The sequence below is a fragment of the Molothrus ater genome, chromosome 6, assembly GCF_012460135.2.
Source record: "Molothrus ater isolate BHLD 08-10-18 breed brown headed cowbird chromosome 6, BPBGC_Mater_1.1, whole genome shotgun sequence".
Taxonomy (NCBI): domain Eukaryota; kingdom Metazoa; phylum Chordata; class Aves; order Passeriformes; family Icteridae; genus Molothrus; species Molothrus ater.
The window spans coordinates 58,859,190-59,002,440 of record NC_050483.2 but is presented as its reverse complement, the minus strand read 5'-3'; the positions used below and the strand labels follow the sequence as shown (position 1 = coordinate 59,002,440).

The window sequence follows — 143,251 nt, the reverse complement described above, 5'->3', positions numbered from 1 at the left end:
CTGGGAGGGAGCCTGGGGCTGTGATCTCCTTCCCCAGGTGCTGCTGCCTCCATCTGGCCCTGTGGCCTGGATTCTGCCCAGGGGACAGAAGGGGAAAGGTGGGGAGGGGGCAATGAAAAAATGCTGGTACCAATTGCATCTCTCCAAACTCACAGCTGGGTTGGGGTTGGAAGGGACCTTGAAGTTCATCAAATTCCATCCCCAGCCATGGCAGGGACATCTTCCACTACCTCAGAGTGCTCCAAGCCCTGTCCAATCTGCCCTTGGGCACATCCAGGGATCCAGGGGCAGCCACAGCTGCTCTGGGCACCTGTGCCAGGGCCTCAGCACTCTCACAGGGAGGAATTTCTGTGGTCCATGCAAGATTCTTCCTCTTCCCATTCACCTTAGGTCTGGGCAGAGCTGGAATTGCAGCAGCCAGGCTGGGATGGACTGGGATTCCTGGGTTGGGCAGATGTGCCCTGGTGCCCTTGGGCACTGAGGGGACAGGACCCCCCTGCACCCCCAAATGTGTTTGGTCAAAGGTTGAGCTTTGATCTTGGAGGTCTTTTCCAAGCTTGGTGAGCCTGGGATTCTGTGAAATGTGGGTGGGAGCAGGAGGTCATTGTTCCCCTGGACTCAGCCCTGCTGAGGCTGCACTGTGGGATTCACATTCTCTGAACCTGAGAGAAGCAGTGAGAGGAGCCAAGAAAAGAACAATCAAAACAATTCTTACCTCATTTGCTGCTCCTGTGTTGTGCCAAAGCAGGATGCAATGTGGAGATTGTTTACCCAAAGTGGTGTTTTGTTTACCCACAGTGATGGTGTTTTGTTTCCTTGGCCTGTCAGGGCCGAGTGTGTGTCCAGACTGTTGGTCAGCAGACAGTCACAGGATTTTGTTGAGTACTTCTGCAATTTCAGTTTAGATGTAAGTGTAATATAGTCTAGAATAATACAGTATAATAATATAGTATAACAAAGTAGTTAATTGGCCTTCTGATATCATGGAGTCCTTCTCATCATTTCTCCCTGCCACAGGGGTCACCTTGAATCCAATCCTGCACCTGGAGTGCTGTGCCCAGCTCTGGGCCCTCAGTTTGGGAAGGACCTGGGGACAATGGAACATGTCCAGAGGAGGCAGCAAGGCTGGAGAGGGGCTGGGAACACAAACCCTGTGAGGAAGCACTGAGGGAGCTGGGGGTGCTCAGCCTGGAGAAAAGGAGACTCAGGGCTGCCCCCATCACTCTCAGCAGCTCCTGAAAGGTGCCTGTGCTCAGCTGGGGCTGGGCTCTTTCTCCAGCAGCACTGACACAGCCAGAGCACACAGCCTCGAGCTGCACCAAGGGAAATACAGGTTGGATAGCAGGGAAAAGGTTTTACAGAAAGGGTGAGAAAGTTCTGGAATGGCTGCCCAGGGAGGTGGTGGAGTCCCCATGCCTGGGTGTGTTTAACAAAGCCTGGATGTGGCACTGGGTGCCAGGGTTCAGTTGAGCTGTTGGGGCTGGGTTGGACTGATGATCTTGAAGGTCTCTTCCAACCCAGTGATTCTGTGGGTGCCCAGATCAAGGATTAGGACACAGCCAAATGCCTCCTCTTTGATCAAACCAGGTGCCAAGGCTGAGGAATTTGGGCAAAGCCAAGTGTTTGGTGGCCTGAAGGGATCCACTGGTTGCAGTTTGTCCCAACAGCCAGGAGCATCCTCCTGGAGGATTCATCCATCCTGACCATTGTATTTGCGGGGTTCCCAGATGAAGGAAGGAGTGATGAATCTGACTCCATGTTCTCAGAAGGCTAATTTATTATTTTAAGATATGATATGATATTATATTGTACTAAAGAATACAGAAAGGATATAGACACAATGCTAAAAAGATAATAATGAAAACTCCTGACTCTTTTCAGAGCCCCGACACAGCTTGGCCCTGATTGGCCATTGAGTGAAAACAACTCACAGCAGAACCCAATGAAACATCCAATCACCTGTGGGTAAACAATCTCCAAACACATTCCACATGTGAGCACAACACAGGAGAAGCAAATGAGATAAGAATTGTTTTCCTTTTCTCTGAGGCTTCTCAGCTTCCCAGGAGAAAACTCCTGGGTGAAGGGGTTTTTCCAGGGAATGTGAATGTGACACCTCACTCACTGCCCACCCATCATCTCTCTGGGACAACTGGGAACATCAAATTGTATCCTCACTCCCTTTAAAAACCCTTTTAAACCTTTCTGCAAAAGGCCTGTAGGTTTTGACAAGGTTCTCCTGGTGCAAAAAGCCACAGGAACTTTGTGGAGCAGCCCTGGCTGTGATCCTGAGCTGCCTGGGAGAGCCAGGGCTCACGGATGTGGATGGAATAATAAGGATGCCGAGGGCAGGAAAATTTATTTTTGCAGGGCAGTAAAACCTGCTCAGTTCCAGGCTCTGGCAGGAGCTGAGGCTCTGATTTTCTCCTTCCTCACCTCCAGGTACAGTTTTCCATGGATTCAGCCCTGCACATTCCTGCCATCCCCTCCTCGAGGCGGTGCTGGGCAGGTTTTGGGGAGCTCTGGGAAGAGGATCCCCCACAGGGAGCTCAATTTGTGTTTAACCCCTTAATCTGTGTTCAATTTAAATTTGTTTAACCTCCTTAAATTTGTGTTTAACCTCCACCTAAATCATGGAGGAAGGGTTTATGTGTGGCTGTTGCAGAGAGGCATAAGGGAATTTATTGTGCTCTGGCTGCTGCCAGTGAATATTCAGGCAGGTGAAGGATTCCTGGATTTATGGGAGAGGGAGTGCAAAAGCAAGGGGATATTCCTGGATCAAGCAGTTTAACCTGCAGAACTGAAGGTTTTTAGGGATGGATCAGGGGCACAGGGAGGGCACATCCTCACAGGGAAAAAGCAAAATTTTCTGATGCCAGGTAGCTGCACTGGGGAGGAAGGGAGGCATGATCAGGGGTTTTGGGGTGGGATTTGATGCTCAGCACCCCAGCCCTGAGCAAGGCTGGCTGGAGGTGCAGGGCAGGAGCAGAGGGTGCCTGCATTTCCCTCTGGCCATCCCAGGCTGTGTCCCAGCTCTGGTGCTGTGCTCCATCCCCTCAAGCCACAGCTGCAGCCCATTTCTGAGCCCAGCTGGGTTTTTGCAGGTGGAAGAGGTTGAGCTTGCCTTGAGCTCAATAAAAGCTGTTCTCTCCCAGGCTTCACCTTTTCCCTGAGCACACTGAAATCCTGGTGAGCTGCCCTGCAGCAACCCCAGCTCTGCACCTTGTCCCCAACTCTTGCAAGCAGGTCCTGCCATCCTGGCTGATTTTCCATTTTAATCTCCTGTACTCTCACTATCTTTGAGTCTCCACTGGCTTGGAAATGTCTTTTTTTTTTTTTTTTATATTCTCTCTCTCCCTCACCCTTCAAGCTACCATCAGCTTTCTGACACAAGGGTTTTATTGGAATAAAAGCAGATTTTTATCTCCCAAGCCTGTTTATTAAACTCTCTCCCCTCTTCCACAGTGAGCTGCCACCCACCCTCCCGGATGTTTGTCGATTCAAATCAGGTTTAATCAACTCACAATATTGGACACAGTAAAATTGGATTTTTGAAAGCCCAATAAAGTTGTGCCACTGCTCTGGAGGAGCTCAGATTTCATCACATCGTGTCAGCAGCCACAAGGAACAGCCCATGAGGAGCTCATCTGCAGGGAGCAGCAAGCTGCTAAAAATGGATGGAGCCTCTCCTGAAGAAATATTGACTATTAGTATTCTTATTAACATTCTGCTGTCAGAAATGACCAGTGGTAATAAATACAGATGTAGCTTTTCATCCCCCTGCCCATTCATCACTGTCTGCCTGAGCTTCCCTGGGTGCCCAACTGCTCCCCACTGTGCACAGGACCCCTCACTGGGCCCCATCTCTCTGCCCTAAAGGAGCTGTTTGCCCTCATGTAGTGTCCTTTATTGTTATTAATTTATATAATTATATTTAAAATAATTTATGAATTTATACATAATAGAAAATATTATTATCAATTATATTAATATTGATTAATATCAATCTAACAATAATCTATATTATAATAAATGATAATAAAATATAATTTCTATTATTATATATTAATACAATTTCTGTTAATATTTAATAATAATAATAATAATAATAATAATAATAATAATAATAATAATAATAATAATTTTTTTTTTTTTTTTTTTTTTTTTTTTTTTTTTTTTTTTTTTTTTTGGGGTTGGAAGGGACCCTAAAGCCCATTCCATTCCACCCTCTGCCATGGCAGGGACACCTTCCACTATCCCAGGGTGCTCCAAACCCTGTCCAGCCTGGCCTTGCGTGGTATTTTCAGGGTCCCCTGTCGTGGGGAGGAAAGATGAATCTGATTTCACATTCTTAGAAGGCTAATTTATTATTTTATGATCTATATTATATTAAAGAATGCTATATTAAACTATGCTAAAGAATACAGAAAGGATACAGGCAGAAGGCTCAAAGATAACAATGAATCTCGTGACTCTCTCCAGAGTCCAACACAGCTGACTATGATTGGTCGTTAAGTAAAAACAATTCACGTGAAACCAATCAAACATGCACCTGTTGGATAAACAATGTCCAGACCACATTCCAAAGCAGCAAAACACAGGAGAAGCAAATGAGGTAACATTGTTTTCATTTTTCTCTGAGGCTTCTCAGCTTCCCAGGAGAAGCAATCCTGGTGAAGGGATTTTTCCAGAAAATATGACAGTGACAGCCTTGGACACTTAGGGGTCCAGGGGCAGCCACAGCTGCTCTGGGCACCCTGTGCCAGGGCTTCTCCACCCTCCCAGCCAGGAATTCCCAGTTCCCAATCTCCCATCCATCCCTGCCCTCTGGCAGTGGAAGCCATTCCCTGTGTCCTGTCCCTCCATCCCTTGTCCAAAATCCCTCTCCTGCTCTCTGGAGCCCCTGGGAACTGAGGCTGCAGATCCTGATATTCACCTGTGGATCCCAAAATCTCCACAAGAGCTTTTGTGAGTCTGTGCTTTTGTGGAACCAAACCTTTGCGGGTTTTGGGCTGGGGATTCAGCATCACTTGTGCATTCAGCTGTGGGGTGATGGCATCTCTATCCCAACATCCCAATGTGGCCAACAGGGCCAGCTTGGAAGGGATTTTGCTGCTCTGAAGGAGTTAAATATTCACTGAACAGCAAGGGAGTGTCTCTGCTGCTGAAAAGCAGCATTTAAATGGCTGGGAACCACTGGTGCCTGCCCACTTTGGGGTAAAAAATGCCATAAAGGCAAACCAGGTTGTTTTGGTGGACCTTTTGGGATGGGATGGGATGGGCTTTGCTGGGCAGAGCACAGCAGCACTTGGCCCTCCTGTGGTCCCAACCCAGCGGGAACAATTTAGTTTTTAATTCTGAAGAAGCACTAAAGCCCATTTTTAAAATATGTTTTGAATGGCTGCATCATAAATTAAGGTCAAAATACAATTTCTAAATTCTCCAGCTATGATGCAGAATTCACTTCATTGATTTTCTGTGGGATTTGTAGGAGCTCCCATCATTGTTTTGACAGTTTTATCCTGGAGTAATAGACTTTCTTTTGGATAATTACAGTTCCTACATTAAATGTCAATCTTCTGTCGGACTCAGATAATCACACTTTGATTGTGTTCCTTTCTTTAGCTATACATACCAAGTAAACTTCATATTACAGCACTAATTGTTTTAACACTGGAATTTCAGGGCCTACAGAGGCAAGTTCAAGGGTTAATCATGCAAAAAAAACCCCTTTAATCTCCAAAATTGGTGGTGGCACTCATTTTTTAAGCAGTGAACACCTATTTTAGGGACAGAAACAGCCCAACAGGTGCTGTTGATCCATGACAGAAGATACTTAAAGCTGATTAATTGCACATGCCCACTTTGAGTGTGTCTCATCCTGGGTCACGGAGGGTCCCCAGGAGGTGACAGTGAAAGTGCCACCACTTCCCTCTCCCAGCCCAGCACCGTGGGTGTTTGAGACTGGTCCTTAGCCTTCACCAGAGTGAGAAAGCAGATCCTCCCTCCAGAGCAAGCCCAGGAAGGTGTTTCACAGCTGATGCTGCAGCCACCCCCGTGCCAGGGCTATCTCTGCATCTCCAGCCTGCAGTGATCTCTCCCTCCGGTGCCCGGTCATTAAAAGGAAATTAATTTCAGCAGGCCCTGACGTAAGTAAACTCTCAGATTCCTGCTCTGTTATGACTGTTAACCAGCTAGATCTCTCTTTAATAGCTTATTTAAAGCACTGGGCTCCTGACAGGCCGGGTGATGGATGGAGCTGTCAGCCCCGCTCCGTTTGGAGAGGAGAGGAACATCTCTTCAACCACGAGCTCCATAAATCAAAAGGATGAAAAGCAGCCAGTGCATTTTCCTGGACAGGAGAGTCCTTCTCCCTGCAGAGTGCAACAGGCACGAAATTCAGGTTGGACTGATCAGGTCTGGAACCCCTTTGGACAGGTGCTGGAATGGGAAGGAATAGGCACAGAGCAGCAAAGCCACACCTTGGGGACCCCGACACTCACCAGCAGCCCCTTCATGGCAATTCCAGTGTCACTGCTCATGGAAACAGGGAATTGATGCTCCTCCCTGTGCTCAGTGCCCCCAAAGCTCCCTGTGCTCTGGGGATGTGATCCCTGGAGGTTTGGCAGCACTGGAAGCACCACTCTTGTGCCAGCTGTGCCTGGGGGGGTGGTTCTGCCCCTCGTGCAGAAAATGAACTCTTGGGTTTTTCCTGCCACAAAACCACCATCATATGGCACCAGGCTGAGCAAAATTGAATCCCCATCCCCAGAGGGATTTAAAAGCCATGTGGATGTGGCACTTGGGGCCATGGGTTAGGGGTGGGCTTGGCAGTGCTGGGGGAATGGTTGGAGTCGATCTCAGAGGTATTTTCCCACCTTAATGAATCTAATACACCAAATATTCACAGGGCAGAGCTGTGGATTCTGCCAGGTGTGAGACCCTGCTGGCACTACAACCTTTTCTCCATATTTTTTCCAGGCTGCCTTTCCCAGAGAGCTGATGGATGGGAGCAGGAGCCACCCCCACCCCCCTGCAGATGAGTTACTCGCAGCGCCTGAGTTTTGTTTAATATTGAAAGATGTGCAAAGCGTGGCTCTGACCTAGATTGGAGCTCTTGGGGGGAAGGCTGGGGAGCAGCCAGAGGAGGCAGGGCCTGTGCCTTGCCATGGAATGCTGCTGCTGCTGTGATAAAATAATCATTTAGGGATGGGAATTAACCCACTTAATCAGTGCTGCTCTGGGCTTGCTCCTCCTCGGTGAATGCTCAGAGGTGACTTGAGGTGCACAGACCCTGCTGGGCCCCAGTGGTCCCTGTGGCTGCTCCCAGCCTTGCCTTGCTTCCAGGATTGCAAAATGTTTGAGCCTTCCTTTTTTTCTCTTTTCTTTTTCTCCTTCCCATTCTTCTTTCCCTTCTCCTCTCCTTCTCCTTTGCATCTTTTCTCCTTCTCCTTTCTCTTTCTCCTTCTCCTTCTCCTCCTCCTCCTCCCTCTCCTTACCTTTACCCTCCTCCTTCTTTTTTTCCCCTTTTCCGATTTTTCTTTCCCATTTTTCCCTTTCTGTTGCTTTTCTGGGGCTCCCCTCTAGCAGCCCCCAGCTCCTTTGGGATCACCTGTGCTGCCACGCCAGGAAAGCAGAGGGGTCCTTCAGATTCCAAGGATGGACATTTTTTAGAAAGCACACCCAAAGAGCTCTTTTTAGGTCAGAATATGCATTTTTAAACGCTTCCCATCACATCCCAGTCATCACAGAGAGGTTTGTGTTTGACATAGAAACCCTGGAAAGCTCCCACAACTCCTCCAGGCTCGTCCTAAATCCCTTGGTCTGTTTTTTTTTTTTTTTTGGGGAGGAGGAGGCATTTTGTGTCACAGCAGTGGCAGATTTTGGCTCCCTGTTTGTCAAGTCCAAGGGTTTCACAGTGGAGCTGTCGAAGGAGAAGGGAAAACTGGTGAACCACATAATTAGTTTTTGATTCAGTGATTAATATCACTTGCAAACAGGTAATCACAGCCTGAGCAGGCTCTTCCATGGTGTTCCTCCTAATGAACCAGTGTGCTTGGCTGGTGCTTTGCCTTTCAATGGGAACACAAATGTCACATTCACATTTTCTGAAAAATCCCTTTTCCCAGGATTTTTCTCCTGGGAAGCTGAGAAGCCTCGGAGAAAAAGGAAAACCATAATTATCTCATTTGTTTCTCCTGTGTTTTGCTCATGTGGAATGTGTTTGGAGATTGTTTACCCACAGGTGATTGTTTCATTGGGTTCTGCTGTGAGTTGTTTTGACTCAATGGCCAATCAGGGCCAAGCTGTGTTGGGGCTCTGGAGAGAGTCAGGAGTTTTCATTATTATCTTTTTAGCATTCTGTCTGTACCCTTTCTGTATTCTTTAGTATAATATGATATGATATGATATAATATAATATAATATAATATAATATAATATAATATAATATAATATAATATAATATAATATAATATAATATAATATAATATAATATAATATAAATAATGTTAGCCTTCTGAGAACATGGAGTCAGATTCATCATTCCTTCCTTCATTGGGGCACCCAGTGAATACAATACACAAACACTGGGGATAAACAGAGGATGTAACAGGGAAAGCAAAGCTCTTCCTTCAGGATCAGACTCCTGATATCCCCCAGCAGCTCCTGGCCTCTGCCTCATCTGACACCGTCCCCTCGTTGGTCCCCAGCCCAGCACCCTCCTGTCACCATCTGGCAGTGGCTGTGGCCCTGCCAGCCTTCCCTGCCCACGGAGAATTCCCAGTGCTTTTCCCTGGCAGCGACCAGCCCGTGGAATCTGGGACCAGGGCTGCAGCTCAGAGCCTTTGTTTTAAACCCCGGGCTGGTGGTGGGGTGTGGGATGGTGATGGCTCCATCATCTGGTCCTGCAGTAATCCCAGAGCTGCAGAGCCCCAAGCCCTCGTTTCAATGTGATTTAGCCAGGCTGGAGGAGCTCTGACTGCTCTGGGTTTTGCAGGCAGGCAGTGTGGCCATAACAATAGTTTGGGGGGATGTTGTTTTGGGGCTGAGCAGAGGAGCTGAGTGTCAGGATGAGCCCGGGGTCAGCTCCAGAATGTTCCCAGCTGGGATGGATGCCTGAATCCCCATCCCAGCAGCCGGAGCTTCCATTTTTTTTCCTTCCTCTCTTTTTCCTTCCAGGCGAGTTCTCCAGCGTCATGAAGAGCCCCTTCCCAGGGATATTTTGGGTGCTGGGTTCCCATGGGCAGGCTGTGCCTCTCCTTCCCTCCCAGCACAGCTCAGGGATGCGGGGATTGCAGATTGATCCCATTGCTGTGATATCCCGGCACTTCCCGGGCATTTAAAAATAGCAGCAGCAGATAACGATCCGTGTCTCCATCCAGCCCGGAGGGGAAGGAGCTGGATGAGCTCATGGATCTCCTCCTTTGCCCGGGAGTGACGAGGGAATGGGCTGGAGGAGGTGGGGATGTGCAGGGGGAAACCGGGGAGCAGCCAAGAGGGGAGAGCCCCTGGGCACATGCATGGGATGTGGGGTGTCCGTGACCCCGTGTTTTTGTCCCCAAAATCTCGGGATTTTGCTGGTGAGAGTGACCCTGAGATGTGTTAGAAAGTCTCTTTTTCCAGCCTGGCAGTTGAAGAAGGAGTCAGAATTCTTCTATTCTTGCTCACAAGGTTGTTGATTGTTTCTAATCTATAAAATTCTTTCTCCAACCCACCACGGCCTGTCCAGCAGGTCGGGTAGAGGCACTCTGCCCACCTTCAGAGACAGTGTTATCTTTTTATACTAAAAACCACATGTACATTATTTACCATAACTCCCCAACACCTATCACCTATGTTAGACAGTGAGCTTCTACTCTAAACCAATCTAAAAGTGCCAACATCACCCAGAAGATGGAGGCTAGGAAGAAGGAAAAAGGACAAGGCACGCCCAAATTCCTCCATCTTGGGACCCTGAGCCCCCATTCTAAAAACCTCAAAAATCTATTTTTCACCCTGTGGCAAACTATTATTCTACTTAAACTCTTTTGACTTGTAATTCTTCATATAAAGGTTGGTAATTGTTTTTTCCAAGGGCTAAATCAAAGGCACAGGGGCCTTGGGCTCTGTGCCAAGGTCTCTGAGCCCCCTGGGCAGGGGCTGGAGCCCTCCAGGGCAGCCAGAGGAATTTCCTGGGTTCTGACACCAAAAGGGAGGGTGGTTTTTGTGGGGTATCCGGTGACCCCGTGGTTTTGTCCCCAAAATGCCCTGGGAGGGTGGCTTTTGGCTGGTTTTGGAGCTGATGGATGAGCAGGAGCCGCACTGGCTGCGTGCACACCATGATGGGTGGCAGCGAGACACAGGGAGAAGGATGGGAAATGCAGGAATTTGGGAGCTGTGGCTGCTCAGTGCCAACCTGCCAGATGTGCTGAGTGCTGCGGATGCCCTGTGTGCCACCCCTGTGTCCCTGCTCCCAGCCCCAAGGTCCCCAGGGACACCCTGTGAGGTAAGGCTGGGGCTGCTCCCTTCCAGGAAAAGCTGCTTTGTCTTCCTCCCCAAAATCCACGGAGCATGTGGAATCTGAATATTTCCCCCTCAGGGAAATCCCCAGGGCATTGGAAAGACTTACCATAGAGTTTTCCCCACCTAGGCAGGCAGAAAGGACTTCCCATGGAGTCTTGCACAATTCCTTCCCCTGAATATCCCACATTCTACAGGAGCAGGTTATTTTGCTCTCTGGTCCAAATAAACCCCGCAAGGGATGTGTGAAAAATGTGTATTTTATGATTGGCTTTTCACAAATATTAAAATGAATATTATCTGTGTTATATTAGAAAGTGATGCTGTATTAATTCTCTTAAGTAGTGTGTTAAATATAGTTTTAGGTTATAACAAAATGTTAAAATAGAAACTATGCTATGTAAGATACTTTTTTTAAAGAGAGGACTCGCACCGAGATAGCAGCCACAGGACACCTGAATCTTTCAGAGAAAAAGAATTTATTGCTCTTTTTAAGTCCTTTCCGCCTTGCTCAGCCCTGAAGATGCAGTCAGAATTCAGAGGAAGAAGCTGACACTGCCCAGACAGAATCCTGTGTTTGAATGGAATTTATGCATAATGTATGAGGTGTATGAATATGCAACAGGCTGTTGTTTTTAAGGGTTAATCCTCTGTTAACGTGGGTCCTTTTTTGGGTTTATTTTGCCCAGAAAAGGTACCCGGACTGTCCATAACTCTTTGTTTCTATTGTCTCATATTGTCCTAAATCCTAATTGTCCAAATTATTATTACTCTAATTATATTGCTTTTTTTATAACCATTTTATTACTATTAAACTTTAAAAATTTTAAAAACAAGTGATTGGCGTTTTTCACATGATGTGAGTGGGGAAGGAAGAAGGGATCCCACCCAGGTGGTGTGGAGGGTTCAGGGATTCCCTGGCTGGGGATGGGATGGGATGGGATGGGGTGGGATGGGGTGGGATGGGATGGATGGATGAAGATGGATGGGATGGATGGATGGGATGGATGGATGGATGGATGGATGGATGGATGGATGGATGGATGGATGGATGGATGGATGGATGAAGGTAGATGGGATGGATGGATGGATGGATGGATGGATGGATGGATGGATGGATGGATGGATGGTTGAAGGTGGCTCTGTGCCCCTGGCAGGTTGGAACCAGCCGGCACCAGGAGCGGCACTGCTGGGAAGCTCCTGGGATTCAGAGAATGTTGTCTCCCCATGGCCAGGGAGGGCCTGGCCATGCTTTTAAAAAAGTGATTTATGCTCTAATCGCTCTTGAAGGTTTATTATTCCCAGCATTAGCCTGTCTGAGCCACTGGCCTTGTTTGTTAATGCAGCGGGAGCGCGGCAGATGCGCCGGTTTGCATCTGTGACCCCATCAGCTCCCTGATTCATCCACTTCCATTTTCATTTCCCTGTCATTGATTTATTAATGATGTCTTACTTATCTGGGGCTCCTCTGGAGGGCTCCTACAGCCCAGCCCCCAGAGAGATGCTGGAGGAGCTCTCTCCTACTGCCCAAATATCCCGTTTTTCAAACCATTTTCACCATCACTGTTCCAGAGATCAGATGTTTTAATCATTTACTAACTGTGGCTTGTACAGTTTGTGGGTGATTTGCCTGCTGAGACAACAGCATCCCTTTTTTCCATGGCAGACAGGGTACCCCATCCTCCAGGGATGCATTTGGGAATGAGAATCCATCCTGGACTCTATCCAGGAGCTCCACAGGATGCACAGGGCAGATGTCCAGGCTGAGAAAATGAACTGGTTTTCTTGCTTTTCTCTGCTCTCTGGGCTGGCCCAGCCTGGAAAAATCCCAGGGGCAGATTTTGTGCAAGAAGCTCAATTCCCTCCTTACTCGGAAAATCTGGTGAGGAGCTGGATCAAACTGTGGTGAGATTCTATGGCTTTCCTTGGCAGACATGTCCTTTCTACACTGCCTATTTGACCTGGCCCACGATGAAAAATATTTATTTTCTGAATTAAATCAGAATTTTCTTAACTAATTTCAGAAATTATTTATTTTCTGAATTAATTCAGAATTTTCTTAATTAATTTGAGAAATTATTTATTTTCTGCACCCTATTCTGACAAAATACCTTTATTCCCATACCTGTCTTAAGAGTGAGCCTTGAGCAGGTTATTGGTTTGCCTTTGCCTTGCAAGGGGATTTTCCTCCTCCTCTGATCCAGTGATGGAACTCCTGGATAAGCCACAAAGCAGAGGGAGCTGCAGCGACCTGGGATAAAGCTCTGGCAGGCTCTGCCCAGAGCAAATCCTGCTTCTCCTCACTGAAAAGCATCTTCTCACTGAGCAGCTCTGACCTCACACCCTCAGGGCTCTCCAGAAACCAAACTCTGCCACAAAACACACACACAAACCCTCTGGATCTAGGGAAGAGCATTCCAAGTTTATTCACAGACCCTCTGTGCTTTTCCTTTCCAGCCCTAAAGCATCACCCCTCGTCCCTACAATATTTGCTCCTTGCTCCCACCTTTCCTGCTGGGAAATTCTGCCTGTTTCCAGCTGCTCACCTGGATCCCTGGGGAAAATTTCTTTGCTTCTGGGGATGTTTGAGAGATTTATGGTGTTGGTGTTGATCCCTGAGCCTCAGATGTGCCCGAGACCTTGCTGCTCCCTCTGATCCCCACTCTGATTCCAGCCTGGCTCTCTCCTTGGCTCTTTGCAGGGTGGTTGGCTCATGATATCCCAGTTTTGCTGGAGGGTTTAACCTGCTTATTTTTTGCAGAAAAAATAAAGTTTTCTGGGTGTTTTTTCCCCTTTGTATCCTTCCCTCCTGATGAATTCAGGTGCTGATAAGGGACTTGCCAGCCTGGAGCCATCAGGAGTGTGTTAGATTATTGGCACTGCAGACAAGCCATTGCTGTTTTATAAATGTAAGTACCTCTCCTAATCAATAAATCAACATTCATGCTACTTTAAGCTGCCCCAACGAGGAGACGGAATTTTCTGATCATTTCCTTTTCTTTCTGGTTAATTTATTTGTCCGTGTAAAGTTCAGATTTGCTGGGGGACAGATCCTCAGCTCAGTGCCTTGGATTTTCACCAGGGCCATTTCCAAACATTTGCTTGGATGCAGAGTCATAGAATCTTGGAGTGGTTTGGCTTGGAAGGGACCGAAAGGAAAATCCAGTTCCAACCCCCCTTCAATATCCTCTGTGTCCAGACTGGGTTGGGAAATGCAAGAAAGGAAAACAAATGAACTTGACAAGAAGGGAAACGGAATCTTGCAACCCCAGAAAGAAAGGCTTACAAACAGTCTGGAAAGGAGATAGGAACAAATGAAATGCCATTGAAAAAAAAAACCAAAAAACCCAGAAAATGGGGAGATTTAGTGTCTTCAAAAAATGGTCTGTGAGGAAATGAGTTGCAGTGCAAAGGACCAAAACATGCCAAAACTAAACTCACTGATGCTGCAAAAGCAGGGGAAAAAGTCAAGGAGGAAGACACAACTTGGAGGGGAAGATATGAGGGACATGGCATAGATACTTAAAAAAGAAGAAAAAAAAAAGAAAAAAATCTTCCCCAAAATCAAAGCCATCCAAAGGCATGGCATGCCATCAAGTGCAGGGACATGGAGCAAAGCTTGCAAAAATTGATCCCCGCTGAAGGCCAAAACAGAAAAGAAGGACTTACAAACACTCTGGAATGGAGATACCATCAAAGGAATTGCAATTGGTGGAGAAAAAAAAAAAATTTGGGAAACTTAGTGACTACAAGAAAATGGACCGGGATTATATCCAGTGCATTGCAGAGGACCAAAAGAGGCCAAAACTAAGCTCACAGATGTTGCAAAAGCAGGAGGAAGACACAACTTGGAGGGGAAGATATGAGGGACATGGCATGGATATTTAAAAAAAAGGAAAAAAAAAGAAAAATCTTTCCCAAAGTCAAGGCCATCCAAAGGCATGGCATGCCATCAAGTGCAGGGACATGCACCAAAGATTCCCCTATTGGTCCTCATTGAAATCGCAAGATTCCGTTTCCCTTCCCGAAAGGAAATTTCATTTTCCCTTTCAGAAAGGAAAATATCCATTGCCATGGTTATTAGGAATTCTGGAAATGTGCAAATCAGCCTCTTTCCACAAGGAAGGGACCTGAGGGAGACCAAAGCCCCAAAGGCCAGCATGGAAACCCCTGGGAGCCAAGACCTGTTCCTGTGAGCACAAAACCCACATTTATTTATGGCCTGGGTGGGAAACTTCCCCAGCTTCTGTTTTCCCTGTAACACCCTGAAAACAAAGCACTGAGCACCTGGGGCTCACCTTCCCTCCCAGATGCTGCATCCCAACTTCCCCTCATGGCCCCTTAGCACTGGGGTATGCATTAATTAACCTCACACCTTCTACAATTTTCTTGCCCAAAGGCAGTTTGCAATTTTACAGTGTCAGCCCCACCATCCCTCCAAAATTGGAGTCCCCTTTTGGTTTTTCCTCTGTATTTTTTTCTCCCACTATTTTGACTGCCTTTTTTCCCCTCTTTTTTCCCCACTCTTTCCCTGCCCCTTTTTTAAAATAATTTTTCATTTTTTGAATTTTTCTTTTTCTTTTTCTTTTTAATTATTTATTTTTATAATAAATATAGCTATATAAAGATATAAATATATAAAATTATTTTTATTTTATTTTATTTTTATTTATTTCATTTTATTTCATTTTCATTTTTATTATTTTTAAGTTTTTATTTTTATTTAATTATGATTTTAAATTTTATTTTTATTTTTAATTTATTTTTATTTTATGTTTATTTTTATGTTTATTTTTATTTTTAATTCTTTATTTTTATTTTATTTTAATTTTTTTTTAATCTGCTTGCTCCCAGCATCCTAACCTCAGTGAACATCCTAGGAAAAAGCCAGACAGTGATGTGGTGGCTTGGGCTGCCCTCTCTTGGCACTGCTGAATGTTTCACAGAGCAAAATCCTCAGCTGGGGAAAAAAAAAAAATAAATCCACGTTTCTTGACAGCATCTTCCTCCCTGCAGCTCCCTCCCTGCTGGAGAAGGGCAGGTTGGAAGCTCTTCCACCCCCTCCTTTCACTCCATGGTGCTGCTCAGGGTCCCTGTTTTAAGGTCAGGGACCATATTGTGGCTCTGTGATTCGGGCACATCTGTCTGCCAACTTCCTTAATGAACCTTTCCAACCTCGCTTTTGGCCCGGCAGCAGCTCTGAAACGGCCCTTGGGGGAGTAATTAAGGATTTTTTTTTAATTTATTTTTTTTTCCCCGACGCATTTGTGGATGTGACCTCGTGCTCCCCCCGCTGCCGGTGGAAGGGGCTGCGGTGCCCTTGCGATAAATCCCGAAATTCCCCCCAGGGCTGGCTGGAGCCTGGCACATCCTGCAGCCTCCTTGCCAGGGTGGCTGCACAAGCTCATCAGCCAGACGGAGAAAGGGCACGGCCGAAGGTTATAACCAAGCTCTTCTCTCTCTCTATTTATTTATTTATTTATTTAAATATAAATTTGGTTAGTGTTGATCTGGCTGACTTCTCTCAGCCTGGTGGCTTTTCCAAATTCTGCAGGGATGCCAGCCCCAGCCCTGGGACAGGGCTGCTTCCCAGCTCCTGAGGCTGGGTCAGCTCATCCATGGCTTTCTCTGCCACGTCTCCAGTTTTTTGTCTTTGTTTTTTTCTCCGTGAGGGGTTTGCATTTTCAGAGAAGAGGTTTGGAAAGTGTCTCTGCCCTTGGCAGGGGGGTTGGAACCAGATTTTGGTCCCAAACCCTCTGGGATTCTCTGCTGCTAATACAGCAGACACTGAGGATCAGCATCTTTCCTTGGGCTCTCGGAGCAAAACCAGCTCAAAAAAAAAAAAAAAAAAAGAAAAAAAAAGAGAAAAAAAAAAGAAAAAAAAGAGAAAAGTTATTTTTCTTTTGCTGAAGCAAAGACTTTCCAGATTCACTTCATGGCTTCACGGCCAAACACCCTGTGGGCTTGAACCTGCTGCTCCCTGCAGGAGCTTGGGTGAGGCTGGCTGTTGGCAGAGGTGGGACAAGGAAAAATAAAACTGAAAGTCACGTCATGTCTCTGACCTCTTTGGGAAAACAGCCTCGTGGTTTCCAGGCACCCCTATCACTGAGGGGCCAAAGGACACACTGCTCCCTGTCCCTGTGTTTGTCACACAGACCTGATAAAACAGCCTGTGATTGCTAATTTCTCTGCTGGCTTTTTCTCCGGGGCCCTTATCAGGATGGCAGATAAGATAATGTGAGGCTGAGAGAGTGGCTGTGTCAGATAAAAAATATAAATATTGTGCTCTGCAAGTCCCCTCCCACATCCATGAGTTTGCTGCAGCAACAGCCCTGACACCTTTTTCCAATTTATTTTACAAAGTAATGAGCTGTTCCTGATGGGCACAAACCCAGAGAGCTGGGGGTGAAAACATGGTTATTTGTGAAAATCCCCATCCCAGAGCTGCTCTCTGGCCCCTGCCATGAAGCAGAGGGAGCTGCAGGAACCTGGGATAAAGCTCTGGCAGGCTCTGTCCCATGGGATGTCTGTCCCAGGCTTTTGGCAGCTCCCAAACTTTTGACTCCTGACCCTTTTTATTTTTTTTTTCCCACTTGGCATCCCACTATGAGCTGACCAAAGCAAACTCTGCTTCTCCTCACTGAAAAGCATCTTCTCACTGGGCAGCTCTGACCTCACACCCTCAGGGCTCTCCAGAACCCGAACTCTGCCATGAAACCCACGCACAAACCCCAGGGATGGGTTTGAGGGGCACTCCTGCCCTGCAGCTCCCAGCACTGGGATCACCCTCAGGGATCCTCGTGGAGCAGCGGCTGCACGTCCTGAGCTGGTGGACGTGTCACCTCTGCCCCACCTCTGCCACCCCTGGGCCTGGGGAAAGCTCCCCCAGCACCTCCTGAAGCTGAGGAGCTGAGGGGGTTCCTTGGCTCAGGCCTGAGACTTCTCAGCACTTTCTTTTCGGGGTGGTTGCTCGTGGGAATTACCTGTTTTACTCCACCATTGTCCTGGACACCCTGTGCCACCCAACTCTTGGCCTTTCAGTGAAGAAATTTTCTCTCATACCCAACCTAAACTTGTCCTGGTCCAGCTTGAGGCTTTTTCCTCTCATCCTGTCCCTGTTCCCTGGAGCAGAGCCTGACCTCCCCCGGCTGTCCCCTCCTGTCAGGAGCTGTGCAGAGCCACAGGGTCCCCCCTGAGCCTCCTTTTCTCCAGGCTGAGCTCCCTCAGCCTCTCCCGGTGCTCCAGACTCTTCCCCAGCTCCATTCCCCTCTCTGGACATGCTCCAGCCCCTCAATGTCCTTCTGTGAATGTCCCAAAACTGCCCCAGGGCTGGAGGTGCCCCAGCAGTGCCAGCACAGGGGACAATCCCTGTCCTGCTCCCTCTGGCCACGCTGTTCCTGACACCAGAGATTCTCTGGAGGCCATGGCCAGCAACACATCCACATCCAGGACAACTCTGCCGGCCCACAGCTCTTCCCAAAACACTTTCCTCTCCTTTCCCAAAGTGCTGCCTGTGCTGCAGGGCTGGAGTGAACCCCTCTGCTCGGCAGCCATGGCCCAAAGCCATTCCCAAGCCTTGGTGCTGTCCCAAAGCCATTCCCAGCTCTCAGTGCTGACCCAAAGCCATTATACCAGCTGCAGTGCAAAGGACCAAAAGAGGCCAAAACTAAGCTCACAGATGTTGCAAAAGCTGGGGAAAAAGTCAAGGAGGAAGACACATCTTGGAGGGGAAGATATGAGGGACATGGCATAGATACTTAAAAAAGAAGAAAAAAAAAAGAAAAAACTCTTTCCCAAAGTCAAAGCCATCCAAAGGCATGGCATGTCATCAAGTGCAGGGACATGCACCACAGCTTGCAAAAATTGATCCCCGCTGAAGGCCAAAACATAAGAAGGACTTAGAAACACGCTGGAAAGGAGATACCATCAAAGGAATTGCAATTGGAGGAGAAAAAAAAGAAATTTGGGAAATTTAGTGACTACAAGAAAATGGACCGGGATTCCCAGCTCTCAGGGCTGACCCCAAGCCATTCCCAAGCCTTGCTGCTGACCCAAAGCCATTCCTGTCCCTCAGTGCTGACCCAAAGCCATTCCCAATTCCCAGCGCTGACCCAAAGCCATTCCTGTCCCTCAGTGCTGACCCAAAGCCATTCCCAATCCCTCAGTACTGACCCACAGCCATTCCCAATCCCCAGTGCTGACCCAAAGCCATTCCCAGTTCCCAGTGCTGACCCACAGCCATTCCCAATTCCCAGTGCTGACCCACAGCCATTCCCAGTTCCCAGTACTGACCCACAGCCATTCCCAATCCCCAGTGCTGACCCAAAGCCATTCCTGTCCCTCAGTGCTGACCCAAAGCCATTCCCAATTCCCAGTGCTGACCCACAGCCATTCCCAGTTCCCAGCGCTGACCCACAGCCATTCCCAATTCCCAGTGCTGACCCACAGCCATTCCCAGTTCCCAATACTGACCCACAGCCATTCCCAGTTCCCAATACTGACTCCAAGCCATTCCCAATCCCCAGCGCTGACCCACAGCCATTCCTGTCCCTCAGTACTGACCCACAGCCATTCCCAGTTCCCAATACTGACCCACAGCCATTCCCAGTTCCCAGCGCTGACCCACAGCCATTCCCAGTTCCCAGCGCTGACCCACAGCCATTCCCAGTTCCCAGCGCTGACCCAAAGCCATTCCCAGTTCCCAATACTGACCCACAGCCATTCCCAGTTCCCAGCGCTGACCCACAGCCATTCCCAATTCCCAGCGCTGACCCACAGCCATTCCCAGTTCCCAGGGCTGACCCACAGCCATTCCCAATTCCCAGTACTGACCCACAGCCATTCCCAGTTCCCAGCGCTGACCCACAGCCATTCCCAGTTCCCAGCGCTGACCCAAAGCCATTCCCAGTTCCCAATACTGACCCACAGCCATTCCCAGTTCCCAGGGCTGATCCAAAGCCATTCCTGTCCCTCAGTGCTGACCCCAAGCCATTCCCAATTCCCAGTACTGACCCACAGCCATTCCTGTCCCTCAGTACTGACCCAAAGCCATTCCCAGTTCCCAGTACGGACCCACAGCCATTCCCAGTTCCCAGTGCTGACCCACAGCCATTCCCAGTTCCCAGTACTGACCCACAGCCATTCCCAGTTCCCAGTACGGACCCACAGCCATTCCCAGTTCCCAATACTGACCCACAGCCATTCCCAGTTCCCAGCGCTGACCCAAAGCCATTCCCAGTTCCCAGGGCTGACCCACAGCCATTCCCAGTTCCCAATACTGACCCACAGCCATTCCCAGCAGGAAGGGGCTGCGGCTGCCCGGCTGCTCCATCCCTGGGCGCTGCTGCCATCTAATGCCCACGGCCGGCGCCCCGCAGCCACATTCGGGAGCTGAGAGAAGGAGAATGTCCCTCCTCCCTTCAGAGGTGCTGTTTGTGCGGGAAAATGCTGCTGCTTTCCCAGGTACCAGCCTGATGGATAACTGCGAGCCGTGGGAGCATCGAGCAGGGATGCAGGGTAGGCTGGAGTGATTTTAGTTGGTTCTTTTGGCTGAGGACAGCTGAAAATTGCAGGAAAAACACCCTCCAGCTCACCACAGCTGGGATTTCATCCTGATGGGGCTGCTCCCCCCTGCCCTTTTTCTGCCAGGGAGGGAGAGATGATTTCTTGGATAAAATAATGCAATAAAATCCTAGAATTATTTGGGTGGGAAGGGATCTTAAGGAACACCTTGTTCCAACCCCCTGCCACAGGCTGGTGGCTGGATAGGAGATCTGTGTATGGAGAATGGAGTTTTTTCAAGTCAGATGTTCATTAATCTCTATTATCTGAGAAGTGTTGATATCTGTAATCACTTTTTATTTATTTAGTACTCATTGAAGCACTCAGGGCAGGTTCCTTCCATTGTGTCACCTCTGCAGAAGGTTTATTTTTTTTGCCTTTTTTTTTTTATATTCACAGTCACCACTCCCCAAAATAAGCATGGGTGGATATGAAATGGGTTAAAAACCTGCTCTTGTCCTTCCCAAAGACACCCTCAGAGTGGGTTCTATGTTCCTGAGAACCTTCCAAGGGATTTTGGTGATTTCACATTTCCATGAAGGATGCAGAGGGCATGGGGCCTGTGTGGCTGGACACAAATAAACACAGAATTTTTCACAAATTCTGTGTTTATTTGTGTCCAGCCACACAAATTTTTCACAAATTCTGTGGGGTGTTTTTTTCACAAATAAACACAGAATTTGGAGGTCAAAACACTCAGGGTGTCCTCTGTCTTTTGGAAAGTGCTTTTTTGCTGCTTACCTGGGGGGGGTGAGGAGGGCAGGGATGAAGGCTGCTGGTCCTTCTGGGGCTGATGGGGTCCCATGGGCTCATGGAACCCACCCAAGGCACTTCCTAATGACCATGCCCAAAATCAAGGCTCGATTTCCTTTAGTGGCCTTAAAGAATTTTACCTGTGTAAGGTAATTCTTTACCTTAAAGAATTTCACATGGTGCTCCTGGTGGGAGCTCCTGGGCATTGTGCCAGCCAGCTGACCCCGAAATCACACAAAAATCATGGAACTGGGGTTTGTGGCCTCCAGGCTTACTCCCAAAGTAGGAGAAAAGCTTTTTTTCCTTTATTTTTTCCTTCACCACTCTATAACCCTCATTTTCACACTCACCTCTGGTGGTCACAGGACATCCACCCACTGTTTCTGAAACTTCCCTTGTACCTCCTGCCAGGAGACCATCTTTTTAAAATCTGTTGGATGAGCCCAACACAAAAAGATGTTTTCTCCAGAACTTGACAAGCAGGTGTTTCTATTTTCTGGACGAAGCTCACTGTGAAGGAATGGTGACCCCAAGTGAGGACAGGGCCACACCGTGGTTCTGCAGCAAAGGGGACCCTTGAGGGGGTGTTTGGATGGGGCTGTGGGGATCAAACTGTGTCACCCTGGTGCTCCCCAGGGCCTGGCCAAGGCTCCCTGGTGCCCTGTCCCCTCCCAGCAGTGTGTGCACAGGGATTAGGTAACACCAGCTCTGTGTTTGGGGTCTGAGTGCTCCTTTCAATTTAGCTTAACTGGGTGAGGAATTGACTTAAACTAGATTGATATAAGCCACTCTTAAAAGATTTAAGCCCCACCGTAAGAGGATGTGCTCATGGGTTTACACTGTATTAACCCAGGCTTTTAAATAACAGCTCCAGGCTAGGTCTATACTTGGTTTCTGTACCAAATTATTGCAGCTCAGGCCTGCCTGGTGTTTTAATTGAATCAGTGAGAAATGTTCATGTGGATTCACTCACACTGGTGGGGAATTGTCTTACAGTGGGAGAGTTCTGGGACTCATCCAGCTCTCCCAAGAGTGGGAATAAGGAGGGCTGCATGCTCAGAGGAGAGAGGGTCTGGCAGCCCAGGGAGTGCTTGAAGTATTTCAATCAGCAAGGAGGAGAAAGGAACCAATATTTCAATTAAAAAAACAAAAATTAACCCCCTTCGCTTTTTTTTCCCTGTGGTCAGCAGCCCCTGAAAAGGAGGGAGAGATATCCCAATTTATCTGGGACACTTGGCAGGGGTGGAGCAGCAATTCCTCTTGTGGGGTGGTTTCCCCCAGTTTTGAGTTCTAAACCCGGCGATTTTGGCCACACTCGGTTTTTAACACCCGGCCCATGGCTGTGCCAGGAGCTCACCCTGTCTCAGCTCTGGCTGAGGGTGATGCTGGTCCCACACTGGGGCAAAGCCAAGTTCAGCTGCAAAAGCAGCAAGTTTTGGCTAATCCCTCTCCTAGCACAGCACATCCCTTGCACCAACACGCTGCTGCTCTCTAATAGTATTAATAATTCTCCCTTTATTTCTCACTCAAACACTCTTGGAAGGATCATCCAATTTAAATCACAGCTTCTCTAGTTAGCGTGTGTCACCACGAGAGGGCAATAAATCATCTAATTACAGTGATGGAGCTGCTGTCCCTCCACAAAGCCACCCATGATGAACTTAAATGGATTTTAAACATTAATATAATAGGCATTTAGTAAAGAATGGGAAGGGAAAAGAACATTTTAAACAAGCCAGCAGGTTCCCCTGAATGTATTTGGGATGCAGGGCTCGGATTGGCCACCAAAACCATCCTGATGTGCTGGAATTAAAACCGGGGAAGGGAGCCCTGCCTCTTTGAGATGCTAATTCAGGTAAAAGCTCATTTTGAGGAGTGCAGACGTACTGACCCTAATGATTCGGAGCTATTTGGAGAGCTAATGGAGGGTTACTAATTTCAAAGCATATCAATCTCATAAGAAGTGAAAGGAGATGGTTCCTCACTCGGCTGTCCTGGGGGATGTCTGGGGGCTCCCTGGACCCTTCCTGAGCCCCCCACAGGCCAAAATGCTCAGCTATATCCACTGCTAAGGCTTGGCCCTATGGAAACCAAGGAAAACCTCTTTATCCTCCAGGCTGATGCTGCCAGGAGCAGCTACTCTAATCCTGGCACTCTGACCCCATCTAGGGGAGTGTTTTTGCTGTAAAATGGTCCCCACTCTGTGCTTTATCCCCCAGAGTGAGGTGGCAGGGTCTAGGTGGGTGTTTTGTGGCCCCAAATGTGGCCACTGGTGGCGGCAGGAGCAGATGGAAACCAAGGAAAAACCACTTTATCCCCCAGGATGATTCTTTCAAGAACAGGTACTCTAATCCTGGCACTCTGACCCCAGCCAGGGCAGTGTTTTTGCTGTAAAATGGTCCCCACTCTCTCCTTTATTCCCTAGGGTGAGGTGGCAGAGTCTTGGTGGATGTTTTGTGGCCACTGGTGGTGGCAGGAGCAGATGGTTCCCACCTCTCTTGGGATGTGTTTTTGTGGTGACTTTGGCTGGTTTCTTGAGGGGCAAGAGTGGGGGTTGTCATTGAATCAGCCAAATCTTGTCTTGGCATTCACCATTCTCCTCAATGTCCTCATGATGAGTCTTCCCAGTTTCCACATCTACCCATGAGGCAGGAGCAGAAATCCATCAGAAACAGCCATTTAAGAGTTGTGGGAGGTTTAAGGGTTGCAATAGAAGATGTTGCTGGCATTTTGGGGTTATTTAATCCCTTTTATTTGACTTTCTGTGCTTGGATGGATAAGACACCAGGCTGGTGCACCTGTGACTTTTGGAGATGGGGGGACACCAGAGCTTTTCTGCGGGAATCCAAAACAGACCTGGATGAACCAAGGTGAGAAATGAGCAGTTACCAGCTCTCAAAGCCCAGGGCTTCTGGGTACCTTTAGGAGAGCAAAATTAGGCAAACAGGTATGAAACAGAGAAGAGAAAGCAGCAGCATTGGGGGCTGGGTGTGAAAGCAGAACAAATCACAGCCTAAGGCTGATGGGACAGCAAACAAAAACTTATTTGGGGTGTTCATTATAAAGAGAGTCACATGTGAGTCCTGGCAGGGACTGGTCCTGCCTTGTGTGCTCCTACCAGACATGAGGGAAGCTCAGGGCTTCAAACCCTTGTGAGCAACTTGTAGGGAGCCCAGAGGGAAGGAACAGAAGTGAGGTGAGGGAAGATGGGCTACGAGCCTCCTGGAGTAGTGTGAGGAATGGATTTGTAAGGGATTCTCAAAATCTGACTGAAAGCTCACACAGCCTTGTACACGTGTATGCAAACTCTGAGATAAGGTGTGCTGGCTTAGGAAGGCCATGGAATAGAGATGACATTGTTGAGAGAGAGATTGAGCTAGAAACAAGTTTCAACAAGTCTGAAAACATGGCCTTGCAAAAAGACCAGATATTTTAGAGAATTAGAAGTGTGAAAGATGCATTGTAGCAGGACTATGTGGGGTAAAAATTTAAGTGATTTGTGTTAGAAGTATTAGTAGCATTGTGTGGCAAAAGCCAACAGGTTGAAAAACATTTTTAAGGTATTGTGACCAGGAAATGGGTTGGCTTCTGACAGAATGGGGTTGAGTTTTACATCTCTTACATCTCACTATTCATCGAGACTGATAATGGAATAAAATCTTTTAAAATGCCTCTTGATTGCCCCACCTCTGAAAAGCTGGGAATAATCCAACAGAGTAGGATTTGGCTCTCCTGTTCCTTGGGGAAAGGTCAAAGCTGCACTCAAGGAAAAACTGGTTTGAGTTGGAAGAGCAATGTCATGGTGAGGGGAGCACGTGCAGCCTCTGCTCTGGGGCTTTCCAGAAGAACTAGGAGCTCCTGGGGAGGGACGGGGCCATTCAGACCTTCTCCACTTCATGGCCAAATGGTATCAGCTGCACCCTGGGGCCAGAGCTGGGGAGGGTTGGGAAATGCTCCCTGTGATCCCCCGGGAGCTCTCGTGCAGCTCTGGATGTGCCTGAGCCCTGTGGCTCTGCACAAGGCTGGTGTTGGCCATAAACCACGAGGAACAGCAGTGAAGCCAAGGTTAATCTGACAACGAGACCCACAGCACAGCCAGTGCCCCAGTGCTGCAGGAGAGGAAATTGGGACAGGATATTCCTGCTCTGAGGAGCTACCAGGGAACATTACCAGGGGACACAGGAAGCCCGTGTTAAGGTTGTCTTGAAAAATAAGGAGATGACAAGAACTGAGGGTCAGCACTTCCCACAGCAAGTCCTGATGTAAAGGTTTAAGGAGCTGAAGGTTATGGGTTCATACACAGATCTATCCTCTGTGCTGATATCCATCCACTGTGGAAGTCATGGTCACCATGGGGGCCACCTGGCTCCTCCTGCCAGCATTTTCCAGCCTTTTCCACTGGAATGAGCAACGGGATGGAGGAGAACAAGGCAGTTCAGGTGTGGTGTGGGTGATGGAGACCCTGGTAGGTTGTTTGCAGCAGTCCTGGGTGGATATTTCCCTGGATTTCCACTGGACCAGCAGTGGCATGTTCAGTCCTGAGCAGAGCATGAAACAGGGGAGGAGAACATGGAGACACAGAGCCCAGCCAAGTTCTGCACTGATTTTCATAACTAATAAAGATCCGGTATGAATATGAGATTGAAAGGGCTCAAAGCTGATTAAATCTGTTTGATATTTGTGGGTTTCCTCCCCCTCCCTCCCCTTTGTTAAAGGACAGTCTCCTCCTTCAAAGTGAGTGATGGTCTAAAGTCGTAATGCCGATTATTGCTGAGATTCTCACACAAATGCGGTGGGGAGGAGGGGGGGGGGAAGAATAAAAATCCCTGTAGGGTAGTTTAAAGTCGGCGTGAGTAGTGTGTAATCTACCCAACAGGATTGATCCAGGTCAGGCATTAAAGGCTAAAATGGATTAAACAAAAGACATTCCCCTTGTAACAAGAAGGAAAAACTTCAAAGGTGGGATTTGTTCTTGTTATGACAAAGGAAGTGGATTTACCAAGTGCCTGGGGGCACACACCCCTCCGCGGCTTTCAATTTGCTCGAGTTGCTCTGAAGAAACAGGACAAAATGCGTGGGGGTTTTCGCCGTGTGCCGGGGCCCTCCCCGGGCTACGAACGCTGGGTTAAGAGGATCGGCTTGGCATCGCTTTTTCTTGTTTTGTTTTGTTCGCTCTTTAGGGGAAAAAAGAAAAAAAAAATAAAATAAGAAGGGGGAAAAAAAAAAAAGAAAGAAAGAAAGGGCGGGGCGGGAATAACAAAAGGAGGGAGAAAGGGAGGGTTGGTGTGTCAGAGAGATGGGGTGGGTGAGGGCGGTGGGGACAGGTGGGACAAGCGGTGGGATGGGCTGGGATGTGGCAGTTTCAAAGCAAAGAATGACCCAGGCTGTCCCAGACAGCGCTGGAGAAGGTGCCGGTCCTGTTTTGAACACCAACCACCCTCTGCACGAAGATGCCTTTTCCCTCCTGTTCCCCATGGCCGGGGTGGGTGTTGATTGTCCCTGAGCAGTGGAAATCCAGCTCTGCATGGACCACGAGGGAAGGGGATGGGACCTTCAGGCCAACAAACCTCCCCAGGCCAACAAATCTCCCCAGGTCCCCAGGTGAGCGTTACAGCCACTTGTTTTTACAAGATTTGCACCCTGCTGAGGCAGGGGGGAGGATTATGCTTTTCTTTCTTGTTCTTGAACCCACTCAAGGGCGAAGCTAATTCTCCTCCCTGGCTGGGAAAAGGCACCTGGCAGTAGCCATGGTGACAGCAGGGCATGGTGGCAACCAGTGCCTGCAGAAACGTTCCCTCCATCTCCCCCAGGTCCTGCCACGCTGCAGGGGACACGCTGTGACACCAAACACCTGCAGGACTCGGCCAGGAGAGCCATGACACTCCAAACCTTTCCAGGACTCAGCCAGGAGAGCCATGACACTCCAAAGCTTTCCAGCACTCAGCCAGGACACCCATGACACTCCAAACCTTTCCAGGACTCAGCCAGGAGAGCCATGACACTCCAAAGCTTTCCAGGACTCAGCCAGGAGAGCCATGACACTCCAAACCTTTCCAGGACTCAGCCAGGAGAGCCATGATACTCCAAAGCTTTCCAGACTTGGCCAGGAGAGCCATGACACTCCAAACCTTTCCTGGCATGGTGCTTCCACAAAGCCTGAAGTGCTCCTTGGTGAACCCAAATCTGGAGCATCTCCAGCTGGGCTGGGCAAGGATGTTGGGTGATCCTACAGAGGTGCTGGATGGTGGGAACCTGGTGGCTTCCATGTTGTCTGGTACCTCTAATTGCTTGAATTCAAACCACAGCTTCTTTGGAACCCAACCTGTGTGATTTTTGAGCTATTTCTTGAAGGGAACAAGCCCCACACTCTAATCTGTGTGATCACAGCAGGGTTAAGTTGAATGTGACCATGTATGTGTACAAGTTTTCCATACTAAAGCCAGGTCAATTCTGTTAGGAAGTGGATCCTCGTTCTGGTGCAGCACAGGGTTGTGGTATTTCTACCTAATCACCCAGGTAATGCAATTAGAAAATCAGGTCTAAGCTGACATCAAGAGGGGAGGTCCCCAGGTTTGCACAGCAACAGGACTATGGCGATTAAAGGTGCCACGCTCAATTATTGACACCTGAAAGCGTCTTTGGGAAACTCCATCTCCACCCACATTCTCTGTGATAACCAGCAGGTCTGAGCTGCAGCTCACTGCTTTGCTGGCAGAGAAGGATTTTATGAGGGCCTGGAAGGACAGGACAAGGGGGAATGGACTCAGACTGGCAGAGGGCGGGGTTGGATGGGACATTGGGAAGGAATTGTTCCCTGTGAGGGTGGGGAGGCCCTGGCACAGGGTGCCCAGAGAAGCTGTGGATGCCCCATCCCTGGAATTGCCCAAGGACAGGGCTTGGAGCATCCTGGTCTGGTGGAAGGTGCCCCTGCCCATGGTAGGGAGGTGGGAATGAGATGAGCTTTAAGGCCCAACCCAAACTATTGTGGGATTCTGTGAACATGAGCTCCTTCTCCCAGGGTGTCTGGCAGTGGGGCTGACTCACCCCTTCAGGGCCTTCTGCTTGGGCTCAGCATCTTCCTCAGGAGACCTTCCTGGGCAGAGGATGTGAGGGACAGGGATCACCTCTAGCTGGGAGGACACTGCAGGACAGATGGGGATAAATAGCAAATAAAGGTGCTCACAGTTGGCACAGAGCCCCTTTCCCTTTCCTGCAGCACAGTTATTTCCACAGAGCATGGCCAAATCCCTTTAAACACAAGTGTAAATGGTTCCTGCTGAGGTGAGGACAAACGATGGAGCTGTGGATCTCCTCAGGAATGCAGGCAGGTCCAAAGGACCACCCTGGGCTGGAAGCAGTGACCTGGCAGAGCCATGGAGGTGAAGAAAAGGTGTGAATTCACCACTCCATGCTTCACTTCTGACCTCCAGCAGCAGCTGGAGAGGGTGGCTGGTCCTATCTTTCTCTGACACTGCCCTCTGGGCAGCTTTGGCTTAATGCACCTGTATTTAACCATGTCTGTGCCAAACTTTAATGACAGAATAATTTATTTCCATTTGAAGGAGTTGTGGACAGATTCCTGCCGTGGTTTGTCCAGCTCCATGGCTCTCATCCCTTTTTAGCAGGTTCTGAAATTACTTTATTGTGTCCTTCTATCCCCTGAGCTTTGCTGGGGCTATCAGCTCCCTTTGGTGCTGCATGGACAGACAGGGACATGGAGGGGTCTCTGCCAGGCCGGTGACTGAGATACCCCACACAAAGCCTGATTGTCAGAGAGCTGAGCTGGTCCAGGCCACCCTGTGCCTCAGTTTCCCCCCTCTAGAGCAGGGGTGCTGCCACACAGGTGGACAAGGGGTGAGATGGGATGGGAAGTGGGAGTTTCAAAGCAAAGGCAGACCCACACAGTCCTTCCTTCCTGCCTTCTCCAAGCAGAGGATTCCCCAAGGCACCCTATGGCCCATTAACATCCTCCCACACCATCTCTCTGCAATACTTTCATACTCTGGGGTCTTCTTAGGGGTCTCAATTTTATAGTGAGATCCTGGAAGTCTTTTCACACCAAATCAGAGAATCCTTTATGTTAGAAAAGGCCTCCAATACTGCCAGCTCCAACCTTTGGCTGATCACCACCTTGTCAACCAGACCAGAGCACTGAGTGCTATGTCCAGTCATTTCTGGAACACTTCCAGGGATGGTGACTCCTGGCCAACCCATTCCAATGCCTGACAACCCTTTCCATGAAGAAATCCTCCTGATGACCAACCTGAACTCTCCCTGGTGCAGCTTGGGGCCGTTTGCTCTCATTCTGCCACTGGTTCCCTGGGAGCAAAGCCTGACCCCCACCAGGCTGCACCCTCCTGTCAGGGAGTTGGGGAGAACAAAAAGGTCCCCCTGAGCCTCCTTTTCTCCAGGCTGAGCCCCCCCAGCTCCCTCAGCTGCTCCTCACACTCCTTTGTCTCTCCAGTCTTGCATCTCGTGGCAGGGCAGTGGGCACGTGGTCAACGCCATCAGCCCCAAACATGTTCCAGGTGGTCTCTCCTCACTCCCAGCTCACCCCAGGCTGTGAAAATCCCCTCCACCTAAGCCACACCATTGCACAACCTCTTTCTTTGCATTATCTCAGCACCTCCCAAAGCGCTGGGGCCACCACGCAGCATCCCAGCGGGAGTCCCCTGAGGGCTGGCAACTCCTCCATCCTCTGCAGCTCTCCCACCTCCTGCTCCTTTACAGGATTCTTGGAAATCCCGCTGGGTTTTGTCTGGGTTTTTGCAAACACCCCCTTGCCTGGGTGTTTCTTGCTCTCCTCCCCATTTTCTGCTCCCTTGGAAGGGGCTTGGCACGCTCTGAAAGAGACAAGCGTGAGTTCTCTGTCTCCGCAGGTGAGCTTTCTGCTCTGGGATCAGCAAGGAGCCCTCACACACGGGGAAAACATCCCCCTGATTGCTCTCTGCCACCGCCAAAACTCTTCTTGGCACCGGGTGCTCAGCGCAGTCAGCTCGAAAAAGGGGGGAAACCACAAAAAACGAGCAAAACGTGGAATTTGTGGGGCAGCGGGGGAAGACAAGAGGTGGTGTTAAAGAGCAGCAAGACAGGGATGCTGGGCACCGCGGGGCAGAGGATGAGGAGATAATTCCCCCATGGCAGGAATATGGCATCTGTAAAAACCCATTTGGGCTGTTTTTATAGGAAGCGAGGTGGTAAAACTACATTCGCTAGCAAATAATTTAAATATTGCCAGTCACGTCACATTGTGGTTGTTTGGAAATAATTATATCCATATCACAGACAGTAAATAATAGATGTGCTTTCACTAACATTTTATTCATGTTCTGTTTTAATATGGCAAACTTAGAAGTAATTTAATCTCCCAGTAAATTGAACTGGTAGGGGGTTCTTCACACAGAAGATTGCAAGTTATTAATTCCAGGCAGTCTTCATCTTGTACAATTAGTCACTGTTTGCAGCTGGAAATGTTTTATTAATTTTCCATAGCAGTTGATTTTCCACAGTTTTCTCAGTTTAAATTAAGCAGTAAGAGCCGCTGTTTCTTCTTAAATAAATTTCCTTTCCACAAAAATACATGCCTCTGGCTATGTCAATTTTCCCGTTTGATTAAAGTGCCAGCAGGCAATTAATAACTTAATGCATTTTAAAGTACTTTTGGAAAAGTAATTTGAATAGCCAAACTTGTATATTTGAATTGATTGTTGCAGAAGATTTAACACACATTCTTAAATCACAGAACCTTGTAAAGGACAAATGAAGAGTTGCAGAAGAAGCAGCCACAACCATCCAACACTGTCTCCTGAAAACAGAGGGATCTTCTAAGTCCCCTTCTCTTCTGGGATTGTCACCCAGATTTTGGTCCTGGGAGAGGGGTTGGGGTTGGGTTGGGTGGGTTGGTTCATTGGAGGCTTGCAAGAGAAGGGATTTGCTGCCTTGTCTGAACTTATTGGAGATGAGGTCCTTGGGAAGCCCTGAGGAAAGGACCTGCTCTGGTGAATAATTGTCCCTTCTCTGGTAAATGATTGTCCCTTCTCCACTGCATGGGCTGGGACATTCCCAGCCCCCACAGAGGCTCCCACTGGCAGCAGGAATCTGCTCTCAGGTGGGTCCTTGTTGTGATTCAGACCTAATTTCATTGCACATCCACTGCAGAATCCCAGAATTGTTTCAGCTGGAAAGGAACTGAAATATCACCTGATTCCAGCCACTTCCATGGGCAGGGACACCTTCCACTAGATGAGGTTGCTCCAAGCCCCATCCAGCCTGGCCTGGAACTCACTTTGAGGGATGGAGCAGCCACAGCTTCTCTGGACACCTGTGCCAGGGTCTCACCACCCCTACAGGGAAAAATTTCTTCCCAACAGCCCATCTAAACCTACTCCCTTTTAGTTTGAAGCCATTCCTCCTTGTCTTGTCACTTCATGCTCCCAAAAAGGTCCCTCTCCATCTCTCTTGAAGGCTCTCTTCAGGCACTGGAAGGCTGCAATTAGGTCACACCAAATGCTTCTCCTTTCAGGCTGAGAATGTCCAGTTCTACCAGTCTTTAGCCATCAAGAATTTCATCATAGCCAATCTAAACCTGCCTTCTGCCAATTCAAAACCATTCCCCCTTGTTGCCTTGAATTTTTAAGATCTTCTAAGGCTTCTGATGTTTACATTCTTGCAGCGAACTTTCTTACACACTTTCTGTAAATAACTTATTGTTTTGCATTCTTTTATGGAGGAGGAGAAACTTGAAGGACTCTTGGTTTGTCCAGTGTCATTGGAGAGGTGGCAATTTCACCCTCCAATCCACTGTCACTTTTGGAAATCTGTAAATGTTGGAGTCAGAAAATAAACTTCCCTTTTTACCTTGTGTTGTTTCGTGTCCTATAGTGACACCTCCTTGTCCTCTCCCTATCTGCTCGTGTAAAATGCCAATCTCCATGTTCATATCCATGCTCATGGTTATATCCATGCCCTTTCCCACATCTGTCCATGGCCAGGCTCAGCAGGAGCAGCTCAGCACGAGCCCCTCCTGTGATTCCAACCCTTCCCTCACACAGGAACAGGGACCTCAAAAGGCCACCTCAGCCACTCCTGGCTCTCAGGTGGGATCAGCAACCTCCAGACTGGAGAGATGTTTGTCACTGGTTCATGAGACCCCACCACATCCCCTGGGCACCCAGCCAGGCTTTGCTGCCCTTCCAAGGACTCTGTCCTTGGCTGTCCTGTGGCTGGACAGTGCTCAGGCACAAAGGGACCTGGTCGACAGCCGGTTGAACATGAGCCAGCAGTGTGCCCTGGTGGCCAAGAAGGCCAATGGCTCCTGGCCTGGATCAGGAATGGTGTGGCCAGCAGGACAGGGAGGTCATTCTGCCCCTGTACTTGGTGCTGGTGAGGCCAAACCCTGAGTGCTGTGCCCAGCTCTGGCCCCTCAGTTTGGGAAGGATGTTGAGAGGCTGGAGCACATCCAGAGGAGGCAATGAGGCTGGAGAGGGGCTGGGAGCACAAACCCTGTGAGGAATGTTTGAAGGAGCTGGAGAAAAGGAGGCTCAGGGATGCCCTTATGGCTCTCTACACCTTCCTGAAGGGAGGCTGCAGACAGGTGGGGTCGGTCTCTGACAGAACCAGAGGATACAGCCTCAAGCTGTGTCAGGGAAGGTACAGGTTGGATATTAGGACGAAATTTTTCACCGAAAGAATAATAGAGCACTGGAATGCTCTTCCCAGGGAGGTGGTGGAATCACCATCTCTGGATGTGTTTAAAAAAGACTGGACATGGCACTGGGTGCTACAGTTGAGGTGTTAGGGCACAGGTTGGGCTCAATGATCTTAGAGGTCTCTTCCAACCTCATCATTCTGTGATTCTGTGATTCTGTCCGGGCTGTAGCTCCCACTGGATGGGTTTTCCCTGGAAGGTGTGTGCAGGGGTGTGCTGAGGTCATGGCAGGCAGGACAGAGGGGTGTTTCTCCTCCCACACCTGACACCCTGATCCAGCAAAGCCCTTAAGAGCCCTCATAAATACAACCAGATAAACACCCCCTTTGAGTCGTGGCATTATTCCTCTGCTTGCCTTAAAGCGGGCGCTTAAGGACTTTGTTGGATTGGATTTGAAATGCTTTAGCCCTCGTCTTTATCTGCCTTCAAATCAGTCTTGGAATAAGGGCTGTCTTGTATTTGTTATTCCTTTCAAGACATCAACAATCCCATCAATGCTTCCTCCTTTTTGCAGAAGTTGAGGAACACTGTGGCATCACCCAACTGTGAGGAGCTGAGGGCACCATGACAGACAATTGTGAATTTCACCTGCTGCATCCACCAACTGGAAAGAAATTATTTTTCTCAATGCTGAGCTGACTTTTCTGACCATCTCAGTGTAGACCTGGAGCCAAGTGTGGGGTGGCAGGAGGGGAAGGGGTGGGTGATTCATGTTGTGGCTGTCAGTGCTTCACATATCTGAGAGCATGGCGTGCCCCAGCTGAGAACTTCAATCCACTTAGTGCCAGATAAAATGGCAGCTGTGCTGGATTGATAAAAAATAATAATCCTGATGAAATAATAGGATTAATATGCCAGCTAGTGCTGTTTAACCAAAAGGTCATTGTGACAGAGGTAACTTTTATCAGGAAGCATCAAAATATCAGATTCATTTTTGCTTTTTTTGAGGAGAGGGCACTAAGAAGACAAAGTGGGGATGTTGAACGTGCCAGGACTTTTCTGGGCTGTGGCATTTGGCTGGAAGCAGCTACCAGTCTGCAAAGAGCAGGTTCTCAGCTCCAGGGACATCACGGCCAAAGCTCAGCCATGATCAGCACCAGGCTCTGTGTCCCAGCTGAGAAACTCACCCTCAAACCCTATTCCTTCAGATGAACTCTCAGGGGTTTTATTTTTCTTCTAATTTCCTGAAACTGTGGGGTGGCTTCTGATTTCTCCACTAAAAAACACCTTCCTGCTTGTCTTGAAAACCCAGTTCAGCATCACTCCAGTTCCCACCTGCCCCTGCTGGCCTGTCTGGTCCCCGTGGGCAGCCTTGGCTCTCCAGGGACTGCTCAGGTTATGCCAGCACTGACAGCTCTGCCTTTCCTCCCTGAACTGGCTTAGCGCCCATCCTAAGGATGATGGAGCTAAAATACATACAAATGAAAAAGGGAAAAAAAGGTTGTAAAGCTCTGCTCCTTGCCTGGGGCTATGGCAGAAAGAGAAAAGTTGATTGGGAGGAATAAGTCTTTAATTGTCTTTAACATACTAAAACTATACTAAAAGAAAGAGAAAGGATTCATCAGAAGGCTTCACAAGAATGATAAAGAAAAACCCATGACTCCTCAGAGCCTAGACACAGCTGGGCCATGATTGGTCATTAAATTAAAACAATTCACATGTTTGGATAAACAATCTCCAGACCACATTCTACAGCAGCAAAACAGGGAGAAGCTGAAGCTCCACAAGAAATCCTGGTGAAGGTGTTTTTCAGAAATATGGTGACAGAGGTGTCCCTGCCCACAGCAGGATCTCTGAAGGTCCTTTCTAACCCAAGCCTTGATTCTGTGATTCTGTGATTCCATGACAGCTTGCCTAGCCATGCTCTGTCAGCCTCAGGCCCCACATTTTTGGAAGCTCCTTGGCAATCCAGGAGCAGAGCTGGGGGGCTGTCTCCTCCTTTCCTGCTCCACTTGCCACCTCCCTGCTGCTCAGGGTGCTTTGTGTCTTTCTGGGTGTGCCCCCTCCAGCAGAGCCCAGTTAAAACCAGAGCACCCCAGTTCAGCGAGCGAGGGGTGGAATTGCTTTATTTTTACCTTTGGAAGCAAGAGGTGGTTTCCAGCAAAATCCAGAAGTGGGTTTTCTCCTGGATTTGGCTGCTGAAGTGTGGGGCTGTGCTGTTTCTATCCCAGGAGCTGCTCTCCCACTGCTCCCATATCAAATGCAAACAGGAGCTGTGGGAGGCCAGCCCGTCTCTAACTGCGTGAATCCATCTGAAGGGAAGAGACAAAATCCCCAAATCTCGAAATAATGAAAACAAAGATATCCAAGTAATAAAATCTGTGAGAAGCACAAAGACAACATAACTCAGATCTCAGCTGGCTCAAAGAAAGTGTCCATTAACAAGGGATTAGCGGGAGGGAAGTACACAACCAGTCAATAGGAAGTGAAAACACACCACACAGTCACCTAATATCACAGCCCAGTGCAGGGTTGGGATGAAAGATGTGTTGGTAAAGTCAGAATAACAGCTACTCCAGAATCTATCAAATAATAAAAACAAATAAGTCCTGCCAAACCTGCCTTTGCTGTGGAGACTGGCTCTTAAGAAACCTTGAAAAACAGAGATTTGGGGTTTTTTTTTGGTATTTTTGTGTTTTTGTTTTTTTGTTGTTTTTTTTTGGGGGGGGTTGGTGTTTTTTTTTTTTTTTTTTTGTGGGGTTTGTTTGTTTGTTGGGTTTTTTTGTTTTTTTTGTTGTTTTTTTTGTTTGGTTTTTTTTTTTTGGGGACTATCTCCTCACAGATTTGGACCTTTGGGGTGCCTTCTTCACACAAACAGGAATGAAAAATCAGCGAGATTGATTATGCTCTCCCCACTGCTGTTTTTTCAGCCAGCCTGTAAGGGTCCCAAACTCTTCCTTCCCAAAATTGCATTGCAATCACTCGTTTGAAAGGCACTGGTGGCTTGTGGAGTATTTCTTCAAAAGCAGGGCAGGAGCAAGTGCTGTGTAATTAGATATGCAGAGAGCGTAGAGTGTGTGGGTGATCCATTCATTTGGAGTCATTCACACACTTGCACTTCCATCGTTATTTAGAGATTAAACCAGTTCAGCTCCTTAGTGCTCACATCTGCCCAACACCCCCGTGACTGCAGGCACTGGGGTACCTCCTGAAGCCACAAAATATTAAACCCCATCCCAAAATGCTGCTCTGACACAAGCGTTCACAAGCAAAGCCTTATTTTAGTAACTCTGGGTTTTAGCTGCTCTGTGTCAGGAGGGCTGGGGGAGAGCCTGGGTGGTGCCCAACACCCCTCCCTGGTGATTCACAGCCCCCTGGGGGGGTCAGCCCAGCTGCATGGGAAACAGGGCCAGGTCCTAAATAGGGGCTTAATCTGAGTTAAAATTAAACGGGCTTAATCTGGTCTTAATCTGCAATAATACCTCCGGTGTTCTGGACGTGTCGGCAGAGGGCTGGCAGGAGCAGGCACCGCCCTTCAGGAGCCCTGGGCTCTGCTGCCTCCCAAAATGGCCTCTGGGGCTCTGTGGCCACCAGCAGCAGTGGTGATCACACCCTCATCCCGGCCACCCTCTGCAGACCAGAGACTCCTGAGTGCAAGACAGAAATCTGTCGGATTTGTAGGATTGGGAATGCCCTCACAGGCCTGCCCTGGAGTCTGTGGAAGTCCTGAAGCAGTGCAGGTGCTGCTGGAGGTGGCACAGAGATGTGAGCCCGGCTGTGTGGGTTTGGCACATGCTGGCAGGGTCCCCTCAAGGCCGTGGTCACAGGGAAATGGAGCCCTGAGATAAAGGCTGTGGCTGAGCTGCCCATCCTGCTGAATGCAGGTGAAAGCATCCACCTGAGCCTGGGAGAAAAGGAAACTGCAGTGGGCACAGCAGGGAGGATGGGAAGGAAGTGTGACAGGCCTCAGAGTAACATTGGCAGGACCTTGGTGGGGCTCAGCCCAGCCCTGGATCAGACACCTGCACCTCAAACGTGAGCAAAAATAGCTAAAGGTTGTTTCAGGAGCAGATGGGAGGCTCTCCCACCACCAAAGTCATTCATAGGAGATGTGAGCTGGAAGGGGACCACAAGGATCATTGAGAGCAGCTCCTGGCCCTGCACAGACACCCCAACAACCCCATCCTGTGCCAGGGAGCACTGTCCAAACACTCCTGGAGCTCTGGCAGCCCTGGGGCTGTGCCCATTCCCTGGGGAGCCTGGGCAGTGCCCAATCACCTCTGAGTGAAGAACCTTCCTCATATCCAACCTAAACCACCCCTGACTCAGCTTGATGCCATTCCCATGGCCAGAACCCAGGGAAAGCAAAAGGGGAATTTTTAACTTCCCTCTTGGAGCCCTTATCCACCCCAAAGCCATCTCAGCACCCATCAGAGGCACCAGCAGCTCCTGCTAAAAACCTTTCCCAGCTCTTCCAGCATCCCCTAGCGTGGGTAGGGTATGCACCCAAAGCCTTGCAGGCTTTGCCAGAGGATTTGGGCACCTCCAGCTCAGAGGTTTCTGCTCCCTGGGTTTGCAAACCCAAAGCAAAAGTGTTTTTCAGGATGCGTGCCCTGAATCCTGCTCCAGCCTGGTGGATTTGGGTGAGCATTGCTCCGAGTGGCATCATCTGACATCACCTGGCACCTCTGGCAACAACTCCTGGGCTGGGGGAGAAGTTTCTCAGCTTTGCTTTGCTTTTTGCCTGGCAATTGGCATGCAAACACCCTCTCCCCAGAAAATAATGTACATTGGCCTGAGGATTTATGTGTTGCCAGCTGCAATTTATGAGATTCTGCAAGCTCTGCTGGTAGCTTTGTATACTGGAGGATTCATTTGAGAGTCATCAGCCACAGATTATGACTGCAAGGGGTGCCTGTCTTTAATCTCATTTTTGAAGGAATAAATGTTATTAGTTTTGATGAATTAATGGTATTTAGGTGTGCAAGGTTAGCATGATTTAATGTCCACTTATTTCTGTTGTGTGCCTGACTATTGTAAAAGGACTCTGGTAAGCAATCTTTGCACAGTCTCTTTTTTTCTTCCTCTTCATTCTTTTCTAATGCTCTTTTAGGAGCTTAAAAATAATGTTTGAGAATTCTTTTTTCCTCTTTCTTTTTAAGTAAAAAGAAATATTGAAGATTTTCCCCTGGGTAGAGCTGACATTAACTTAGCCACTGCTGAGTCACGGAAGGCTAACAAGCATTTGGGAGCCCAACCAAAAGGCTCTGATTTATGGATGCTGCAGGTGGAGGAATAATTCATGGCACAGCTCAGCTTTCTGGGGAGGGCTGGCATTGCTAAGGATTGTGGATTTACTGGCTGATGGAAGAGCACCAAGAGAGGAGTTGCAGGGAACCTGCCACCTCCGAGTGGGTCACAGGAGTGCAGGGCACTGGGATCTGCTGCCACACGGAGCCAGGGACCACAATCCCCTTTATGAGGTGCTCACCTTCTGCTTAAACCATTTTGTTTTAATTTTACCTTAGAATTGTTGAGCCACAGAATGGTGTGGGATGGAAGGAACCCTAGAGCCCATCCCATTCCAAACCCCTGCCATGGATAGGGATGCCTTCCCCTATCCCAGGTTGCTCCAAGGCTTGTCCAACCTGGTCTGGAACACTTCCAGGGATGGAGCAGCCACAGCTTCTCTGGGCACCCCATGCCAGGGCCTCACCACCTTCACCCTCAAGTTCTCTTTTTTATATTTTCTGCATATCTAATTTAAATTACCCCTTTTGCAGTTTAAACCCATTACATTCTTCTTAAACTTCCATGTTTTCCTCTGATCAGAATCAACCAGCCCTGCTAATTACAAAACCTCATTTCCTTCATTTCCCCTGGCTGATTCATGATCATTGTAACCTGGCTTGTTTGTGCTCCACACTGTCCATCAGATCAAGGCAGGTGTGCTGCTTTTACTTGTTTGAGATGATTCTCTAGAATAACATCACTTTCATGGTGGGGGGGAAAAAAATCAGTAAAAAATTGCATATTTCATGTTCCAAATGGTTGTGACAGGTCATGTTTTGAATTTCTCTGCGTGGGCTGAGAAGGTTTAACTCTGAAATGGGTGGATAGTGTGTTGAAGGTCCTCACTGCCACTCCATCCTTCAAAAGTAAGGACAGAGGGATGTATCTGGCTCTTTCTTTGCCCACCCTGCAGAGAGCTTGGCATGGGCATTTCACAAAGCTATGGGGAAAATGAGGCTGGTCTAATAAGTTTGGCCTCTCAGAAAGGGGCTCAGCACAGAGGGTTTTGGTGGCAGCTTTGTACCTGTGAGTGCAAACAGCCTTTCTGAAAACAGGCAGCAATATTCACTTCCAAACCTTGAGGAATAATTCTAACAGAAAATAATTCTAACAGAAAAATAATTTTCTGGCATAAAATCAACATAAAATTGGGTTCCAAATCGATGTGCCATGAACACCTTGACCAGATATTTATTTATAGTTCCCTGGCAATGCTCAAGGAAGGTTGGAGAGGCTTGGAACAACCTGGTCTAGTGGAAGGTGTCCCTGCCCATGGCAGGGGGTTGGAATGAGATGGGCTTTAAGGTCCCTTCCAACCCAAAATTCTATAATTCAGTGATTGTCAACAACCTGGGGACTGAGAACATTGATCATTAAAAACCCAGAGATTTCTCTGCCTTCCCCTGGTCCCATCAACTGGGGACTTGCTCTGTTAAAAGATAATAAGACCTAAGATCTGGCAGTGTTATCTGGATGGAAGGAACCTTTAATTGAGGATTTTTTTCCTTTCTTAATGAGGAGTCTCCAGGAGCAGGCGGGGAATGCCTGTACTGCTGGAAGGATCCAGGTTTTATCGTGCTTGCCTTTTTGAAATTCTGCGTTATCTGGTGACAGCTACAGAGCCTTCCCCAAAATTGGGTTTGTTACAGTGCATTTGCTGAAAAAAATTGCACACAAAAGATCTGAACCCCTTTACAAGGGAAGCACCTGTAGTATGTGATAGGCTTCTTTCTCCCATATAGGTATATTTAGGAATAACAAAAAGTCTGTGTAAAACTGCCTTGAGCTGTTCTTTAAGTTAATTATCACTTCTTTGGGTACTATGAATGGCTGTTCAATGACACTGTCAGCGAGTGGAATGAACCAAATTACTTTAATTATGGAGTAATTGCACAGAGTGATGGTAATTAAATCTTGATCAGTTTAAGTGAGTGAATTAATTGCTCCAGCTTGGAATGCACACGGCAGCAAGAGGAGTTGTTTTGTAGTTTAATTAACACCAACCACTAAATTCTTATCATATCTAAAATGCAGACAATTAATGAGTTTGATTCTGCTCTCACCTTAATAGGAACTAGGACAGAACACATGCTGAGAAAGGTAGTTGTGGTAGCAGAATGACAGAAAACTTAATATTCCTGTCAGTGGTGGAGATACATTAGCTATACTCTGCTTTGCCTTGCAGTGAAATGTGCAAATAGAAATATTTCCATATAATTAGCTCCTGGCCCCATTTTGTTTCAATACTTGCTGATCAGGAGACATTGCCAAATTTGTTAATGTTTTCAGCTTCAGCTGCCTCTGTTTCCAGGTGATTTTTAGCCTCTTTTCCCTGTGTTGTCCAGCCTGCTGCTCCCAACCTGGATAAACGAGCTGCTCTTCCCTTGTGCCACGTGCAAAGGTGCTGCCATGATTTTGGGTGTGTGATGGTCACACAGACCCCTCCTTAATTCAATGTCCACCTTCTGCCTCACCTGACAGCCTCCCAAAAGTGACTCCTCCCATGGGAAAGTCATTGCTTCTCTTCTTTTCACTCTGCCATGATAAAATCTTCCTGAAGGGTCAGGTGACATAGAGGTTGGGGTGTTGACATGTTGACAAAAGGGAGGAAAGCTGCAAATGCAGCCCACAAGTGCTTGCCATGCTGGTGACACTGCTTAAGGGACACTTAAATATAAAGAAGAAGGGAGTTCCCAGCAGATGACGTGTCTGTGGGTTCAGAGTATTAATTTTTAGCTTAATCTTAGATATCAGAGGAGGGGGGAAACCCCCTGTATTGATACCAAATGAGGAACTTGGCTTAAAGGTGCTTTTAAATAATAAAATATCTGCTCTGAACACCTGCCTGAGGCACTTTCATGCACACAGATAGACAGCTGCCACCTTTCACTCACAGGAGGGGATAATTTACTCTGCAGAGAAGCTGGAGGAGGTGTGATCCTGAGCTGGAGCTGCCATTCATGAGGACACAGCCACCAGGGCACTGATGGCCACTGGCCAGCATCGTGGAGGGCAGTGGCCACAGTGGGAATGCCATGGGACACTTAAATATAAAGAAGGGAGTTCCCAGCAGATTACGTGTCTGTGGGTTCAGAGTATTAATTTTTAGCTTAATCATGGAGATCAGAAGAGGGGGGAAACTCCCTGGACTGATACCAAACGAGGAACTTGGCTTAAAGGTGCTTTTAAATAATAAAATATCTGCTCTGAACACCTGCCTGGGACACTTTCACACAGACAGCTCCACCTTTCACTAACAAGAAGTGATAATTTACTCTGCAGGGAAGCTGGAGGAGGTGTGACCCTGAGCTGGAGCTGCCATTCATGAGGTCACAGCCACCAGGGCACTGATGGCCACTGGCCAGCATCGTGGAGGGCAGTGGCCACAGTGGGAATGCCACAGCTTCGAGGTTCTACAGGTGTCAAGTGTTTAATTGGAATTTGCACCCCTGAAGTCTCTAAATTTGACCAAAACCAGTAAATTTTCCAGTTCAGAGAAGCACTCAGCAGTGTGGCCAGGGACAGTGCCCAGCTGGCAGTGCCAGAGCAGCTGCCTCTTCGTTAGCTCTGATTTCTGCCTCCTCTTTAATTGCTGCTCAGAGCCAGCCCTGTCATGGATCTGCAGTGCCTGCTCTGCCCAAGGCCAGCTCTTGATCAAATTTTCCACATCTCGTCCCGACCTTGGTCACATTCCCTCACTCCTTCCACACCCACTCAGCTCCATATCATAGACACAGGCACAGCTCCAGGAGATAATTCCCTGCTGAGTGATATCTCCTCTGATTTGAATTGCTGTCAGTGGCAAAACACCATCTTTTGGAAGCAAAAGAAAGAACCTGCTGAATTAGAGGTATTTCTCCATCCATTTGCTAGATTTCATGGAGTTAATTTGAATGCATGGCTCCCGTGGCTGCCATGACAAAATCAGAGCCTTAGAGATGGCCCAGGAATTCCCATTTTCAGGGATTTTTGATCCCCTGAGGCATGCTCAGCTTCTGCTAAGGACTCAGGCCATGTATAAAGGGTTGAGTCCTCCAACACCTCCCTCCTCCTCCAACACCATCAGACTCACAAAATATTTATTCATTATTCATTCAAATATTTATATTCATTTATTTCAAAGCATCTTCCTACTGTTTTCCCAAAATAACATGGTAGCACAATGTCTGGGGCTCACTACCCAGCATCCTAGAATTTATTTTTAATTTTTTTCTCTTCCTTCTTTGGTGACTTGGCTCATGAACCGGTGCACGATATTTGCCTGTGTTATGTCCTGAAGATATTTAAAGGCAAAAGGGCTTTTTCATTCTGAAATCTGAGCCTCTTGAGTGAAAGGCCCTGTTGTTTGTGGTGCTGGAGTAGTTGGCCACAGGACTTGCAGCAGCTTGAGGTTGCTGTGTTGAAAGCAGCATCACACTTATGTCCATGGCAGGAAGGGCAGGAAGGGCTGCCTAACCTGTGTGACAGGGTGAGAAATGCCAAATCACAGAGTCACAGCACTCCAGAATGGTTGGAAGGGACCTTAAAGCTCATCCAGTTCCACCCCTGCCATGGGCAGGGACACCTTTCACTATCCCAGGTTGCTCCAAGCCCAGTCCAACCTGGCCTTGGGCACTTCCAGGGATGGGGCAATCACGTTGTTGCACATTTTCCTCAAAGTGCAGGAAAACCAAACTTTTGGCACTTATTCTGATCTATCCACCCCTTTTCTCCACTCTTTCTTCTCTAGCCTTTACACAGCAGATTTTAGCCCTGAATGAAGGAGGCTGGGCCAGATTGGTTGGGCCTTCATCCCCTTTGGGACCTTTGTTCCACTTTGCCTTTCCCCACAAAGCACCGCCTTCATTTTGGCACTGGAGAAGAGGCCACACTGTGATAATTTATTTGTGGGGAGTTTTGAATAAGTTAGAGATGGGATTTTTGAGTTATTTTTGATGATGTGGTTTTTTTTTTTTTTTTTTTACGTGGGTAGGAAGGGTGAGTTTGGTTTACATTGTTACAGTATGGTTTAGAAAGTTATAAGGCTTTTAGTTATCAGATTTTTAAAGGAGTTATTAACTAATAAATTGGTAACAAAGATATTTATGTTTTTAACTTAATCTTTAAATATTTAGTCTTATATACTCATATTACAGTGTAAGTTTTCTTAATCATGTTATGACATACAAACCTACAGTACTACATTCTAATCTTCTTATTTACCTCTGTAACTACTTTTATTTTTTCTTTATCTTAAACTCAAAAACTCTAAACTTTCCTTAACTTAACTCTAAACTTTCCTTAACTTAAACGTGTCTCTACTTTAAACTCTAAATCCACATTCTCGCTTCCAACACTTAAGTGTAGAAGCTTTTTCCAAAGTCTCAAGTCAAATCTTGTATTTAATTCTAAGCTTTAACTTACAAACCCAAATTCCTAAAAATTCCTCTCATTTCAAATTCCAGCACCACACAACCACTCCACACAGACAGGGCCCTGTGCCACCCACCTTTGGGCACCTGCCTGAAAGACCCATCACAATGTTTGCCTAAGGAAAGACAGGGAAGGAGGGGAATTGCTTGTTTTTACTCTAGGGAGGGTCTGGACCCACTTGGACCTGGATTCCTTCCAGCTGCCCATCCCAATGGATTTTCTGCTACTCTCCCTACACCTCCTGCCTGGGTTTTGCATGGTGCCAACCCTCTCCAGTGCCACTGAGATAAGGATGACCAGGAGTGACTTGCAGTGATGGTGGACTCTTGGGAAGGATGAAAGTTTGACAAGAAAGTCTCACAGATATGGATGCTTAGCAGAAAGATTTTTGAATGTAGAGTCTGATGAAGTAAGAGGGATGGAAGCAAGTTTTGATATAGAAGAAAAGAATTGCTGAGCCAGTCTGACTGGATAACCAAGGAAGCAAAGGGTGTGTTAGTTAAAAGGGCTTTTTATGACTTAGAGCAAAGGATAAACCTACCCCAAACAAGAAGATGTTTTTACCAAGCAGAAAGATGGCACAGGCAAAGTCAGCAAATGTTGCAAGTAGAAAAAAGGTCTCAGAATTTTCCACTGCAAGAAAACTGAAAAACAACTTCTAGCTTAAATTATAATGTACTAACTTTTAGTGATTGGAGAATGGTAACATGAATATGGTAATTATAGTAGTTATGATAGGCTATAAACAAAAGTTAAGGTGTAGATTGGTTCTTAAGATGCTCAGCAAAGGAAAGTTTATAATGCATTTGTAACCTAAACTAAGGGTGTCCAGGGCTGCCTGCAGCTGGAGCTGACAGCTGTAGGCACAGGCTCTGTCACCCACAACCCTGGACTGCTGTAACTCTTGGATGTAATAAACTGCATTTTGAAGAGCTCCTGGAGTCCCACATCCCTCATTCAGGCTCTCAGTGGACAGGTTTGAACAGCCCCCACTCGCTGTGCCCTCATCAATCCATCCCTCCTGCAGGACCCTGGCTGTCAGGAAATTCTGCTAATCCCATGCAGCCATAGAGAGCTTTTCTCCCATTTGCTGGATGTACGAAATCCATATGTCATCAATCTCTTTCTGGTGGCTGGAGCCTGCTCATGAAGCTTAAATCTCTGGCATGTGGCTGGGAGCACGAGGGCCAAGTCCTGGTGCCTGCCAGCACAAGCTTCCCCCTCCCACTTCTCCTGCTGCCCTCTGGTCTCCCTCCCCTGGCAGCCAGCACCCCCTGCAGCCACTCTTGGATCCATTTTAGGGGAACCAAATGGTTCCTGCATAAAGCTGGTGGTGGAGCAGCCCAGATGTGCTGTTGGAGCAAGGAGGAGGCAGAGCTGGGCAGCTGGCTGCGTGCTTTCCCCCGGGAGGGCATCACCAGTGCTCCAAAATCTTCTTCCCAAACCACCTGCCAGCCCTCAAGCTGCCAAAAAAGCAATAAATGAAGTGCAACAGGGTCAGCTGCCTGGCCTCCACCGGCACTGGGGAGCTGAGGCTGCTTAAAAATGATGGCATTGCCAAATTTGGGGGCAAAAATCAGCCTTTTGTCGATACTGTCTTTGCTTCAGTGCCTGGCTTGGGCTTTCCAAATTCCTCTCCAGAGGCTGGGCAAAGGAAATGGGCAAAGGGGGTTGGTCTGGGAAACAACCCAGCCCTCCACAGTGGGTGGAGGGGGTCCTGCAGTTGGCAGGGAGGAGCTGGCAGAGGCTGGGCACCGTGGGGAGGTGACAGACCCGCTGGTGGGGACAGGGTGCCAGGAACGCTGCCCCACCACTGCCAAGCTGCCCCTGAGCCCCAGGCACAGAGCAGATGTGGGAGGATGGGGAATGCTGCCACAGAGAGGTGCACAAGAACAGGGAATGAGGCCCAGGAGCAGCTCAGGGTTGGGATGAGGGGAGAATTCACATGGGGTCAGAGCCCTTCTCCCTTTATCTTTGGGAGATTTGGGTAGCTTACTTTATTTTAGTCCCTTGCAATACATTTATATAAAGCTGCTTTGGGCTGAGTGCTTCTTAGTGCTGGTCTCTGCTCTATTTAAACATAAATGTTTTAAAGTGCACAGATAGGTTTTTAACAGGGGAAAAAATTGCATGTGAATTACATTTATTTCTTGTTTACCCATACGGCTCCAGCCGACACTTATCGACAGATTAACTTTCACTAAACTTTCCATGTAATATGTTTTAAAAACCCACTTCAAGTACAGATTCTATTAGTTCCTGACCTTATGTTTTAAGAGGAAGAAAGTGGCTTTACACCACATGAAATGTGTTAATGCATGGATAGAAGTCCTCTTATCCTCCTGCTTACATTAGGTCCAATCAGGAGAATGGATTATGTTTTTAATAATCTGACATTAGTATTAAAAGTAATATTTAAGGCATTAGGATCCATAACTGCTGTGGTGTGTTCAGAGCTTTCTCTTTGTGTGTGTGCACACAGGGCTGGGCTAAAACATATGTTTATGAAACAATGCATTAGCCCAAAACCTCCCCAAATATATGGGGATAAATTGGGGCAGCAGATTACTGTTGACATCACTTTTTCAATTAGAGGCAGAGGGAAGATTTGATGGCCATTTTAAAACTGATTATGGAGGGCAGGGATTAGAGGCTGTTAGGAACAGGAGGTCTTGCTCTCCTCTCAGCCTTGGCCTCCTGGAGCTCTGTGGACTTCAGGAGTGGGTGCTGATTTATGGGGTGGAATAAGGCCAGAGGCACTGGTGGCACTGGTTTTATGTACAGGTCATCTGTACATGGGGCTAGGCCTCTCTGCCTGTCTTAGTCCCTTGGAAATATCTCATGGGACAGGGGAAGAAATTTGGAGTCTTTATCCCTAAACTGAATGCTTTAGGGGAAAGCCAAATCTTCCCAGTTGGTCTGGGTGGGTAAACAGTGAGCCCTGCTGGGCTGGATCTCTTCTCTCTGTCTTCACTCATGGCTGGAGGGACATTTAAGTCATCTCAAGCCCTGATGTCCCCTGCATCCCCTGGACAAGACAAAAGGGAGCTGGAAAAGAAACAGAGAACACCAAGAGGAGAAAATGGAGTGTGTGGCCATCACCATGCAGAGGAGTGGACTCGGATCTGCCATCCCAGACAGATTTCTGCAGTGTTTAATTCCTCTACTCAGAACCTCACTTCTAGGTGTAGTTTGTCTAATTGCAGCTTTTAGCACTTCAGGCTCACTTCAGCTTTGTCTGCTCAATTAATCATCCTTCCAGAAACAGAAATCTTCTCCTCATGGGGCACTCGCAGCCCACAGCCACGTTACTGCCCACCCTCCTCTCTGCTAAGTTGTAGATTGCTCAGTGGAATTACAGAGGGGCTTTTTGCACTCCTACTGGTGCCCACAGTGAATTTTAGACCTGTCCTATGTTTTAATCCTCCTCCTTGGGAAGCCTAACCTGAGCCTAATGCTCCCATCAGCGCTGGACACAGATGTAACTCCACGACTGCTGCTTCCTATTGGCAAGAATTTGAGATCAAAATGCTTCAGCTTTCACTCCTCAGCTGCTGGGAGAGCATCCTCCTTATTTTCACACACACCTTTCTCTCCCACATCTCCAGGACAAGCAGGAATTGCAGGGAGCCTCTGCCTTTCCACCGTGATGGCAAACAAGGCTTTATCTTCCCAGCATATGTGCAGTAACTGTTGTTTGGTGGCAGAAGGGAAATCCACAAGCTATCCAGCCACTGCACCTGCCTGCTTGGACCGAATTCCCTTACTTGTGTTTGTTGACTGGAGTTAAGCAGGTCCTGGGCTGGGAGACCAGCTGGGAAACCCAGTGATTACAGGCACAAACAAACGAGCGAGGGGCGGGCACGGGCGGCCGCTCCGGTGTGACCACCACCGAGGGAATTTGGCAACGCACCATCCTGACTCTGTTTTAATTCCAGTCAGGGGAAACTGGAGCCAGCCAAAGGAGGTGGGAGACAGGATGTCCCCCACCCTCCAATCTGGACTGGTGACACATTTTGTCTGGGGGAACGCAGCGGTTCGAGGCGGCCACCCTGGGGCCTGCAGACTGTCCTGCCTTCCTCCTGCTCTGCCACGGCCTTTTCTGACTCTGGGGGGGGTGTCTGAGCAGAGCCTCTTTGTCTCCAGCTTCCAGACACAACAGCTGTTTCAGGGGGCCCTCCTGGCAGCCTCTCACAGGTGTGGTTTTGGCCAGCACAGGGGTAAAAAGTGCCAGGTGAAAGGATGGGTTGTGCAGAGCTCACGGTGTTTAGCTGGAAACTTCCTTCCCCAAAAGAGCTGGGTCATTTCTGGGTAGATAAGAGATGAGACCCCCACAGATATCTCCATGCTTGGAGTGACTCCTTGAACTCAGCACCCAATGGATTTCATCCATATGCAGAGAAATCAAATGAATTTTAAAGGAAATGAAATGTAAGGTTTTTCTTAGTTTTCCTGGCGTCCTTTCCAGTTGGTCAGCTACAGCAGACAAAAACCCAGCTCAGATAAACTGATATTCATGAATACCAGTGGATATTATTCTGAAAAAGCTTTGTTTGGGAAGGTCAAGTTGTACAGCATTATCTCATATTTATGACTGAAAAAAATCCACAAGGTTCCTAGAAAACAGGAAAAAAGGCTTCAATTGCCTCCTGTATTGCAGAAGAATTATCTGTGCTGATTAAGCTGTTGCTCATTAGCTCACCAGGCTTATCAAGGCCCCAGCCCACAAGGCCTTTGACTCCAGCAGAAATGATAGCACAGGACATTTGGACCACCTTGGGTCATTTTAGACCGATTTTGCCTTTTTTTCCTGCTAATATCATGTGTAAATATATGCACAGCTGACCCTGCTGGAGAGTCCCCTGTCCCCTGCAAGAGGCTTCAGTTCCCCTGTGCTTCCTTTAGCAGTGTAAGTTCAGGCAGATTTGTGGAAAGCAGGAGATTTTGTTTGCGCCTAAATCTTTTTGTAGGATTTTCCTTAAAGGCCTTAATGCCATGGAAAAACATCAAGAGGCAAATTCTGCTTTGGGTTACACCAAAAGGGGAGTAAGGCAGCTGAAGGCAATGAGGGAAGCTGGATTTATCCCAGTGGAGGCAGAAGCAGAGCTCAGCCCCTTGCACTTTGCTATTTTCTGCACCAGCAGTTCTGGCCTTTGAAAAATGAGATGCATTTTTCTCACTGTGGCTTGAGAAGAGCCTGCAAATGCCAGATGACAGAAAGCAGAGGAGGAGAAGTCTGAGGCTCCTAAATTAGAAGCTTGTGGCAACTTCAGGCACTGTCCTGTAGAAGCTGCCCTTGGCTTTATGTTAAATGTTGTTTTCTTGTGATTTTCAGCATTTGGTGTTAAAAAAATGCTCAGGGAAGGCTCATTTTACCTCAAATCCTGTGATTGGGCAGTACCAGATTGGAAGATTTGTCTCTTTCTGGGATGGGATTTGGAGCAACCTGGCTTAGTGGGAGGTGTCCCTGCCCATGGCAGGGTGTGGAATGAGATGGGCTTTAAGGTCTCTTCTGACCCAAACCATTCCATGAAGATTTTGGGGTCCTTCCCACAACATCTCCCACAAGGCAGCTGGTTTGGGCATGGATTTCCCATGGAGTGCTCTGGCCACATGGGTTCTGAGCAACTGGTGATCTGAATGGGCAAGCCAGGTCTGGGAATTCGCCAGGATTTAATCTGGATTTAATGTAATCCATTTAATCTGTTTCCTAGCCTGGCCTTCCACAGGAAATGGAGATGGAGCCAAAGAATCCTGATTCTGTTTTTGTGCTTCCTGACCTCTAAGGAGAACAACTGCAGGACCTGTGCAGACCTTGAAACCAGGGCATGGAGACCTTTCAGGAGATTTGATGGAGGATTCAGGATTCAGGAGATCCTTGATGCATGGAGGGTAAAATTCCAGCTGAGCTCTGGGGATGCTGCTGGGCTGGGACATGCTCCTGTCAGCCACCAGCATGCTGAAGAAAGCATGCCTGAGGTTTGGGTTGTTTTTTGAGGCTATGGAGAATCCCACTGGCCCAGCCTGAATTTTTGGTGAGGTTTATGCTTAAATGGTTCAGCCATCACTGTGAGTGTCAGAGAAGAATATTGTGTTCTGCTCCTGTGTAATAAAAACAGCAGCTCTGGGACTGTCACCCCCTGGGACAGGAACTAGGGCTGAGCCAGGGATCAGCCTGGGAAAAGCAAACCAGCCCACTCAGCCCAACTCAAAATCCTATCCATGGGTTCACCTACCAAATCTCTTCCCTCCAAAAATTGGATTTATTACATTGGAGCTCTCCAGGCAATGTGAGCTATCCACAAAATGGCATGTCCTGCATGATGGCACAGCTCCATCACCAGGGCTGCTTGGATGCAGGGAAATGGGAATTACAGAATCCCAGAATGGTTTGGGTTGGAAGGGACCTTAAAGCCCATCTTATTCCACCCCTGCCATGGGCAGGGACACCTTCCCCTATCCCAGGTTGCTCCAAGCCCTGTCCAAGCTGGCCTAGGACACTTCCAGGGATGAGGCAAGCCCACCATCTCTCCTCCATTCCCACATTACCTGCTGCTCAGCATCTCCACAAGTTCATTTTGGCCACTTATCAACACACCACAGCCCTTGTCTGTGACCTCATCTATGCAGAACAGGGAGAGGAGAAAAGGTTCCCATCACAATCTTACCAGAATGAGATTAATGCAAAAACCCTGTGGGGTAACACAGGTTTTGGAGCTGACTCTGGAGCTGCATCAATTTCCAACTAGAATAAGGTAGCAGCACCACGGATTTGTTCAGTGGAGGAACATAACAAAGATATCGTGGGGCCAGGCAGGAAAACACAGGTGAAACCAGGTACAGAGAGCAATTTTGGAGGGTACAGTTCCTGTCCTACTTGACATAATTTGTGCAAATTCCCTGAGCATGATCCTCAGCTGACACAATTCTGACAGAAGCCTAAAGAAATGGGAACAAAACAGAGAGAACTGATGGAATGTGAGAAATTCTTACCTAAATGATTTCCTTGATGAGTTTTACTGGAGCTGTGAGCACAGATGGAGAAATTCGAGTTTGAAACCCTGAACTGCTGGTACAGATTTTCAACCATGTGCTGTGTGTGGGCATTTCTTGGGCCAGGCTGTGAATTTGGCTACCAGGGTATGGGCTAGAAATTGATTCCTACAGCTGTAATTAAAACAAGGATGAAGATGTGTAAATTAGTAAAAAATGCTCCCTTTTTCCAAACACTTACCAGAGAGTAATGGAGCAGCCCAGGGGTGAAGGGAGGAAGGCCCTCAAGTGGTGCAGCAGCCAGAGAAGAGGATCTGGGAGGTGGTGGTGGAGTCACTGTGCAGATCAGGCATTTCCAATAAGGCATAGGGATAAATAAATAATATTAGTTCAAGGAAATCAGGTGTGAAAACATAGAGATGAATGTCAGAGTTCTGGGGAAACCAGCTGAGACAAGTGGGATCTGTGACTGCTCAGTGTGACAGAAAATCAGCTGGGAGGCCACTGAGACTGGTGCAGGAAGAGATTGGAGTCTTCTACAAGTCAATGAAGCCTTTCTGACAAAGGTGCAAAACTGTGGGAAACAAGAAATGGGGAAATTAAAATTAAAAATTGAAACAAGAAACATGGGGAAATTAGTTCAGTCCGTTTTCCTATTTGGGGAATAAAATGAAGCTGAGCTTTGAAACAAAGAACAAGCTGTCCTGGCAGCAGTGGAACCAAGTCTGTTTTCCCATGGAACTGAGCCCTTGTCTTCTCCCAGACCTCTGACCCCCTCTCACCTGGGAGGTCTTTACCTTTCTTTTGAATTTTGAGGGGTTCACAAGGCACTGGGGGTTTCCTGGTGGATGTGAAGTGCATGAATCTGGGTCCCTTGGATGGCCAGGGAGAACACAAGGAACCAGCACAGAGCTTCCCCATGTGCTCTGGGTGACCAGCCACATCCAGACATGTCCTTGATGGCTGGATCTACCTTGAAAATGTGTTTTTGCAGGATGGGGCAAACAGAACCCCATGTCTGATGGTTTTTGGCTTCTTTTTTCTACCTCTGTCAAGGTTGGGACTGAAGCTCTCGAGATATTTTGTGTTCAGGCTCAGGTGTTTATTATTTCTTATCTGTATTACAAGTTGTGTTCTACAGCATTCTACTAACAAGCTACAAAATGGCTAACTGTCTTTCTCTACAAGGTCTTTTAAGGCTAAACTATCCAAGTAAGAAATGGCACCTAAATTATTTTCACTTTTAATGCAATAACTAATCACTCCAAGTCCGCAATGCAGACTTTTCTGTCCAATTACAAAATACCACCCAAACCCATAGAGAAGAAGGAAGAAGGTGAAGAAGAGCAACCAGCCACCACCCTAAAACTTCCATCTTGTTCCATAAATATTGCTATATTCTAAAATCTTAAACTCTAAATTTTCCACCCTTTGATATTACACACTTCTAATCAAACTACACACTCATAATCCCAGTTCTTTTAATCAATTTTGGAAGCCTTCTTCATGGCCTCAGGTCAAATATAGTACTTTCCTGTGGGTCTGTGCCCTTCAGCACAGATAGTTTAAAATTCTCAGCATCCAGGATTCCAACACATGTCCAGGGACAACAGGATGCTCCCTGGACCAGGTGTGCTTTTATTCCACTTTATTCCCTTTGGAAACTCCTTCTGCACCATGTCCAGTGCAGCCACGTTGCTGTAACTGGGATATGAGAGCCTGGTCTTGCCCCCATCAACAAGCAGGTCATAAAAAGCAGCTTATTCATCAACTTAAGACCAAATAAAAGCAGCATAACCTCCTTTCTCATGCTTTGCAGGCAGCCATACATCGCCAGTGGAAAATCTGCCAAAATTCTTGTTTAAACATAGGAGCTGTGCTTCTTTGTATTGTTGGTGGTCCCCACGAGGACCTGCTCTCCTTGCATGGGGATATTGTGTAGAATGAAGTCTGAGCTGGCTACTTTGCCATTAAAATTCCGTGCCAGCCCAGTGCTGACAATATTGAGGCTTTGCTAAATGTGTGTACGTGTAAGTTCATTAAATGGGTGCTGACTGTTGTTACATGAGTACAGCAGTTGAGTGCTTTCTGTATTAACCTTATCACCTGATGGGCAAAAGAAAAGGTTTAACTAAAGCTTAGGACTAATTGAACGGTATTTCAGTATTTTCTTATGTAAAACTGGTTCTGGTCTATTGTTTTTATTTATTTGCAATAACTGTGCTCATTCAAGTTTGTAATGACACTGCCATGGGTGAATAGAATTTGCTTTAAGTATTATTCTCCCTTTTCCTATCTCCTGCCTCCTCTAAACTGTGTCTCTCAGGAGAAAATCTGCAACAGAGCCTGGTAAAAAGACAACTCTCTAAGTACACAGTCATTTTGGGGAGTTACAATCCCAAGCTGTGTTTTTAAAATTACTTCTAGCAGTTCCTGTTTATTTTCTCTGCCTGCCTTGGGTATTTCCTGTCGGGCTGAGCACTGAGCGTGGAGCTGGAGGAGATAGGAGAGCAAAGCCTCTCGAAGAAAGGTCGGAGGTGTCTTACCATCAAGACACTGCACAAACCAGAGCACTTTCTTTGCTCGGTTGCCACTAGAGTATGCTCTCGTGCTACAAGTTCCAAGGATTTTTTAGAAATAAATCACTCTGTGTAGCAAGAGGCCGTCTTTCAAAGGCTTTCCCCTTGCCCCAGTGGTTTGGGTTTTTTTTTTTTTAAGTAAGACTTTTTCTTTTTTTTTTTTTTTTTTTTAATTGCTGTTGAGCACACACTCAAAGCTTTGTGAAAGCCTGGAGGGTTGCTCTGTGATGAGGTGAATCTAACTTGGGTTTGGACAACTCCCAGCTTCCAGAGCGTGGGTGAAAACAGCCAAAAAATATCTTACCTGTCTCTAAAAAACAACAAAAAAAGGAGGTTTGCATGTCCTTCTTGTCTTGGTCAAACTCCTGGGTCATGGCTGATGAAGAAAGGGGAGGCAAATCTCACGAATTAATAGATTTCTGCTTACAGAAGAAACATGTAAATTCCCCTTTTCAACATAAAGTGTGCCTGTAATCCCAGCCTTTGAAATGGTGGTAGTTATTCAGTAAGATAAAGGCTGCTGTGAGCCTGCCCTACCACATTACAGCAAAGTACTTTGTCACTGGCACCCTAAAAGTTCCAGCTTCTGCATGACAAAGATATGAAACAACTTGCAGGACAATTAAAGAACAGTTTGTCCTCACCCTATTATTACCAGCCATTCTTCCACGTTTCGATATTTGCCCGTAAATTGCTACCTCCCCCATCAATATAATTGTAATCAGCCACGGTTCACATTTGTCTTTGGATGCCTTTTCCAAGGGAAACACAAAGAAGGAAAAATACGGCAAAGAAAAAAGCCACGCTCCGGATAAAGAGCCTCGCCACCAGCCTGCTTTCACACACAGGCTGCGCACTTTGCTGCTAAAATTACATTTTAGGAGCCCCAACGGGCACGGGAACAATGACCCCGCTCATTTCCATAGTGACAATGGCTGGAGGAGGATTGGAACGTGTCTTTTTCCTCTCCCCGATGGTGCTCAGCCAATGAGGGCAGAAACCTGTCAAGGAGTTGGGTCCCTGGAAGCTCTGGGTCACCACGGAGCTGGGAGGTTCCCTTTGGGATGGGAGGCAGCTGCTGGGCCCAGGTGGTGCTCACAGCCTCCAACACCAGTGACTTCTGAGTGGGTGGAAACTTCATCTTTTCTGTACAGCCCAGTTGAGTGCACAGAGCTTGTCTAAATTCATAAAATAACAGGATGGCTTGAGTTGGAAGGGACCTCAAAACCCATCTCATTCCACCCTATGCCATGGGCAGGGACACCTTCCACTATCCCAGGTTGCTCCAAGCCCCATCCAAGATGGCCTGGAACAGTTCCAGGGATCCAGGGGCAGCCACAGCTGCTCTGGGCACCCTGTGCCAGGGCCTCCCCACTCTCACAGGGAACAATTCCTTCCAATATCCCACCTAGCCCTGCCCTCAGGCAGTGGGAAGCCATTCCCCCTTGTCCTGTCACTCCAGGCCTTTGTCCAAGTCTCTCCTCATCTCTCTTGGAGCTCTTTTAGGTTTTGCAAGAGTCTCTAAGGTCTCCTTGGAATCTTCTCCAGGCTGAACAACTTTCCCAGGAAGCTCATGGGAAAGCCAGGCTGCTGAGCCCACTCTGTGACAGCCCATTTCATGCATGGAGCACTGAGCTCCTCCAAGTACCACAGATGTCAGAAAACCAAACGGGAACGTGCTGCATTCTTGAAGAACATTCATGGGATCAACACTTCCAGGGATCCAGGGGCAGCCACAGCTTCTCTGGGCACCCTGTGCCAGGGCCTCACCACCCTCACAGGGAACAATTTCTTCCCAATATTGTCGCTGTGATATTTTCTGAAAAATCCCTTTGCCAGGATTTCTTCTCCTGGGAAGATGAGAAGCCTCAGCTTCTCCATGTTTTGCTCCTCTCGAATGTGGTCTGGAGATTGTTTATCCAAACATGTGAATTGTTTTTAATTAATGACCAATCACCATCAGCTGTTTTGGACTCTGAGGAGTCAGTCAGGAGCTTTCATTATCATTCTTTTCTAGCCTTCTGATGTATCCTTTCTCTTTCTTTAGTATAGTTTTAGTATATAATTTATTTTAATATAATATCATAAAATAATAAATCAGCCTTCTGAGAACATGGAGTCAAATTCTCATCTCTCACCTTGTCCCAGGGACCTCACAACACCACACAATATCCCATCTAAACCTACTCTCTTCTAGTATGAAGCCATTCCCTCTTGTCCTATCACTCCATGCTCCTGTAAGAAGTCCCTCTCCAGCTCTTGGAGCCCCTTCAGGTACTGGAAGGCCCCAGCGAGGTCACCCCAAAGCCTCCTCTGAGCACCCCCAGCCTTTCCTCACAGCACAGGGCGTCCATCCCTCAAATCATCTTGGTGGCCTCCTCGGGACCCCCTCCAGCAGGTCCATGTCCCTCCTGTGCTGGGGACCCCGGAATTCCCTGAATGCCTCCCTTGGTTTCACCTTCCAGGGGTTTTGTGCTGCTGTTTCAGCGGGGCCCTTCTCCAGCCCTGGAACACCACACACGTTCCCTCCGTTGTGTCAGCCCTTAATCCTGCTCTTTTTTTCCTTAATAAATGCAAACCTAATTTTCTAACGTCTCCACTTAGATCTAATCCATAAGGCTGTTTATTATCCTTGTTACCCTCTCCTATACCTTTTTTCATTTGTATTCAAAAGCCTCTCTTTAATCTGTCTCAATTCTGCAGGTACGGCCTCGCCGCTCTTTGGTACAATCCCATAATGATTTCCACGGATGTGTTTTAGTCCTCCATCGATAGGTCTCGGGATGCTATTTGCCTTCCTTAACTGCTTCCCACAGCGGGAATCGCCGCTTTTAATAATCCCTGCGCTGACATCTTCAATCTTTCCCTTCACCAGCATCTTGTGCCATCCCATCCACGGGTTAAATCTTTATTATTTGTGTATGGGCACACTGGGGCTGTGGTGGAGGGGGTGCAGCCTGCAGCCAGCACTGTCCGAGGAGGGCTTTGATGTATTTGAGAGAGGCCAGAAGGAGCTGATCCTTAAAAAAACCTCGTCCTGAAGGGACGATCCCGGGAGCAAGGCAAAGACAGGACGCACACCGGTCCCTTCCACCCCCCCGCATCTCCGCGGTGGTTTCGGCCCGTCCCCCCCCGCGCGCGTTGGTCCCGCCCGGCCGCCCGGCCGCTCTCACCCTCCGCCACGCCCTCTCTGGCTGTACCAACTCCTGTCCGCGGGGGAGGATGGAAGAGATCGGGAGGCCGCGCTGAACACCCTCCCCGGGTTCGCGGCTCTCTCTGTTCTCTATCTGAGATTTGTATTAAGAGAAGCCCCGCAGGGCGCTTTGGAGAGAGCGAGACGGCGAGCGGGACAGGGGTGCTCCCCCCGCGGGGCGGTGGATGGTACAGCCCGGCCGAACCCGGAAGGTGGCGGCGCACATGGGTGCGGGGCCCAGGCCCGGGCCGGCCCGGCACCGGGATTGGGATCGGGATCGGGAATGGGGCGGGAGGAGCCGCCGGGGCCCTGGGCGCTGCCGTGGCTGCTCTCTACACGGCCACGCTGCCGCCCTCCCTGCCCGGCGGGGATGCGGGTAATGTACCGGGTGGGGACCCTCGGCCCGTAGCGGCCGGTGCATGGCGGGGGGCGGGGGGGGACGAGCCCTCAGGGACCGGGGCATCCTTGTCACCCCACGGGGCTGCTGTCACCCCACAGAAGCTCGTGCATCAGTGTCACCCGTGTGGGGTTGGTCTGTCAGAAGGAGCCGGTGCGTTGGTGTCACCCCTGGAGGGTCGGTGTCACCCCACTGGGTTCTCACCACAGAGAGCTGCTCACTCCAGAGGGACTGGTGCGTTGGTGTCACCCCATCGGCTTGCTGCCATCTCACAGGGATGCTCATCCTATAGGGGCTGGTAGTTCACTGTCACCGCATAAGGATGCTCATCCTATAGGGGCTGGTAGTTCACTGTCACCCGATATGGTTGCTGTTATCCTATAGGGATGGGTGTGTTGCTGTCACCCCATAAGGATGCTCATCCTATAGGGACAGGTGCATTGCTGTCACCCCATTAGGCTGGCTGTCATCCCATAGGAATGCTCATCCTGTAGGGGCTGGTATTTCATTTTCACCCCATATGGTTGCTGTTATCCTACAGGGACTGGGGCATTCATGTCACTGCAGGGGTTGCTGTCACCCCATAAAGATGCTCATCCTATAGGGGCTGGTACTTCACTGTCACCCAATAATGATGCTCATCCTATGGGGATGGGTGCATTGCTGTCACCCCATGGCGTTGCTGGTCCCTTAGGTCCCCATAGCCACTGGTGCAGTGCAGCCACTTTTGGGGTGCTCACCCCATTGGGGTTGGTGCATTTAAAGCTCCCCACAGGTGGGTGCAGCAGCAGGGACACCCTGCTTTGGGGTGTGCAATGGCCCAGTGGGGTCAGCACAGCAAGGACGCCCCTGGGGTGGTGCCCTCGGGCCACTCCATAATGGTTTGCCTGCATTTGAGCCTTTCAGAGAAGGATTTAGGCAGGGGACAGCTGGTGGCTTTAGGGGACAGGTGTGCCATCCTGCCAGCTGTGCTGCCCCAGGCTTGTGCAGCAGGGAAATCTTTGGCTCTGCCTCTCTGCAAGTGCAGCTTCCTGACAGTGCCAGACTGTCTGAATTTTGGTGTTGGCGCTGCTGATCCCACAGGGGGACAGAGTTCTCCTGTTTGGTTCTCCTCTGGTTTTACTGATTTAACCTGTTCTTGCTTTAAAAAATACTTTGGTTTTGCCTGTGTGGTTTGGAAATGCGAGGGCTTGGTTTTTCTTGGGAATATGTCGATAATTTTTATTTCATGGAACAAGTGTCCAGGATTCTTTCTTTCTGTGTCATCCCAGAACAGTTCAGTGGCTCTGCTTAATGCTGTGCCTCCTGGTCACCAGTGCTTTCAAATCCAAGCTGTGCATGAAATTCCTTCTAAATAAATGGCATTTTAATGGATTCATGTATTTTACAGGCTCAGGATGTGTGGAGAGAGGCACTGGCCAGGCTGGCCATGTGCATCCTGATGGCTTTTGCTTCTGCTCCCAAGTTACTGAAAGGGCTGGATTTGCTCCTTTGGTGCAAATGAATGGTGTAAATGAATGATTTACACCATTCATTTTCTGGGTGTATTAATTAATATGTGATGATTGATATGTTTACAGCTGTTACCATTTTGGCTTTTATGATAATTTTTGCCTTTTTTTTTTTTTTTGGTCTGTGGAAAGCACCCTGTGCTCTGAGCTGTTCATGCTGCACGAAGCCTCAGGAACCTGGCTCTTAATTGTGCTTGAGCCTGGATTCTCCCTCTGGGATGCAAATAAGCATGAGCAGCCTTTGCAGAGGGGGATGCAGGTTCTCCTGATGATGTCATGGCTGGATGCTGGGATTTGGTTTTTTGTTTGATGTGAATTATCCCAGTAGACAGAGCAAGCAGCTAAACAGCACATGGGTTCACCTCACTTTCCACAGGTTATTGTGGTGTTAGAGGAGATCCCTTGTGTAAAATTGTGTTAGAGGAAATCCCTCAGGACAGAGTCCTCTGACCAGCACTGTGACCTCATTCATTGTCTCTCCTTATTTCTTTATTTTTTGAATTTTCTTTGAAATTTGCTGCCTGCCTTCCATGTGTTCACTGGGACTGGGCAGACACAGGCTCATCCCTGCTGTCCCCTTGTGCCTGTCCCAGCCACCATCATCGTGTCCCATCACAGTGTCAGGACTTTTTTGGGCATTATTCCCCTGGTTTCCTCATGGCTTGAGCATGGAATGCCTCAGCTGGAATGTCTGTGCATGGTCCTGCTCAAGGTGTTTGATTTGCCTGTGCCTGAAACTTGTGCCACCAAAAGCACAGGATTTGCTGTATCTGTTTCCAGGCAGGGAGCCTAGTATTGTATTTTATTTTATTTTATTTTATTTTATTTTATTTTATTTTATTTTATTTTATTTTTTATTATTTTATTTTATTATTTTTATTATTTTATTTAATTCTAATTTTTATTTTATTTTGTTTTTATTTTTATTTTTTTATTTTTTATTTTTATTTTATTTTTATTTTATTTTTATTTTTTATTATTTTATTTTATTATTTTTATTATTTTTATTATTTTATTTAATTTTAATTTTTATTTTATTTTATTTTTTAAGCTATCTGCATTTTTAATTGTTCCCAAAGTTTGCAGTAATCCAAAAATGTCCAAGGCAGTTGATATTTCCACTGGCAGCTTGCTCGTGTTACTCAGTGTTAGAATAAAGAAATGAGTGATAGAATAATAGAGGGAGATGGAATTATAATTCAGAAATATCCACAGATGTTAAAACAGCTTAAAAAGGGATCAAATCAAGTTTAAAAAGAAAAAGAAACCAACCAGATGTTCACTGTGATGTTTCAAACATCAGCTCCCAAACTTGCTGGGAATAAAGCAGAGTTCAGGCAGCATTGGGCCTATTGCCTGAACACCTTTATGGGGGGGTCAGAAACTTGTTTACATTAGGAATCACTGAATATTCTGAATTAAAAGGGACCCACAATGATCATCAAGTCCAACTCCTGTTCCTGTGGAGTTGGAGGGAATAAACATTTCAGTTTGAGCTTGAAGATGATCATTCTGTCTCACAGGACATTGAAACCTAGTTTAGGGGTGCTGTAGTTGTTTGGTATTTAATATCAGTGCTCCTCACTCCTCCAGCCCATGGAGGCTGTAAGGGATGCTCAGGTCTGTGGGTGGGAGGTGGAGAATTAACCTTATCCAAGTAGTGCCTGTTCTGTACTTATTTTGATTTTCCCACTGGAATTCAACAGGCCTGCAGCCTGTGAGCTGATCTTTTGCAGGTCTTTTTGTTTTTTTTTTCCTTAATTCTTACAAGGCAAAGTTGTGCTGTTGTCTTTCAAAGCTTGGTGGTGGCTTCCACCAGTGGTTTATTTATATTATTTTTGCAGCTTCTTGGTTGATTTGTGGCTGTGTTTCTTTGGGGTTATTCTTGCCCTTGATATAAACGTCACAGCAATGTGAATGAAGTTAAATTTTTGCTTTTTTAGGTGCACATATTGCTGCATCCCAGGAGGATTTTAGTGGAGCAGCATCCCTGGGATGTGGTGGGTGGTGGGCATCACCAGCTGCTGCACACTGGGGAACCCCCCAGTGCCAAATTTAGGGTTTCCTTTATTGTCACCATCCTTTGCTGTGTGCAGGAGGATTTGTCCCTTCCCAGCCTTGCTGTGCCCTGGAAATGTTGGAGCTGCTGAACTCTGAAGGGCTCAGAATTGGGATGGATGGTTTTCCCATTGCATCCACTTCTTGGGGGCTGTTTTAGGGTGAAATTTTCCTAAAATAAGAATAGCAGTGTTTGCAAGTGCAGGGAACTCCATGTCTGAGAGGTTTTGGTGCAGGAAGTGGCAGGTTTGGCTCCAGTCATTGCCAGCCAACAGCTCTAATTCTGCAGGAGTTGCCAGCAGCAGTAATGGGTTGAATCTTCATTTTAAAATGCAGCATTTACTGCATTTTACTTTAAACCCTGGTGTCAGGATTTAAAGGTGCCATTTGTACAATCCCCCCACCCCCCTTTGCGTGGCGTGGTGAGGATGTGACTGTACAGAAATTTAAAATATTGTTAATTTAGCATTTAAAGCCACCAGCACCCTTCATTTGTGTCTTTCCCATCTAACAATGCTGCCATGACCTTGGTGCTTGCAAAATTATTAGAACCAGTAAAATTGGATTATGAAATTTGAGGGAAAGAAGGAAAACCAGCTGTATATTTTTAATTTTGTTTCTCCCTGAATGCGTTGTGCTCACTGAATATATTCCATGTACGTTGTTGAGGAGAGTTTGCTGCAAAATGCTTCAGTGTCAAATGCTCTAAAAATGCCAACTATTCTGCTAATGTGGGGTTTTTTTGTGGCAGCTATTTGTCCTGGCTTAAAATACAAACAAAATGCAAAACCTTAATGTTGTTTCTATTGGAAGCTGGGTGCAGCATCCACTGACAGGTAAAAGAATTACTTGTGAAGCAGAATTGCTTTAGCATCAAGGGAGAGCAACCTTCCCAGATAAATGGATGCAGATTTGCACGATCAGTGATTATGTTTTTCCTCTTTAAAAGCTGTAAAGCTCTGGTTTTGTGTTGGTTTCTATGATTTTTTTTATGACAAACAACTGGGTTGTTGAACAGACAATGCAGCTTAAGCGTTGCAAACTGTAGTGCTTGAAAGTTATTGAGTCAGATGGTTTTAAATTAAAAATACACACACACAAATGTCTGCATTTTGAGTGTCTCAGGCCATTCTTTGCCCAAGCCTACCTATATTTTCACTTATCTGTTCATAAAAGTCTCACGAAAAACATACAAAAGATATTTTGTGCAATGACATCAGAGGGAGAAAATATTCTTAGAAAATTTCATGCTGTTAAATCTCCACAGATTTACAGTTTTATCCAGTCAAATTAATGCAAAACCCCAATGCAAGCATTTGGATTTTGAAAACTTTGGAGGAGTGTCATTTCCTAATAGTAATTATTGGTTTTACATTATTTTTTCACAGGGGAGCTGATCACAGCCGCATATGAGCTTGGAGTAAGTATTAGTTTTATTGTTTAATCAATGCTCTCATTAACAGTTTTAGGAATTAAGGAAGTTTAATTAAGCATGGAGTAAAGTAGATTAATTTATTTTCAAACCACAGTTTTTACTAACTTATAAGTACAGCACGCGACAATTTACTTCAAGTTTTAAATCCAATTAAACTAAATTATAAAGCAAAGGCTTTACTGTATATACAGTAGCTGGCTTATTATCAACCCAAATTTTGTATAAGCTGGGGAGAATAAAATAAATCGGGTTAACAATTTTAATAAGTTTTATTATTTAATAAACTTTATTATGGTGCATGATCCCTTTAGGCAAGACCTTAGGACTGTCAGCGCGGTGGTAATCCGATAGCAGTGTGGTCTTTCAACTTGCTAACCAATAAAATAGTTGAGAAGCTGCTTTTTAAAAAAAAAACAAAAACAACAAAAAAAAAAGGGGCAAAAAAAAACAAAACAACAGCCTTTTGAATGACCCTAATATACTGTGAACCCAAACAAGGAGTCCTTTAAGGCACGCTAATGAAACGTGGCACCTCCTTTTCCTCGCCGCCTCATTATTATGGGCGAGGCGTGGAGCCAGATCCACTGAGGAAAAAACCTTGGTGGGGTTGGGATGGGTACCAGGGTTTGGGATGGGCACAGGGATTTGGGGTGGGTACCAGGGTTTGGGATGGGCACAGGGATTTGGGATGGGCACAGGGATTTGGGATGGGTACCGAGGGTTGGGATGGGCACTGAGGGTGGCTCGGGGAGCAGAGCTGCTTGGGGCTGCCCTGCTCCCATTCCCAGCCTCTCCCCCCTTTCCAACCCCGTGTCCCTCTGTCCCTAGGTCGCCCACCCTCCTGGCTATCCCCTGTTCACGCTGCTGGCCAAAGCAGCCACGGGGCTGCCCAGCGGCTCCCCCGCCTTCCGAGTCAATCTCCTCTGCGGCTTGGTGGGAGCAGCTGCTGCCTCTTTGCTTTTTTGCACGGTTTTCAGGTAAAGTCCTCAGGGGTGCTTTTTCCTTGGCTTCGTGGTGCTTCCCCGGCGGCTCGGGACATTCCCGAAGGCTCCCTCTGCTCCCCACTGGCCTTTGGACCAGCGTTCCCCCCCGCCCTTCCCTAATTAGTTCCTCTGATTAACCTAACAGCAACTTAATCTGAATTTGACCTTCTTTCCCGCACAAAAGCCTCCCCCCTCTTTTTATTTCCCCCCCCCACCCTTTTCTTTTCTGTTAAATAATAATAATAGCAATAATAAAAAGTGCGCCCTTTCCCTTGCCCAGCCGTGACAGGTTGTTCAGGCTCATTATCACAAATCACCGCTCGGTTTAACTAACCAGAACTAATGAAGTTTGTCGTTCTCGAAAGATGCAGATGGTCTGTTTAAATTAACAGGATGAGCTTCACCTATCGGGAAACCGTGAACTTGCTTTAATTGCAGCTCCCGGCGGAGGTGGATGGGCAGTTGCCTGCCCGTGGTACCCAAGGAGCAGGGAGAGCATCCCTGCCTTTCCCTGGAGCAGCTCCGGGCTCAGGGGGGGGATGTCCGGAGCCTCCTCTCCGCACCTCTAACCTTGGGATGACAGGGAACAATCGGGATGCTCACGTGGTTGTGGGGTTTTTGTTAACCCTGCTCGTCTTTGATGTGCAAGTTCTGGCTGCTCTTAACCTCAGCCTGACCCATATTTGAGAGGATTATGGCAACCCATATAAACAATTTCTGATGTTCTTTTTGCAGGGAAAATAGGGCACGTTTCGAGGCTGCGAGTGGTATCGGGGCGCTCCGGGATGAGACGGGGCACTTCCCGACCAGGATTATTTTGACAAAAGCCCTTTTCTCCCACCCGTTTCCAGAGCCACCCCTCAGGGAAACCTTCCCAGCAACCTAGAAATAAAAGCAGGAATAAATGGGGAGGTGGTGGCGGGCAGATTCTGAGATTAAGCAAGCCCTGAGCTTGCTTAAACTTTGTTCCACGGGGTCCATCTTTCTCTGCTGCAAAGGAGTTGCTTTTTAGCACATCACCTTGCATGTAGCATCAGCTCCAAAGCACACCTACTGGAATTGCTTGAGTAGTTCCTAAATATTTCTGTAGGCATGTAAAGTGATTGCTTTCACTGGTGGGTAATACATGTAATTAAGTCGGCATTATTTAATTTAATATCCTGTATTTCACAGCCTATTTGGGAAGCTGGAAGTGGCGCTGCCCTCCCGTGCACAGTGCTCGGTGGAGCATCAGCACAACTCCATTCTGTTAAAAACTCCTGCAAGGAGTTGCTAAAGGTTTTCTATATTTGGTTCTGATTTCTTTTTTAATGATGGTTGTTCCCATTATTGCAGTTATTTGGAAGATCTTCCCCTGTTTTTAGTTCGTGTGTGACAGTTCCTTGGGTGCCCGCTTTGTGCTTTGGAAATGGTGCAATTGTTTCTTTTGAGAAATAAGGATACAGGAGAGAAATGACAGGCTAAATTTGAGAATTATTTTGGGAATTACTTTAGCACTTCTGAAGGTTTAGGTGTTTTGTTGGTGTTTAATTGGATTTGGAAGACTGCGCTTCTGTCAAATTTAGAATTCGCATGAAGGAACGGAAAACGTGCAAGTGAGAGATGATAAAAACTATTAAGACTTACAGAAATTATTCCACAGATACTGACAGGATCAATTATTCAGCCTAACAGTGATTGTTTTGTTGCTCTTTTTAATAATTGTAAGGTCAGTTTTATTTCCACATTACAATGTTACATTTTTCATTTCAAGCACCTTAAAATTGATTTATTTTTTGGAACATTGATTTGGCAAAAAAAAAGAAAAATTATTGCTTTTTTATTTATTTATTTAAAAGAAAAATATTAGAAAGTGTTCACTGGCACTGTCTGCTTGAAGCTGTAGCTGTCTGAGTGTGATGTGGTGTGTTTTAAACCGTGTTTGTCCGTCCTCACAAAGGGACTAAAATGGGTCTATCAAATCCCCCCTTATTTTTGTGTTTCAATAAAATTATCTGGTGGGGTGACCCCTACGAGGTACCAGTGGCAGAATCAGCACCTGCTCCTCTCGCCGTGTGAAACGTGGATGTTAATATGAAAATATGTAGATGTTAGGAGTACAAATAATTGATGAAGTACGCATCCTTCGGGAGCAACGCGGTTCAAGTGGCAAATCTGCCTGCTCAAACAATAGCCACCCTCCAGCGGGGAGGAAGCCATCTCTATGGAAATGGGGCTGACGCTGCCCTATTGATCCAGTGAAGAAGACATTATACAATGTCAGTTGGGTTGTTACGATTTCATTTGTCGTCTGACCTGAACTTAACCTCTAAAACCTTTCTTTTCTCCCCGCCAGCCGGGCAGCGTTGCTGTTTACCCTCACACCCCGTGCCTCCCTCCCTCCCTCCCTCCCTCCCAGCATCCCCATACAGCAAATCTCTCCCTTTTTAAAATTTTATTTTTAAATTAATTTCCCCATTGATTCTTTTTGTTTGAGTCATTTCCCGGAGTTTATTCCTCGGCAGGTCGGGATGATTTTATTGCTTGAGGAGAAGAGTCGTGGTGCCTTCCCTCTGTGGTGTTTGGGATGTTGTGGCACGTGTGGGATTAGGGTGGAATTTATTCCTTGAGCAGATTTCTCCTTTGCCAGGTGATGGCTGGCGGGATGCTCCGCACTGGGGTCGAGAGGAAGAGGCCGCCGCATCACGTCTGTTTGTTAATTTTATTGTGTTATAATATATGATATTACTCATTTAATTACATTTTTTTAAGCCTGGATTGTTGTTCTCAAAGCAAAATTATATCACAGCACATTGATGCAGAAAGGCTTTTTGTCAGTAATCCAGACTATCGCTGAACGAGCCTGTTTCTCCTTTGAGTTACTTCTCAAGTATGGATTTTTTTCCCCCCCTCTGCACAGTCTTAATAAATTGCTTGTAATTATCGTAAAATGCCATTTACAAAGAGTTCTCTCGGACTGCTTATAACTGAGGCAAATAATTCTTCTTTGCTTTGAAGGAGGGGGGAGATGCTTTATGTTTTTAGGACTCAGCGAGTGCGGCTGTAGGATTGTTTCTTTAAACAACTATTTATTTGTTTTACTGTGGGAGGCAAAGCATAGCAAGTTTACAAAGTAAACCAATTATCTTCTTATAATATGATTGCCAAAGTGTCATTTTCTGCACAGGGGAGGCATTCTTTGCGTTCTCTGCTGCAAAGAGAAATAGGAAGCTTTCCCCTGCTCTAAGTGCATTTTTTTTTCAGTCTATACCTTTCATAGTTTGGCTGTTTTGGGGTTTCTGAACAAACAAAGCTGCTTTATTGCAGAGGCAGTAGTAGAGTAAATGCTGTCATTGCCCAAGTATTTGTAGGAAGTTTTTGCCAGCTTTATTTTGGCTGAGTTGGACACAGGGTTTTGAAAAGGGGGAAGACGTTGGATTAAATTAAGCAATTCACATCTCTTTGGTTTGCTGTTCTGGGTATCATATTAACTTTGGTACTAATACATTATACAAACATAGATTTTAAATATATATGTGTATTCCCTGCCCACTAAACCTTCCAGGCAACAAACTGTGGCTATATATAAAACCCAGAGCCAGCTCTTCTCCCGCCGCCAGCAAAAAGGAGAATTAGGCATGTTAGATAATGAAATCATCAAAATTATTCCATCATTTTGAAATCATAGGGATGTTTTAGAAGTGCCACTTGACCCTCTTGATGGCACTGAGTTTTCTGGCTCCCAGGATGTGTGTCCTGGAGCTCTTGTGGGAAGGTCCCTAAGGAGGACCAGGAGGATCCCTGACCTTCATGGCCATCCCAGAGGGACCCCATGGCTGATACTCCCTTACAACTGCCCAGTGCTGGGAAAAGTTGTCTTCTGTCCCTGGTGAGTGAGGAAATGCCCATGTCCCTGGGTGCACGGGTTTGCCAGAGCAGAATTCATCCCTGAGAACAGTTTGACCCCTTTTTTTGTGGACATGACTTGGGGAAGATGGAGGGACGAGAGAGGAGTCAGTGCCTGCTCAACCAGAGTGGGAAATGAAGAAATTGGGCTTTGGGGAAGGAGGAATCTCCTTAGAGGGTGTGTTTGGATTTTTCCAGATTACAGATTATCGTAGATTATCTCTGTTGTAGCACAGCAGGAGCGTCTTGGGCGTCTGGGAAGCAGCTGTGCTTAGTGAGGAGTAGTTACAAAGTTTTAGGTGGGAGAGAAGAAAGGAATGCACTCAGGTACTAATTTGCTTTGAGAAAATCTGCCGTGACCTCTGGCTAATTGATCACATATCTGTTTTTATTTTTTTTTCCCCACTTGTCCCCAGAATAAACCGGCGCTGAGTTCAGTCTGTTTGAAGACGCTGCCAAATCTGTTCATTTGCATTTGGCTCCAAAGTAGGCACACGAGGCTGCAGTAACTCTGCTTCATTTTGAAAAGGGTGGTGGTGGTGGTGGGGGGGGCAGAAAGAAAAAGCAGGGCAAAAAAACTCTTTTTTTTTTTTTTTTAAAAGACTGAAGAGTCTTTTCTGACAGCTAGTCAGAGTTAGAATTAGTTCAAGGAAATGTTAATAATGCACTGCCTGGCTTAATCCCTTTGATATCACCAGGTATCCTCCTGTTCATGGGTTAATTGCTTTAAAAGCGGAGGCAATATTCTGAGCGGTGGGCCGCTTCACCTTTTCACAGCTGTTACCATTGAGTGACAACTAAATCCCATGTGTAAGATGAGGAAGAGCTCAATCTCCAATTGGGAGAAAATTTATGTAAACCGCAATCCCTTCAGAATGTGCGGAAGTCACAGACTTTCTTGATTTACTCTGCTTTTGCCAGAAAGCTCCATTGTTCCCTTCCCTAAGTCCCATCAACCCTTTGTAGCAGAATATCACAGCGGCGGCAGATAGCTTGAAATATATAAATGCTATCATAGCTCTGATTAATAGCGGCGCTTATGAGTCAAGTCTGATAACGGAGCAGCTCTCCACTCAATTTCAGATACCGCTAATGGAATCTGTCTCCTGCAATTGTAATGTGAGAAGGGCTAATTTGCCATGGAGCTTGGAGCTGTCACCAGCCGGGGATTGGGGGGTCAGATGGGAGCTGCCAGGTTTTTGCCCTGCAGCTTGTATCTCTCGCTTTGAATAGCGCAGCCCCCTGCCTGCCAGGGAGCTGATAGGCCGCCGGGGGGTTTATGCCACTCGTACAATAGCGAAGGGCTGCATGGGCTGACTTGGTAATTGTGAAGCCAGCTCATTTTTATTTTATTTTATATTTTATTCTATTTTTTTTTCCCCCCCTCAACTCCTTCCTTTCCGCCCCCCCACCCCGCTCCTTTTTTTTCTTTCTTTTTTTTTTTTTTTTTTCTGTGGCTGCATAATTTCTAATAAGGGGTTTTAACAAATGTCAGATTAGGAAAAGTTTCTGCAATTACCCAAAAAAAAAAAAAAGCCAACTTATAAAACATTTAAATAGCTCAAGTCGGCTCCTACTGCGGGTTGGGGTTTTTTGGCTGCTGGAAGCAGGCGCTGGTTATTACAGGAGCCTGGGATAAAGGTGTATCTATTTTCCAAGGATTGTGAATCAAATAATGGGTTGAACTAATACACCCCTTGCACTTGCAAAGACACCAGGAGAGAATTTCTCATTTGTAATGGCTGGAAGCACAGTTTGTACAACTCAAATGTGAGTATGGGGTGATATTTCTTAAAGCAGCGCAGCCCTGTGTGCATTTTATAGATCTGTCATGAGCAACTCGTTGAGCTGCTCTGGAATAGCTTGGCATGGAGGTGTTGAAGTTAAATACCAGACTTCCTTGGCAAGGGGCTGCTGCAGGCAGGCTCTGCTCCAGTGGTGATGGACATCCTGGAGCATACAAGGTGTAAGGTTGGGATGTCTCATTCCTCACTCCCCTGACAAGTTGTCACGGGGGGCTCTTCCCATCCCTGTTGTCCAAAGGACGACCTTGCTGCCATCCCAGAGCACTTTGATCCTCCCAGCAAGAGGATCCAAGGTGACTTGGCCCCAGGACACAAGGGGTGGGGTGCAAGATGCCTCTTGCACATGCTGGTGACCTTCACAGGTCCACATTTCCAAAGGAATGGGCAGAGACAATATCCTTAAGAGGTTGTGTCCCAACTGGACACCTCCAGTCCAGGAAGGACGTGTGTGAGAGGGTGCAAGGACCAGCTTCCCTTTGCCAAAATCCTCACTGGCTCAGCACTCCTTACCACCCTGGACCATCCCCTCTCCAAACTGGCATTTCAATAAAATAACTACAAGAAAGAAAAGTCAGGAAGTGGTGGCAGTCCCTGGCTGGGTGTGAGGCATTCCATGCATGTGGTGGGAGGTGAGGGTGCTGCCTGCTCACCCCTATCCCAGAAATCATGGGTGTGTGGGAATGCTGGAGCTGTGGGATGCTGAAGTCCTGTTTCACACCAAGGGCAGCAGCTGGTTGTGACCAGACTGGTTTGGTTTTATTTGATGGTGGCTCTTCCTCTTTGCTCAGTCTCTTTTCCCTTCACTCCTTGTGACCATGGGACTCAACCAGGAGAGATGAGCCAAGCCCTGCTCTCCTTCCTCCTCCTCCTGCTGCGGGCAGGGCTTAAGTGGCTATTGAGCTCCAGGTCCTTGAGGAAGAATAAAATCTGGTTTGCTATTCCCTGTAGTACCTGAGCTGGCTCTTCAGCGCTGAGAGCAAGAGACACCGCCTTTTGTCATGGAGTGTTTGTGGCTAAGAGGCAGGCAAACCCAGAGGGATTGGGGTTTTGGGGGATAATTATTGTTACTTAAACTCTAAACTCCTGTTTGGATTTTAATTTTTAAATAATTCTTCTATTTCAGCGCCGATGCTCGTGCACGCTTAAAATTTATCAGTGAGAAGCTTGGTTGTTGAGTCTTCTGTGTCCCTTTCTGTTTAGCCTCGTCAAAAAAATAGTTGTTTTTTTTTTTTTTAATTGATTGATTAACAAGCAAAACCTTTTAAATTCAAAATATTAACTCTTTAGTGCACTGCTTTGAAATAAAAATACATTGAAGGAATGTATCTTTGCTACTGCAAAGAGACAGAGGTTGCTGGTGATGTACTTGGAGTCTGTGGAAGGGAACAAGGAACCACTGATATCAGGGTCACTATCTGCAGGTGCAGGGACAGACAGAAATTTTTAAAAAATCCATTATTTAGTTAATTAGTGGAGATTTTAAAAATCAAGAGAGTTTTTCTTACTTTACTGCCAAAAAAAAAAATAAATGAAAGATGCAAGGCTAAGATCTCCTGCCTGTAAAGTTTTGGAGAGAAAAGAAGGCAGAAATAATCAGCTTATTTCACTAGGTACAGATAGGTGTTGCCAGTGTTAAATACATCAGCTTCAAATATAAACCATTCCAATTATCTTACTTTTCTTAATGAATCCAGTGCACTGAAGATTGCATTTAATGAAAACATTTTAATTAAATTCCAGTTCCCATCCATGTGTAGCTTTATGCTGATCATTTAATACATTTTGGGGAATTATTAAATATAGAATGTCTACTGTTGTTTTATAAATAAAAAGTAAAAATGCTGGTAGAGTTTTTTTGTAAAGGCATATGACTTGTAACCTTGGCTAAAGGAAAATTTTACCAAACTTAAAGGAAAGGCTAAATTTTAAATTGCAATCTTACATGTTTTAGTGTTTGCCAACAAATGAGAAGCTAAAAACTATAATTGAAAAAAAACAAATCAGGTTAATATATTTAATTTCAGTTTTCTCAAATGTTCCTGCAAACTCTTAATAAAAACTTGTAGCTAAAACAGTCCTGATTAAGGCAAATTCTTGCTGCTTGCATCCTTGGAGCTGAGGCCCAACAGCACATTCTTTCACTTGCATGCTTCAAAAGGAAAACAAAATCATAATTTTTTTTTTAGTCTTTTCCTTTTATGTTTAGGGATGCCATGGGAAAATATTTCTCAGAAAGGACTGTGTGACCTCTCCTTTGCTGACTCTTTCTGTCCCTTCTGAGTGAGTTTTTGGGTGATGGTCGTGAAGACTTTCCCAGTTTTGCCATGGCTTCAATTATTTTCCTCTTCCATGAGCTGGCTCCTGTGTGCTGGAGTTGTTCTTTCTCATACTGGGCCCAAAGAGTGGGGAAACAAGCTGGATTTGGGGGAGCAGCCATCTACCCTCCCTGCTCCCCAAAATTTTGGGATAAAGATCTCCTAAGATGTTGCTTTTCCATGAAGCAGTTGAGGATTCAGCTGCTGGGTGTCTTTGCCATGTTTTGTAGCACCTCAACTCTATTTGAAAAATAAAGACGGTGTTTAAAGTGTTTAAAGACAGAAGCACAAGTAGAAGTTGAGTGGGGATAATTTTCTGCTGCTCTCTGCTCTGCAGTCCTGCTGTGCTGTTGAGAAGAAGGACAATGTAGAAGGTATTTTCAGGAAAAAACCCAAATGTTTCCTTCTCCCAGCCATGGCACTCATGGGAAGCCTCCAGCCAGTGCAGATTGCAGAATGTGGGGCTCCAGGCAGGGTGGCAGAGCCCAAAGGCTCTGTGGTTCCTTCTTGCCTAGCAGGGCTTCACTGCAGGAAATATTTGCATTGTCAGTGGCAGGCCTGGTGTTTGATTTTGGTGAGACAAGTGACTATGTGCTGCAAAAAACTTCTTAACTTCCACACAAGAAGTGACCTCTTCATCTTGTTCCCTCTGTCTCCACATTGGTCACTGGGTTGCTGAGCTCTTGCTGGACTTATGGGAGGTCTCCTTTAGCTCTTGAATTAACCTTCTTCCACAAAATGCTCTGTCTTAACCACAAGAATTCTCTCTGTGCCTGCAATTAAGGCAGCCATTATCTTCTGGCTCCCTAATATCCTGCTTCCTTGTGTAAATTTTCACCAACATCTGCAGCTGTAGATTGCACTGTGCTCATTGCAGAGTTTTTCATGCTTTTTAGAGAATTACAGAATCCCAGGATGGCTTGGGTTGGAAAGGATCTTAAAGCTCATCCCTTTCCAAACTTTCACTAGACCAGGCTGCTCCAATCCCCATCCAACCTGCCATGGAACCCTTCCCAGGGATGGGGAAAAAAATCTTTCTTGGCTTTGGACTTCTCGACCTCAGTTTCAAAGCTCTGTCCCATCCCTTTGCTTTTTCAGTTTTTCCCATCTTTATTTTGCTCTCGTTTTTGTGCCTTCTCTGGAGAGTTCTTTCATCTCACTCTGCCTTGCACCACTGAACACCCATCAGTGTCTTGTCCGCCTTTAGGTTGGTCTTTGGTCCAAAGTGGTGTGGGTGAGCTGAGCTGTCCATGCCTGAGGTTTTTTGTCACCTCCTTGGACAGTGTGTCATTTGAGGTCATCTTGGCTTTGAGGCAGGAGAGCTGTGGGCACATTGTCACTCTGTGCTGGAGAATTCCAAGAGGCTGCAGAGGCAGGAGAGCATGGAGACCTTCATGTTGATCAAAATGAGCTGTATAACCATGCTACCCCTGCTGCAGGGCGGGATTGATTTAATTTCGCCCCAAAATCATGCTGACAATAGCCTGGGATTAATTTCTACTTGTCCTGCTGGTGTTGCTTTGCACTGTGGACTGTTGCATTTCTTCTGCCAGGTGCTCTTCATCCTCCTCTGGAGATACCTGCTCTGATTGCTTCCACTTCTGACAGTGTCCCTCTGAATCAGCAAACTCACAAATCCATCCCTTCCATTGCTGATAGCAGAGCCTGCAGAAAAACTCTTGGTCTCCAGCTTGCACTTCCCAAAGCTGTTTTCTTGATGTTCTTCAAGAATGCAGCACATTCCTGTTTGGTTTTTTTTACATCTGTTGTATTTTAGAGGAGCTTAGTGGGCCCCTGGATCCCTGAAGGTGTCCAAGGCCAGGTTGGATGGGGTTTGGAGCGACCTGGTCTAGAGGAAGGTGTCCCTGCCCATGGCTTAGGCTGGAACAGGATCATCTTTAGGTTCCCTTCCATGATTTTTTTTATGACTCTGTGGACAGGCAGGTCTGTGGTCTCCAGCTTGCACTTCCCAAAGCTGTTTTCTTGCTATTCTTCAAGAATGCAGCACGTTCCCGTTTGGTTTTTTGACATCCGTGGCACTTGGAGGAGCTCAGTGCTCCATGCATGAAATGGGCTGTCACAGAGTGGGCTCAGCAGCCTGGCTTTCCCATGACTTTCCTGGGAAAGTTGTTCAGCCTGGAGAAGATTCCAAGGAGACCTTAGAGACTCTCGCAAAACCTAAAAGAGCTCCAAGAGAGATGAGGAGAGACTTGGACAAAGGCCTGGAGTGACAGGACAAGGGGGAATGGCTTCCCACTGCTTGAGGGCAGGGCTAGGTGGGATATTGGAAGGAATTGTTCCCTGTGAGGGTGGGGAGGCCCTGGCACAGGGTGCCCAGAGCAGCTGTGGCTGCCCCTGGATCCCTGGAAGTGTCCAAGGCCAGGTTGGACAATAAGCCAAGGTGTCCCTGCCCATGGCTTAGGTTGGAACAGGATGATCTTTGAGTTCCCTTCCCAGCTAAGCCATTCTATGATTGTTTTTATGATTCTGTGGACAGACGGGTCTGTGGGCTGTGCTTAGTTTGTGCTCCTGACCCTGCTCTGCTTGGTGAGCAGAGGTGTCCTGTGTCCCACATAGCTGGGATAATCTTTAAGCTTTGGGTTGAGTGGCTTTTGCTTAAGCCTTGTTTCATAAAACTCAACTTGCAGGTTTGAGACTTTTTGTCAAGGGGATGGGATTTCTTTCTTTCATCTTATTTGAACCCTCATGGTATGTTTGAGTCTTTCCTGGGAAAGACAAGGAGAATTGGTGAATGATTGGGAAGTTTGCCTAAAGTGCTGCTTTTCTGAAGATTTTTGGAAAAGTCGTTTCACTTTTTTTTTTTTTTTTTTTACCTTATTTCCCTGCAAGAATTTCAAAGGGATTTATGGAGTTGTTTCTTTATAAGTAAAAGTTTGGACTGTTTGAATGGTTTAGTCAAAACAGGAATGTCATGAAGTGGATTTGTGTATTGGGGATCTGTTGCTTTTTAATTACACATGGTCCTGCTCCCCTTTCCTGGTATTTTTCTTCAGTTTTTTTCCCAATTCTGTTGATTTTTTGAGACTTCTTCCCACAGTCTTGATGTTGAACTCACTGTCACCTTGAGGTTGGCCTGGAACACCTCAGAATTGTTTCCTTGTTTCCCAGTGTTAACTCCATGCTTCTCACCCATTGGCTACATCCCGTAGGTGCAGATCTCAAAATACTTCACAAAGGAGATAAAAATCATTAGTCCTATTTTCCAGATACCTTCAGGTACTTCTGGCAAACCAAGCAGAGGAGCCCTTGTAGAGAGGGCTCTATCAGGAGCTTCCTCATGTGGAAATCACATGTGCAGCTCGATGAAGAGGTTGGGTAGTTTATAATTTTTTTGGTTTAGACCTGCTAGAATTGTTAGGATTAAATGGAACTGTGTGTGTCTGGGGTGAAATTAGAAAAATACTCAATTTTTGGTGGAGGCTGTCTGAGTCCTACAGTGGAATGATGAATTTCTGCAGTGTAGCTTTGACCACAGCAACAGCTATTTTTATTTTTGGATAAAGCTTGGTTGAGCATGTTGTGGTGCCCTACCCTTCTTCTTTTCAGGGTGACTTCCTAAAGGAGAGAGCTTCCAGACAGGCAGAGCCAGAGCTGCTCCCAGTGAGGCTGGGTGGGAAAAGCCACTGTGGTGGAATGGGTTTCTTAAATTCCACCTCGTGGGCTGCCTGGGCTGGCTGCAGCACCAAGCTGAGCTGGGCAAGCAGCTCCATGGGGAATGTGCCATAATCCCATCTGGGAGTCCCAGAGATGGCCAGCTTTGGGCTCACAGCCATCCCAACAGTGGATGCTTCACCCTCTCCCTCCCTCTTGCTGGAGCTGGCACCCATTTCCCACACTCCTGACCTCTCCCGGATGGGACTGTGGGTGCTGCAATCCCCAGGACACCAGAACCCCCCCAGGAAAGCCCTGCCAATGCTGTCCATCCTGAATAGCTCTAATCCACTCTTAATTCAGCTCCTGGATGAATTGAAGGCTGCACCCTTGCTGGCATCTCCTCCAGAGTATCCCATTAAAGCCATGACTCCCTGGCTCCCTGCACCCTCTGGGCTTTCCCTCATCAGGATTTCTGAAGCAAATTCAATCCTGGAAGTTTGCATGGCGAGAAGAAGCAGATTCTTTGGTGTTGGGTGGCTGGCAAAGAGGCTCTGCTCTTCCCAATGGCAATCCTTAGCAGAGAAATTATTAGGGAGATCTTAACCATATAATGTTTTGGCAGGGTGCTGGGTGGCACTCGTTGCTGCTGCTGCAGTATGTTTTTGGGGTTTTTTTTAAATTAAAAAAAGAAGGACAATAAAGTAGGCTCTTTTTTTTTGTTGGAAAAGAAGATTTCATGTTATCTGTGTTTGCAGGCTTTCTGGCTCATATGCTGGAGGAATCCTTGCTGCGGGGGTGTTTTCATTTTCTCGTCTAACATGGCAGTGGTCCATCACGGCGGAGGTTTTCAGCTTAAACAATCTGTTTGTGGGGCTGCTGATGGCTCTCACTGCTCATTTTGAGGAGGCATCCACTGCAAAAGAGAGATCAAAGGTAAAACATCTCAAGCAAAGTGAATGGTTCTTTATTTTGTTCCTAATTGGTTAGCACCTGTTTGTTTAATTTCCTGTTCGTTTACTGCTGGTTTAGTTTTGTTTAGGTAAAAAGGCCAAGTTTTGGGTCTTGCTTCAGCACCTGTGCTGGGTGGGGTCCATCCCTGACCTACCTGGGTGTTCAAAAATAACAAACATTGAAAAAACCCTGCCCACTTTGCTTAAGGATTGACTTGGGACCTGTTGGATGGGTTTGGGATTGATTTATTTAATACTCACAGTATGGAAGCAGGAAAACCAAAATCATTTCAATCTAAACATTTTAGTTCATCCTGCATCAAAGACACAAACTAGGCTGTGAGTGTTCAAGGTTTTGTTTTAAGAATTGGTAATTTTCTTGGGGGTAAATGGATATATTGTACAGAAACCTTCATCTAATCAGAAACCAGGTTCCAACTCAAAAACGGGAACGAGCAAATTTTCCATCAGTTTTTCTTTTGAAATTAAATGTGCTCTTAAAATAATGGCATTGTTAAACACAGAGACTTTAAATTTCATGCTGTATTTTCTACTTTATAAACAGACTAGTCAGCCAAATGATATTTTTGCTCAGCAGTCTTGTTCTTTCTACTTTTGTTTGCCCGAACATCTGATCTCTTTTCCTCCGACAGACTTGCCTGCTGTGACTCCTGTAAATTGTGTGAATAAAGGGATTTTTGTCAGGCTAGGCTAGAATTTCAGGAGTCTGCAGTGGTAGTTTACTCAGCTTCATGAGTTCTCAAATAACATGTTTTATCAATGGCTACAGAGACCTTGTTTTACCATTGGATTTTTTTAAAAATTATTATTATTATTTTCTAATGAGCAGCAGTCCCAAGATCCCCACAACCTGAACTCCACAGACATGGAGCTGGGCATTTTCCAGCCTTCTCCCATGTTTCACATGCCTGGTTTCCAATGAGATTTTCAAAATTAGATTTTCAGAAGCAGTTAAGGAGCTTGTTCTAATGTTTTTTTGAGTGTCTGGCATCCCACGCCTGGAAGAAGCCAGGCTGCCAACAGCAAGCTTGCAGTGCTTTTCATAAATCAGATGGTCATACAGACATCATATTGGAGCTCATCCATGTGCTTAAAAAATGACTGAGGTGGTTCTGAGCCCTGCCAGGCAGCTCTGAGACCCACAAAGGTTTTTCTGAGCTAATGGCAAAGTGCTTCCATGGCAGGGCAGTGTCCAGCATGGAATGCTGAGCACTTAAATAAAAATTACAAAGTGATCCCATCAGTACACAAAGGCAAGTGTTTGCATCTCACACATCACCTTTACCAAGGGCTGGAACAAGCAGGGGAGGTTTAGATTGGATATCAGGAAAAGGTTCTTTCCCCAGAGGGTGGTTGGGCACTGGAACAGGTTTGAAGTTTTGGAGTAATGAGGGGTATCACCTTTAATTCCCATGGATTAGGAAGTTTGTGCAGCCCTGACTTTAGCCTAATGCAGAGGAAAAATCATTCCTGTTAAAAAAAATTAGATTTCTGTAGGTAATGGCTTTATTTTAGGACATTTCTGAAAAATCACACAGAGTGAACAGCTGGGCAGCCTCCCCTGTGCAGCTGGGTTCAGGAATTGGGGCTCATCCCATCATTATGATGTGATGATGCTGCACAGGATCTCTGTATGCATGGAGGCATGGCTGTTCAGCTGGACACTTCTTAAAGATTGTTTTCTCTTAAACAGTTGGAATCTCCCTGTAACAAATAAAAAAATCCTCTGAGTTCTGTGTTACAACTGCCCACTGCTCACTGGTGTATTTGCCTTTCTCCTCTAAGGATTCTGTGCTGAATCTTTTTGATCTCTGGATGTTTTTGCAAATTTGTAAATAGTAATTGTGATTTTTTTTTTTCCCTCCCAGATCTCTAAATTGGGTGCCTTTTGCTGTGGGCTCAGTCTGTGCAATCAGCACACCATAGTGCTTTATGTTGCTTGTGTTGTGCCCTGGGTTCTCTCACAGCTTCTCAGAAGGAGGGTATGTATTTACAGACATTTACACACTCACACCTCTGTTTTTCTAAGGCTGGGATTATTTCTTCTCCCCCAGAACTTGTGCCACTTCTAAGTTGATGTGTGTGATTAATCTGACACCACAGCCACTGATCTCAAGGGGCGTCTGATTTAAAGAGGGTCTACAAGAAGGCTTTTGACAGGAGCATGGAGTGATAGGAGAAGAGGCTTTAAACTGATAGAGGGCAGGGTTAGATTTAGATATTAGGAAGAAATTCTTCCCTAAGAGGGTGGGGAGGCCCTGGCACAGGTGCCCAGAGAAGCTGTGGCTGCCCCTGGATCCTTGGCAGTGCCCAAGGCCAGGTTGGACAGGGCTTGGAGCATCCTGGAATAGTGGAAGGTGTCCCTGCTCGTGGCAGGGGGTTAAAACAAGATGGTATCTATGTTCCCTTCCAACCCAAACCCTTCTGAGGTTCTGTGACCACAGTTTAGGTCTTTGCTCATGCTGGTGATCTGTGACCCCCTTGTGTCCCCTGGCACAGGAGTGCTCTGCCCCAGCTGCTTGCAAATACCCTGTGAGCTAAAATAATACTTGGAACTAAAAACTCAGACTTCTCCATGCCAACAGCTCCCCTGGAGAAGAGTTTCTGTGTGTTGGCTCCTGGAAAGCAGGAAAAGCCACATCCACCCTGTGTGGTTCTCACTAGTGGCACAGGGCATAACTAAGCCTGGGTGAAGCACATGAGCTGCAAGAAATGTGATGCAACTCAGACAAGCTTGATCCAAAATCTCTTCAGCATCCCCAGCAAGTCCCTTTTCTGGCCATATATTTCCATTAACACAATCAATAATCACTTCTGCAGTATATTTGTTTGGGGTTTTTTTGAGCAGGGAGGTCCAGAGAGACCTCTGTGGTTTCCAGCAAAGGCAATGCTGTGCCAATATGATAATCCTGGGAAATACTTTGGACAGCCAAGTAGTGCCTGCTGCAGGAAACCACAGAATAAGATGGAAACAGATGGAAAACTGCCTTTTTAAAGTACAAATGAGCCACCTTCCTTCTGGAGGAGCTCTGACCACCATCATTATCAAGCTCCTTTCTCTGCTCCACAGATCATCACTCCCAGTAACCCCAAATGCTGAGGAAGTGCTTTGATTGACAGGGCAGTGGCTAACGACAAAGCAAGCGTGCAATATTCTAGGGTGGGATTTTCCAAAGCACTTAAAGGAGTTAGGCACACAAGTCCCTTTGAAAGTCTTGTCTCCCTGACCCCTTAGGCAGTGTCGAAAATCCCACCCCAAAAGTTGGCCTATCCAATTTAGCCAGCCTAATCACGATCAAGTAAATGGCAAAACTGACTCCTGATGATGGTGATGATGTGTGCAGTTGTACTAGAGCAGCATTTATGTGGGCTTTTTTTTTTTTTTTGCCAGATGGAAAACCAGCCAACTCTTAATCGCTGCAAAGTGGGTTATCTCAGCCTTGCAGTGCTTCAGCCATCTATGCATGTCATGCCATGATTTAAATGTGAAAGATGCAATGAGTATGATACTCATGAGTCCTAGCTAATATTATTTGCTTCACTTAAATTTCACCCTGCCATGCAAAGGAGATCAGTTTGATGCAGTTTCCTAGTAATCCACAAAATCGTAAGGTTTAACATAGCATTTTGTAGGGACTTACTATAAATTGAGAGATCAGCTCTGTGTAAATATATTTGATGTTTTTTCTTTATCTGTTCTTGAAGTTCCAGCCTGATTAAACTAAAATAAACATTGTTATGCAATATGACATATTTTGGTGCAGGAATTGTCCCTAGGCCATTTGCTGAAGTTGGGTTTATGCTTCTTGGCTGGTTTGCTGCCTTATCTCTATCTGCCGGCTTCGTCCTACCTCAATCGAGCCCGCTGGACATGGGGAGACCAGACGACTTTTCAAGGATTTTTGACCCACTTTCTGAGGGAAGAATATGGGACATTCAATCTGGTAAACAAGGGTCACTGCCTAAATTGCTTCCTTTTCACTTATGCAACAGCAGAGATGTTCTGTTCGTGACGATTAAGGGCTCGCGGGGAAGGAAATTGAAAATGTTTCATTTTGTAAGCATTCATTTTGGATTTCGACCTCCTGACCTGTCAGGTTTTCTGGGAATGGGTCACATGGCTGGGAAAGCAAAGAGATAATACTCATTGCCTATGGGGTGAGCTATATTATTTCCTGGGAGCTGTATGGGTGTCTTATGTGTGTAGGAGCCCAAAAAACAAACTGTGCCAGAGGGAGTCGGTGACATCAATTTTGTGGTGTTTTTAAGATGAATTTTGTCTTATTTTTCTATTTTTAACTCAGACATTTAAAGAGGTCACAAGCAGTTTTCATTTAAAAGCTATTCCTCTTTAATTTACTGATGGTGAATTTAAGTGAGTGGTTGTTTTGAGGGTTCTAAATTATTCCTCTTAACTAACTAATGTTGAATTTAAGTGAATGGTTGGTTTGAGGGCTCTCAGGAACCTCTGATCTGAGTTACTGAGGTCTCTGCTCTTTCCAAGAGAAGGAAGAATCCATGGTTGCTTTCAGAGTGTAGGGTTTGCATCTGCCTCCTCCAGCCCTGACTTGGATGTTGGGTCTGGCCACCCAAGGAAATCACCAGCCCATCACCCCAGAGTCTGTCCTGCTTCCAAGTTTTCAGGGCAGAGGGCTGGGAAATCACACCACTGGGAGGAAAATGATAAAAAGGTGTGGTCTGCATGTTCTGTCACTCCCTGGAGTCCTGGAGCTCCACATCCTCAGAAATCACCCTTCACATGCAGCCAGCGGGACACAGCATCACTGCCACTGTGCCATTCCACCCTTCTCAGAGGGCTGTGTGGCTCTAGGGTGTGTGTCAAAAGACATGATAATTCCTGCTGCTGCCACTAAATCTGCCCAAAAACTCCTGCCAGATCAGGTCCAGCCTCTGAGACTTCCCCTGTTGTCCTGTTCCCAGCTGTCTCCTGAGAATCAGCCTCCACTGGGCAGAGCAATACCAAGGCATGCAAATCCCTTAACTCCTCTCTCCATCAAATGTGATGAATTCAAGTTGATGTTCAGGAGGCTTAGGGATGGACTGTGTGTAATCCTACACCACAAATCACATTTAGGATGAACTTGTCTGAAGCAGGAGCAATAAATACAGCAAAATCCAGGCGTTTGGTCCCGGTGCCAGTTGGGATAATGCCAGAGCACTGCTGGGTGGACAGACAGCTTTTACATCCCATAGCTCTGTTTTAAGGGCAGGCAGGGTCATTAAAAAAAGCCCAGAAGATACTTTGGAGAGGGTTCCACCTGTAAGCTCTGGGTCAGAAATGTCATCTCTGTGGTGGATGTGTCCAGGGCCATCAGCTGCCAGCAAGGTGGGGCTGCAGGAGCTCTGAGCCGGTTCTCCATCTTCTTAACACTTATTTTTTAATCAAATCCTGGATGCAATTAGCTATTTCATTTTTATTGAGATTAAATATTCCTTCCAGACCTCCTGAATCTGTTCACCTTATCTTTAATCTGGTAGCTTTCGAACAAGCAGCAATTAAGGTAATTCCTCCTCTCCACACATCATGTCTTTTTCCCAGTCTTGTGCCATGGATTGCAGGTCTCTACAATAAATATTTACATTATCTCATAAAGATTTTGTACAGCTCTGCATTTGTCAGGGCAGGGGAGACAGGAGCAAGTCTGGTAAGCAAGGAGGAATTGAGCTTGTCTCAGGCTGTGGGGAGATGTCACAGAAAATAATTGCACCATGAAGATACAGAACATGGCCTCAGACTGGGGCAGGACAGGTTTAGGTGGGATATTAGGGAAAAAAAAAATCACAGAAAGGATGGTCAGGAATTGGAAGAGGCTGAATAGGCAGTGGTGGAATCCCCATCCCTGGAGGGATTTGGAAGATGTGTGGATGTGGCACTTGGGGACACGGGTTAGTGGTGGGCTGGGCAGTGCTGGGGGAATGGTTGGACTCAATGACCTCAGAGGGCTTTTCCAACCCACATGATTCCATGATACAGCAGAGACCATGGTTGAACCATATGCCATGCTCTAATCACAGGATAATGAGTTGCCAGCACCTTGAAGAAGTGCTTATCCAGGGGTGAATCCTTCAGTGGCATCACATAAACCAGGCATGTGGGAGAACACCTTGCAGTGAAGGTTTGAGCAGAGGTTGCTGCCTTTCTTGCAAACAGAAAATGAGGACACTTTCCTTCCCCCAATCAGTGTGTGGGTTCCTCATGGGTTTCCTTTGTTTTTATTTCAGGCCAAGTCCGAGACAGGATCCAGTATGGGAGAGATGCTGCTGTGAGTGACACCTTGGCTGTGCCTTTCACCTGCTGCTGCTGCTCTCCTTTGGCCCAGAGTAGCTCCTGTCCTTCCTTTCCTCACCCTGTCCAGAGCTGGGGCCATGTGTGTCCAGCACAGGGACAGCATTCCTGCCCTCTGGCTTCCCCACTGAAGGAAAAACACTGAATCCCCCCATCCCAGTGATTTTCCCTTCAAAATTCTACCATATAACCCACCTTGTCCCATTTCTGGTAGACTCAATCCCAGCAGAATGGGAATATATTCTCTTGTGCTTATTCCCTGTTTCTCTTGACACTTTAATTGAGTGCAGGGATTTGGGGGTGACACATCCATGCTTTAATTTCTCCACAGTTTCCAGCTGGCACAGATGAAGTCAGAGCTCTCCCTTCCTGTCCTTGCCCTGGCACTGGTGGCCTGTGTGAGCACAGCACTGCCACTGTAAGTTGAACAATATTTGCTTCAATGTGCATTTTTTTCCCCATTTTTCTTACTGCCTGCATGGGCAGCTTGTTTTGCCTTCTGCTTGCTGCTGCAGAAATTGCAGCAATTGGCTGTGGTCATCAATTATTAAGAGCAAAATATCCCTTACTCCTGGTTAACCCTGTGGCTTGGTAGGTGGCAAGCTTAAAACTCCTGAAATGCTGATGGCTTTGTGCTTTGAAAACAGAATTTCATAGATGGCAAAGGTAAAGAAGGACTCATCAGCTCCTTGTGTTAAATGCATTTAAGTATGCATGTTCAAGCACATACAATTTTTGCTTTGTTTTTCATCATGTCTCAGGAGTGATACTTTTTTTTTTTAATAGGAAAAAGCAGCAGAAATCATCTGTGATCTGGCTCTTCACTGGAATGCTCTGCCTTTATTCCCTTTTCTTTGCTTGGAGAGCAAATTTGGATGTTACAAAGCCTCTGTTTCTAGGTGTGGTAAGTTGCACTCCCAAAGTTCCTCTGGCACGTTAAATTTTTGAGAGAAACATTCAAAACCTTAAAAACCACCTGACCAGCAGCAGGCAGTTGTCTTGAAACTGCAGAAGATGCCAAAATAACATCTCCAAGGCCAGGTTGGATGGGGCTTGGAGCAGCCTGGCCTAGTGGGAGGTGTGGGATGGGGGAGGATCTTTATGGTCCCTTGCAGCCCTGCCCCAGTTCTGGGATTCTCTCTCCTAGGTGGAGCGGTTCTGGCTGCAGAGCAGTGCCGTGGTGGCTGTGCTGGCAGGGCTGGGTTTGGCCACTCTGGCCAGCCTTGGGAGGGACACTGTGCTGGGGGGCACCTGGCTGCTGCCATGCCTGGAGTGGCTTCCTGCTCTTGCCCTCGTGGCTTCTCAACTTTGGGCAAATTACAGGTGAGAAGTTCCTTTGGTGCCGCCTCTCAGGGTGACCTGGGGCGCTCCTGGGGTTTCTGGCTTTGGCTGGGAGTGGGAAAGGCTCTTTTCACACCCCACCCAAGCTTGCATGGTCACAGCCTGCAGAACCCCCTGGTCTGATCTCCCTCAGAGTCACCAACTCCAAGCTGTAAATGGGGATGTCATGGAGGCTGAGGGAAAAAAACCTCTGTAGATATGTAAATTTCTAAAAAACCCTTGTAAATCTCTGCTTTGTCTCCTAAGGAGGTTTGCAGAATTCATGTGGCCCGAACTTCTCTAGCTTTATTTCATTCTACCTTGTGTCCTGAAGTTTTTTCTTATTTTCTCCTCATTTTTGAAGATTTAAATCTGTAGTTTGGGGCTTCCCTATCCCATAACCCATGCTGTTCTTTGGATAGTAATCAGTGTCCTGGAAGGGATGCTCAGATACAGGCTGACCAAGGAAGTGCAGACTTCATCCTCAGGAATCCTTTCTTTTGGCACACCTTTTCCAAAGGCTTTTCCATAGGTGAGCCAATCATAGCTCCTGTCCTCAAGTGTCATCTGAATCCATACCTGGAGTATGTGCACACAACTTCAATGGAAACGATCCAATCTCAGATCATGTAAACTAACTTCTGCCTGACACTACAAAAACTTGGGGTTTTCAATATAATGGAAACATTAAAGGATTAGGAGGATTTCAAATGCTCTACAGAACCAATGTTGGACTGGCACTTCCAGCACCAACTAATAAGTTTTTAGATTTAGCCCAAGAAAAAATCAGAATTAAGGTGAAGGTGTATATTTTGGCAAAACTGTAGTGGGTGGTGCTTTCTGAGGGCCTGTGCTTTAAATGCTTTGTTTCTGCATCTCATTTTCTCTGGAAATGGAGATATTAAGTTGTTGTAGTGATTAAGTTGTTGACACTCTCCATCCCTGGAAGTTCAAGGCCAGGTTGGATGGGCTTGGAGCAACCTGGGACAGTGGAAGGTGTCCCTGCCCATGGCAGGGGGGTGGAGTGAGATGTTCTTTAAAGTCCCAACTCAAACCATTCTGTGACTGTGATGTTTCCAGCCTGACCAGGGTGGATTTCCCCTGTGGGTGCCTGTTGCATAAAATTCTTCAGAATTTCTGCAAAGCCATGCAAATACTTGGTTTAAACATTCTGATTTTCATCTGTTCTCTTCAGCACTTGTGATCAGAGCAACAACTACGTTGTTGATAAGTTTGCAAGGAACGTGCTGTCCTCCATGCCAACGGGGGCAGTGATCCTGCTCAGAGGAGACTTGCCAGGGAATGCTCTTCGTTACCTTCATTATTGTGAGGGGATGAGGCCAGATATCACCTTAGTGGACCAGGAGGTATGTGCAGAAAGTGCTGTTTAGAAAGGCAGATTTAAACATCAGCTGCAGAAGTTCAGTTGTTCCTTTGTCTCCTTAAAACTCAAGATGTGGAAATAAATAAAATTGATTTTTTTTAAGAGTCCTGGGTAACCCTGGGATGGAGTGTGGTGTGCACATTCCTTTTTCACTGAGAAATGGGAAAAGGAAAAAAAACCAAAAAGTTACTGGATGGGTCACCCACACTTCAACTGCCATATCATCCTCACACCTGGCTTTGCAACTTGTTGGCAAACCCCAAACCCAGTTCCTGGTGTTTAACCAAACCAAATCCCTGTTGTGTGTCTTACCAGCAGTGGCTATTTTGTGGTGGAGTGAGGACCATGTGCTTCTGATCAGACGGCACTGGTGACCCAGTCAGGTGCTGTGGTGTGACCATGGTGACCCAGCCTGGCCATGGTGACCCAGCCTGGCCATGGTGACCCCGTGCTGTGATTTAACTGTGGTGACCCAGTCTGGTGGTGTGGTGTGACCATGGTGACCCAGCCTGACCTTGGTGACCCAGTCTGGTGCTGTGTGGGACCATGGTGACCCAGTCTGACCTTGGTGATCCAGCCTGGTGCTGTGGTGTGACCATGGTGCCCCAGCCTGGCCATAGTGACCCAGTCTGGTGCTGTGTGGGACCATGGTGACCCAGCCTGGCCATGGTGACCCAGTCTGACCTTGATGACCCAGTCTGGCGTTGGTGACCCAGCCACTGCTGTGATTTAACCGTGGTGACCCAGTCTGGTGGTGTGGTGTGACCATGGTGACCCAGTCTGGCCATGGTGACCCAGCCTGGTGCTGTGGTGTGACCATGGTGACCCAATCTGGCCTTGGTGCCCCAGCCTGGCCATAGTGACCCAGTCTGGAGCTGTGTGGGACCATAGTGACCCAGTCTGGCCATGGTGATCCAGCCTGGTGCTGTGGTGTGACCATGGTGGCCCAGTTTGACCTTGGTGATCCAATCTGGCCATGGTGACCCAGTCTGGCCTTGGTGACCCAGTCTGATGCTGTGATTTAACCATGGTGCCCCAGCCTGGCCATGGTGCCCCAGCCTGGTCTCGTGTCCCTGCTGACGTGGTTGGTGACATCCCTGAGCAAATGGCCATTACTCCTGCAGAAACCATTTCTCCTGGCTGTAAATCTCCTGATTGCTGTTCAGATGGTGATAACAACTTTCATTGCAGATGATGACTTATGCATGGTATTTACCCAAGCTGGCAAAGCACTTACCTGGCGTTCATTTTCCCGGGAACCGGTGGAATCCTGTGGAAGGAGCATTACCCGACGGGACACTCGCCTTTAATCTCCATCGTTTCCTCCAAGTAAATAAACAGTAAGCATTCCTTTCATATGTAACAGCTTTCCTAAAATCTCTGACCTTTTTTTTTTTTTTTCCCCTCTTGAAATTGTTTATGGAACAGCTTGGTACTGCATCCAAAAGACCAATTTTCTCCACTGACTTCCTCCCCGGTGGCGAGATTATTTTTGCAATTAAAGCAAAATATCTCTGCAGAAGTAACTCCATCCGGATATAATATTGCCTGTTGTTTTGAGGTTGGTTTGGTTTTTAGGAAGGAGGGGGAAAAAAAGGTGATCTGCAGAGTGTTTACTGATGATTTTTTTGTTGTTGTTGTCAATACAATTCATCACAGAGAATAGGAACGTTCCTGTGTACTCAGAACGACGATGGTTGGAGAGCAAATTGCTGCTGCTTCTCCTTTGTGAACATTGTGGCCAACTGATTAGCATAGAATGAATGTATTCCAGGAATAATCATCATATAAAAATAGCTTAGTAAGAGTGGAGAAAGGATTAGATACTCACACGAATAAGAATAGCATCTGCATTTAGACTAGCTGGGGTGAGCCCTGCGAGGGTGGGGAGGCACAGGAGCACAGCCAGGTGCCAGTGGGCAGAAATGAGCTTCTGCTACAGCTTCTGGCCTGTTTGGGAAGTCCAGGAGAGGGGACAGGATGTGCCAGCTGTGCTGGCTGCTCAGGATGGGCAATGCCAGATGGGGAATTAAGCTGTTTTCCAGACTGCCCCAAAAGATGCCCGTGCTGATGGGAGATGTGCTGGGTGGGTGTGTTTGCTGCACAGTGCGGTGTGGTTTGGTTTGCTCAGGGACAGGGGGTGGCCCGTGGTCCATGAGGTGGCTTCACCATTGCTCTCTCTGTTGGTTTTTTTTGGCAGTAAGGAAGTGTTTGTCTGCATAGGTCTTCATGAAGGGGACTCAACCTGGAGAAGGAGCCACTCACTGTGGCCCTGGGGGACGTGTGAGAAGTTGGTTCCTTCTGGAGCTGTGTTTGACCCAGGAGAGTGGATTCGTCTCACAAGGAATCTCTATAACTGGACTGAAGACTATGGCAGGTACAAGGCAGAGGAGCCTCTGCTCCTTCCTGCTCATCATTTTCTGCCAGCAGCATTGCCACACCTGCTGCAGTGTTAGAGGAATCAAACAAGAGCCATAATCTCAATGTTTAGTGTTCTGGAGAGATAGCAGGGAGAAATTCTTCCCTGTCAGGGTGGTGAGATGCTGGCACAGCCCAGAGAGCTGGGCTGCCCCATCCCTGGCAGTGTCCCAGGCCAGCTTGGATGGGGCTTGGAACAACCTGGGATAGTGGAAGGTGTCCCTGCTCATGGCAGGGAGTTGGAATGAGATGATCTTTAAGGTCCCTTCCAACCCAAACCATTCTATGATCTGTGATTTTTTAATAGTGTGAAAAACGGCAAGGACATCTCTAGTCAAGTATGAGGTCCAATTCTGACCTTAAAACTTAATCAGGATCTAAAATTATTGAGACATCCAGAGGTTTAAATGTCATAGGCTGACCTGTGGTGGTAAAAAACATCTTTGGCTTTGAGATCTGGGATGCTGTGAAACACCTGAGACTCCTTCTGTGGAGAGAGAGGCACAATGTTTTTTGAATGACAGAAAATGAGCTGAATTCCCTGCTGTCAGAGCCACAGGTTTTCTTCTGCCTGGGAGGTCTGTAGCTGGGCTGGGAGGGTTGTGCTGGGTGAAACCCAGCGACGTGGATCTGATGGCTGAATTTCATTTCCATTCCCATTTAGTTTCAGCCCCTCTTCCTGGGAAGCTGTTGCCAACGAGGAGATGTGGCAAGCCAGGTAATTTTCCTTTGCTCTCTTCCAACAGCCAGTGGGCACTGCCAGCTCACTGGTGTGGAAACACACACCAAAGCAGGCAGCTTGATGGGCCGTGGCCTTATTGGGTCTGCACGTGCCAGGCTTTAGAAGGAAAAGGCTGGCAGGATGAGATGAAGCTGCCAGCAAAGCCTTCAAGAACGTGGCTGTTTTGTTCACCAAAAGGCTCTGCTCAAACTCTCTCAAAGGTAGTTGGGGTGTAGGGTGAGGAAATAGGTTATGGAGAGAAATTTCTATCACTGATATCTTTGCTGTCCCACATGTGGGATGTGTTGAAGCTGTGTGTAACCCTGTGATGGGAACTGGTTGCATGAAGCAGTTACCACATGGAAGTTTGTCTCCTTTTCCTAGGATGAAAACAGCTTTCTTCATCTTTGACCTCGCAGAAACAGCCAGTGTGACTGCAGAAATGAAAGCACAACTTTACACATTTGCATACACTGTAAGTCCTGGATTTGGGTTAGGAGTGCTCCCTGCATTCTAATTTTTTAGCCTCCATCATAATTTTTTTACCCCCTTTTCTTTTAAACATCTGGAGTCCATGGAAATGCAGTGTTTCCTGTAATCTGCATTCCCCTTGTTTATCCAAACTGGGAGCACAGCTGATCCAGAGAGATTTGTTCAGGGATTTTATCCATTGCCCCCTCGGTCACGGAGGATGCCAACAGCAAACCAGTCAACACCCTGCTTTTGCTATAATTATGTTGTCTGTGTTGGGCTCCAGACCCATGCCAAGAGATTGCTTGTCCTGAAGTCCCCTCCCTGCACTTGTCCCCTCTGTCATTACACAGTCGTGCGGTCTGAGCCAGCGAGTGTAAAATCCGACACTCTTCTCGCTGCAAATTAATTCTGCTGCATTTCACACCAAAGAATAACACCCATAAGCTGGTGTAGGTATCTCTGGAAATGCTGGACTGCCTGAGATGCCAACAGATGCACAAAGTGATCGGTGTGTGTCAGCAGAGAGGAGCAGTATTTCATACTCCAGCACAGAATCAACAAATGGTTTCCTTAATTCTTGCCCGTTTTTCTGTGATTTTTGCTGTTCTGCAAACTTCCCAGGCACATGCCTGCTGTTGAGCTTATGAATATTCCCACTCAAGTCAACAGACTGCTTAAGTCCTGTGGAAGACATCCTGATCTCCTGAAATATTGAGTAAATGTCTTGCAGGCGCGGAAGTTAAATCTCTTTTTTCCCCCAGCTTGGTGTAACACCTCTCTGGGGGAAGCACATAATGTGCTGTGGGGTTATCACCATCATCTGTAATGTTTCTAAACAAACAGCTGCTGTTGGAAGGGAAACGTTTCAACCCCCCTTGGATTTCTGATTCATGCTGCTGAATGGCAAACACAGAGCAAATTACAGAAATACTCCAGCTCTGGACTTGGACATCTAAATAGCATCTGTTTCTTTCCAGGCAGTTTTGAAGCACTGTTAAAAGCTGTTGCTCCCACTTTGTTCAATTAATTTGCTGCCTCTACCTTCTCTTTTTTTTTTTTTTTTTTTTTTTGTTCCTTTAACAGTCGTACAAAGAAATTGTCAGCTCCCATCCCCATCACCCGGTGAACTGGCACAAAAACTTCGCCATCGCCTGCGAGAGGATGCTGCGCCTCGGCCGGGGGGACGTGGACCCTGAAATGCTGCTCTCCCAAACTGTGAAACATTTCCTGCTCTACACCCAGAAGGCAGAGGATGATCCCCAGCGCCAGGACATCCTGCAGGCTGTGCAGCACCTCAGGGAGGAGCTGCAGGGGCTGAGGAGGAGGAAAGCAGAGCTGAGGCGCAGAGCTGGGTAGCTCCTGGTCCTGCTGAAGTGTTAAAGTTGGAACTTTAAATCTGAATTAGTCCTTGCCAGCATGACAGTGGTTTTAAAAGGGGACAGAAATGACAGCAGAGAGGAAATCCAGTGTGATCCCCTCTGCAGGAACATTGTGGTGTTTGATTTCTGTTGCCAAATGAACTTTTTTTGGGTAGGGGAAGCTCACCACTAAATAAAATATCAGGTTTCAAAAAAGAGAGTTTTCTTTTACAAGAAAACTATGAGCTTGTACTGTGAATATATATATTTTTTTTTTTTAATGAATGCAGCATCCATTCTAGATGTAAAAATGTATTTAGCATTTTATTGTTTCCTCTGTTGCTGAGCCAAGAGGTTTCCTAAAGCCATTTTTCATTAGCTGTGCTGTGTCTGTGTGTTTTTTGTGGTGGGTTTCCAGCAGGACAAGCTGGGGGATGGTGCCCTCCCAGGAGCCTGTTCATTCACTGTTCTGGATGTGCTCTGAGCCCTGGCTGTGCCTGTGCCCAAGGGCACTGCAGAATCATAATCACAGCATCCCAGAATGGTTTGGGTTAGAAGTGACCTTAAAGATCATCTCATTCCTCTCCCTGCTATGGGCAGGGACACCTTCCACTGTCCCAGGCTGCTCCAAGCCCTGTTCAACCTGGCCTAGGACACGTCCAGGGATGGGGCAGCCACAGCTTCTCTGGGCACCCTGTGCCAGGGCCCCACCACCCTCCCAGGGAAGAATTTTTTTCCCAATATCCCATCTACCCCTGCCCTCCTTCACTTTGAAGCCTGCCCACCTTGTCCTGTCACTTCATGCCCATGTAAACTGTCCCTTTCCAGCTCTCTGTGACCCCTTTAGGTACTGGAAGGACAGGATGTCCTGCTGGAATGGAATGGATAGAGACCAACCCATTTTTTTCTGCCTCCCTTGCTTTTCCAGGGATGGCTGCTTTGCTTTCATTCCCTTGGGATTTTATGATGGGATGGTCTTTATTGCTTTGAGTTCTTTATTGCTTTGAATTTGGGATGCTGCTCTCTCCATGGGTCATGGCATCTGTGCTGTGGCCTCTCTCTGGGCTTTCATGGGGATGCCAGAATTGCAATTTTGGAGATATCAGGGCTTTAACCAAAAGAATTGGGTGTGAATCCACCCTGCTTTTCAATCTGCCCCAGCAGCCAAGTGACTTCTGGGGTTAACAAGAACTCAGCTTCTCCTTTACAATAAAAAAGACATAAAATGTGTTCTTCACTATTTTGTCAGTTAACAGTACTTCAGATTCTTAAAACAGACCCAAAACTCTGGGAGTGTTCCTGTAAAGCTGTTATCTAAAACTTCACACATTATTCTGTGGTTTTGTGATATCTCAGTGCAGTGTTTTGCAGGAGACAATTTGCTGCCAGGTCAGGATTTCTTTTGGACTGGTAAAATTGTCAGAGAAGAAAGAAGTACTTCTGTAAAGATCACATTATAAAACAGCATCTCTGGAGCAGATTGGGATAGGGGCAGGAGAGAGGGGTGTAACAGGTGGATGCTCTGCTGATCTGGAGTTTGAGGTGTGTGTAGGGACATGTGGCTGCTATTCCTAATGGATCCTTTTAAAAGTGGACCACTTCTCTCTTTCTCTCCAAGTGCCGATTTTTCCAACTTTCACTGAATGCTTCCCGAATAAAAATGAAACTGCTGTCTGGGAATCTCTAACTCCAGTTGCAAAATAACATCCTTTACTTTTCGCTCTCACTCTTGATTTATTTTTGTAGTATATGATTTCCATAGCAATTCCCTGTTCCCGTGAGCCATTCCTGTACGAGCAGCAGATGGGAAATGAGCAATAAAAAGATGGGAAACTGTGGCTTCTGGGTTGCAGAGCTACAAAGCAGAGGGGTGAGAGGGAGCAGGAGCAGTTCAGGGGTGTCATTTTAACTCTTTGTGTTGTAATTGACTACATTTCAGGTCGGCTGTGCCTCACTTAAATCTCTTCCCTCCTCTCAATCCCTGCAGAAGTGTTTGTACAGGGAGAGGGAATATCACACATTCCTCCGTGCAGCTTTCTCCTTCCCTTCTCCAAACCAGTCCTCCAGCCCTGGCAGAAAAGCATTAGGAATCCAATTTTTGAATACTTTTGTTACCTGCATTACTGCAAATCCATTCAAGCAAATATACTGAGCTGAGGGTTTTCTTTATCTTGATTAGATGCCCCTCCTTAGCCGCATAGTCTTGAAATAATTGGAAGCTCTTGCGGATGCCACTATCTGCTCTGGGAGAAAAGAGGGGCTGTGCTGAGTAAAGTATCATCCTGTATTGTAATAAACAGTGGTGGTGGCTGCAAAAAGGACTTTACCCCTGGCAAAAGCCTTCCCAGGTGTGAAGAGCGGTGGGATGGTGATGCCTTTTTTAGGGGGAAAATCAGAACGGTGCCGTTGACGTGCTCCGTGTCCTTGCAAATCCTGCTCACGTGAGATGCAGGGATCTGTGCTGGGTGTTCAGCACAAGATATGCCAGGGAGGGGGGAATATCCAGCACTGATGGAACTTCCAAAATTCCTCCCCCTGAACCTGTTCAAATGAGATTTGCTGGTGCTCGCAGACGGAGCCGCTGCGTGGATGTTGCTGAGCCTGTTGGCTAAAAGGCGGTGCGGAGGGATGCTGGCAGAGTTTAATTTTTATCAGCTCCTCTTAGGTGGCACCCTGAAGTTTATCAAACAAGCAAAGCTGATTTGCTCTTCGTTAGTCTCAGTTGCATGAATCGGTTGCCAAGTAAACAGGATTTTGCATTTTCCTAATTACTTTCATATTTGTGTTTTACCTCTATTTGTTCTCTTGCAAAACGGGTCCCAATAATTAGTCAGGCTCCTGCTGCCTAGACCTGGAAAAAAAAAAAAAAAAAAAAAGGGGGGGGGGTGGGGGCAGAGGGGAAAAAAGACTTCTGAGGGTTTTTTCTCCCTTATAAATTCATTTTTGTTACAAGCATCTTTTATACATATTACTAAAGGGAGCGCACTAAGAAATGCAAATAATAGTTCTTTATTTTATTATGACAGTTAATTAATAGCAACCTGTTTTAATGAATAAAGTCACTCAGAGTCCTTCAGCACTTCCTAAGTAGAGGCCAGAATCTGTAGGGATTCTTTTTTCCCCCCCATTGTATAGCTCCAAGACACGGAGCACTATATAGGGGCTGTATAGAAATGCTCGCTAATGAAGAGGGAGGGTGAGGAACTTGTCTGCATTCAAAGATCACTGGTGAGTCATTCAGCGAGAAAAGGCCCCTTGCTAGGAATAGTCACAGTTCCGCGGCATTGTGCTAGCAAAAGGGTTTGATCAAAGGTCTCCTGCCGAGCTTGCATGGTTTCCTTTCATACGACGACCATAATTAAAACCACTAATTCTCTTTTAAAATGCTGCAGGATGCCATGTAGGCATCTGTCTGGAGTGTCCTTTGTGCTGTCGGGAGCTGTTAAGGACCAGCGCCGAGGGCTTTTCAGCGACATGCCAGTCAGGAAGGTGATTCGACATAAGGGTGCCTCTGAAGGCTTGACAGGGCCTTGACTACACAATTCCAGCTGAATTTGCCCCTTGTCAGCTGCCAGTAAATAAATCTCAAAGAAGAAGGAGGAGGGGGGGAAAAGCTGAAGTTTCATTACCTGATCCCCGGGGCTTTGTTGGTTTTGGCATCGCCCAGGGGGAAGCCCTCGGGAGCTGGAGTTGGCCATTGGAGACTCCAGGCCCAGCGTTTGAAGACCGTCAATACTTGTAACAGTTCAGCTGTTAGGAAGACAAATAAATGGAAGAGCCCATTAATCCCCTTTGGGTACTCGGTGCCTTTTGCCCTTTTATCACAGCCTTATTAGGTTCCTACTCATCTTGAACCAGGAGGGATGAATTGAAGTTGTTGAGCGCTAATTGGCAAAGACTTTTCATTGCGGGCCAAGAACTTTCACTGACTTGAAAGTAACTTCGCCACGGGGAGGACCAGCAAATTTTTGCCTCGCCATTAAAACAAAACCCCCAAAATCCCATTGGGATTTGATGTGGTGTTTAGAAAAAAATTAGAAAAATACATATATTTTTTTACAAAAAGAGGAAACTGCTAAATTGTTGGGCTTATCCTTCATGAGGATGCTGGCAGCTTTGCTCTTTAAAAGAGAGTGATGGAAGCAGATGTGGCTCAGGGAGATCCACCCTGAAATGCAGTTGGAATTCATGTATCCTATAGGTGTGCCTTACCCAAACCTACTCATGGGACAGGCTTCCCAAAAGCAGTGGGAGATCATCTCTGAGGGGGCACCGCTGCTCTGGACAGTTTGGAACCACTCCAGGGTCAAGCAGAGCAGTGCTGAGGTTCCCATATGCCAGGAGACAATTCTGGCTGGCCTAGAGTCATCCCTGGGTTTAGTGGTGGGATATACAGATAGGAAATATTTCAGTGTGGAGGCACTTGGATGTTGGAACACTTGGATGTTATCATGTAAAACTGGTTTTTAATGTTGATTTTGGTAAAGGCTGCATGAATTTGAAGGTACTTATTGACCTCTCTCCCCATGTCCCCCACAGTGCGCATTTTAAACAAAGACAGAAACTTTTGCAAAGTTGTGAAAGCATCTTGTACATGAGAAGTGAGAATGTCATGGGCAATCTCCACCTGGAAGACATTGAGCTGGGGGTTTTAGAGCACAAAATCCCACTGATGTGTCCCCCAAACTCTGCGTTTGAGGGACTCGTGAACCAAGGTGCCCACACTAAGGATGGCATCTCCCACTGGGACACCAGTGAGTGTACCCTGCAAAACCCACACTGTTTTTCCAGGGACTTCCAGGACAGGGAGCTTGGCGTGGTGCTACCAGAGCAAATGGGCAGCTGAAGCTCTCCCATCGCACCGTGGGGAATGAGGACATCATTGTCAGCACCCTTGGAAAGGCTGTTTGGCTCTGCCTGATGGGTTTGGAGCATTGCTCCTGCCAGGTGGCTGTGGGCACCACATTGTCCCTTCTAAGGAGCACTTGAGTGTTCTTGGTTGTTCTAGAGCTGTAGCACATCTGGTACACATAGAGCAGCAGCTTGCTGAAATTTGGGGAAAAAACGTAAGAGGAGCATGGGTTTAGGTGGTTTTGGGGGTCTTTTCTGTCATGTCCTTTGATTTAAGTAGTAAAACCACTTAGAAAAGAAAAAAGACATCTGAAGAACTCCTCTGCTCATGAAGGCCAAGGAGGATCTTCTGCCTGCTTCAAGCCTAAAGGATTTGCCTGCCCAAATTTTTTCCCAAAATTTCTTATTTCTCCCTTGCCGCCTCTTGAAGCTCCTGTTGCATTCAAAGTTGACTTTTCAATAAGGCTTTGTTTTGAAAGAGAGTGAAAACAAGGAATCAATATAGAATCACTTTATTCAGAAGAGTGGAAGGAATTTGTGCTGGTGGAGGGCTGGTTGGAGAGGGTGCTGTGATTGACAGCATCTGTTCATCCATCCATCCATCCATCCATCCATCCATCCATCCATCCATCCATCCATCCATCCATCCATCCCTCACAGCCTGCTTCTAACGAACTGGATTTTGCCTTTTGTTGGGCTGAACAAACCCAAGGCAAATGTACTTGCTTCCAGTGAATTTTATCAGTAAATCCTTGATGGTCCCATTCAAAACTGGGCTTTGCTGGAGAGTGAGGATGAGGCATGATGGCCTTGAGGAAGATGAAGGTCAACCCTGATACTTGGTGTACACGAGGGTTGCCATTGTTGGAGAAAGAGAAGTTCTTTGGAAGTGATTATTTCCAGCATTTGGGAAAGAACAAGCCAGAATTTACTACTCAGTTACAAGCTGTAAGGTTTGGCATAGAGAAAGCAGGATTTTTTTTAGAAATCCACAATCGTAATTTTGATCTTTGAACTTAATTGAACTAATTCAATTAGACCATGCCAGTCTTGCATTTGATTGAAGACAGCAGCTTGGTTTTGCTAGAAGGTAAGAATGAACCATGGATAATTCTGACTAGATATGAAAGAGGATTTTTCTATCTTGTGGGGGCCCAGGAGGGAGGTCGGAGCCTTCTTTGGCTCAGTGTATCAGCTTATGCTGATATTTGATCAATACCTGCACACCCATCACATTGACTCTCCTCCAAACCTACTGAGACCTGGTTTTTGTCACATAAAAATTGGAATCTGTGACATGACATGAAGATGATTCAGCTTCTTCACTTGCTGGTTTATTTAGGAACATTTTGGGCAACAGTCACCTTCAAATAAACTTATTTGCAGAAAAAATGAGAAAGCTGGGAAATATGGGCTACATGTTTTGTCCTCAATTCCTGAAGGCAGTGTCGAGGTCCCCAGCACATGGGTGACCTCAAATATCATTGAAAATATTGGGTCTCATTGTGCTTTTAAATTCAGTGACATCACTCACAACACTTTAATTCTTCCAGTTGTTCCTGGTGTTAAAAACAACCAGTTTGAAGAAACCCCGGGGACCCCTAAATACCCTTTTTTTCCCCCCCTCTTCCAACCGGGATCTAGCTTTTTACCATTTCCTTAACGTTTGCAGCTAGAAATACAGCTTAAGTGGCATTATGCTAAGTAATTATTCTTACAGGATGTGAAATGAAACAAATTTTGCACAGCATGAAATTATTCCTGCCATGGATGGCGTTCGGCGGCAGATTTCTCCGTTTGGACCTACAAACAAGGCTCGGTGGCAGCCACACAACGCAAAGCCAGAGGAGGGGGGTGAGCAGGGAGGAAAAAACCACCAAAGGTAAGTCCTTGTAGCAAAAAAAAAAAAAAAAAAAAAATTTCCCTTTTTTTTTTCCCTTTTTTTGTGTTTTTGTTTTTTTTTTTTTTTTTTTGGCTGGATCAAATATTAAACCTGCTACTACAAATTTCACGCTTTGCATTCCTAACGCAGATGCCAAGGGATGATGCCAAAAATTAATTGGGAATAATATTCCTTGCCTTTGTGTGCTGCATCCAGCAGAGGGCACAACGTGATGGGCGAGACGCCGGATCCGCCGCCGCTGATAAGGCTGCTCGAATTATTTCCTGCAAAAATATGTAGCAACATGCTTTGGTGCTTATTTCCACTTGGGGATGTGGTCTGGAATAGAGGGTTTAGATTTATAACCCTTCCTCCCCCACCAGCCCCATAAGAGACTTTAGTGTTTCGCCCACTTTGTATTTTGTTAAATTGCTGGGATTGGTTTGGTAAAGTGTGGGGAGCTGGTTTGGTCTTTGAGTGATGTCTTCAATTAAAAATTCAAATCTTGGCTGCTGACAGGAGAGGATGTATCTTGTGGTAGTGTGTTCTTCCAGCAGTGTTTTTACGTGGGTTTCTGTGGGAAAATAAAAATGTTGCAGAGTGAAAAAAAATCCCTAAGGCAAAACAGGTTGAAGACAGTTATAAGGAGGGGAATATTGTCACTTTTCTTTATGGAAAAGTGTGAGCCACTGGTTTATATATAACAAAAGAGTGACTGGGAAGAGAAACTTTCCCATTAGTTTCACACACTATAGAATAAATCCTGTGATGGCACTAGGCAGGTGATAGGTGGGGAGAACATGTAAGGGAAGCCTCAAACAACAGATTTTTTTATAAATTTGCTATTATTTGCATTCAGTGAATTATGCAATTAGAAAAATGGACCATTGGGGCACAGCAGTTCTTTCACTAGTGCAGAGAGGGCAGATATTCCTAAGTACAGTCAGTATTCAGAAGCACATCCCCAGAAACCAGCACAACCCTTAAATCAGCCTCTCTGATTAGGGGAGAATTTTTTTCATAAATAATACAGATAGAAAAAACACCCTGTTAATGTGTTCTTCCTGCCCATCCTCGTTTGGAAATCCTGATACTTCAAATGATTCCCACTGCTTCCAGCCCCCTTTGCACAAGTGGGAAGGAAGGAAGGAAGAGAGGGAAAAGTGTGTGAGGAGAAATACAACAGCACAGTCTTTCTCAAACAACTGAAAAATTTATTTCACACTGTTTCCTTCCAGTTTTACAACACCTAAATAGATGCTGCCCTGGAACAAGTCAACATTTGATGCAGACAACCTCAGAGCTCAATCTGTGCAAGGAAAAAAAAAAAGAGTCTGTTTTCATGTTCTAGTCTCTCCCTATCTTGTTTCAGGGTTTTTGTTTAAATCAACACTTTCCAACTGTGTAGATTTTAGCTGGAGGTTTTTTTTTGCTTGCTTGTTTGTTTTGGAGAGGAGGGGGGTTGTAATTTCCCAACGTATGGGAGATAAATGAGATGTTTAAAGCGCCTCAGTGGAGTGGCATAAAAGCTGGGAAATCAGAGAGATTGTAAAGCTATGTTTGTTTTAGAAATAAAATAAAATAAATCAAGCAAGAGCAGGTTAGAGCTGCTAATACTGAGCTGATTAAGAGCAGCAGTTACATAAAAAGCAGCTAGAGTCCATATTGTAAGTAAGTATTATTGCAGCCATGAGAAATGCAGCTCCAAAGCTTTTAAGGGCTGGTGTGACTTTTTTTTTTTTTTTTTTAAATGTGAATTAAGTGCTGATGAAAGTTATGGGATTGACAGCTTTGCAAACTCATTGTTTCTATTTAATCACATAACCCAGGGTAGTGCCTACAAGACCTGCAGGAGCACATTGTCCCAGACTTCTGTTGTCTCTGATTTTAGGGACAGAGATCAGAGTCCCCCAGTCCAGGCTAGGAGGATCCAGGATCTATTTGTAGATGTCTAAAAACAAAACCAAAAACACCAAAACCCAAAAAAACCCACCAAAAAACCAACCAAACCAACCAAACCAACCAAAAAAACAAAACAAAAAAAAAACCCAAAAAAACCCCAAAAAAACCCAAACAAACAAACAAAAAACAAAACCAGAAAAAACCCACCAAAAAAACCCAAACAAACCAACCAAACCAAACAAAAAAAAACCCAAAAAACCCCCAAAACCCCCAAACAAACAAACAAACAAACAAAAACAAAACCAGAAAAAAAAACAACAACAAAAAACCCACCCTAAAAACCAACCAAACCAAACAAATCAAAACCAAACCAAACCAAAAAAAAGCACCCCACAAATTTGTGAAGTTGGGAGGTGGTGGAGTCCCCATTCCTGTAGGGATTTAAAAGCTGTGTGTATGTGGCACTTAGGAAATGGGTTGATGGTGGCCTTGGCAGTGCTGGGGAATGGTTGGACTCAGTGATCTGAGAGGGCTTTTCCAACCTCAGTGATCTGTGGTTCCAACTCTCACAATCCCAAGCCACTGTGCAACCACTGAGTTGTCCCTCAGACCCCAAATTCCTCCCAACCCTTCTGCCAAGCTTGAGGCTGCTGAGAAGGGGAATCCTCCAGCTCCAACGAGGCAGGAAAGCAAAGGGTGCTGCTGTTCTGGTGGGACTGGACCAAAACCACCCCCTGGAGCTGGATGTGCAGGGTTTGAGGAGGAGGGAAAGCTGCTCTTGCCCTCGGTTTCACGCAATATGTTGGAAATGTTCAGCAGCCCTGGCAGGTGATTCCTTTTCCCTTTAGAGGGAGTAAAAGCCAAGGGGATTGAATAAATGCATTGAGGGAGTTTTTGTGTCTTTGCCAAGAACAGGGCGGTTGCTCTCCACAAGCTCATGGCAGGTTGATGGTGGTGGATATTTCTACAACTCACAAGGCACTGGTAAGCAGGAATTCCCACTAGGAAATAGGGAAATTATTTGGAGCCAGTTTAGATTAGTCTAGGTCACTTTTTTTCTGCTGTTGAAATGTTTTGTGATGCTCCACTCAACAGCAGTGGAATAATTTGGCCTGTTTGGAGCATTTTTTGAGCCTTTTGGTTTCAAAGGACCATTTTAGAATGGAAACTATTGAAAATGAGAATTCATATATTTTGTTTCAAAAAAAACAAAAAAACAAAAGCCTTTCATCCCTGAAATTTCAAACCTAAATTCTGAAATAATCATGATATATATACTTGGTAGGGAAAAAAAAAATCACATCTCTCCAGGTTCCACTGGAATTTCCTACAGTTCCCTCTGTCTCCTCAGCTTCACTGATGTCTCATGGCACATATCCTGACCTGGATCCTGAGTGGTTTTCCAGGCTGGGGCAGCACAGGATGAAGACACCTCTCCAATTCCCCCTTTGCATCTCAGCCTTTCCCAGAGAGGACTCTCCTGGAAGGGCTGCACAGTGCCAGGTGATCTATGCCATGCTAGGGCAGCAATCCTGGAGGATGGAGAGGTTGGGGATCCCCTTCTCTCAGTCCATGCCCGGGTCAGCAGCTCAGGTGTTGGCATCTGCAGTGTGGGAAAGCCCACGCAAGGTGGCAAAACCTTCTGCAGGTGGAATTTGCATTTTCTGGCCACAGCAAACAAGGAAATAACCCCATTTAGCTCTCTTCCTGCACAAGGTTTTGAAAAAAACAGGATTTATACAGATGTGTATAAGCTAAATACTGATATATGACTGAAACAGCATTTTAGAGCTCAGGCCCACTGGTATATTACACTCCAAGCAAATGTGCAGCATCAGTTGGCAGCTGCCTGGAAGAAAGGATATGAATAGAGACAGCAGGAATAAGTTGCAATGGGCCAATTGAGCTGCTTTTAAGAGAAGAAAATAAGGGCAATTGCTGATTTATTTGGCCTTGTTCTCAAGTGCTCTGTGCCATAGCAAAGACTTGTGATGAATTTGCACAGGCTTAGCTGCTATGTAAGGAAAAGAAAAGGATCTTCCACTCTTTTATTTTGTTTTATTGGCAGGAAAAACCCATCTCTCCTGTGCAAAATGGTGCTGAGGAAGAGAAGAAAGAGGAGAGTGATGTTCCTGAGCACTGCAATGAGCAGCCAGAGCAGGGAGTGAGGGGGATTGGAGGGACACAGAGTCCAGGCAGGTAAAGCTTTGTCTAATGCATAGGAGGAGTGATGTGTGGTCAGTGGTATTGTATTTGCAGGGAGCTTCATGGCAGGAAGGAGTGATGAATCTGACTCCATGTTCTCAGAAGGTTAATTTATTATTTTATGATACTATATTTTATTAAAGAATATTATACTATACTATACTATACTAAACTATACTATACGATACTAAACTAAGGAATACAGAAAGGATACTTACAGGATGCTAAAAAGATAATAATGAGAACTCTGTGACTCTTTGCAGAGTCTGACACAGCTTGGCCCTGATTGGCCAAAGAGTGAAAACAACTCACAGCAGAATCCAATGAAACAATCACCTGTGGGTAAACAACCTCCAAACACATTCCACATGAGCAAAACACAGGAGAAGCAAATGAGATAAGAATTGTTTTCCTTTTCTCTGAAGCTTCTCAATTTCCTAAGAGAAAAACCCTGGGCAAAGGGAGTTTTCCAGAGAATATGAACGCTACACAGTGTGGAGGCAAAGGCAACGTGTGTGAGTGCCCCCTGTCACACAGCCCTGTCCCTGCTGGCCCTGAGGAGACCTTGGTGTGCTGAGAGCTGTGCAGGGTCACAGAGCTCAGCTCAGGATCCCTGGGAGAAGTGCCTGGTGTGTCTGGAATTGTCACAGTGGCTGATGAGGAGATGCTCAGTTCTGGCTCTGTCAATGTGCAAATGCTCAGGTGTCTCCTCTGGAGCTCAGGTGTCACCATCAGACGGGGAGCATTTTCCACAGTGCTTCCCACTGAGGTCAGGTGCCACAGAATTATCCTGGAGGAAACTCCTCAGCTCTCCCTGCAGGTGCAGAGGGTGTCCAAGGATGTGGGAGTGGAGCAGAGTTTTGTGCCTGTGAGCAGTGTCACCTCGAGGTGACAGGAGGTGTGCAAGGATAAGCCACACCAAAAGCCACTCTGGAAGGTCTGTCCATGCCTTTGTGCATCCTTGCCCATGCATTCCTCACTCAGCTGCCTGCTTGTTCCTGTGGCTGCATGGGGACAGTCTCCCTGGGCTCTCCAGGGTTTGGGTGTCTCTGAGGTGACATCCCCACAGACATCAGAAATGTCATGGAGCCAAAACATAAAGGGGATGGTCCCAAATGCAGCATTCTGGATTAAGGCATCCCTAAAGGCCTGGCTGCTGCATGCTGAAGGATGTGCTGGGGGAAGGCTGCTCTGTGCTTTTTCCCTCATTTTCGGAGCATGGCTGGTGCTGGAGGAGGAATAACACACCTGCTGGTCCCAGCCCTGTCCTCACAGCCAATGTCACCTTGCTTTACTCCAGGCTCCAGGCTGAGGCTTCCCTGTGGGTCTGCCTGTCCCTCGTGGTGTGACCAGTGGCAGGGGACAACTCCCACCCTTCCCTAAGCAGATGAGGGAACAGCAAAGCTGTGCCTCTCATGAGGGCCAGCACCTCCAATTCCAAACAGGACCAGATTGCAAGAGCCATAAGCTGTGTCTCAAACCTTTCTGCCAAGTCCTGGCCAACGTGTCCATGCTGAGGATTTTAGATGTTTTATGTTGACAAACTCCAACTTCTAGGAGAGCACGGCATTTGATCTGAGGCTGTAGAAAAGTTCTTCCAAAATTGGTTAATAACACTAAGATCACAAGTGTGCACTTGATTAGAAGTGTGTAATATCACAAAGTAGAAAACTTAGAGTTTGGGATTTTAGAATAAAGAGTAATATAGCAAGATAGAGGTTTTAGGGCAGAAGCCAATATTTTGGAGGAGGAGGCCAACACCTCCAATTCCAAAAGGACCAAACTGGAAGAGCCATAAGCACATCCACCTGTCTCAAACCTTTCTGGACAAGTCCTGGCCAACATGTCCACCTGCACTGGAACCCCTTGAGGGAGGGGATGCCCCTCACCCTGTGATGTTGGAGTCCTACATGCTGAGAATTTTAGACTTTTTATGTTGACAAACTAACTCCGAAGAGAGCACTGCATTTGATCTGAAGCTGTAGAAATGACTTGCAAAATTGATTAATAACATTAAGATTACAAGTGTGTAGTTGATTAGAAGTGTGTAATATCACAAAGTAGAAAACTCAGAGTTTATGGTTTTAGAATATAGTAATATATATAGAGAGAGTGAGAGCAAGATAGAGGTTTCAGGGCAGAAGCCAGTATTTTGGAGGAAAAGGCCAACACCTTCAATTCCAAATGGGATACCAGATTGGAAGTGCCACAAGCACATCCACCTGTCTCAAACCTTTCTGGCCCAGTCCTGGCCAATGTGGCCATGTGCAGTGGAACCCCTTGAGGGAGAGGATGCCCCTTACCCTTCAATGCTGGAGTCCTACCTGCTGAGAATTTTAGACTTTTTATGTTGACAAACTAACTCCGAAGAGAGCCCTGCATTTGACCCGAGGCTGTAGAAATGTCTTCCAAAATTGATTAAGAACACTAGGATCACAAGTGTGTAGTTGATTAGAAGTGTGTAATATCACAAAGTAGAAAACCTAGAGTTTGTCGGTTTAGGATATAGTAACATATATAGAGAGACAGTAAGATAGAGGTTTTAGGTTGGAAGCCAGTATTTTGGAGGAGGAGGCCAACACCTCCAATTCCAAATGGGATACCAGATTGGAAGAGCCACAGGCACATCCACCTGTCTCAAACCTTTCTGGCCCAGTCCTGGCCAACGTGGCCACGTGCACTGGAACCCCCTGAGCAAGGGGATGCCCCTCACCCTTCCCTGTCCAGGCCAGTGCTCCCTGGGGTGGGAGAAGGGCTGGAGCCGGGCAGGGAGCGCGCCCTGGCACCGCACGCAGCCCTCCCGCTGCCGTCCCTAAGTCCCTGCCACATAATCTTGGTCCTGATTTGGTCTCCACCTCATCTGGCTTGTGTAAGCTGCTTCCCGTGACCTTTCCTCAGCGAAGGGAAGGAGGGGGAGGGATGGGGGGCATGTGAGCAGAGCCAGACCCTCCTGCCAGCGGGCAGAGGGTGCTCTTGCCTTGCATATCCCGCTCCCTCCGGATGGCCGAGGCTGCTCCCCTATAAACCAGCCCTTCCCAGACGCTCGCTCGGGTCCAGGGATGCCCGAGCATCCCCAGCGCGCCGGAGACGGATCTGCTTCATTAATATTCCTGCTCGGGTGGGCGGGTGGAGGGAGCGCTGTGTCTAACCTACTTTATTCAAATAGAAAATGCGTGTGGTGGAGTGAGAGGGGAGATACAGGCTCTGCCATAATTCCAGATTTAATTGGAAATTTAGTAAATCTGCTAAAATATTTAGTGGTTTCAATTTTTTCCCCTCTTCTGTAAGAAACAAAGGATCCCGGTTTATCGTGTGTCTTTCAACAACTTTAATTTCATTTGTAGATTAAGGATGGAAGTAGCATTTCCACTCGATTGCATACTGGGCATTAAGGAGACAAAAACGTTCATTGTTTGCCCGAAGTCGGAGGGGTTTGTGCAGACATTAAGCTGTAGGTGGCATTCTTTATACCTGACATCAGGAGCTTTTGTCAGCCCTTCAGCTGACAGGATTCTCTGCTGACCCCTCTGAGGTGTGTGAAGCAGTGAAAACAACCAAACCGTTTCTGCCAGGTGAGGAGGAGAAGTGGGACAGTCTTATCCCGACCCACTGGGCACAGGCTGCTCACAAAAATCGGTAATTCCATTTTTTTTTTTTTTTTGAGAGACTATCTGAGAGAATTAAAGAACCAAGAGTTGGTGACCTTTCCTATAACATGGTCAACAGCAACCTTGGCCCAAGAAGTGAGCATGAAACCCTTGGGAATATAAAAACTCATATTCATGGGTTGGGAGTGAAATCTGTCCCATTGAGCACTTCTTGGGGCCAGAGCTGAGGTTAGAGGGTGATGCTGGGCTCAGACCCTGGAGAGTCCCTGGTTTGTGGTTAAAACCAGCATCAGCCCATTTTAGGGTGATATTTGTACCCATCCAGGACAGGGGTGACTGCAGATGACAGAAGGTGTATTTCCATATGTGATTATACAGGTGAGCTCCTGTTTTGGCCTTAATTATCCAGCTTGGTTTTAAACATCCACCTTGCATGAAAGTAATCTCCCAGACAGAGGTGTTTTTGGGGCTGTTTTGCAAGTTTTGTGTTGTTTGTTTCCCAACAATGACCATTGCTCCCATGAAAATAAGTGGGAGTTTGTCCCTTGGCTCAGGCGGGAGGAGGGTGCCTGTACAAATCCAGTCTCTTCAGTTTTACTATTATTTTTTTTAAATAATCCTTTGCTGGTATTTTCTCTCAAAACTCAGCCCAGCCCCTTCTGAAGCCATCTTTCTGTAATTCTCTTAACTACTGTAATGCAAACTCACCACAAAAGCTCCTCGAGAAATCAAGGCTTTTGTGAACACCAGGCGTGAGGAAGAAAATTGTCACCTAACCTTTCAGCCATCCTCATTTTCAGGGGAGCAAAGGACAATCTCTGGAGACACAGTTGGGTTTGTTTTTTTTATCTGCGCTTAAATCATATTTATTAACATGCCACGTTATGAAGGTGGGAAGTAACATTTGTTTTCCTGGGTCTTAAGGGAATTTATCCTGTCATCATTAAACTGGATTTTAAACCACCATTTAATGTTTTGTTATTTTTCTCAGGTGGTTGGGTTGTTTTTTGGTTGGTTTTAGTTGGTTTTTTTGGTTTTTTTTTAGCATCCAGTGTTAATCCTGCAATTGGAAACCACAGTGGATAGAAGTACTGTGTAACTTGCTTCCAGAACAAATAAGGTACAGCAGCTAATTTTAGTTTTAGGTTTCAAGGAGGGGGAGAGGAAGGGGGTAAGGCAGCACCTTCCCTTTATGCTGTGAGACAGCCTTCAAGTGCGAAAGCAGAAATTCCCAAGCTGGGATCTGGTGAATGTAGAAAAGGTTCATTTTCAAAATTGCAACAGCCTGTACTTAGGTGATATTAGAAGACACCATGACAGTAAAGTAGTTTTATGCATAGCGGCTTAGCTAACATTTTGAGAACTAGTTTAGTGAAGCTATCAGGTTTAAAAATACCAAGCCACAAAGTTTTAATGAAACTATGCTTGGATCAAAGTACCATAAAGAGCATCCAAGAACTGCTTAAAAGATCCTTGAGTGGAAATTAGAATGGATCTTCAGGATTTATTCTGTAAAGCCTGTCTATTTTGACCTTTTTTCAGTCTCATATTAAGGCAGCTGAAAGTGTGTTTTGTTTGGCTAATGCTGGGGACTCGCTGGAGCTATTAGGTCTGTTAAACTGAGGCTGCCACTAAAGTTTTAGTATGCATTAATTGACTGATAAGGACTTCGGAATCAAATGGCTGAAGGAAAGGGCTATCATAGATTTCTTTTTCCCCCCCCCCTCCTTCCTTTGCTTTATTTCTCTTTGCACTTCATTTACATCCCGAGCCCTATTGGTGATCCAGATTTGAATAAAGCCACAGCTTAAGCAGCGATTAGATCTCAATAGCTTGGATTTTCAATGAAATTGTGGCATCGTTTTTTTCTTTTGCCACGCGTATTTAGCGGGAGGTGTGAAAATTGACACCTGGTGCAACTTTATCTTTGCAAACACTGCCTCGTTTTATGCACAGACGTCCCCACGTGCACAAAACATTTGCAGATGCGCATAGATAGACCGAGTGTATAAAATCCTCCTGAAATTAGGGTATTAGTTGATAGGCCTTTGACTCTGTCAATGTCAGGGGTTAGTGGGAAACAAAGACAGGGCTAAGCAAAGCTTTGCAAGAATGGAGGGAGATAAGAAGACCTCCCCCTTCTCCAGGTTAATTTTTTAAGCATGTCATCCAAACGTTCAAAGCAGTGATCCTGCAAACGCTATTAGAAGAAGAAAGCCATCAGGAATATATAATGCAGTGAGGGGGCTTTAGTTTTTACATTCTGATGTTATTATCATTACTGTTATTATTATTATTATTATTTGGAAGCAATATGTTTAAAGTTCACCTGCTAATCCTTAAGCTGTTGATACGACAATGTCAAAAATGATGGGATTTGGTGATTCTCATTATTGTTATGTATTGTTCTTCTCTAGCATTCCAAATTAATATTTATAAATGCCAGGAAAAGTAGTCTTTTTATAGACATCAGAGCTCCCCAACTCCATTTTTATTTTCTTTTTAACAAATAAACATTGTATCCAATATAGATGATTGCATTTAGGAACGAAAATTATTTCCTAAGCAATCCATTTGATGCTGATTGGAGGTTTTTGTAACTTATTTTCCTGCCAGCAAGATGACAACCTGTAGATGTGATCTCCCCTTACCACCATTCTCAACAATCTTTGTCCAAATTCAAATAAATGCTGATTGCAGTGAGTGTGATCAAACTGACACAAATACTGAAATGGGTCTGAAATTCTACCAAAAAGGCTCTTCAAGCACCAGGGAAATAAAACCAATGGCTGAGAAGGAATTTTGATTCTTGGTCACCTTGTTAATTTGAAGCCCTTCATTTCTAGGGCAGTCCTGTTTTTCTCCTGTGTGATTTGTGCCAAGGACACAGGCCTGAGGACCCATCCCTCCTGACGGGTGCAATCATGGAATCATGGAATATCCAGAATTGGAAAGGACCCACAAGGATCATCAAAGTCCAACTCCTGGCTCTGCACAGGACACCCCAACAATCCCACTAAGTGCCTGAGAGCCTTGTCTACCAAAAGAGACTAATAATTCTTTGCTCTTAGGCAAGTGAGGGATTGTTATGCTGTTATTCCAAAGTGAGGAATGGGATTGCTAGGTGGGAGAGACATGGGCACACACAGCCTTGGTGAACAATTTTGGACTTGCCTGGAAGTTCTGAGGGAAGGACATTCACTCCCTGCAGTAGGTTTACATATTACATAGCTATTTTTAACTAGTGCCTCCAATTCAACAAGAAGAGGAAAAGGATGGGAAAAAAAAAAAAAAAAGAAACTCAAATTCCTTCTGACCTGCACAGCTGGCTTATCTGGGGCTTTGTATCCAGTGGGGGAAAAAAATGTGTGCCCCAATTACCAGACAAGCAACCCAGATCCAGACTGCTCATGAAACTCATTTCCGAAACATTTGAATGAGAGCAGAGATCACCTGTCCCAGCTTAAGAGAGATTCCCAAAATTACCAGCACTGCATACAGAGGAGATATTCTGCAGAGGATGATGATGTTCAAGGTTGCATTGGGTTTGTGTAACTGTCCCAGCATCTGGAAGCTTTGTGCTTGTGGGTCCTTTCCAATTCTGGATATTCCACTATTCCATGATTGTACCCTTCAGGAGGGATGGGTCCTCAGGCCTGTGTCCTTGGCACAAATCACACAGGAGAAAAACAGGACTGCCCTAGAAATGAAGGGCTTCAAATTAACAAGGTGACCAAGAATCAAAATTCCTTCTCAGCCATTGGTTTTATTTCCCTGGTGCTTGAAGAGCCTTTTTGGTAGAATTTCAGACCCATTTCAGTATTTGTGTCTGTTTGATCACGCTCAGGGCAATCAGCATTTGTTTGAATTTGGACAAAGATTGTTGAGAATGGTGGTGATCTCCAAGGGGAGATCACATCTACAGGTTGTCATCTTGCTGGCAGGAAAATAAGTTACAAAAAATTAATCTTGGTAGTGAAGGACATGATGTCACTCTTGCATCACTCTCTGCTTTTGGAAATAAACCTTTGAATGAGCTTCTTTGGGCAATACCTGGGTTTGAGACTGGGGACATCTGATGGGAACAGGAGCAGGGGACTGTTTTGAATTCAGGCAGGAATGAAGGGATGGGCACAGCCAGGATGATTTCTCCTGCCTTGATGTGTGCTGAAGGCTGCTGGTTGTGCAGACACTGATTGTGGGAGGGCTGGGGCTGCCGAGCTTTAATGGACCGTGCTGCTGCAAATACAGGGAGACAGGAACTGATGGAGAATATATTCAGGCTGGATATCAGAAGGGAGTTTGAGACTCTCAGACAACAGAGATTTGGGAATGGCCTTGGGGCAAATGCTCCAGTTCATTTGAAGCTGAGGCTTGTTCAGCCTGTGAAATGGGATTGTATGACTTGGTTGCTGGGGAAAGTGACGGGAAGGACTTGGTGATTAAAGGGGGCCCTTCTTGTCCTCAAATGGGTTTTAGGATGTTTTAGTTTCCTCTTTGGTGCTGGAGGTGCTTCCCAGAAAGTCCTGGAGCTGCTGTCATGTTTTGATGACCATGGCAATTGACGCTGCTTTTCAGGCTTTTGGCACATTCTGACAGACATGGATGAGGTGAGTGTGCCCTGGCTGGAGAAATACCTCCTTGTAAGGGTTGGCACACTCTGCTTGTGGGATGGAGGGCTGTGGGTTTGGTACAATCAAATGTTCCATCTTGACCTCTCAGTGGTCTGTGCTGCTTTCACATCCCCAAAAGACATGGAACTGTCAATGACTCTTTTGAGCCCTTCCCTTGAACTGAGGTTTCTAATGTATCATCACATACACTGCAAAAGAACATTTTTGGCACTTTCAGCATTTTAAATGTTGCATTTGAAGTAGCCAGTCCAGTGGCTGCCTGTTCTGCTTCCTATGACACAAATTGGCATCTTGGCACTTGGTTGGAGAAAGGGAGCACATGACACAAGTCTGGATCAGGAGTCTGGATTTGAAACTCAAACTGCTTGGTGCTCATTTTCTGCTGCAATCTTGTTGGAATATTCTTATTCCTTTTTCCTCTCAGCTGCTCCCCAGCTCCTTACTTGAGGGATCTTATAGACCCTTTGTTCCCTAAAGACTCTGGGTTTTCCCAAAGGCTTATATCCTATAGTCTATTGCATACAGGCACACAGATGCTATAAACCAGAAATATTTATTTCTGAACTGGTTTCCCTCTTCTTTAGACATTTGTAAAATCAGTGCCACCAGTAGAAAGAATGCATCAGTCAATGCCAGGCAAGCAGATGAAGTGCACTGAAGACTTGAACAAAGTGGGACTGACCTGTGAAATGGGGCTGCTGTCAGTGTGAAATGAAAACTTGGGTTGAACTCATCCCTGAAATGGTGAACTCCTCTCCAAGAATCCATACAAAGTAATTTTCCAGTGGATATTAACAAATAAGGATATTCTCAGAATCAAAAGTGATACTCTGCTGAGGGACACACTCTTGGCAGCCACTGCAGGATCAGATCATCTATCCTCAGCTTTTCCCCATGTCAGGGACCCCCTTGCACCCCAAAACTTTGAGTGTCCTTGGGAGAGATCTTCCAAGTGTTGCTGATGGCAGATGCAGCCAAACCTCACCAGAAACCAGCAGCAGCTGCAGCTGATTTGCTTCCCTGAGGGAGGACAGCAAAGTCATTTCATGGCAGGAGATCCATTTCACCACCTCATTTCCAGCAAATGAATTCTTTCCTTCACTCCAGCCTGCTGCTGGAACTCGTTCCCCAGCCCAGCCAGCAGCTTTGTGCCAGGTACTGCCCTTCTCCTCCTCCCAGCCTGTACAGGCTGGTTTGTAGCACAGAAAGGACATCACAACTCACAAGCATTTCTCAGGAAATAATCGAGGATTTCCTGCAAGAGTTTTTCTTCCAAGGGATGCTTCTGCCACTGCTCTGTTAAGGGAGGATGTTGGAACCCTGGTTGCTGAGAATTTTAGACTTTCTGTGCTGACAGGCACTGACCCCCAAGAGAACACTGCATTTGACCTGAGGCCATGGAGAAGGCTTCCAAAATTGAATGATAGCACTGGGATTATGGGTGTGTAATTTGGATAGAAATGCGTAATATCACAGGGTGGAAAACTCAGAGTTTGAGGTTTTAGAATATAGTAATATATATAAAAGAAGATGGAAGTTTTAGGGCAATGGGTGGTCCTTCTTTGTCACCTTCTTTTCCATGGGCTTGGGTGGTTTTGTGTAATTGGATAAAAAAGTCCACATTGTGGGCAGGGGTGGTTGGTTATTGGGTTAAAAGTAAAAATAATTTAGGTGTCATTCCTTAATTGGGGAGTTTATCCTTAAAAGGCCTTGTAGAGAGAGAGAGATGGGGCTCCATTTTTAGTTTGTTAGAGTGAAGTGCTGGAGAACTCAGGATTTGTGAGACTGTGACATAGATAAGAACTAATAAACATCTGAGTCCAAACAAGAAATACTGTCTCGTGCACTTAATCCCAACCTTAGCAAAAAAGAAACAGAGAATCCACAGGAGGAATTTTGTAAGTCAGCCCAACCACCTTGTCATTGCCCACGACAAGAGTGTTGCAAGGCTGAAGTGAAGGAGATGTGCAAAGGAAGGGGAAAAAAAGGTGAAGGATGGAGGGAACTGATGTCCAGGCTGCTCAGCAGAAGGCTCATTCCCATCCAAGCAGGGCAGAGAGGAAGGGGAGGGCTTGGAAAGCCTTTCCCACGAGGAAAACTGATGCCTCCTTTGGACAACTTTCCTTCTTTCTTTCCGTGCTTATCGTTTGTTCCGCCTATTCACGGGAGGGACTCAAGCAAAGCACGGGGCTTTGTGTTCCTCCCCCGTGCCCTAACGAGGGGGGAGTTTCAGGGCTGGAATTCAGGAGTGTGTGCTCACACACCATGGAGAGGGGACCTGCCCCACCAGGCCCAGCCTCACACCAGAGTGGGGACAAAGCTGGGGGATTAAAAAAAAAGGGAATTTTGTAGCCAATCCGCACCTTCTAAAGTGGGAGTTTCTTAAAGATGTTCTTGGGAAATTCTTTCTGCTTGTGGAGGTGTTGATAACCTGAGCCAGATCAAAGGTTCATGGGTTTCTCTTTCATCAGAGGGCCTGTGCAGCATCTCCCAGGGATGCTCTGGACACATTTGTGCCTCACAGGGGCTCAATCTCCTTCAATCCTACAAATTTATGGCCAGCATGTCCATAAATCCTAAAGGCACAGATTGTCAGATGCAGGACGCACAAATACATGTTTATTGTCCTCTTTTCCTCGGCATCTCTCTCCATGCTGGGGGGTTGGAATGAGATGATCTTTAAGGTCCCTTCCAACCCAAACCTTCCTAGGATTCTATCTGATTCCATGATTCTGTAAATAGTGGCCAAAGTCATTGCTCTGGCCATCAGTTGCCTGACCCAGAATGGTTGCTATTAAATATTTCAGGCCATCAGCCTTAGCAAATAAAGTGTTTGAAATCAGAATCACTCTGGGTGCAGGTAGAGTTGACAATTCTATAACAGGGGCATCTTTAATGTGTTCTACCAGAAGACCAATGTAGGGTTTTTTTCCCTGCCAGTGGCTCAGACTTGTGTGGGTTGGATGTTTGCCTTGCTCATTTTGCTCCTGCTGCTGACAATGGGCATTTCAAAGAAAACAATGATGATTTCTTGGAATAAAATGTGCTTGTAAAAAGGAAAAAAAAATCTCAGAGCCATTTGCTGAGCTTTTATCATTGCTCTTGGGAGCAGAAAGGAAATTGGCCGCGTGTTGCCTGTGAACAAAGTGCTTTTCACACCCTCCTTGAAATCCACCCATGTTTGGCCAAGTTATCAGTGGAATGCATGTTCTTTAGAGGTTTGTTGAAATTTGGCTGCTTCATTTCTCTGAAGACATGGTCTGCCCAAGGCTGTTGAATGGGAAAGGGACTTTTTTCCCCAAAACGTGCCTGACTTAGCTCCCTGTGTTGGTTGAGCACATCTAAGGGTAGCCAGTGAGTGAGTCAACAAGAGCCCAATACTTTGTTCCATGTGAAAAAACCACTCTCAAATTTCTTCTTTCTTCTTTTTTTTTTTTTTTTTGTAATATACAAAAAAAAGGTATCTTGGATAAAATCTGATTGCAAGTCTGAGTTATGAACAAACTTAAAATGAGTGATAAAGTTGCAATATTGAGCACTCAGTGGCTGAGGAGCTCTCAGATCTCACGCTGCCTCTGCAGGCTTAATTTGCCTTCCTACTGCCTATGGCTTATGATAATTTTTAATTACCCAATCACACGATATCTTTTCCCACAGGATCCTTGCTCCTTTGCCACACAGGATGGACAAAGATCTCTTTGCAGGTATCCAGTTGTTTTTTCTTCTCATGTTTATCCATCACGTTGTCCAAAGCCAGATGTAAATGTGGATCTACTAATTAAAAGCATGCATATTTTAAATGGCAAAACCATTTTACTTCTGATTTATCCCATAATGTAAACCGGGTCCACCATGGAAGCAGGGAAGAGAGGAGGCACCTGTAAAATCTGACTTTAACCAGTCTTAGCAACCATTTTTCCTCCTTAATGCTGTTTGCCTTCAGTAATTTAACTTTTTCTAAAAACTGGAATGACAATACAGCACTATCTGTCTGGAAAAAGTCAACCTCTTTATTGCTTGGGAAGTGTTGCAATACAACGGTGATGGGGTCCTGTATAAACCAAGATAGGCAGCAAAACTCTGTATTTAATACATGCCCAGCACACAAATAAAACGTGAAAAATGTTTCATTTTGGTCTTTAAGCAACAGAAGGAGCAGAGGAGGAGGTAGCAGGAAGCTTAGAATTGGAAAGTGATAGTTTTGGCAATGCAGTGCAATGATTGAAAATGACATCTTCCACACACCCAATTAAAATTCATACCTTTTAACCTCCACAGCCATCTGAGATCTGTATCATTAAGACTGATTCAACAAGATGCCTTGATATTCTAAATTATTTGTATGCCTGGTATTCCAAATAAACATTTGTGAAATTCATTTCAAAAGATGTTAACACTCGTGAAACCCATGTGCCCCAGAGGGATTATATAAATTTCCATGTCAAATATTTGAAGCAAAGCACTTGTACAGAAACAGTGTTTTTTGTGTTTTGATGCCTTTCATTTCCATAAACTAGATTACTTTCTGAAATTACTTTCACACAGAGAACAGTTTCTATTGAATTCCAGTCAGTGAGCTCCTTGGAGTGTGATGTGAATAAAATATGACTGGGTTATGTGGCTTCCAGGATGCATATGCAACTGTGCTGTGTAAGCAGGGAAAACCAAGTTTGGATTTTATCTTGAAGTGGGTTCATACACAGAGATTTACTGCCTTAAAGTAATTGCTAAACAACTCCTTCATTTATAGCCTAACAAGGAAGCTCTCTGGATTCCAGAATCCAGCCCCTCCACCCTAACAATGACATGATCTCCCTCAGTAAGCAGAGATTTGCTGGCAGGCAGCAATTCCTGGCTGTCTGTGGCCCTTCAACAGAAAAGTTTTATCTGCTCCTTGCAAACACTGATTCTGCCAAAAATCCACACGCGCGCGCACACACAAAAATAGATCTGAGCAAATATTACCTCCATTGTGCTTGTTTTGCCAACCCTGTGAAATGATCAAATACCAGGTATTTAAACGGGAGATGGGAGGAAAAATTTTGCCCAGGGTGTAGGGGAGGGAAGCAGCTGTGAGATTAAGTGTTTTTACATAAACTGCAAACACAATCTCCATTGTTATATAATATCCCCCACGCGGGTGTCTTAGGTCAGCTTCTGCAATTGCTTCTAGACAAGAGGGTGAAATGCCAACTTTGGGGAAAATTCAGGGTTCAGCCCTGCATCCTGCAGCAAATCCTCTGAGTGCTCCTTGGTAAGAGCACAGCTAGAGCTGGGTGAGCCCCCTGGAGAAGCACCTTGCTGCTCAGATCTGCATTTCTGCAGCTGTTCAGAACCTGGAGCTCCCCTGTTTACATCAGAAGAAATTTCACATGTGGAAATTGAGGAGCCAGGTCACTGCAGCCAAGACTGAGTGCTGGGTCTGAGCTGTTCTCTCCTGCTGTGGCAGCTGTCCCTCTGCCCAAAAAACAGATGCCTACCCTGGTTGGGGTATGTAAAGACTCATTTGCAGCCCAGATAACATTTGCTTTGCTTTGCTTGGGGTCAGATCCCCTAACCAAGGAAGAGATTCCCTTATTTTAGCCTGGAAGTGCTGAATTGTTTTGGGTGGCTGTCAGGGATGCAAATGCCATGCTGAACTAAGCTTGATGCTTTCAGCTCCTGTGGATGTGGGCTCCTAGGAATGGAAATTCGCTTTCAGGTGGTCAGAGGTGTGAGGGTTTTCATATTTTTCTGTGGGGCTCAACCAGCACTGCCCAGAGGGGATGAGGGAAGGAGTGAGTCCCAGGACAGGCAGAGATGTGGTGATGGGAGACACTGAAGCAGTCACAGCTCTCCTGCAGCTGTGGTTCTCCTGTATGAAAGGACAGGCTGCTGGGTTCTTCCTCTTTTTATTTCATAGCCAACCAGAAACCTCCTGATGTCCTTGACAAAGTCAAAACCAGGGGGAGAATGTCTTTCTCTCTCCTTTAATGACTTTTATCCTTCTTTCTATTGCCTCACTGTTCAGGGGCATGGGCTCCAGACCAGCAGCATCCTATTTCCTCCCTTGTCACCTGCTATTTTCTATTCTCCCACGTTTGGACAGATCCTTGATAAGGAGAAGGGAAATGAGTTGATGCATCCCAAAGCTGAAGTCAGCAGAATACAACATTCCTGCTTTTAGGATGTTTCACACATTTTGTTAAATATGGCTTTTGTGTAGCAAGAAAAACCCAGTAAGTGTTGAAGGAATAGGAGAGGAAAAAGCTGAAACCAGTGATGCTGAAGCCTAATAAAAACATCCTAGGAGATTTCAGGTTTGATTCCCCTCTGAAGTGGCTGGCTCAAAGCAGTGCTGAGGATGCCCAAAGCCTGCCCCAGGCACAAGCCAAGGGGGTGTTACACCCACAGAGGGGAACAAGATGCCCATGGCGCTGCTGTGGCTGGCATGGGCAGGGGCTGCTGAGGGAGGGTGAGAACAGCAAACAGGAGCAGGAAATCCAGCTCCCAGGTGTCTCCTGGCTCTGCTCCTCCTCCTGCTCCTCCCCATGGCTGCAGTCCTTTGGCTCTGGTAGCAAAACCTGTTTTGCCTGAGTGGCAGCAAAGCAAAGCTCGAATTGCACCGAGACACATCTGCCAGAATGTCACTGCTGGCTGTAGCTCCGGGAGGGCAGGTGGAGAGAGGTGCCACTGCACCAAAATTCCCTTGAGGAGGCCAGGGGGCAGCCCCCGTGTACACACAGCCCCCAAGGCATTCTGCAGCCATCTGGGTTCTGTCCTTTTCAGGCTGCAGGAATTTTTTACCTCATCCCTTTCCAGAGCAAAAGGCATCAGGACAAGACCAGCTCTGCTCCCACTCAAACATCAGCCGACAACCTCTCCAGTAATCATTCCTCATTACCCAAGGCTGACAATGCAGGGACCAGAGTGCAGGAGGAAGGGGAACAGAGTTGTGAAGTAGGAATACATTAAATATAGCCTCCTCCACCATTTTTCACTGGCACAGCTCACCTGAAGGAGCTGAAGAGAGGGAATTTTTTTCACTAGTTAGTGAAAGATAAAAAGCTGATTTCCAGCAATTGCCAAAGAACATCAAGCTAAGAAGTAAATAGGGTGAAAAGAAATGGGCTGCAATATATGCTCAGTCTTTGGTGCATTTCTTTAATGCCAGTCTTTAGGGGCAGACTTTGCAAAAATCCCCAATTATTTTAGCTGGTTAATCTGGTCCAAAGTAGGCTGTTGGCCAGCCTATATGCTCTGCGTATGATCTGGCTTAGCTAATCTGATAAATTCCAGTTTATTCTCTGGGTAGGTCCTGCAAATCCAGGACTATTTTAATTAGAGAAGCTGGGCAGTGACAGTTTATTGGGCAGTGGAGGTAAATTTGCAAGTCCTTGGGTCAGCGCTTGCCAGAGCTGCAGGTCATTTGGGTTAACGAGTTGCCACTGCCCTAAATGATGGCTTTTCCTTCATCTCGCTGCTGCTAGGCTGCTTTTAGCCTGTTTTTACAGATGAGCAGGCCCCAGAATATTACTGGCTCCAGTCTTGGGCTGTGGTTCAAGCACCAAGCACTTTCTGCTCAGTCCTTTCTATTTCCCAGCCTCGGTTTTGTTGCGCCTCTTTGAACCTAAACACAAAATGAACATTGATTTCTAAGACAGAGGATTTGAATCTTTGGTTTTCCTCATGTTGCTCCTTTTGTAGTGGAGCCTGCTGAGATAAAGCTCCCAGGCTGTCAGTACTGTATCCTCCTTTCAGAGGAGAGTTTGACAAAGATCTGCAGTCAGGGGAAACAGGACAGACAGAAGAAACCTCTGGATCATGGGTCCACGAGGAGAAAGGAGGCTGCAGAATCACTGAGTGCCTGACACGAGGCAGTAGAGCTGGGATGATCTGCCTTCAGCCACCTTCTCTTCCTCATCATGGCACAGGAAGATTCTGCTGCACACAATACAGCTCCACTTTTGCTGTCGAAGACAAACCATTTGTCCTTATTTCTATCTGATGAACTTCATGCCATCAAAATTGAGGATGAGGTGCACAGGACTTCCCAATTTCCAAGGCAGATCACTTGTCAGAAAGCAAAAGCTTCTGTTCTTTTTCTTCAGAAGGATAAGTGAACTGTGCCTATACTGGGACAAGAGACCATAAATAAAGCTGAAATAATGGGAGATCACTCAAAAATTCTCCACGCTTTGGAAATATTTCCATTCACATTTGTAACGCTGAAGAAAGTGGAGTTTTATGTAAGAAACAGGCTGGAATTGAAGAAACAGAATAAGGACATTCCTATCTCTGCCTTAAACTTCCTGAAAAAAAACCCCTTCCTGGCTAGTCTTTGTCTCGTCTCCTGTGAACTGAAATTCCTCGTCCTTTTCTCCATCAGAGCCACTTGTGAAAGGTTTTGATCTGTATGTTCAAGGTGCTGGAAAAGATCAGGGGGATGCTTGAAGAGGTATCCCAAAGAAAGGGAACCAAAATGTAGCCCAGAGCCTCAGATTCTGTAGGCATAGAGACCATGTCCTTGTGTGAAGGATTTTAATGGCTGGAAGGGGGGGGGGACTCACAGCCTCACTGCCACCCCCAAGGATGGAAGAACTCAGCACATATCCCAAACTTCCTTTTAAGCACGGCCCAAAGGGATCCCTGCCGGGCTTTGTTTTCCTCTCCTGACTTTGTCCCAGTGCTGGGGCATTTTGCTGATGTGCTGGAGGACACAAACACCTTGATGGGCCCCATCTGTTCCAGCCAGGCGAGTCCAGCTGAACGCTTGGGGGGTGCCCCGCGTGCGGCCTGGGAACGCGCCTCGCCTCATCCGTGGCGAAGCAGTTGGCACCGCCCGAGCTCCCTGGCACCAGGAGGGGGGAAATCCTGAGGTAAATTCGAGTAGACGTGATGTTAGAGCACAACTAACCGTTCGGGCACGCCGGGGTCGCCAGGTCTCCCAGCAGGGACAGGTGCCTGCCACTCCGCGCCTGGCCGCCCGCCAAGGCCCGAGCGCCGGGCCCGCTGCCAGCCATGCACCGAGAGCTGAGCAGACACAAGGCTGGGCCCACACAGACAATGAGCGCTTCCCTTTGCTCTCCCCGCCTCTCCCAGCCCGGGTTTGTGCGTGGCTGCTGCCCAGGTTGCTATGTGGCATCTCCAGGGCCGGCGGTGAGGATGCCGTGATGCCGGCGGTGCCTGGAGAATATCGTGCTTGTCCCCCGCTGCTGGCAGGAATGGGGGAGGCAGGAGGGGAGGGAAAACGGGCCTGCATAGTCTGAGGTGATTTCTGGGGTGTGTGCAGCACTCCAGGCTGGAATTTGCATATGCAAGGGTCCAGCTGTGCATCCCGACACTGGCTGTGCATCCCGACACTCGACACTCGCTGTGCATGAGCAAAGGCAGCCCTGTGCCCTGTGCGTGTTCAGTCACTCCTGCTCCAGCTCATGGCTGCTGCTTCTGCCCGACTCTGAGCCCAAACATCATGGGAAGGGTCTGAAAATCCAGGTGGCACATCGAGTGGTAACTGGAAGATTTTCTTCCAGCCCTCTATTTCCCAGGCTGCTTGTTTTCCATCTCTGGATATTAAGAATGTGGTTTCTAGCACCTTCTGTTTAGTGGAAAACACGGAATAATTTTTTGCCAGAAAACACAGATCATCCTTAAGAGCTCTGGAAGTTATGCCCTGTGTGTGCAGAATGGTACAGGCAAAAAAAAAAAAGGGAAAAAAGAAAAAAGGCAAGTCTGTTCAAGTCACAAAGAAAAAAAAGAATTTTTTCTCTTCACACCACCTCTTTTCCCCCTTCTCTGCTTTCCCTTCTCTCATCTGCTAAATGAGATGTTTCCACAGTCTCATTCAACACAGGATGGCAGTGGCAGAGCTTGGCAGCTCTGGGAGCAAATGACTTACAACCAAAGGACAGCTTGAAAGGCAAACACACGATTCACTGAACGTCTGGCAATCCAGAGCCTGTCAGTGACCCCTTCCAACTCGCAGCTAAGGAGCACTGGACAGTTCCTTAAATAAAATGCATTTTGCTTCAGCGTAGGAGCTGACCATGCTGACTTCTGTCATCTCTTACATCTTCTCCTATTTTCTTTTGCATTTGCCATGTGTGTTGTTCTGCTGATCCCAGTTCTGAGGGGAAGCGTAGCAATACAGCTGCTGTGCATTTCTTTGTTGTTTCCTTTCCTGCCTTGGCACCTGTAGCCACTGTAACTAAGCACTTTACAGTAATCTTAAAAGCCTTCCAAAAATACTGTGACTCATTAAAACTGACTCAATAATAAAATCGATGGCAGCCTTCTATTCCTTCTGGAAAACTCATCTGCCCTGCAGTTCCAGACAAAAATAAACGAGATAGTTTTTAGTTCTGGGTTTTTTTTTTTCCCTGCAAAGCTTGACTGAAGAAATAAATAAAGTCTCACATGATATCAGGACCACCAGACTTTGAATTTTTAGGTGTTGCACCTGTGCACATACACTGCTCCTGTGCTTTCCCTCTATTGCAAGCCCTAAATTTAAGATTGTGGGGTTTGAGGGAAGCAGCACTAAGCCAGTGCTGCTGCAAACATTTAATAAAAGGGAGTGATAGGGAACAGCTTTGTCACAGCAGCATTTACCAGACAAAGAGCTGACATCTCTGCAGGTGGAATGTGCACAGCCACATGTGTGATCCATGAACGTGCTTGCTCCTGGCAAAGACATCCTTGGAAAGCATCAGGACAATGGGATGGTGCCTTCAGCTCTACTCCTCCTCCACCCTGTGACCTGTGGGGAGAACTGAGCCAGTTTTTGGTACTGTGTCCATGCAGAGTGGTGAGGAAGAGGAATGAGAGCAGTCCGTGAGCTCTGTGACCCACACAGGCTGCCAGGGGAGGCACAGAGCATCTGCAGAGTGCTAAGAAAGAGCTGGTCTTATGGTGTCTGCTGATGGACTTAGACATGGCCAGCTTAGCTCTGCTGGGGCCCAGCTGCTCTGCCCACACAGATGTACAGGCTGGAGGTGCTGGGCTCTCCATCTGCAAGGAGCCCTGAGCACGAGCCTGCATCTGCCTCCCAGCAGGGGAAAACAGCTCCCACCCTTTGCTCACCTGGCACCGTGGCCACAACCCAGACCCGCACACCTGTGTGCATCAGCAAAACAGGATCATGCTGCTGACCTCCTTAGCAAAGATCTTGGAGATCAACTGAGAAAATGTTCTGTCTAAGAGCTGGAGATTATCTGGTTTAGAGTGTCTCTTTCTCCAGTCCAGAGGGGATGGAGTTATTTTAAATCTTTTTTTTTTGTGCGAAGAAGAAACCAGAAGATTATTTTCTTTCTTCAATGTCCTGAAACTCCTCAGGGCTGCTTATCTCCAATTGTGCTTGTCAAATACGCCCTTCTGCTGTGCACTCTTCAGGGGAATGCATTTAAGAGCTTAGAAGGCCCAGCCAGGAGAGGGGACTGGTTGCCCGGATGAGTTAACGTGACAAATGCACACACCGTGAAGCAACATCTACAATGGTGGGACTGTGCTACTCCCAAACCCAAAGAATACAGCTCAAAAGGCCTTTAGGAAGCTGTTCAGTCCATCTCCTAGCTCCAGCACCCAACAAAACCAAAATCTTGCTAACTCTTTCCTTAACCTGTTCTTAAAGAGCTAAATTTTAAAAGGAACTGTGCCACCACCCGTCTCCTTCACCACTTCCCAAATCTCACTCTGCAGAGATTTTCCTAATTTTATAATTGTAAAATCATAGAATGGTTTAGGTTGAAAGGGATCCCCTGCCATGAGCAGGGACACCTTCCACTGGACCAGGTTTCTCATGCTTTCCTTTGCACCTTGATCCTGTTGCCTCTGCTCCCATCCTCCTTGGAAAAGCAAAGCAGACTGGCCCTGCAAACTACACAAAACCACCTTGCATGGGACTGAGGTCATGTCAGTCGCAGGCAGATCTGAATTCCAGAAGTAAATTATCAGTTTAATACTGACAGGTGTGGTTTCTTGGTTTTGTTTTTTGTTTTTGTTTGGTTTTTTTCTGGAAAAATAAATTATAAAAAGAGATCAGTTCCTCCCCTCTAAATTTTAGCACCTGCTCAGTTTGGGCTCTGAAAACAGGAATTGCTCTGACCTGTCAGCCAGCAGGCAGGGGTAAGTCCCCTGTTCCTAACTTCAGTGCAGCTTGACCCAGCCAAAAAGCTGCAAAATCCTCCTGAAAAGTTGGGAGCAGGGAGCAATGGCTTGATCCAACAGCAAACTCAGGTGCTGCAGCTGCCAATGGTTTTTGTTGCTGCTGCAATTAGCAGCCACCTACCATCCAAATGAGCGTTTCCAGTAGTAAACTTTGTGACATGAGGACAAATGGGGAAATCACAAGACCTAATTACAGCTAATTGCCAATCCATGGGAAACACTCCAGTGAACTGGCACTCTACAGAGGGAGGAGACAAGCAGCATTGTTTTAAAACACAAATTTACCAGACATATAATTAGCTAAATACCCACATACTCTTCTAGCCACTTGTTTTATTCTGAATCAGAGCTCCTCTAAGCGCTGAACGTGGGGAAGGCATCCTCGAAGGGCAACTGTTAGCAGGGTTTTAAAGGGCTGTTAGCAGGTAAAGATCAAACCTAAATACACTTTGTGATTTTCTCGAAGCTTGCTGTGAATCACACGTTTGTTGTGGGCTCTGCCATTTTAATTAACGTAAAAATGTTAATGTTGTCATTAACGGAAGAGCTCAGCCAGAGCTGTCCTGGCCATTTTCAGGGAGCATTTTCAGAACTGTCCAGGCCATTGTTCCCAGGTGGTGCAGCATCTCCTCCCTGTTGGTGGAGCATTCAGGGACACGTCTTGACTCTCCATGCGGTTTGCAAGCTTTGGAATGTTTGTTGTTCCAACATTTGCCCAAAGTGGAATTTCCTGCGCAGTGCTGACACTGCTCCCCCATGAGCTGGTCTTAGATCCCACGGGCAGAGAGATTGATCCCGTGGATTGTTCTGGCTGTGGGACACCACAGCTCAGCAGAGCTGACGTTTGGGGGTGATCCTGGTGGGTTGATCCACCAGTCATAGAGAATCAGGAATGGTTTGGGTTGGAAGGGACATTAAAGTTCATCCAGTCCCATTTCCTGACAAGGGCAGGGACACCTTCCACTACCCCAGGCTGCTCTGATTCCCATCCAACCTTGGACACTTCCAGGGATCCAGGGGCAGCCACAGCTCCTCTGGGCACCCTGTGCCAAGGCCTCCCCACCTTCACAACCCAGAAATTCTTCCTAATCTCCAATCTAACCCTGCCCTCTGTCCGTGTGAAGCCATTCCCCCTTGTCCTGTTACTCCAGGCCTTTGTCCCAAGTCCCTCTCCAGCTCTCTTGGAGCCCCTTTAGCCACTGAAAGGGACTTTAAACTCTCCCCAGAACCTTTTCTTCAGCAGCCCAAACACCCCCATATACTTGTCCCATATTTTGAGGTTTGCTGGTGGCAAATAAGGCCCAGAAATCTCCCCAGGTGAGCAGTATGTGAGTTGCCTCCCTATCTCTCTTCATCCTCATGCCCTTCTGTTTTTAATTCACAGCAAACCTGTGGTGGCACTTCCCTGTATGAGCTTCCACTGAGTGCAGGTGAGAGGGCTGAAACTGGGGCTGAATGCCCTGGTTTTTAAATCTTAGCATCCCCTTCTCTGAATGGCACAGTTACATCTGGCTGGTTTTGCTCATTTACAGTTTAATGTAAATACCAGCCTTGGAACTCATTTGGGAAGCTTGCATATGCTAATGTTTTGTAGCTGAATTATTATTATTTTTTTACATTAAACAATAATATTGATATTTTCAAACTTTGCATGCCAAACACTGAAATTGAATTAAGTATTGTTTAAAATAACAATAATATAAATTTGTTTTAAATGAATTTAGTGTCATTTCATTGTTTGAAATGTAATGTGGGAAAATATTACTGCTGGGGCAAGAGTAAATATCTAAGTCTGTTAATTTTATTGAAGTAGTGGATAGATCCACATGAACTATTTCTCTGTGTGTTTGGTTAATATTTTATTGAAAATTTGTGTTAGCTCTAACTAATGAAAATCCAAACTCACTTCACATATGAAGGTGTAAAATGCATCCAACAACTTAATAACCCATTAACTTCAATGGAATTTTTAATGCTAAAATAAAAAATAAGGTGTTTTGAAGAGATGTATAGAGAGTGGAAATCGGCCAGAACAAGTCAGTTCTCATTCTGAATTAATATGGATGGGTGGATGTGCAACCAAGATCCTTCATTATCCAGCAGCCAGTTTGAAAGGACACTGCAAGAAAGCCCTGAAAATAATTAAAAATATTGTGTACTTCTTAAATAAACGCTTCCCATGCGTAAACACTGGAGCATTTCGCAAAGGGCAGCAGAGTCCACTCCTTTTTCCAGGTGGTGAAACTGAAGCCTGGAGTGGGGATATTATTTGCCTGGGCTCACCCTGCCAATGGCCAGGGCTAGAGCCAGGAACAAATCCCTGTCTCTTGACAGCTAATCCAGTGCCTAAGCCAAGATGGTCTCCTGCTTCAGGAAAATGCTTCCTTTGTAGGTAGCACTTGAGCACATGTTAAAGTCAAGGGGACTTAAATGTCTGCTCGAAGTTAAGCCTATACTTAAGTACTTTCCAAACAGAGGGTAAACTTAAACCCATGTTAAAGCGCTTTCCAGAATCCCAGCAAAATCTGTCCAAAGCGCTTGATTCTTCTAACTGCCACAATTAATGGTGTGGAGAAGTCGAATTCTGGAGATTCCCATCTCTTTCCATCCCTTGCTTTGTTGTTATTTCTCCAGGTTTTTCATAAAGAGGGGAAGGTAAGGAGGCTGTTTTAGATTTTTTTTAGAGTCCTTTTAAATCTAGTTCTGTGTGTCCTTCTTATCTAGATGGAATTTCAGTGTTGATTCTCAGTGTTTTATTGTGGATCCTGCCACGCTTGAGACTCACGTGCTATTAAGTAATTATCAACTCTCACATCTGTGTAAAATGAATAAATGTGTTTATTAGGAGAGGAACAAATGGTCTTAACAATACAGGGGAAAAATATCAGGAAGCCTGAAACTGAACTGTGTTGGGTTTATTGACTTTACCAAGAACCATGTCCTCGCTGCTGTGCGGCAGTCCCGAAGTTATGAAATTGCAGTCATGGCAGATCTTGTGTGACAGAAGGGGAGGGTGGATATCAAAGTGCTCTTCTTCCTTCCAGCAAATTAAAATTGTGTGGTTTACACAGGGCTCCACTTGAGGAACAGTCAAAAGGCAACTTATTTCCATGGAGCACCAATAACTCCTCGGTTGTGCCGGCGTGGACTTGAGGAGAGACGTGTGTGGCCTCAACCATACAGAGAATTTGATCTGTGGGATGATCCTGGTGCAGAAAGGTTGGTAGCTGTTAAGAAAGGCAAAGAAAGAGTCCCCAGACTGCACATTTGTCTAAAGCAGGTGAAATTAGGGTATCACAGAATCATATCATGGAGTCACAGAATGTTTTGGGGCAGAAGGGGCCTTCAAGATTATCTGGTTCTAACACTGCTGCCATGGGCAGAAACACCTTCCACTCAACCAGGTTACTCAGAGCCACATCCACCCTGGTTTTGAACACTTCCACAGTGTTCAACACCTGCAGGGTACAGGACAACTCCAAGGTTTGGACACGTAAAATGCAGGGCATTTTTCAAAAGAAGGTGTAGGAATTATCTAGACTTGGCATTGTTGACCAATGAGGAAAACAAAACCTGTCAGGAAGGGGTTTAGACCTGAGCTTTGAAAAAATAGGTTTGAAATGGATATATGGAGTGAAATGGAATGTGCTAGGAATGGGAGAAGGGGTAGACCAGGGAAAGAAGCCTTGTCTTGAAGGTTAGGAGATGCAGGTCTAAAGTTTGGGTATGAAGCTGAAAGGAACTTGCACAGTAAGGAAAAGAAACAATAAAAGAAACAATAAAAGAAACACCAGCCCTTTAATGAAAAGAAAAATAATGGTGGGGTTAGGGCATAGAGCATGGGTGAGGGATTAGTGTGTGTCATGCAGGCATTGAAGAGACACTACCTGGGCTTTCCTTAGGGATGAGGATGGATAATGGGAATGAGTGGGAATGGATAGAACTGGAGAGGGCCATGTGCAACATGCAGAACTCCAAGCAATTCATGTGTTCAGGTCTGGGAGGATCAGATCAGCCCCAGGAGGGAGAAGGAGCTGCCACATGGAATCACCATTCCTGTGGCAAAGACTCTCAATAAACTGCTCAAAGCCTGAGTACTCTGCCCTGAGCATCTGACTGGGAAGCAGCAAACAGTACCTGTAATAAAGGATGGAGCAGCTGTTGAAAAGTGATTAGGGAAACTCCTGGCTGTACCTCAAGACTATGCAGTGCTTTAGAGCAGCTTTTTAAATAACTGAACATGTGAAGGCACATGACAATGGGATAAATGCGAGTTGGGTTTGTGAGAGATGGAGTGCTGGGCTCCTTGGAGAGCTTTCTCTGTGAAGTTAAGAACAGTGGCATGCCCCAGTCTAGCTGGGCTCCTCTGAAGAATTGAATATATTGTGCTGTGCAGGGAATATGAGATGATGATGGAGAAGAGGAGGATTAAAAGCAGTGCTCTGTCGTGGGTCAGAGCATGTTCAAAGGGGCAAGGGTGGAAGGTGACTTGGGAGGAAGAAACAAGGAGGTGGAAAATGGTTATAGGGTTGCTTGAGCTAATGAAACACACAGCTGATAGAAAATTTGGAAGCACTGTTGATTGGGATCAACACACAGAATTTGGGTATTGTCAAGTACAAAGGCAATGCACTTTGGAACCAATAATAGAAGCTGCTGTCTTAAACCATGGGCTCTTCAGCTTGAAAGACAGATGTAGAGAAAGACTCTGTTAAATGCTTAGGGAATGGAGATGGGCCACTGTGCAACCTGGCTGTGAGCAGAACAAGCCCAGCCCTCGAATATTTCCATTTTATTGCAGAGTTGTGGCAGAGTTAATGCTGCTGCAGGAGGCACGGAGGAAAACAGAAGCGGGACAGTTGTGGTTGCCCATGTTTAAGATTCAGACTGGCAGGGTTACTGGGGTGACTGGGGAAATGGAGAACCTATTTTTATGAAAGAAGGCTGAAAGAGCAGGGCTTGTTCAGCCTAATAACATGAAGGCTGGGAAGAGATAGGCCTGCTCTCCAGAAATGCACCGAGGGGGGGGGTAAACACTAGGGAGGGATAAGAGCTATATAAGCTGAAATGCTGGCACAAGAACAAATAGGCAGGAACTGGCTCTGAATAAATCAGGGCTGGAAGTTGGAGGGAAGCTTTTAACTGACAGAGGGAAGGGGATCTGCAGCAGACCCCGCCAGTGTGAGCAGGACAAAAATAATCCAATAGTTTTAAGATGGTGTTTGATAAACTCATGGAACCTGTGCAGTTTTGCTCCCTCTGGTGTAAAGAACCAGAGTGTCCAGGCTTGGAACAGCCCTCTGAACTCTACAGAAAATTTAACACCTAAGATGCACATGGCAGGTAATGCATGTCAGAGTAATTATTTTAGCCTCTGGCAAGCTCTAATTACCTGAAAGCAGCAGCAGCACAGTAGGAAGGTGGAGCAGGGCAGGAATCAGCTCCTGTTCACTGCTACAAGGAATGTAACTGCACTTAGTCACTGAGAGCAGTGTGCTTGTGTTGTGTTGGAGCACAATAATTTTTATGTTCACCAGTAAACGCTTCCTGCATCATCCATGGTGCTTGTCCTCAGAACTGTGACTCCTCCTGTGGCTTCAGCAGGAGCAGAATCCCACCAGGCAGCAAAGCATCTGGAAATTGTCACCTGAAACACTCTGCTCTGCAGCACTTTCCTGTCTCTGGTGAGTCCAGGGGATGACTGAGGCAGGTTAGGGGTGGATGCTACCATGAAAGGCTGCAGCCAAACTCTGACATATCTAACGCCAGTCGCCCTGTACACTACAAATATTCCCAAGTACCCTCTAGGTATTTTTACCCTCCTCAGAGAACATTTCTTAAAGAAATCCCTTCTAAGACAGCAGGAGTTCTGCAATCTGCTGTTTTCTAAAATGATCAATTAAAGCACCAAGTTTGCATAAGGTAATCTGATGCAAACCACCTGAAGGTCACAGAGCCTGAATATAAGGTCACCAAGGGATCTCCAGGTTCATGTCATCAGGTGGAGAATAACGAGGGATGTGTTTTGACAATGTTTATGTTTAATTTAACAATTAACACTGGCCTCACCTATTGATCTCTAGGCAAACACTCGTTATGGTGCACGATGACATTGTAGTTAGCAACTTTGGATTCTGTTGGGGGTGGCTTCAGCTGAGCTGCATTAAGAAATGCTAATTGCAAGTCATGAGGAAGGGAAGCTGAAACAAAAGAAGCCAGCACATTCTTGGTGAATGTCCCTGCTCTGGGCAGAGAGGCCATAACCAGAGGCCTTAGATGGGAAATAGCTCTCTTATTTTTCTAGCTTGGGTCATATATAGTTAAGTTTTATCTCACTTCCAGCTCCGAGTGAGACTGATCATTTTTTAATTTACCAAACATGATTTAACCCAGTTTCTCATTGATGTAAATATTACCAGCCTTCAGCTTTCATTATTCCAGTGTGGGAGAGTGAAAGTTTGCTGGCAGAGAGCCTTGAGTACCCTGAATGGGCAAGCTCTGGAAGAAACTGAAAATACAGTGTCAGGAAAGCCTATGGATGGAGCGACACAATGAAAGGGCTGTGTTCTTTTATTGTCAGTACTATCCTTACCCCTGGAGAGCTCAGAGGTGGAACCTGAAGCCACTTGCTGCTCCCATTTTCAAATATGCACATCCACCTCCTGTCCTGTGCCTCTGCAGTGAATTGTACCTTAGCCATTAAAAGAATTAAAATTTGAGAATATCAACCAGTGTGAAGGACAAAGATGAAAAATGCACCCCTGCCCTTTATTGGCAGATGTGCTGCTGGACATTGGTCCTGAAACCACACCTGAGAGGCTGTGCCCTGCCTGTTACACCACCAAAACAAGAGGAACTCCCCAGAAAAAATTTAGGTGAAGCAGGCAGGAGGCTGGGAGAGGGCAGGAGGAATGGAACAGCAAAACTGAGGTGATGCATCTGATCATACACAAAGTCAGTGGTGCAGGGAAGAGAGAACCAGAGCTCACTATTTAGCAGGCTGAGCTCAGTGATGATCCTAAAATTCTTTACCATTTAAAAAAGTGATGCACATTGGTTGTGCCAGCTCTGGACCCATGGTGTTGTGTGATGATTGAGTTAAAATTTCTCGGCAAGGTCCTCTCATCAGCTGAACCCTGGTGATGGCTGCTGTGAGAGAAATGAAGCTCCAAAGGATGTATGGAGGTCTGGGAGGCAATGTGGTATTTGGAGAGCAGGCCAACATGTGGTAAATCAGGGAGAGGAATTGGTATTTTGGACAGGCTGGAGGAGAAAGAGAGGAGCTAGAAGGACAAGGGACACAGATAGGTAACAACAGAATAGAAATAGATATTTTAGCAAGGGAGCAAGTGAGTAAAGGGCTGGCTTGAAAGCCTCTTCTGGAAGCTTCCTAATCTATTTTTATAACCTTCCCTTGACCCTTTTTTCCCGTGTCCTCAATTATTTGGGGTAAGCATTGTCCCTGTCTTCGTTAGCTCATCTATATGTGCATGCAACCTAATGACATCGGTGAGCTACTTAATCCTAGTCTGTCAGTGTCATCCTGGATTAATTTACTCCCTCTTCAGCACTGACTGTCACTTGGACGAGTGTCTCCTGCACCTTTTCTTTCCCTCTGCTCTTTCCTTCCCCTCGTGCCTTTGGCCAGGGCCCCTGTTGCCCCCGGTGACATTCCAGCAGATCCCCTGCTCTGCGCTAAACGCTGCAGACGTGCCCTCTTTGTCTGCTACCTCCATCTTAATTCCTTATCTGCTTACAGGGCTGGTGGCTCCCCCCCTCCCCATTACTGACCTTGTGGATTAATGTATAGTATGGGACTGTAAGCTTTCTTGAAGGCTGGGTGAATTGTGTCCTCAGCTCCCCATCTGTCGACATCGTCCCTTATTGCCTTCTGCACGGTGACACGGACGCAGATGAGACTTCATAGGAAGCAGATGAAAGAGCTGGGTTGTTGGGGTTTTTTTCCTCTTTTCTTTCTTTCTTTCTTTCTTTCTTTCTTTCTTTCTTTCTTTCTTTCTTTCTTTCTTTCTTTCTTTCTTTCTTTCTTTCTTTCTTTCTTTCTTTCTTTCTTTCTTTCTTTCTTTCTTTCTTTCTTTCTTTCTTTTCTTTCTTTCTCTCTTTCTCTCTTTCTCTCTTTCTCTCTTTCTCTCTTTTTTTTTTTTTTTTTCAACAAGGAATTTCCAGTTTGGCAACTGGTCCCTAGTAGTGGCTTCCTTGTGGGTGTCTTGTTTAATCAAGGGATTGCCAAGTCTGAATATTAATCAGCTCTATTTAAAGAAGTTGGAGACACGAGATGTGTAATTGCTGTGATAATAAGGTGTAGCCAGAGGTGGCTGGAAGGGAAAGGCTGAATATTTTGGAACAGAGAGAGAACAGAAGGTGAGACTATAGGATGAATAACTGTGAAAGAGTTTCTTGCTCAGGGGATTTTAAGGTCTCTTCCAAAGCTAAATTGGGGAAAACCTTTCCATGGCTATCTGAGGAGCAAAGCCCTTCCTTGGTGAGGTGCAACCCCCTGGCACCAAGACAGAGAAAGCAGGGGACTACCAAAGATACTGGGGAATTCATCCTCTGGCAAGAAAGCTACAGCTTCCTGTGGAAACACAGTGTTAAAAGTGACCAAAAGAACAAATATCCCAATGCAGGGCAGCTGTTTTGTGTGGGCTGGGTTGTGTGAGGGGGAAAAGGTGCCTAGACTCGTGATCAGAGTCTCAAGAGAAGGCAGTCACGTGTAGTTCTTGTTATTCACACTGGATCTGTGGGGCACTTTCTGCTGGCCTGGCCTTTGAGATTGTTTTTCCTGATGCCACTGTCTCTCCACAGAGCCCTGGCTGGAGGTATGCACAGAGCTGGCCTCCCTCTTTTGTTTCCAGCTCTTACTTTGCATTAAAAGATGATGAAAAGCTGCTTGAAAATGCATTTAGCATTTCCCTTGCAGTCAGCTTTGTAGCATGACCGCCGTGTGCTTTGGTGCAAGGAATTACATATTGCTCTCCTTGCCTGTTTGCTTTTCCATTTCTCTCTGCTCTGGTGCTGGGATCTGCCACCCCCCTGCCAAACACACACAATCTCCTGCTCCACACGCTGCTGTCCACTTATGAATTCCATAACTGGGCTGTTCTCCCCAGGACCATTGGCTCTGTCATTGCTTGTTTTGCTGCTTGGAATAGGCAGGGAGATTATTTGCAATCACAACTTCATGTGTTTGAACACGAATGGAGGTGGAGTTGCCCAGGGCTCAGCCAGACTCACCCAGACCAGGTGTAAATCATTTTCTCTGGTCCATTTTGAAGACTACAGAGCTGAAATGGGTTATCCTAGACAGGAGTGTGGCCACGTGCTGGGGAGAGCTAGAATATGCCATCAAACCCATCACAACCCAGGCTGTGCTGCCAAGGAAAAGAAGTGCAGGGAGCAAGTCCAAACACTAGACCCCTTGTCACTTGTGCCTCTCATTGAGTAAATGTGGAGATCTGTGCAGAGTCTGGGGCTCCTTGATCCAACAGGAGCCTGCGGGGTGGGCACACAGAGCCTGGGAGCTCTGGGTTGGTTTGGCCAGAGGAAGCTGAGAGGGGAGATCCACAACCTGGCTTCAGTGTGGTCACAGAGGGGACAGAGCCACACTGTTCTTGGAGGAACACTTGGACAGATAAGAGGGCAGCAGCCACAACTTGCATCATGGAAAATTCCAGTTTGGCATTACAAAAAAATTATCCACACAAGGGTAGTCTGGAACAGGGGGGGTCAGGACCTTGTGGCATCTCCATGTGAGGAAGCCAGGTGGCCATCCAGCTTTGAGACAAGTCCTGGAGTGTCTTTTTATTTGCATTTAGGCACAGCCATAGAAAACAGTGGCTTTGTAATAGAGAAATGACCTCTCAATGGATATACTTCCTACCGCTCATTGAAAAATAGAGTTTCCATCCCATGGGAAATTCTGGTATTTTCATATTTGTTTTCATCTCAAATTGGAACAGATAATTCCTGAAAAGAATTGATTTGCAAATGTCAGAGTGTTTCGTGTTGACATTTTGAGCTAAAATGAGATATTTTTGTTTGAATCAGGTCATCATTTGCCTCTGCCTGAACAGCCTCTTGCTTGCAGGAGCTGTAGCTCTGTTTCCTGTGATCCCAGGAAATCCTATGACTGGTTAAACTGTGTCTTCCATAACATGCCCTTATTTCTTCCAGCAGCTGATTACTTGAGGGAATTACAAGTCTTCCAGCCTGCAGTGTGCTGGCTTGAGCAGATGTAGAACAAAACAAGAACCATCACTTTTCCAAACAGAACTCATTTCTGGGAAACATTTTCTTTCCTGTGTGTAAAGTCTTGATTTGAGTGAAATCTCATTTTTTTGAAGGTAAAGCAGTTTGTTTCCCCTTTATTCTAAAGAAAATGTTCCATCAGCCCAATGTGGAACAAATATATTCCCATATAGGTGGGAAGGTGTTTCTTTTCTGCTTTAACAAATGCTGCAGCCACGTTCTGTTCTCATTTCCCACACCAAGCTCAGACTTTTCCCTGTTAGTTTCAGTGCAGTTAATCCAGTCACAGAGACATAGCTGGGACTAAATTTGGCCCAAAGAAGAGATTTATTGTCTTTTGTAATAACACAGAGATGGAGCCACAGCTGGTACAAACCAAGGAAATCAGTGGAATTTGGATGACTTATACCTGCTGAGGTTCAGCCCCAGAAATATTAATAACTAACTACCTGTAGTGCTTACAAATGTATTTGCAGCCCATTCCCAGGGCTGCTTTGGGCAGAAGACAGCACGCTTGCAGGTTTGCTCACTCGGTCTGGCAGGAAGGGGTTTTCACACTTTCTGCTCTGCTGGCAGCAGCCAGGGTGGATCTCCTCTCCCATTCCTCTTCTCCCAGCCAGGGCTGTTTGTCCAAAGCCTCTGCAGTATCTGCCTGCAGATCTTCTGTTCTTTCCGTGCTCTAAACCCTGTGCTCTGCAGAGTCAGTGTGAGCTGAACGCAGGCATCTGAGGACATAATTTGGGCTTAAAATTTGTAGCACATTAGGAGCATGCTAATTGCCTAGGATGACATCCAGCTGACAGCTGATTTGATGGTAACTCTGTTCTTATTCCTGTTTAAAATTCTATCTCCTAAATAAATGAGTGATGGGATCGATAGCCTCGCTCTGTTAACAGGAGGGCTGTGGTGCACCACTGTGACTTTGACTTTGCTGTTTTCTTTGCCAACTAATTATGACCAAAGTGACATCACAGGTGATCTTCTCTTGTTCCTGAGACACTTTTAACACCACCTCGTAGGCACTTTTCCCAGAGCCAGTGGCTTTTGTCATCTGCCTCTCTGGTTTCCTGTTCATTACCTTTGTTGAAAAGTGTAAAAAAGGAGGCTCAGGGGGAACCTTCTCTCTCTGCACAATTCCCTGACAGGAGGGGGCAGCCAGGTGAGGGTTAGAGGCTGCTCCAGGGAACAGGACATGAGGACATGGCTTGGAGTTGTGCCAGGGGAGGTTTAGTTTGGATATTAGGGAAACTTTCTTCACTGAAAGGGTGGTCAAGCATTGGAAAAGGCTGTTCAGGGAAGTGGTGGAGTGCACATCCCTGGAGGGATTTAAAAATTGTGTGGATGTGGCACTTGGGGACCTGGGCTAGTGGTGGCCTTGGCAGTGCTGGATGATCTCAGAGGGCTTTCCCAACCTAAAGGCTTCTGTGATTTTAAGTGCTCAGATGAACTCATCCAAGTTGTGTCCTTGCTGCTTCCTTGCCTGGCTGGGACATTTCCTTCTGCATGCCAGGGTGGGCATTTAAAAAATATAACTGACTTGATTGCTTGCCCAAATGTTTGCTGATGGAAGTATCTACACAGTGAGAAAATGTCAATCAACTTAATTGCATGTGCAAATTCCACTCTGCATGTGTAAATACAGGATCTGTGTGTGCTTTAAGTCTCTGCACTGGGAAATTGGGCTTTGCTACCTTTTAAATGCAGTCATTTAGGGTCCGTACAAGGGGGAACGGCATCAAGTTGCACTAAGAAGAGGTTCAGGTTGGGTATTAGGAAATATTTCTTCACTGAAAGAATGGTTAAGCCTCGGAATGGACTCCCCAAGAAGTGGCAGAGTCACCATCCCTGGAAATGTTCAAAAAGCAGGCAGACTTGGCACTTTGCAATGTGGTTTAATGGGTTTAGGTTTTGGTCGAAGGTTGGACTGAAGATCTTGGAGATCTTTTCCAGCAAATTGTATGATTCTTCCTGTCAGTGCTGCCACAGATGAAGTAAAGGGCAGGAAAAAATATTAAATTGAATTAAGGCAGCAAGGGCAGGCAGGGCTGGGTGTCAGATCCCACACAGCCCTGGGCTGTGAGCTCGGGAATGGACAGTTAGGAAGGGTTAATGTCTCATTTACATGACTGAGAACAAACAACTACGGGAAATGCCCGGTTTACAATAAAAAAGATGTGGACTGGGAGGTTCAGGAGAACAAAAGACTCACAGATAACTTGCAGCAATATATCCAGGAGGGAGCACATCCATTTCAGTGGCCTGCTAAGCATCAGACCTTTTATCTGTGTGGTCAAATCTCTGCATAGTTGGTTAACCCGGCCATAATAAAAGAAATTCAGTGAATTTCTCTCTCCACAATCCTTGGATGAGATTTTCTTATTTTGCCCAAGCACTTTCCATGGGAACTTCTCTATTAAATCAAAGCAGACATCCCTCTACCCCTCTATCTGATAGTAGCCAGCACCACTTGCTTCAGACTAAGGTGAAGCAAATCCTGCAATGGGAAGCTAAGGAATAATTTGCTGCAGATAAAGTTACTTTGCTCAGAGGTTATCTTCAGCCACAAAGCACAATTCTTGCTATCTGATCCCAAGCAGCATGAATCTTTACTTGCCTCTCTGCAGGAGAATGAGATCTCCCCATTGTTCCCGGTCCTGGTTTCCAAAATCCATCGCTTCTGCAGGTACCTTGTCCCTAGATGGAGCTGTATTTCACCGGTGTGCTGGGTACAGGACCAGCAGTGCCAGACCCTGTTTCACAGTTTATTGTCAGGAGTATTGCAGTTTGCTGACTGTTGTTCTCCTTGGTGCTCAGTTCTGCCTCTGTGTTTTGTTTTTGTTTTTTTTCCTGTGGATGTTTGTGCTTAGGAAGAAAAACACCCAAACAACATCAAACAAAAAGAAAATTACTGTATAACCCCCAGTAGAGGAATCTGATTAGGAACAGAGCCCTGGGAGAGGCAGGGGCAAATTCTCTGTCCGAGCTACTTTGAGAATTGTTATGCATTATATTGCCATACAATAACAATCAGGAGTTGGAAGAATAAGGATTATTCCCATGAAAAGCCACTTCTCCCAAATAGCAGCACTACATTTAACCAGTTGTGTACATAATATTTCATTAGAATTAATATTGTTACTAACAGATGTCCGTTTTCAGCAGAGCAAATGGAGATGGTATTTTATTGTTTCTCACTTCCACATAAATGGATCTCGAGCATCGATTATGCAAAGCAGCAATTAAACATTAAAGCAATAAAGCTGAAGTTCAACCACTTCGTCAGAAACTTGTGCTTCTCCCCAAAAAGCAGGCAAATAAGAAATGCCAGGCTTTAAAGTGCTGCATGTTTTGGAGTTGTTTTCGAGGTTGTGTGTGTCTCCTTTTCAGCTGCACACAAGCAAACAAACCTGCAGATTAGTGAGTGAGTGTGTGTGTGTGTGTGTGTGTGTGCTGGGGTGTGTGTGTGCACGAGTAACCCAATTTCTGCCTTTCATACTTTGCCCAGATTAGAGGCCAAGCCCTGCAATGTGGTGGCGAAACACAAGCTGGAGTGGGGGCTTCGTTTTTCCTGCATTTGATGTAACAGGTAGATAGAAACGTCCCCTCGTGGGGACAGCTTTATTTGGTGCAGCTCTGTCATTTTATTTATTTACTGCGGCGTTATTTTGATGCAAAACTCTGCCTGCCTCCCCCATCCCCCCTTCCCCTCCTGCCTTCCCTAGAAGTGACATGATCAAAAGCTATTTCTTCTTCAGAGTGATTTCCAGTAACCTCCGGAGCAGTTTTTTTAATTAAATAAACCTCATCTTGTCTAGCTTTCTGGTCAGCATTTTGAACCCCCTGCAGATGGGTCTGAAGGATTAACAGCAAATCCTCCTCGACCCAGCTCAAGCAGATGGGCGGCATGTGTCTGATAAATACTAGGACAAGGTCTGCTTCCTCGTGTTTCCAACAGATAGACGGTATACCCTGTAAATTAAATTTAAAATGGTGGCCCTTTCAACCCTCAGAATAGCAGAGGAAAAGGAATACAAATGATATGAATTTCCCATTTCTGACACATTGTCACCTCCCGACCACCGAGTCAAACATCACCTGTTGGGCAAAGTGGTGCCTCCAGGGAAGGTCAGGTCAGGGAAATGCCGAACTCAGGAGAGCACACAATGTGTGTGTGTGTGAGCCCCCATTCCTGCCTGCTGCATCTCTTTGCTGATGGCTTTTATTTGCATATCAGTTTGCAGAGTATCCTCTTTCCAAATGAATGTCTCTTTAACATTGGTACCCATGCAGCTGCTGGGTGGGAGGCAGACCCGAATTCCTGCAGAGTGTGCAGAGAAGGGAAGGGCTGTGCCCTGGGCAGGGGGTTGTGCCGAGTTCCCTGAGAGAAGAACTGGCCATTTCCCCACCTATTCACTTGCAAGGGGTCAGGAATGATGACCTTGGCTTCGGGCAAGGGCAGGTCCTGGGGATGGAGGGGGGCTCCATGCATGTCCCACTTGCTTCCACAGAGGCCCTTCAGGCCAGGCATTTGCCACTTCACCAGAGAAGCTAAAAAACCAGCCCCTTTCTCCTTATTTTGTGCTCTTTTTTTTTTTTTCTTTCCTTTAATTTTTTCACTTTAGGAGGAAAACCATTTCTGTATAGAATTTCTGTATAGAGTTCTGTATAGAATATGTATTTGAATCACGGTAGTTGGGATGGTAGGAGGAGTTGTGTTTTAGTGTTTGTTTTTGAGCTGGTTTGGAGTTTTCTTATAGGTTGGGGTTTTTTTTTTTGTTGTCTGGTGGAGCTTTTTTTTTAAGCATCGTGCTTTATCTGTCACTCCTCCCGCCATCCCTTGCCCTCCAGGCTGGTGGTCACTCGGGAGCAAGAAAGATTTGCCCACAATTGCTCTGCCTGACAGCATTAGTGGAAACTGCCTTTCCCCGGTGACCTTGCTGCTAAGCTGGGGACTGCCAGTGCCTGTCACCTCCAGTGACACTGCTCAGAGGGTCCTTGTCAGAACAATTACCACTGGTATGTCACTAGATTGTCCTGCAGAGCCTTGGGCTCCCCGGACGGGGTACCTGTGGTATTTTGGGGTAAAAAGTACTGTGTTTATTGGCCAAATCTTGGGGATGTGGCAGTCATGCAGAGCCACTGGCTCTGCACCTCTGCAAACAGGTGAGGAGGTGGTGAGAGCCGTGCAGAAGCAGCAAATGCGGTGTCATTTGAAGGCTCGTTTAAAACTCAAGTTGGAGAGATTGGACTTGGGGAGATATCTCCTGTTAGAGGCATCAGTACATAGTGGAGAGTGGGTTTTCCATTTCTAAAACATTGGTTTTCCCTCCCGGATAATTTAGGCTGTGATTTAAGGAAGGAAAAAAAAAAAATTAAACCAGTTTAAGGGTAGCAAGGCAGCCAGCCTTTCCTCCCAATCCATCCCAGTCAGCATTCAAGGGTCATATCTTCTGCAGAGCCCTTTGTAGATAAGGTGTTGTGGGATGAATGCTCTCTTGGAAGGGTGATAGCAGTGGGAAAAAAATGGGAGAATTCAAAGGAGGAGTTTGAAATGCCATAAAGCTGCTGGACTAAATGTTCAGCTGTTGCAAACCAGCTTACTCTTGGCTGTGGGTGGACTTGCATCGTGTTACTCAGCTAAAAATCTGGTCCACAAAATCACAAGCAGAATAACAGAAGAGGCCTCCAGGCAAAATTTATATTTTTTGTGTGTTTTTCGGTGCTGTTTCTGCTAGTTCTCACTTTTAATTACCTAAATGACACTTTCCACTGATGTTCTCTCCAGCAGGATCACCGTGGGCATAAAAAGCACATTTCCTTAAGCATTGCTTGTCTCTCAGGATTGTAAAGTGCCAAGGTAGAAGAAGCAGTTTCATTTATGACATCTGCCCATGTCAGCTCACCTTTAATCCCTGTGAAGAGAAACACTCAAACTTTGTAATGAGGGCTGGGAAGTCTGAGTGAATGAACAAGAGAGAAACAGAACCATTCACAGGCTTATTTTTCTAAATAACTGGAACAGTTTAGGAAATGAGTCAGCTTTTTTTTTCCCCTTGGTTTACCCAAAATATTTTAATTTTCATCACTTTATCTGTGTTCTTTATCTGCTTGTAGAGCTGTGATGCTGGAGTTTGACAGCTCCCTGCCTTTTCATGGCCTGGCACAAAGAGGCTGAGATAAATGGAAAGGAAAAGTTATGTTTTGTGAAAACGTCGTGTCCCCCACAGCACACAGCTCTCTGCCCACTGAATATTTCCTCATTTGCCTGTGAGACATAAGAATATATTTGGAGCCAGAGGTTGCCTTTAGGCAAAGCTAGGCTCAGTTGTCAATTTTAAAAAGCACAGACCTGCTCAAAGAAAACTTCTTTTCCTGTGATAAGTGGAAAACTCAATGTTGAAAGTGTCCATTTAAAGCAAGTTTTTCATAGCTGAGAATGTAGTAGTTGAACAATTTGCACTGAAGTCGTTCCTTTTCTCTCTCTTTTTTTTTTTAATCAGGATTGCAGTTAAAATTTTTTCAAGATGGACTTTTCTTGGTTTTGTCAAAAATATTGAATGACAAAAAACGTCAATTTTTTCAGCTTTCAAGGTTAATAACTTGTTTTCTTTTTCATGTAAAACATTTCTATCAACACATTTCAACACATTACCACTGGTATGTCACCAGATTGTCTTGCAGAGCCTTGAGTTTAAAGAGGGTTTAAAATTTACTGGTGCAGGAAATAGTTGAAAAGATTTCACCCAAAGAATATTTTGTCTTTAACAGAGCAGAGCCCCGATACTATCTTGTCTTTTCAAGCAAATGTCTGTGAGGGAAGTTTGGAACTTGTATTTTTTATTTTTTATGCAGCACTTCTGTGTTCCAGGCCAGGCTGGATGGGGCTTGGAGGAATCTGGGATTGTGGAAGGTGTCCCTGCCCATGGCAGGGGTGGGATGAGATGGGTCCCTTCCAACCCAAACCATTCTGGGACTCTGTGATGCTGAGATTGGAAAGAGGACTGGATCTATTCCTTATCCAACCCAGGCACACTGGGAGAGAAGGAAGTGGCTCTTCTCTCCTCCCTGCTCTGGTACAGGGGCAGGAGACACCTTTGGACCAGGTGAGCAGCAGGACAAGGTGTGGGAGGCTGCACCTCCACACACCCTTCCCTCTGCAGGACCTCCTGGAATGGAAAACCCTCAGGAGCAATTCTGAAGAACAGTGATTTATTCTCCACTTTCAAGTGATACTGTGAAGCTTTTGAAGCAAAACGAGGTGGCTATATTATTTTTTTGTGTGTGTGTTGTTTCTTTTTTTTCCCAGGGATTCCCCAAGTGGATGGCTGTCAAAGATTTTAATATACTGCAGGCACAGCAGCTAATTCTCAAATCTCTTGCAGAAGGATCTTACAGAGGGAAGCTAGGATGCAAATCCTTTTGAAGGCTTTTTCCATTTTGAAACCTATAAATAGGAAAGTAGGGCAAAATGACTTTGACAAGTTTAGACCTCACCTTCTTTAATTACTCTCTTTGGATCAACAACCTGACTGCAAATGCTTATCTGCTCCCACATTACGCACAGGTTTGGAGTTTATTTTTTAAGAATAGTGCATGACAATTCTGCATAATATTTTTAATACTCCTGGCCTCCAGAGATTTCCATATTCTAGTTGATCTTTACATTTATAATTGATATAAATGGTGAACAGGGCTGATTGCTTGAATTGTCCTTTCAGTGTTGGAAGTCTATTTATTCTTTAAGAATAGTAAATTTTCTTCCTAATTCTGTTTTTTCATTTCTTCTCCTTTTTTGAAAAAAATGTAAGCATTTAAATTGAATATGCTTTGCTTCTGCTTAGTAATAATTGCTGATATAAACTGTAAGCTATGAATAAATTAGTGGCATGGGTGCTGTCTTTATAAAATGAGGCTTTAAAATGAAGTTTTGGTCACCCTTCTATAACGCATAATGTTTTAATAAATAAGATAAATTATGATCCTTGTGGGTCCCTTCCAGCTCAGAATATTCTCTGGTTATTTCCTGTCTCTGTGACTATTGCATGTACACAGTGTAAGAGGAAGGTGGTTGGTGCCACTTTACATAGAGCACACATGAAAAATGACACAATTGTGCTAAATACTGTGTTTGATTATGTGACAAGATCTGAGATGTGGCTATTTTAGGGTAATTTATGTTTTTCTGTGGTATGAAGGGCTGTAATTCATGTTACTTTAGTACAATATTGTTTTTTGCCTCATTTATCATGGCAATATCCAGCCTTCATGAGCACAGGAGAAACACTGAGTGCAGGGGGGAATGTTTTAGAGCTGTGTGGTGATCAGTGTGTGTGGCCTGATGGAGAAACCAGCACACAAATTTACCATCAGTGCAGTGCAGAGGAGCAATTCAGTGCTCCAGGTATGGAGTCATCAGATTTCAGTCCTTCTCCTTCCTCAAATCAGGAATAATGTGGCAGCAGGACCAGGGCAGGGATCCTCCCCCAGGGCTGGGCAGTGCTGGGGCCACACCTCAGGTGCTGTGCCCAGTTCTGGGCCCTGTCACATTCACATTTTCTGGAAAAATCCCTTCACCCAGGATTTTTCTCCCGGGAAGCTGAGAGAGAGAAAAAGGAAAACAATTCTTATCTCATTTGCTTCTCCTGTGTTGTGCTCACATGTGGAGTGTTTGGAGATTGTTTACCCACAGGTGATTGTTTCATTGGGTTCTGCTGTGAGTTGTTTTGGCTCACTGGCCAATCAGTGCCAAGCTGTGTCATGACTCTGAAGAGAGTCACAAATTTTCATTATTATCTTCTTAGCATTCTGTAACTATCCTTTCTCTATTCTTTAGTATAGTTTAGTTTAGTATTCTTTAATATAATATAGTATCATAAAATAGTAAATTAACCTTCTGAGAACATGGAGTCAGATTCTCAATTCCTCCTTCGTCTGGGGGGAACCCAAATACAATAGGGCCCCTCAGTTCAGGAAGGACATTGAGGGGCTGGAGTGTGTCCAGAGAAGGGAATAGAGCTGGGGAAGGGCCTGGAGCACCAGGAATGGCTCAGCCTGGACAAAAAGGAGGCTTGGGGGGACCTTCTGGCTCTGCAAAACTCCCTGGGTGCAGCCATAGGGAATTGGGCTCTGCTCCCATGGAACAAGGGGCAGGACAAGAGGACATGGTCCTAAGGTGTTCCAGGGGAAGATTAGGTTGAATACTAGGGAGAAATTCTTCACAGAAAGAGTGATTAGACATTGGAATGGACTGCCCAGGGAGGCAGCAAAATCCCCATTCCTGGAGGTGTTTAAGGCAAGGCTGGATGTGTCTCTCAGTGCCATGGCCTGGTTGACAAAGTTGGTGTTCTGTCATAGGTTGGACTCAGTGATCTCAGAGCTCTTTTCCAACTCAGCTGGTTCTGTGTGATCCTGTGATTCTCTGTTATCTCCCTGACATGAAGCACCTGGGGACAGTGGCCTGTGAGAGCTGCCACAAGGAACAGTATGGATTTGACAGGCAGCAAACCAGGACCAACAAACAGGAACCATCTAAGCTCTGGTGACTGAGGTGGACATCAGAAGGATCAGATTGTAGAAGTGCCTCTGTCTCTCTCTAACACTCCATTTATTGACAGGAGCCTGCAGATAAATAGCTCAAAGAGAGACATCTCCATTTTGGGTATCTGTGTTTGCTCATGAAGCCTGCTGAGCATAGGCCATAACTCACTCCATGCATCCATCTATCCAAATTCTTCACAAGAGCTGCAGGGCTGGAGGGTTGTTCCCTAAGTCCTATTCAGGAGGGACAATCTTTGTCCTATGTGCTTAGGGACAGTGGTTTTGTCTGTTTTCCTGTTATCTTTCAGCTTTTTTTTTTGCCATTTCTCCTGTATTGTGATTCCTCTTTTTTGCAAGATGGAACAGCCTCAAGCTGTGCTGGGGGAAGTTTAGATTGGAGATTAGGAAATGTTTCTTCACCAAAAGGGTTGCCAAACACTGGCTCAGGCTGCCCAGGGCCATGGTGGAGTCTTCATTTCTGGCAGCATTTAAAAGGTGTGGATGTGACACTTGAGGACATGGGTTAGTGGTGGCCTTGGCAGTGCTGGGGGAGTGGTTGGACTTGGTGGTCTTGGAGGGCTTTTCCAACCTAGAGGATTCTATGATTTTATGATTCATGATTTTATTCATTTTATGAGTCTACCCTTTATACTTGCTGCTGCTTTACATTAAACCAAGACATTCTTACAGGCTGGGAACTTCTAGAAGCTTTATCTGACCCAACCAGTTTCCAGTTCACCCCATTCTTCTGTGAGTCACATCTAAACCTTGGTATGCTCTGGAGGACAGGGAGCCACATGCTAAACAGATTTCCACCGTAAATTTTGAGTCAAAATATGTTCCTGCAATGCATCATCTCTGGCCACACTTGTGTTATTGTCAGTGCACAGAGACTTCACAGAGCTCACAGGAGAGAACCTGCATGTCCAAGAGGAGCACCACTGCCAGCTCTAATTCTCTGCTGTCCTGTGCCATAATTGCACATAGTTTGAGAATGTGACCACTCTAAATAATTCTGAAATCTCTGAACATTGCCAACACTTGGACCCATAGCATTGAATTTGTTTACAGATGTACAAATAATAGCACCATTTACCTTCAGCTCTTTGAAGGATTCTAGTACCAGCTACCACAGTGAAGGTCTTAGACAGAGTCCAAGCTCCATCAGATGTTTTACTGCTCGTGTGATCTGCTAAATGTTGTTTGCCAAACTGTTTTTTAACCTCTTGATGCTATCTCAAATCACAAAGTGTTAAGGCAGATATCTGGCTTTTAATTAAAATATTTTAAAGGAAATTAATAATATCCATTACTACCAGATATTTTCTTGTTGTTCTGATTTTATTTCTTCAATGTGCTGTTTTTTGAAACAAGTGTTTCAGTTTATTATTCACAACAGGGCTGTGAACCATAGGAACAAGTTCTGCTGATCCATTAGGTCATTGGCTCCTCCAGCCTGCTGGCCCCAAAACACCCAGTCAAAACCAATGGATCTCAGTGATTCAAGCTGGTTTTGAACCAAACTTTAGCATTTTCTGATTGTCACTTCTGTCTTTTTATGTTAGAGCCTCTAGTGCTGGATGTGTGGCAGCCAGAAGAAACACTCACTGCAAAGCATGAGAATGTAAAGATTTCAAACAATACTTGTGCCACACAGTGGGAACTCTGATCCACATTTTCTGTCTAGGTCTGTACTTCCTTCTACATGAGCAAGACACAATTTTTGTGGAGGTCAGAGACCTCATGGAAAGGCCCTTGGCTCACAGATGAGCCAAGCAAGAGGGCGTCTGTGTGGCTGTGCTGCTTGTCAGCAGAGTGGCTGAGCACATACCCAGGAACTGCTGTGTCCAAGGGAGGGCAGAGGCGGATGGATCTGCTCAGTCAGTGATTATGGATGTCCCTGAAGGTGCAGTGGGGATGCAGGGCTTTAAACACTGACATTTAGCCTGTAACTCCCTTTTTAGGGGTTATTTTGTGAGCCCCTTAGAGCACAACCTTTGCAGACTGCAAGTTAAAGGTGAAGCTCCCTTGGCCCTCCTGCCCCTTCCTCTTCTGTGAGCAGTGTTCAGCAGGTATCTCTCTCTGTTACTGAAACAATTTCTGACATCTCTGATCTTTTCTGGGTATTTTGCAGCTGGTGCAGATGTGGAAAATGCATGGAACAGTTCTTGAATTCCCGCTAGTGGGAAGAGAAAACATTTAAATATAAATTGTACATAATATGGGATAGAGGTGTTCACTAAATACAGATATATTGAACAGCTATAATAAATCAATCACTGAAAACCCTTTCATGGCACAACCTGTTCTTCTCCCAAAAGTTTGGAAGTGTTCCTGGGAAGAACATAAGCCATCCTCTGCTCTTGTGGGTTGCATTTGATGCAGATACTGGAAATACAAAATGTTTCTGGTTAACTGAACCAAGGCAGAGCACTTTTCTCTAATTTTTGAGGTAGGTGTGCCTTTGTGCTGCATTAGCTCCCTTTTGTTTTCTACAGGCAGAAGCTGTGGTCACAGTTTTGTTTTCCTAATTTCCTCTGATTTTAGTAGCTCTTGATTGTGGTGCCCCTGTGTAATCATTCAAGGTAGATTGTTAGTGTAAGCTGCATTGCAAGGTCTGCCTCTATTCAATGTGTTGCTGGCTATAACAGAGGCCCCAGACTAAGGTCAAAATTATTATGTGGAGATTAAACTGTAGAATTTAATTATGTATTCTGTTGCTCCTAGTACATTTATTAATTTAGCAGTACAAACTGACTGGAGCTAAACAAGCAGGGCTGATTAATTTGCAAAGACATCTAGGTAACAGATTGTGATCAAAGTGGAGACCTGATCCTGTTAGATTGAAATGTGTTGTTTTGTGCTACATGAAGGACATAGAGCAGCATGGTTTATCTTTATCAATGCTTTCCTCTGAAGGAAAGGAACAAGCTTGCAGATATAATCAGCGCTGAGGCAATGCCACTCAATAATTACCCACTGTCTCATCATAATCCCGGAACTAAGCCCCTGCCCAATCCATCTGGGACACTTTTCCATCTATTGCACAGCTCAAGAATACGTGTGTAAGCTATTACCTCTGGTCCTGCTATCTGTCCCCTGAGTAAAGATTCATAGCAGTGACCAATTATGTTGCAGGGGGCTTCTCTGTCTTTCTGTCTGGTTTGTTTTTTTTTTTCTTCCCTCTCTTTTTTGCCACTGAATCATCCTGTATTTCTTAATTATAGTAATGGCACATTAGTGCCCTGCTACTCTGGGGTGCAGGAGCCTACACAGCTACAAAAGTGGTGTTGCTTGTCATCACTTGTAAAGCAAATTTTAAAGTAATGGGGACG

The 143,251-nt window shown here is 46.1% G+C and overlaps 1 protein-coding gene across 1 annotated transcript; it reads left to right on the top strand.

The window, feature by feature from the left end:
• Positions 1–25,165: 25,165 nt before the first annotated feature.
• Positions 25,166–89,265, top strand: TMEM260 (transmembrane protein 260). The gene is made up of 17 exons (XM_036384291.2): positions 25,166–25,279; positions 56,030–56,306; positions 61,285–61,316; positions 62,160–62,308; positions 74,690–74,867; positions 76,774–76,887; positions 78,670–78,849; positions 81,149–81,189; positions 81,544–81,630; positions 81,999–82,116; positions 82,360–82,535; positions 83,728–83,899; positions 85,108–85,256; positions 86,117–86,293; positions 86,999–87,052; positions 87,440–87,530; positions 88,613–89,265. The coding sequence occupies exons 1-17, from the start codon at positions 25,166–25,168 to the stop codon at positions 88,883–88,885; spliced, it is 2,382 nt and encodes a 793-aa protein (XP_036240184.1). The 3' UTR covers positions 88,886–89,265.
• Positions 89,266–143,251: the final 53,986 nt, after the last annotated feature.

Bases quoted from the DNA above. Each gene is read 5' to 3' on its own strand.
- TMEM260 (XM_036384291.2), top strand. From the start codon at position 25,166: ATGGGGGCCACCTGGCTCCTCCTGCCAGCATTTTCCAGCCTTTTCCAC. The intron at 56,307-61,284 runs GTAATGTACCGG...ATTTTTTCACAG, and splicing joins CCTGCCCGGCGGGGATGCGG to GGGAGCTGATCACAGCCGCA. The intron at 81,190-81,543 runs GTGAGTGACACC...ATTTCTCCACAG, and splicing joins AGTATGGGAGAGATGCTGCT to TTTCCAGCTGGCACAGATGA.